The sequence below is a fragment of the Zeugodacus cucurbitae genome, chromosome 2 (genome assembly GCF_028554725.1).
Source record: "Zeugodacus cucurbitae isolate PBARC_wt_2022May chromosome 2, idZeuCucr1.2, whole genome shotgun sequence".
NCBI lineage: Eukaryota > Metazoa > Arthropoda > Insecta > Diptera > Tephritidae > Zeugodacus > Zeugodacus cucurbitae.
In genome coordinates this window covers 32,538,745-32,655,317 of record NC_071667.1, presented here as the reverse complement: position 1 = coordinate 32,655,317, position 116,573 = coordinate 32,538,745, and the positions used below count along the sequence as shown (strand labels likewise).

Here is a 116,573-nt window from a genome sequence, read left to right as displayed (position 1 = left end):
ATGGCGGTGATATACAAGAAATGCGATGGACGGGACAAGGACAAGTACAAGTTGTGGGATTCGTGGTGGGAGAGAAACTCCGTCGTCGAGTCCTGGCGTACACTCTGGTGGATGAACGTCTTGCCACAATCCTCATCAAAACGAGGTTCTTCAACATATCGTTTATTTGCCCACGCCCCGACGGAAGAGAAGGTCGAAGTGATCATAGATACCTTCTATCAACGCATAGATACCTTCGTCAACAAACACATGGAAGGATCGACATAGAGAAGCTGCAATCACAACCGACAGCCGAACGATTTTCTACTCGACCTGCACTCCTGCTCTCTGAGCACTCATCAGCACTCTGAGAGCAATAAACAGCTGAGAGAAATCAGACTGCCTACCTCGCAATGTTGCGATTTTTTATACAATGGAACAGATGTTCCATTGCGTGACCGTGAAGAAATTAGTATAGCAATTACCCGCTTGAAGAACAACAAGGCGGCGGGGCCAATGGATTGCCGGCCAGGCTATTCAAATACGGCGGCGAAGAAGGCTGAAGCGTACTGTAACGGATTTCCAAAATCTGTCGTTTACGCTGAAACTCTACTCTGAGTTCGATCACTGGATTGTCAAATAAAAGTCACACTTTAATGGCTACACACTAAACTTTATTTCTAATTCCTTATAACGTAACACTTTATTACTTATTACTCTACTTTACAACTCTAACTTATAGCTTGTTTACACTTTACTCGACAACTCTCTCCTTAGAATTGTCCTCACTCGACAACTCTCTTATTAGAACTGTGTCTTGCTGCCAGCCCGACAGCCCTTATATAGTCGATTGTTAGCGATACATCGCCACTCGAACATTCTGGCAACTACGTGTATCGATGTCTAGATACATCTGGCAAGTTATCGATTTCGATAGTCAATTCTAGTTTGTTCTGGTGCCATTTTCGTTGCAGTACTGTGTAAAAGACTAAAGCCCACCATTAACAAACTGATTGAACCTTATCAGTGTGGCTTTAGACCAGGAAAATCTGCATCAGTCCAGATATCCACCATGCGCCAAATCTTGGAAAAGACCCGTGAAAAGAGGATCGATACACTCCATCTCTTTTTCGACTTTAAAGCTGCCTTCGACAGCACGAAAAGGAGTAGCCTCTACGCCGCTATGTCTGGATTTGGTAACCCTGCAGACTGGATGGTGGTGAACGAGGACAAGACGAAATATATCCTGTCATCAAACACACCGTCAGCGCATTCGCGACTTGTCTCCCACGTCACCGTTGACAGTCATAACTTTGAAGTTGTAGTTGTATCAACACCGATAATAATGTCAGGCTTGACATCCAACGCAGAATCACACTTGCCAACAGGTGCTACTGTGGACTGGGTAGGCAATTGAAAAGTAAAGTCCTCTCTCGACGAACAAAAACTAAACTCTACAAGTCCCTATTCATAAAAAGTGATTAAAAAGACAGTGAATAAAAATACAGCGGCTAGCTAGGTCATGTTGTTCGAATCGACGAAAGTGGACCAGCTCAGAAAGTGTTCGAAGAGGGAGGCCTCCACTCTGATGGAAGGACCAGGTGGTGTTGTGTTGTCTAAAAAGGTGTGCCCATAAGAACGCGTGTATTTTAATATTTGACAGATGCCTTAGTGTGATGAATATTGTTGAATGTTATGTATTTCATTTAAGGTTTTAAGCTGTTTAAAGACAGTAAAGTTAAGGCTTTTATGATGTAATATATTTGTTTTAATAATAAAATAACTAAAATGAATAAACGAGTACGAAAATTTATGTTTTATGGCAAAATGAAAAACATTCTCAAAATGTAAGGTTCCAAAGTTCTCACTGGGCATCCTTTCTTTCGTACTCACTTACGTGGTGAACACAAAGACGACGACACGACACGTCGTAGCGACGGTCGACTACAAATGTCGCTTTGAAGCCAGCGACATATCAAACAGTGCAAACTGCTTTACACAGTCACAATTCCACTCATGCCGACCACTGGCTGATACAGTGCTGTGAAGTCAGCAAGCAACTGACCTGACATCGCTTCTATGGTGTAATAATGATTGCAAGTACGTGTGTTTCACACGTACACTCAGTGTGCGCTTAGAGAGCGCTCCGAGTGCAATGGACTGCCCAAAGTTAACATGATACGAAACTCTTTAATTCGAGAGAGAGCTGTCAAAATCCGCATTTCTTATTACATTTGGCAGTGGTGCCACTGGGGGAAAACATAAGTTTGGAGACTTTTATTCGATTTCTTGGGTATTTATTTGAAGCAATTTACGCTTTATAGAAACTTCTTAGCCAATACTACGCCAACACATACATTTATAAATATATATTATATTATAAACAATAAACATAAAAACAACAAAATATTATAATAATTCAAAGTCGTACATATTATAAGTCAACATAAACAAGAATATAACTTAGTTTTCTGCAAATATTTTAGTAACACATATATTTATTTATATATTATAAACAAATAAATTTCTCTAAAAGTTTAAGAGAAAATTTGTACCCAGATACATATGTATTTACGTAAATGGCATTTAACACTGCTAAAGAAAGTATATTACTTTGGTACAAATAGCCACCGTTTCTTAAATACATATTGACTCCATTTATATAAACCTTTATAATAATTTAAAATCACAAAAAAAAAGTATCGTGCAAAAAACGAACTATTACATCATTTATTTCTGCGGGATTATTAGTGGTAGCTCGTCATTTTGACTGTCAGCTGTTCAGTAGCCCATGATCTGGCTTTATTGCCAACATCAAAAATTAGTTCATGGGCTCTCTCAACAATCAAAAGAGAAGAGTTTCGTAGCATATTATCCATGGGGCTGCCGATCACTGATCTAGAGCCTATGTTCACTATTTGCTACGTGACTTTGTACCAGTTCACCAATTTCCTTATCCTGCAGACGTGAGATAACGAATTTCCTTATCCTCTTAATATCTTCTGCTGCACTAATAACAGCATCAATCAACCAACGCAGTGGCTGGCGAGAGATAAGGATTCTGTTCACTCAAGCCACCTTTGAGTTCTCCGTCTGTGGATGAGCTACTTGAGTTAACTTACATAAATAAATTGCGAGAATAAATAATGTTTGGTTACACCCGAACTAAGCCCTTCTTTACTTGTTAGATATAGGAGATGGTAGACATTTCCAGTCAAAGATACTGAAAATAATTTTATTTATTTCATTTAAGAGGCAGCACTATGATTTGCTTTAATTGTTTTTAAATGTCCGTTTTCCAATAGATGTCTCTAGGGTCAAGCACTGGTCGATTAAATCGATTTTTTTATATCGATTTTGGACATTTGTGTCCTTGTAACTTTTTGAGCCGAATTCTCGACATTTGCGGAAATTTTGCTTTTCTTTTGTAGTTCCAAGAAAATTGCGGCTGAGGCTCATCGACATTTGTAACCTTTTTTATACGAAAAGAAACTTAAATTTATAAAAAAAAAAGACGGCGGAAGCAAAGTTGTAGACCTAATAATAACACATAATCAAACACCTAAACTTTCCTAAAGTTTAAATAATTAATATGCTTTAACCAATTACCAAAAAAAATTATTTAGGCAAAACCCACAAAAATTCAAAAACTAATTTTTTCAAAACTTTAAATTGTTCACAAAGGTAGGGTTAAATACCGGTGTAACTGAACATTGTATACTCTCGCAATTTATTTATTTAATTTTATTAAGATAAGAAACAATTTGAATTTTAACAATCGAAGAACGATCATCTATATATATAATATATACAGTGGAACTTCCCTAACTCGAATCACCATAATCCACAAAAAAAACTTCGATTTATAGAATTTTCATTAATACATACAATTTTAGATTTATACCCAGTTTTATTTATTTACTTCGCATAAAGTTTTATGTACAAACGTTAAAACTTGTGTTATGTAATTTTGTTAATTGCAGTGTGTTATTGTTTGGCTCTTGACGTCTGTATTCCATGTCTTTGTCACATGATTTATACAATTCACAAGTGTAATACCATATTTTTTGTTCACCTCCATACGATATAGAGGGACTCCTTTAAAATTCTACATCGATAGTAAAGTTTTAAATTTTGTATGAAATTTTACTTCTATTGCCAATTAAAGAGTTCGAGTTATGGAGAACTTCAAGTTAAGGAAGTTTGAATTATGGAGATCTTCGTCCATACCAGGAGAAAGGTAGCTTAACCACATTCACAATACTGATGAGCGATATTTCACTATCGGTGATTTTTTTTAATGTGATTGAAAAATCGCATATAGCATCGGCTATCAATTTTTGTAACTAGCAGTGAATTAAAATCGCAATGGCAGTTCAGTAATACTAGTTCGATCACTGTAGCATTAACAGTTCAGCAGCGTTGCCGTTTTGGTCCGAACGGACCAAAATTGGTAGTTTCATGTGCCTTTGGTAGTTTGGTTGGTATCTTAAAGGTTTTGGTGGGCAAACTATTTTATTAGATGTACATATCTACAAAGAATGTTAATCTTAAAATTGTTTTGCTTAATATTGCATACTTTCTTGCTTTAAGAGAATTTCAAGAATACTGTTCAACAAAATTCCAAAAAATGCTTGCTATTTCAGTAACAAGACGGGTTAGTTGTAATAAAAGGATGTAATATACAGACTTCTTGAACAATGAGAAAGTGTGAGATTATATTTTAATTCAAATTATCTTGAAATCAATGGAATTCGATCCGCTGATTTAGCAAACACTATGAAAAATTTGAACCTCTTTTTTGTTTTTAACGTATGTATGTACTCTCATTTATTAATATTTTGATTAAGGAATTTCAGTCGAAAAGTTGTCGGTTCATATATTTTTATTCTAATATTAAGTAAATATTCCTTCGCATTTTAAGTAATTTCATTGGCAACAAATTTTCAAACAATATATTTATTAAATATAAAGATACAAAAAATCATATTCATGTATCAAAAATATTTGTTGAGACAACTGTGAAGATAAAAGCGATAACGGAATAAGTGGGAATCAAACTAACGTTCTTGAATTTTATATTGAGCTTTAGACCAAATCAAATCGAGATTTGATTTTTAACGGGAAGATTTGCAGTTTTTAAATATTATAACTCCAAGTAATGTTCTTTTGGAAAAAAAAAAATTGAAATACTACCATTAATTCAAAATTAAAAAAAAAATAGTTCTGTGATCCCGATAAGATAATAACTCAGTTGAAGTTACTTGGGTTGATTGATAATTATTTAAGGAAAGATATGAATATCAACAGATAGATTTTGGAGTACTATTAAAAATGGTATGATAAGTTTTGTTTCATTTATTTATACAAGTTTGTGATTAATCTAATCACACTACCGCACAGTTCAGCGGCTGCGGACCGAAAATTTTCGGAATTTGCACTTCTAAAAACAAAATTAAGAAACATATTAGGCGTGTTTTATTTGACCACCACAAGCTAATAGCTAAATCATGGACAAATAAAATGCATTTAACTTATTTCATATCTTCGCTTAAAATTGAATTGTGTTGGCAATGCGGGCCCGAACTCTCAGCTGATATGTAATTTATTAAAAAAAAAAAAGTTGAAATTATAAATCAAATTTCCGTTTGTTTACCGCTTTTCTATAATATTCTGATCTTTTAAGGAATCTACAATCATTTTAGATCCGGGATGGTCAAAATAAATATGAATAAAGTTCGATTGAATTTAAAAGTTTGGTTTGTTTACAATTTTATCAGTCAAAATGGGGTTCCTCGCTATTGCCAACTACATTTTTTTTGGAAAAAACTATTGTGAATGAAAAAAAGCGACGAACTGGCAATGCCTCTAGTTCAATATACAAGCTACCCTACAAGATGGAGCTAACTCATACACCACTACACATGCAAATTTGTTCAGTTTTTACCAGTACATACACATTGCTAACATTTTGTAGTTAAGTGGCAATCTCGGTAGTTAGAGTAGCAAAATTCATTAACCCTAATTTTTGTATGTGTAAGAGAGAGATACAATGAACCGTTCAAAAATCGCCACCATGGCCGCTGTTCATTTCAAAATAAAATTTAAAGTGAATGGTTGTAAGTGCGTTTTAAATATTTATTTTATTTTGTTAAGTGTTTTTGGATATTTATCCATCTTATAAATGCATTATTTGTGTTGTTTTTATTATTAGTTTTTATAATTAAAATAATTTCATTCCAGTTATACGTGTGTGCGCAGGAAAGGAAGAGCAAGGAGGTTACGTTGGAATTGGTGGAGGTATGTTTCATATATTTTTAATAAATAATACAAATTAGTAATTTTAAATAATTTCAAGTTTTTGGATTTAGCACTGGTGCAATATAGTATAACAACAACGCAGAAACAGTGGATAATAACATGGTAAATATAAATGCGTATATTTACATGTTGAGTTAGTGCGTATTAAGATGTACATACATATGTACATATGTATGTATGTACAAGAATGCATCTGTTGCATTGTGTCCAAAATATTTATTTATAATAATTTTTATTTTGATGTTAAAAAGTTGTTTATTTTTTGTTTAGTTATTACAAGCATTAAGCTCTGTAGATATATATGTATCTTAATATATAAAAATCACGTGTCACGTTGTTTGTTTTCGATGGACTCCTAAACTACTGAACCGATTTTATTGAAATTTTTAACACTGTGTGCAGTTTGGTCCAACTTGAAAGATAGGATAGTTTATAACTCTCCTTATAGTCGCATTATTTATTTATTGCAAATTATTTGTTTATTATTAGCAAAGAGCTATCCACCAGTTGGTGGCGCTAAGTGCGCTATGTTACAGTAGATGGCGCTACATTTCTTTCTAAATTTTCATGGATTTAGGCTGTCATAACAAAAGCTGCCACTTGCTAAAAACATTAAATGAAAATGCGTTGTTTGAAGTTTATATTATTTGGGGTAAAATTATACGAATCTATGACTTCCAATATTCTAAATTTAAGAAAAAATCACATACAATTTGTGAAATAAATAAAGTTATGTACATATGTATGGTCAGACAAATAAGCAATGCTGCCACTCTTTTCCAATAAATCTTCCTCGAATTTGGGAGATTCCAGAGGAATTTAGGAAATCGCAGAGTTGATTTCTGCATGTATTTCCTAAATGCAAAAAAAAATTTCATTAATTTGCATTTAGGTATAGAATTTTGTATGGCTAATGCCCGGTTTCACAGTCCATACTTAAGTTGTGCCTAAATAAAATCTTAGCTAAGTATTGTTGCAAACTGAGTAGTCGTTTGCGTTTCACAGTCAATGCTTAATTTCTATAAAATTTTATTATGATATATGGCAACGTTATGTGCAACATATGTTTTACAAATGTCATTCATAAAAATATGTTTGAAATATTTAAACTATAACAGACAATACATAAATTTGCGAGGAAAATTATATCAAAAATTGATGAAAACAACAAAAGAACCCCAAATTTCAACACTAGCGAGTCGGAGCACCTATGGGAACTGAAGGAAAAGTATAAGCTGTTATTGAGTGCAAACGAACGGACACTTGCCCTACGCTACGAAAGATGTCGCTGAAAATTCAAAGCAAATTCAAAACAAAAATCAGCTGTTATTTAAGCATTGCTTAAGCCTCCCATTTTCAGTGCTTAAGCATAACCTAAGTATGAACTGTAAAACACTATTTTCCTGTTTTATCTTAAGCACAACATAAGTATGGAGTAAAGTTATAAATAAATGTCCATTTGTGGGTTAGATTTGGATAATCCATGTTTTTCCCATGGGCAATTATATGTTGCATGCTCACGTGTGGGAAAACCATCAAATCTATTTGTGTTAGCTCGAGACAGGTTAACCAAAAATATTGTGCACCAATTAGTGCTAAATTAAATTAAAATGTTTATAATTCAAAAAAATAAATACTACTATTAAAAATTAAGAATTATCAATCCTAAGATTATAAAATTAAATGTTACATGTTATCAACTAACAATTTTGTAATTAACTTATTTGTTAAAAACTTGAATATAAAATCAAAAATTAACTATTTTATGAAAATTTGTGCTTATTATCAACTCTACGAAAATTTTCATCAATAATTTTAAAAATTTTGACCTCAAGTTCAAATCTCAATCCCGTGGATTTTTATACCAGATATATACTAAGGTTTCCGTCTTTATTCATAAATAATAATTTCACTGTAGTGAATAGTTTACTACAACACAGCAAATCTAAAAGTGAGGAAATGTTCATTCTGAGAATTCGAATGATTCAAACCGATTTATCGTTCAAGTTCAAAATTTTACAGTTTCATATGTACATACATAGGTATGTATGTGTCATGTTAGCGTGTTGGAGAGCCATCTTCTTTATTTGTTTACACGCTACACAACAAAACATAGAACGAACTTCGCTAAAAATATTTAAATTGATCAGAGACGTTATTCCCTGAATATATTAACATTCATTTCATATCATTCATATTAACAATGGCCTTGAACAGAGTTCAAAAAGCGTTTTAACTATTTCAAATAAAAATTGGGCGGGGCGAAGTTCGCCGGGTCAGCTAGTATATATATACGTTTGTTTTTTAGCATTACTTATATTTTCATTAACCATTTCAGATATTGAAAACACAAAGGCGTTAGGCGTCAATTGGTCCTTCCATCGGAGTGGAGGTCTCCCTCTTCCTCGGCTTCCACCGAGTCCATTCGAACAACATGACCAAGCCCGCGTAGCCGCTGTCTTTTTTCACAACACATACAGCTCATCATTTCATCTTCTGCGGTATTCGCCGTTGCCAATGTTTAAGGGACCATAAATCCCCAAAACCTTTCTTTCGAAAACTCCTAGTGCCGTCTCATCGGATGTTGACATCGTCCACGCTTCTTCACCATAATGTAGGACGGGAATGATGAGGGACTTGTAGAGTTTAGTTTTTGCTCATCTAGGGAGGACTTTACTTTTCAATTGCCTACTCAGACCATAAACATAAATACTGGAGGATTACAATAGCTACTACTTTTCTTAGGTTTGTACTACGAATACAAATATATTCATATTTTCTAATCGTTAACAAAAATTTTTATTTCTAATATTTTTCAGGCATGCTAAACAAGACAACAACAAATCCCATCGGACATTTAGATTAGCAGTTGCACAACTTCTTTCCTTTTTATGATGTACATATGGGATGGGATTGTATGGAATTGACATTCATTAGTTTCGTTGGATCCTTACAGAATAGTTATAAGGAAATCGTTCGCGTTTAGTATTAATTTATTAATTTGCTAATTCATAATTTAGATGTAAAATATTATTAAATTATACAAATTAATGTTCGAAAACTAATAACATTCGTAATAGTAATGGAATTTTATTTGAATTGTATAACAACAACTACACAAAATAAAAATGTAATACTTAATACTAAATTTATATATGAAATATGTAAAAAGTAAAAATTTAATAATTAATACTAACTTTATTTTTAAAATATGTAAATTTTGTCAATGTATAAATATAAATGTATAAAAATTCAATGCAAAAACGTTTGTAAAACATGAATGTATAAATAGCTGCAAAAACGTATGTAAAAAGTTCACTTTGTACTGAAATGCTAATATTTAAAAATTAATCTATAATGATTATTAAAAATTTAAAATATTATACAATACTAATTTATAAATGTAAATATATCATACAATTATAATAAATAAATAAAAATAAAAATAAAAATAAAAAAATTTCAATTTTTCATTTTTAAACGGAAAAGTAGGTGACCTATATAATGAAGACCAATGGTGACCAATGAATCAAATTTAAGTAACGAAACGGTGACCCAACAAATGACCAATACCAGTGATTAAAGGGTTACCCTGAAAATGATAAATCGAACAGTCTCCACTGATAGATGGCTGATTAAAAAAAAAACTACTACAGGGGGCTCTGCTGACCACAGAGTGACATATGCCTTTCCAAAACAAAGAAAAATTAGAGCAGAAAGACATATGCAGCATTGGCACCAAAATAAATGAGAGAGAGCGAGCAAGATAATCACACCGACATGCCGTAAAAGAGGAGAAATGGTAACTTTTTTCCTGCTGCTAGAACAAAAGAGACCAAAATAATAATACAAGCTTTCTTTACCGGTGACCAATATTCCATAAGATAAGTAACTCTACCCGTCTTGCAGGGTATGATGGCTTATGACAAGCCAACATAATAATAATTATTATTCTTTTTTTTTTTTGCAATATACATTTATTTACTGAATCTGTTCTTTAAAGCCTAACAATAAGTTATAAAATCTTAAAACTATACAGCTCAACCAGGTGATTGAGTTGTTTTGGGGAAACGTTGCTCTTTAGTATGCAGGCATATCTCTTCTTTTTAGGCGTGTTTGATCGCAGGAATGTACTAAGGCATTAGCCAATGGGTTTGGGTGATCACGGAGTTTAGATATATATTTCAATCTGCTGTCCTCTACTGCTTTCTTCGCCAATGGGTTTGGGTGATCACGGAGTTTAGATATATATTTCAATCTGCTTTCCTATATAAATTTTCCAGATATTGAAAACACAAAGGCGTTAGGCGTCAATTGGTCCTTCCATCGGAGTGGAGGTCTCCCTCTTCCTCGGCTTCCACCGAGTCCATTCGAACAACATGACCAAGCCCGCGTAGCCGCTGTCTTTTTTCACAACACATACAGCTCATCATTTCATCTTCTGCGGTATTCGCCGTTGCCAATGTTTAAGGGACCATAAATCCCCAAAACCTTTCTTTCGAAAACTCCTAGTGCCGTCTCATCGGATGTTGACATCGTCCACGCTTCTTCACCATAATGTAGGACGGGAATGATGAGGGACTTGTAGAGTTTAGTTTTTGCTCATCTAGGGAGGACTTTACTTTTCAATTGCCTACTCAGACCATAAACATAAATACTGGAGGATTACAATAGCTACTACTTTTCTTAGGTTTGTACTACGAATACAAATATATTCATATTTTCTAATCGTTAACAAAAATTTTTATTTCTAATATTTTTCAGGCATGCTAAACAAGACAACAACAAATCCCATCGGACATTTAGATTAGCAGTTGCACAACTTCTTTCCTTTTTATGATGTACATATGGGATGGGATTGTATGGAATTGACATTCATTAGTTTCGTTGGATCCTTACAGAATAGTTATAAGGAAATCGTTCGCGTTTAGTATTAATTTATTAATTTGCTAATTCATAATTTAGATGTAAAATATTATTAAATTATACAAATTAATGTTCGAAAACTAATAACATTCGTAATAGTAATGGAATTTTATTTGAATTGTATAACAACAACTACACAAAATAAAAATGTAATACTTAATACTAAATTTATATATGAAATATGTAAAAAGTAAAAATTTAATAATTAATACTAACTTTATTTTTAAAATATGTAAATTTTGTCAATGTATAAATATAAATGTATAAAAATTCAATGCAAAAACGTTTGTAAAACATGAATGTATAAATAGCTGCAAAAACGTATGTAAAAAGTTCACTTTGTACTGAAATGCTAATATTTAAAAATTAATCTATAATGATTATTAAAAATTTAAAATATTATACAATACTAATTTATAAATGTAAATATATCATACAATTATAATAAATAAATAAAAATAAAAATAAAAATAAAAAAATTTCAATTTTTCATTTTTAAACGGAAAAGTAGGTGACCTATATAATGAAGACCAATGGTGACCAATGAATCAAATTTAAGTAACGAAACGGTGACCCAACAAATGACCAATACCAGTGATTAAAGGGTTACCCTGAAAATGATAAATCGAACAGTCTCCACTGATAGATGGCTGATTAAAAAAAAAACTACTACAGGGGGCTCTGCTGACCACAGAGTGACATATGCCTTTCCAAAACAAAGAAAAATTAGAGCAGAAAGACATATGCAGCATTGGCACCAAAATAAATGAGAGAGAGCGAGCAAGATAATCACACCGACATGCCGTAAAAGAGGAGAAATGGTAACTTTTTTCCTGCTGCTAGAACAAAAGAGACCAAAATAATAATACAAGCTTTCTTTACCGGTGACCAATATTCCATAAGATAAGTAACTCTACCCGTCTTGCAGGGTATGATGGCTTATGACAAGCCAACATAATAATAATTATTATTCTTTTTTTTTTTTTGCAATATACATTTATTTACTGAATCTGTTCTTTAAAGCCTAACAATAAGTTATAAAATCTTAAAACTATACAGCTCAACCAGGTGATTGAGTTGTTTTGGGGAAACGTTGCTCTTTAGTATGCAGGCATATCTCTTCTTTTTAGGCGTGTTTGATCGCAGGAATGTACTAAGGCATTAGCCAATGGGTTTGGGTGATCACGGAGTTTAGATATATATTTCAATCTGCTGTCCTCTACTGCTTTCTTCGCCAATGGGTTTGGGTGATCACGGAGTTTAGATATATATTTCAATCTGCTTTCCTATATAAATTTTCCAGATATTGAAAACACAAAGGCGTTAGGCGTCAATTGGTCCTTCCATCGGAGTGGAGGTCTCCCTCTTCCTCGGCTTCCACCGAGTCCATTCGAACAACATGACCAAGCCCGCGTAGCCGCTGTCTTTTTTCACAACACATACAGCTCATCATTTCATCTTCTGCGGTATTCGCCGTTGCCAATGTTTAAGGGACCATAAATCCCCAAAACCTTTCTTTCGAAAACTCCTAGTGCCGTCTCATCGGATGTTGACATCGTCCACGCTTCTTCACCATAATGTAGGACGGGAATGATGAGGGGCTTGTAGAGTTTAGTTTTTGCTCATCTAGGGAGGACTTTACTTTTCAATTGCCTACTCAGACCATAAACATAAATACTGGAGGATTACAATAGCTACTACTTTTCTTAGGTTTGTACTACGAATACAAATATATTCATATTTTCTAATCGTTAACAAAAATTTTTATTTCTAATATTTTTCAGGCATGCTAAACAAGACAACAACAAATCCCATCGGACATTTAGATTAGCAGTTGCACAACTTCTTTCCTTTTTATGATGTACATATGGGATGGGATTGTATGGAATTGACATTCATTAGTTTCGTTGGATCCTTACAGAATAGTTATAAGGAAATCGTTCGCGTTTAGTATTAATTTATTAATTTGCTAATTCATAATTTAGATGTAAAATATTATTAAATTATACAAATTAATGTTCGAAAACTAATAACATTCGTAATAGTAATGGAATTTTATTTGAATTGTATAACAACAACTACACAAAATAAAAATGTAATACTTAATACTAAATTTATATATGAAATATGTAAAAAGTAAAAATTTAATAATTAATACTAACTTTATTTTTAAAATATGTAAATTTTGTCAATGTATAAATATAAATGTATAAAAATTCAATGCAAAAACGTTTGTAAAACATGAATGTATAAATAGCTGCAAAAACGTATGTAAAAAGTTCACTTTGTACTGAAATGCTAATATTTAAAAATTAATCTATAATGATTATTAAAAATTTAAAATATTATACAATACTAATTTATAAATGTAAATATATCATACAATTATAATAAATAAATAAAAATAAAAATAAAAATAAAAAAATTTCAATTTTTCATTTTTAAACGGAAAAGTAGGTGACCTATATAATGAAGACCAATGGTGACCAATGAATCAAATTTAAGTAACGAAACGGTGACCCAACAAATGACCAATACCAGTGATTAAAGGGTTACCCTGAAAATGATAAATCGAACAGTCTCCACTGATAGATGGCTGATTAAAAAAAAAACTACTACAGGGGGCTCTGCTGACCACAGAGTGACATATGCCTTTCCAAAACAAAGAAAAATTAGAGCAGAAAGACATATGCAGCATTGGCACCAAAATAAATGAGAGAGAGCGAGCAAGATAATCACACCGACATGCCGTAAAAGAGGAGAAATGGTAACTTTTTTCCTGCTGCTAGAACAAAAGAGACCAAAATAATAATACAAGCTTTCTTTACCGGTGACCAATATTCCATAAGATAAGTAACTCTACCCGTCTTGCAGGGTATGATGGCTTATGACAAGCCAACATAATAATAATTATTATTCTTTTTTTTTTTTGCAATATACATTTATTTACTGAATCTGTTCTTTAAAGCCTAACAATAAGTTATAAAATCTTAAAACTATACAGCTCAACCAGGTGATTGAGTTGTTTTGGGGAAACGTTGCTCTTTAGTATGCAGGCATATCTCTTCTTTTTAGGCGTGTTTGATCGCAGGAATGTACTAAGGCATTAGCCAATGGGTTTGGGTGATCACGGAGTTTAGATATATATTTCAATCTGCTGTCCTCTACTGCTTTCTTCGCCAATGGGTTTGGGTGATCACGGAGTTTAGATATATATTTCAATCTGCTTTCCTATATAAAGGGTGATTTTTTAAGAGCTTGATAACTTTTTAAAAAAAAAAAACGCATAAAATTTGCAAAATCTCATCGGTTCTTTATTTGAAACGTTAGATTGGTTCATGACATTTACTTTTTGAAGATAATTTCATTTAAATGTTGACCGCGGCTGCGTCTTAGGTGGTCCATTCGGAAAGTCCAATTTTGGGCAACTTTTTCGAGCATTTCGGCCGGAATAGCCCGAATTTCTTCGGAAATGTTGTCTTCCAAACCTGGAATAGTTGCTGGCTTATTTCTGTAGACTTTAGACTTGACGTAGCCTCAAAAAAAATAGTCTAAAGGCGTTAAATCGCATGATCTTGGTGGCCAACTTACGGGTCCATTTCTTGAGATGAATTGTTCTCCGAAGTTTTCCCTCAAAATGGCCATAGAATCGCGAGCTGTGTGGCATGTAGCGCCATCTTGTTGAAACCACATGGCAACCAAGTTCAGTTCTTCCATTTTTGGCAACAAAAAGTTTGTTAGCATCGAACGATAGCGATCGCCATTCACCGTAACGTTGCGTCCAACAGCATCTTTGAAAAAATACGGTCCAATGATTCCACCAGCGTACAAACCACACCAAACAGTGCATTTTTCGGGATGCATGGGCAGTTCTTGAACGGCTTCTGGTTGCTCTTCACCCCAAATGCGGCAATTTTGCTTATTTACGTAGCCATTCAACCAGAAATGAGCCTCATCGCTGAACAAAATTTGTCGATAAAAAAGCGGATTTTCTGCCAACTTTTCTAGGGCCCATTCACTGAAAATTCGACGTTGTGGCAGATCGTTCGGCTTCAGTTCTTGCACGAGCTGTATTTTATACGGTTTTACACCAAGATCTTTGCGTAAAATCTTCCATGTGGTCGAATAACACAAACCCAATTGCTGCGAACGGCGACGAATCGACATTTCACGGTCTTCAGCCACACTCTCAGAAACAGACGCAATATTCTCTTCTGTACGCACTGTACGCATTCGTGTGGTTGGTTTAATGTCCAATAAAGTAAACTGAGTGCGAAACTTGGTCACAATCGCATTAATTGTTTGCTCACTTGGTCGATTATGTAGACCATAAATCGGACGTAAAGCGCGAAACACATTTCGAACCGAACACTGATTTTGGTAATAAAATTCAATGATTTGCAAGCGTTGCTCGTTAGTAAGTCTATTCATGATGAAATGTCAAAGCATACTGAGCATCTTTCTCTTTGACACCATGTCTGAAATCCCACGTGATCTGTCAAATACTAATGCATGAAAATCCTAACCTCAAAAAAATCACCCGTTATTTCAATCTGCTGTCCATAATTATGTTGGCTAAGTCTTCCATACAAAATAAGCTAATAGCTTAATTTGCTGGTCAAATAAAACACTCCTATTAAATATAAGTACTTTAAGTAGTATGTATGGTCAACAAAAAAAGGATCTATAGATAAATAATTTATTACCTTTTATATTATGTAATATGTTTAAACTTTATTTAAACATATGAAATGTGTACCGGTATATATTTTTTCTTTTCTTCAAACATAAAATGTTTGATTTGATATGATATTAAGCTGAAATCAATTCTGTTGTGTTAAAATGTTTGGTATATAAATTTTATTGGTTTTTTGTATGTGCATATAATAATGGAGTCATATGTAGAAGTTCACGTAAGTGAGGAAAGTTTCTGACTGTCATTCACTTGGGAGTGGCCAGGAACGATTCTTTTACATGTGGCTCAAGCAGCTCACGACTTCCGGTCTTAGACCAAGTATCCTCTGGGTAGCCAACAGACATCCGTTTGGAGGCGAGCTAAAGTGAGAAGGCGAAACCCGCTTTGCGGTTGTGCGTAGGGTTTGGGACCCACCACATAAAACAACCTCCCCAATGAAAAAATAATCAGAGCCTCGGAAGAGAAATCCCACTTCTGATGACGACCCCTGCAAACGTACTAAGGATCACGATTTGAGGGCATGTACCTGGAATGTCCGGACCCTTAATTGGGAAGGTGCCTCTGCCCAGCTGGTTGATGTCCTCGTAAAAGTAAAGGCTGACATCACCGCCATCTAAGAAGTGCGATGGACGGGACATGGACGGAGGAAGGTGGGCCCTTGTGACATTAACTACAGCGGCCATATAAAGGAGCGCAAATTTGGTGTTGGATTTGTGGTGGGAGAGAGACTCCGTCGCCGAGTCCTGGCATTCACCCCGGTGGATGAACGTCTTGCTACAATCCGCATCAAAGCGAGGTTCTTCAACATATCGCTGATTTGCGCCCACGCCCCAACCGAAGAGAAGGACGATGTGACCAAAGATGCTTTCTATGAGTGCCTAGAACGCACCTATGAGCGCTGCCCCCGCCACGATGTAAAAGTCGTGCTTGGCGATTTTAACGCCAGGGTGGGTAAAGAAGGTGTCTTTCGCACAACAGTCGGAAAATTCAGGCTCCATGAAGAAACATCGTCAAACGGCCTGAGGCTGATCGACTTCGCTGGGGCCCGAAATATGGTTGTCTGTAGTACCAGATTCCAGCATAAGAAAATTCATCAAGCAACGTGGCTGTCCCCTGATCGAAACACGCGCAATCAAATCGATCACGTTGTGATAGACGGAAGACATGTCTCCAGTGTTTTAGACGTACGTACGCTCCGAGGACCAAACATTGACTCGGACCATTATCTAGTAGCAGCAAAGATACGCACTCGCCTCTGTGCAGCAAAGACAAGGAAGGTTTGACGTCGAAAAGCTGCAATCGCAACAGACAGCCACGAAATGCTCTACTCGACTTGCACTCCTGCTCTCTGAGAGCACTCATCAGCATCTGGTACGATGAGGAGTGCCGTCTCGCAGCGGAGAGAAAACAGACTGCCTACCTCGCAACGTTGCAAACGACCACAACAGGTGCGGGATGGGATAGATACCGAGAGCTGAAGAGGGAAGCGAGACGCATCTGCAGACAAAAAAAGAAAGAGGCCAAAATGCGTGAGTACGAAGAGCTTGAGAAGCTGGCAGAAACAGGGAATGCTCGAAAATTTTATGAAAAAATGAAGCGACTTAACGAAGGTTTCAAGACCGGAGCATCCTCATGACCAAGGTGGTAATCTGGTAACCGATGTCCAGGGCATACTGGGATTATGGAGGCAACACATCTCCGACCTGCTGAATGGCAGTGAGAGTACAACACCAGGAGATGTTCCATTACCCGGCCATGAAGAAATTCGAATAGCAATTACCCGCTTGTAGAACAACAAAGCAGCGGGGGCCGATAGATTACCGGCAGAACTATTCAAATACGGCGGCGAAGAACTGATAAGGTGCATGCATCAGCTTCTTTGCAGAATATGGTCGGAAGAAAGCATGCCTGACGATTGGAATCTCAGTGTGCTCTGCCCAATCCATAAAAAGGGAGATCCCATAATCTGCGCCAATTACCGTGGGATCAGCCTCCTAAATATCGCATACAAGGTTCTATCGAGCGTATTGTGTGAAAGACTAAAGCCCACCGTCAACAAACTGATTGGACCTTATCAGTGTGGCTTTAGACCTGGAAAATCGACAACTGACCAGATATTCACCATGCGCCAAATTTTGGAGAAGATACGTGAAAAGAGGATCGACACACACCATCTTTTTGTCGATTTTAAAGCTGCTTTCGACAGCACGAAAAGGAGCTGCCTTTACGCCGCGATGTCTGAATTTGGTATCCCCGCAAAACTAATACGGCTGTGTAAATTGACGTGGAGCAACACCAAAAGCTCCGTCATGATAGGGAAGGACCTCTCCGAGCCGTTCGATACCAAACGAGGTTTCAGACAAGGTGACTCACTATTGTGCGACTTCTTTAACCTGATGCTGGGAAAAATTATAAGAGCTGCAGAGCTAAACAGAGAAGGTACAATCTTCTACAAGAGTGTACAGCTACTGGCGTACGCCGATGATATCGATATCATTGGAAACAACACCCGCGCCGTTAGTTCTGTTTTTTCCAGACTGGATAAGGAAGCGAAGCGTATGGGTCTGGTGGTGAACGAGGACAAGACGAAATATCTCCTGTCATCAAACAAACAGTCAGCGCATTCGCATCTTGGCTCCCACGTCAGTGTTGACAGTCATAACTTTGAAGTTGTAGATAATTTCGTCTACCCGGAACCAGCATTAACAGCAATAACAATGTCAGCCTGATAATCCAACGCAGAATCACTCTTGCCAACAGGTGCTACTATGGACTAAGTAGGCAATTGAAAAGTAAAGTCCTCTCTCGACGAACAAAAACCAAAATCTACAAGTCCCTCATCATTCCTGTCCTACTTTACGGTGCAGAAGCGTGGACGACGTCAACATCCGATGAGACGGCACTAGGAGTTTTCGAGAGAAAGGTTTTGCGGAAGATTTATGGTCCCTTAAACATTGGCAACGGCGAATACCGCAGACGATGGAACGATGAGCTGTATGTGTTATTCGACGACATAGACATAGTCCAGCGAATACAAAAACAGCGGCTACGCTGGCTAGGTCATGTTGTTCGAATGGATGAAAGTGCTCCAGCTCTGAAAGTATTCGATGCAGTACCCGCTGGTGGAAGCCGAGGAAGAGGGAGACCTCCACTCCGATGGAAGGACCAGGTGAAGAGGGACCTGGCTTTGCTTGGTATAACCAATTGGCGCCAAACTGCCAGAAGAAGGGATACGTGGCGCGCTGTTTTGGACTCGGCTATAACCGCGTAAGCGGTGTCTACTCCAGTCAAGAAGAAGATATAATAATATTATTCATATATATATATATATATAGATATATATATATATATATATATATATATATATATATATATATATATATATTATATATAGTGAAGTTCATTAAAACGCCATGTTTTGATGAAAAAAAAAATTGGTAATTTGAAATGAGATTTGGTAGGCATTTTGATACGTAAATATTTTTTCGAGTGGTAATACTGCAGTTCAGTAATTCTAGTTCGATCACATTAGCAATATCAGTTCAGTAATTCTAGTTCGATCACTGTAGCATTAACAGTTGAGCTATTTTGGTTGAATCACTGTAGCAATAGCATTTCAGTAGCAATAGCTGTCATCGATTGGCTAAGCGTTATAGTGCTGCATCAATTTCTTAAGTGGAGAAATACTTAACCCTGCAGTTTACTTTTTTTAACACTTTGTTTCGAGCAATTAAAATATATTTCAAAGTATAAACAACAAAAATATATATTTGTATTGTCATTTTTGTCTAAAATTTTAGTCGTTTTTACCATGGTGAATAGTCAACATATGTAAAACTAAATTTGGCAGCACTCAGCAAGCGGCGATAGAATTTGTAAAGAGGTATCCGCATACTCTCCTGCACGAATTCAACTAGATAACTTTGTTGTTGCTTAAACAAGTAAAATTTTTGACAAGAGAGCAGCGCCCAAAGTGAGCGAACAGAGTGACCAAACGAATACAACTAATTTTAGTTGAGATTTCCATACTTTTGGGTACGGTGATTACGAAAGCAGTTAAATCTACCCAAAATTTATTAATTTAATTAAATTGGATATTGTTGAAAGTAATTAATATGAAAATGTTGAAAATTAAAGAAAATGTGGAAAAATTCCCATAAATTCGTTTGTTTTTGCGATCGCTATAGCAATATAAAATCAGTGATTTAAAAATAGCAATATCGCTCATCAGTAATTCATAACCATACAAAATTTTCAAAAATTGGACCAGTATATTTCGAAATAATATACTTTTTTCAAGTACCTTAGCCCAAATATTTAATTTACCATTGAATGAAGAAGAAAATTTAGATTATTTTTGTATATTGGATTTTATATATATCCTGTAATTAATATTAGTTTATTTTAATACCCCTTTTTTCGAACTTCGAAGACATATATTTCTAATATCGAAGAGCCACGTTTTTTACTTATGGCGCAATCTCCCGGAAAAAATAAGTTTGGTCCAATACCCAGCCGAGTGTTGTACAGTGTTATAAATACTAGCATTTCGTGTTAATTGGAATTTGAAGTTCACTTGATACATTCGTACTAACTTAGTTAAAAATAAAACATTACAAATCAAATACTAACCATATTTAAATATATATATTGTAACCTAGGTCACTAATAATTTATTTTATAGAGATGGAAAGTGTAGCTATTACAATACATAATATAAAATTTGAAGAGATATTCTAACATAAGCGGGAACAAATAGTAGATGGAACTGGGCAGTAAACAGCACTACAGTCACAGGAACATTGAAGGCAACAATTTCTTCGTCTTTCACTGAAAAAAATAAATAAAAAAGTAAATTTAACAAAATAAGTAAATATATACATCGTAACTAACCAAAGTTCACGTTGTTCCATATGAGCACGTAGTATATCACATGGCCTAATTTCATCGCAACGACTTGAGACCCCAATGCCATAACCGCGATATGTGCCAAAATGAGTTCTACGTCCTCTGCCTGATCGGGATTTCCTCCTTCTTCTAGTCCCGAATCGTTCATTAATGCGATCTTTACTACCTTTGATAAGTCCGTGCTTGCTTACTTTCCTTTTGCGCCCTCCTTCTTTAAGTGCACTTGAACGATACCCATTTGCTCCAATTCGAGACTTACGAACAGGCATTACGTCATGTCCTTTACGAACTTTAGTACGTAAATCCGATATAACGGGTAAATCAGCTACATCTTTTCTTTTACGATCGGCATCATGATCTTTCCTCGCACTGGAATACCGGTCATCTCTTTGTTCGCCATACTTGCTACCTTTCATTTGATTATCGCGATATCCGCCACTTTTGCTCCCGTTATGGTCATATCTAGTACTGGAATATCGATTATCTTTATATCTCATAATCTTGCCAACTTTATCTTGATGATCACGTTCTTTGCCACTCTTGTTCTCGCCTTTTGGACCGTAATCGGCCTTATTAACACCATCTTTGTTTTGGGCTTCGCGATCACGTCTACTTTTTCCTGCATCTTTGCTAGTATTTCCTTGATAATCCCGATCTCTGCTGTCTTTACCGTCATCTCTAGAAACTCCATCTCGCATTTTCCCACCATCCCTGTCCTTGCTACGTTTTTCATCTTCTTTACTTCCTCTTTGCTGCTTATTCTTTCCTTCTTTAGCTCCAGTTCTACTTTCTTCATCACCATCACGTTTTTTACTTCTTTTATCTAATTTTTCTATATTTCGAGAACTATCATAATCGTTATCTTCGCTTCCTCTATTTTTTTTCATTTTGTCTGATTTTTTCTTGCTTATTTTATCATCAAGCGATTCACTGTCCTTTCTATCACCATCACCATGAACACCATACTTTTTTCTTCCAGATGTTGCTTTTCCGCTCTGGGATGCACTTCGTTTCTCGCCATCCTCAGTTAGTTTACTTTTACCTATTTTTTCTTTTTTTGGTAAATAAGAATACCGTCGTCATTATCATCCATGCTATCCTGCCTTGACTTGTACATTTACCTTTTTTCTTCTTACTATCACCATAATAATCGTCATCATCTCCCTTTCCTCTACGCTTTTGGCGCCTTTTTGTATCGTCGCTATCATCGTCATACCCTTTACCTTTTTCCTTTCCTTTTCGTCCTTTTCCATATTTTTCATCTTCATTATCTTGTCCTCTTTTTTTTCTATCGCGTTTCGTATCAATAATTTCATCACTTCGCCGAAATCTACCCTTTTCCCCATTTTTTCTTATACCAGCACCTTTTCCACTTTTTTCTGAGATGTTGTCATCTTTTCTATCTCTATCTTTACCATATTTCCGTCTGGTTCCACCAAGGGTTGATAAACTGGAGTCAGCATGTAGAGGCTTACATTTGCCGTCTTCTCCTGGCACTTAAAAAAAATGTACATCATTAATTTGCTTAAATTAAACAAATGCTTCCACATATTGTACATATGTATGTAGTCAGAATCAACGAAAGTATTGCTAACCAAAGGATGATCGATGTATTCTGACATTAACGCTGTTTCCTCCGTCGAAAATTGTATACTTCTCTCGGCTCTTTTGTCGATTGTAATCTCTAAATACTTTTCTGCAAATTTTTTTTAACAGTGAATAGGTGTGATCGTTTATCACAGAATTTATACAACAGGGACGACATTGGCAATTTTGGTATTGAATGTGGCAATTATTTTGACTTTTACTATGGCATCCATCATAAAAATAATCCGTGCAACTGCTTGTGCTGCAAATAAACAATGATAAGATCTTTATAAAAATAGTAATATTGGTTGCGCTATTTACATTACCTGGATTGTGGAAGGTTATTGGCAGTTTTTAAATCAAAAACCATTTTATAGGACAGCACATTTTATTCGATCCAAAATTTTGTTTTAATCAGCTTATTCAAAGAATAACATTTAAAATTTTGTAAAACAATTATGACAGCCTGAAAGTAATAATCAGGTACTTTCAATGAGTGCGTTGAGTAATTTTATATTAACAAAGTTTATTATTTTTGAAAAATTTAGTTATATTACTGAGTATTGTATTAAGATATTAATATTTATTAATGAGATTTAAATGTTATAGAATATATAATCAATACATATATATAATTTTTTCAGATTTCTTGATATCGCCGATCATTACATTTAAAACAATATAATAATAAGCTTACTGTTGAAAGCTTATTTTTATTGTCTACTTTATCACATATTATTCGTTTTTGGCAAATACTACTACTACTTTCTTGTATCAATGTTGCCCTCGACATCGACATTTTTTTAATAATAATAAAAAATAATATACAAGCAAGTATTAAACAAATTAATAAACACATCGATGCAAACGTTTGTGCTCTCAAGTTAATTTTGTTTGTGTGTTTATAAAATTTGCACATTCCTAATCGCAGCCTAATGAAGATACAAATATGAAATACAGTTGAACTTCCATAACTCGATGGTCTCCATAACACGAATAACACTGATAGTGACAGTGACTGCTAGGCCGTAATATCAGTAATTGGTGATTTTTTAAAAGCATTTTTTACTGTGAATATAATTTATCACTGTACCAATTATTTAACAGAAGTTGAATGCGGTGATTTTTAGGTATTCGAGCTAGATATGGAATTTGTAATATTAGGTTGTTCATTGTGAATTTATTCATTTGAATAGTATTCAACGGTTAATTTGAAAAAAAAAAAATTTTTTTTTTGCTAAGGTCAAGAAAGATATTGATGACGCGTTGCCATTGCTCTTTATTAAAGATTTACAGCCTTTTAGCATAGTTGAGGACAGCGGATTTCTCCAATTTGTAAAAGCACTATATCTTGGATATGAAATGCCTAGTCGACATGTGGTGTCAAAAACAATAATTCCAGCACTATATGAAGCGTGTCTCGAAAAAATTAGAATAAAAGTGGCGGAAGGAGATACATTTTGTATAACAACCGATTGCTGGACATCTCGGAATACAGTGAGTTACATAGCTATTACACTTTACTTTATTAGCGTTTCACAATTTTGAGTTTCACAATATATTATTGGACTGTTGTCCAATGAGAGAGGCACATACTGCAAAAACTTTAGCAGAGCAAATACAAAAAGTAACGACGGAATGGGGGTGTGTTTGATAAAACAGTATTAGTGGTGTCTGATAACGCGAACAATATCAAGAGTGCCTTACAAAATGAGCTGAAACTACGCCACTACGTTGTGTTGCGCACACGTTAAGCTTAATTGTTAAAGCAAGTTTAACTAGTCATGATGTTAATACTGTTTTACAAAAAGTAAAACAAATTGTTGCACATTTTTAAAAGAGTACGTCTGCAAATGAAAAGTTTATAAGCTATCAACGCAATGCTGATACCGAACCTTTAAAACTAATTCAAAGTGTAGATACTCACTGGAATTCTACATTTTATATGGTGGAACGCTTTATTAAAGTTGAGGATGCTGTTAAAAGCACTGTTGCGCTTATAGATAAGGAACTGCCACGAATTTGTCCTGATGAATGGTTGCTACTAAAAGATTTGGTTGCCGTATTAAAACCTTTTGACAAAACCACAAAAGATATAAGCGGTCAAAAATATTGCACTGGATCAATGGTTATTCCAATTGTAAATGGTCTGCGAAGTGTATTTACTAGATTGACAAAATCAAATTCCTATGTAGATCAAGTGAAAGAAGTGGCTTTTGAATTATTAAAAGGTCTTAATGACCGATTAGGTAATTCGGAAAAAAGCAACTCTCTAGGTATGGCATCGTTCTTGGATCCTCGCTTTAAAAACTTCACATTTTCTGACACCATAACAGCCGATGTATTTAAAAACCGTATCATTGCTGATGCTAATAGAGTGATCCAAGAAGCACAGGCAAATGAACCTCAAGCGCCACAGGTAGAAACTTCAGAATTTTCAATGTGGAGCTGTCTAGATTCAAATATTGCCTCAAATAGGCCACGAGGGAGTTGTACTGCTAGAGCAATTATCGAGGTTCAGCGATATTGATGTAGAAATTGCTCGAATGGTGGCAGGATAATAAATATAAAAATTGGGATGTTTGGCAGCATAGGTATCCTGCGAACGGCTATTTTCTCAAGCCGGACTTATTTTAAGTGAAAGACGAATGCGCTTGGACGATGAGAAGGCAAAATTCTGATTTTGTAAATTCGAACCATTAAAAAGGAAATGGTTTTATCTTTAATTATACTCTCGCAACCTGTTGCACAGAGTATTATAGTTTTGTTCACATAACGGTTGTTTGTATCACCAAGAAATAAAAGAGTTAGATATGGGGTTATATATATATAAATGATCAGGATTGCGAGTGGAGTTGAAATCCGGACGTCTGTCCGTCCGTCCGTCCGTCCGTCCGTGCAAGCGACAACTTGAGTAAAAATTGAGATATCTTAATGAAACTTGGAACACATGTTCCTTGGGACCGTGAGAGGGTTGCTTTCGAAAATGGGCAAAATCGGTACACTGCCACGCCCACAAAATGGCGAAAACCAAAAACACATAAAGTGTCATAACTAAGCCATTAATAAAGTTATAATAGTAAAATTTGGAATAAGGGATCACACCAGGAAGGGGCATATTTCGATGTAATTTTTTTGGGGAAGTGGACGAGGTCCCGCCCCCAAATCGGTTATTTGTATATATCTCGCAAACCAAAGAAGCTATATAAACCAAACTTTCTGCAGTCGTTTTTTTTAGCCAAATACAGTCCAAAAATAAAAGAAATCGGATAATAACCACGCCCACCTCCCATACCAAGGTTATGTTGAAAATTACTAAAAGTGGGTTAACTAACTAACGAAAAACGTCAGAAACACTAAATTTCACATAAAAAATGGCAGATGAAACCTGCACTCAGATTTTTCTACAAAAAGGAAAATGGGCGTGGCGTCACCCGCTTATGGGTCAAAATCCATATCTCAGGAACTACTCAACCGATTTCAATGAAACTTGGTTTGTAATAGTTTCCTTACCTTCCAATAATATGTTATGAAAATTGGCCAAATCGCTTCACAACCACGCCTACTTCCTATATACCAGAACTTTGAAGACGATCTGAATCGTTTACTTTACAATATACAAAATACACAAATACTGTATTTATAGTGTTGCAGCCCATTTATAAAAATCGCCGAAATCGAACCATAGGTTTTCAAGGCCCCATATATCGAACATGAGGACCTCGGTGCTTCTAACCTAATTTTAGGGTTTCCAACTTTCAATGGACTTTATACAATATATATGACGAATATGTGGGTCAAATTGTGTATTATATATATATATATATTTGGCGTAGGAACCGCTTTAAGCGATTATAGCTGAATCCACCAGAGCGCGCCACTCATTCCTCCTTTTTGCTTTTTGGCGCCAACTGGAAACACCAAGTGAAGCCAGGTCACTTTGCACTTGGTCTTTCCACCGGAGTGGAGGTCGTCCTCTTCCGCGGCTTCCTCCAGCGGGTACTGCATCGAATACTTTCAGAGCTGGAGTGTTTTCTTCCATCCGTACAACATGACCTAGCCAGCGTAGCCGCTGTCTTTTTATTCGCTGAACTATGTCAATGTCGTCGTATAAATCGTACAGCTCATCGTTCCATCGCCTGCGGTATTCGCCGTTGCCAATGTTTAGAGGACCAAAAATCTTGCGCAAAACCTTTCTCTCGAAAACCCCAAGAGTCGTCTCATCGGATGTTGTCATCGTCCACGCTTCAGCGCCATACATCAGGACGGGAATAATGAGCGACTTATAGAGATTGATTTTGGTTCGTCGAGAGAGGACTTTACTTTTCAATTGCCTACTCAGTCCAAAGTAGCACCTGTTGGCAAGAGTGATTCTGCGTTGGATTTCAAGGCTGACATTGTTGGTGTTGTTAATGCTGGTTCCCAGATAAACGAAATTATCTACAACTTCAAAGTTATGACTGTCAACAGTGACGTGGGAGCCAAGACGCGAGTGCGCCGACTGTTTGTTTGATGACAGGAGATATTTCGTCTTGTCCTCATTCACCACCAGACCCATACGCTTCGCTTCTTTATCTAGTCTGGAAAACGCAGAACAAACGGCGCGGTTGTTGCTTCCGATGATATCAATATCATCGGCATACGCCAGGAGCTGTACACTCTTGTAGAAGATTGTACCCTCTCTATTTAGTTCTGCAGCTCGTATTATTTTTTCCAGCAATAGATTGAAGAAGTCGTATTGTGTATTATATAATATTAAATAAGTTAAATAATTAAATTGCGAGAGTATAAAATATTCGGTTACACCAGAACTTAGCCCTTCCTTACTTGTTTTTATTATAAGAATGTACATATACATCTACTTGGTTTTTACCGGAATGTCCGGACCCTTGATTGAGAAGGTGCCTCTGCCCAGCTGGTTGATGTCCTCATACGACTAAAGGCTGATATCACCGCCATCCAAGAAGTGCGATGGACGGGACAAGGACGGAAGAAGGTGGGTCCTTGTGACATCTACTACAGCGGCCACATAAAGGAGCGCAAGTTTGGTGTTGGATTCGTGGTAGGAGAGAGACTTCGTCGCCGAGTCCTTGCATTCACCCCGGTGGATGAACGTCTAGCCACAATCCGCATAAACGCGAGGTTCTTCAACATATCGCTTATTTGCGCCCACGCCCCAACGGATCGTGACCAAAGATACTTTCTATGAGTGCCTAGAACGCACTTACGGCCGCTGCCCCCAACACGATGTCCAAATCGTGCTTGGCGATTTCAACGCCAGGGTGTGTAAAGAAGATGTCTTTGGCACAAAAGTCGGAAAATTCAGCCTCCATGACGAAACATGGCCAAACGGCCTGAGGCTGATCGACTTCGCTGGGGCCCGAAATATGGTCGTCTGTAGTACCCGAATCCAGCTTAAGAAAATACATCAAGCTACTTGGCTGTCTCCTGATCGAAACACGCGTAACCAAATCGATCATGTTGTGGTAGACGGAAGACATGTCTCCTGTATTTTAGACGCGGACCATTATCTAGTAGCAGCAAAGATACGCACTCGTCTCTGTGCAGCAAAAAACGCCCGTCAACAAACACAAGGAAGGTTCGACGTCGAAAAGCTGCAATCGCAACAGACAGCCACGAAATACTCTACTCGACTTGCACTCCTGCTCTCTGAGAGCATTCATCAGCATCTCGGTATAAGGGAACTGTGGAACGGCATCTCAAACTCACTGCGTACAGCTGCAGCCGAAACAATTGGATTTCGGCAACGACAAAAAACAAGCTGGTACGATGAGGATTTCCGTCTCGCAGGGGAGAGAAAACAGACTGCCTACCTCGCAACGTTGAAAACGACCATAACACGTGCGGGATGGGATAGATACCGAGAGCTGAAGAGGGCAGCCAGACGACAAAAAAAGAAAGAGGCCAAAATGCGTGAGTATGAAGAGCTTGAGAAGCTGGCAGATAGAGGTAATGCTCGAAAATTTTATGAAAAAATGAAGCGACTTAACGAAGGTTTCAAGACAGGAGCATCCTCAGCATCAGAGACCAAGGTGGTAATCTGGTAACTGATGTCCAGAGCATTCTGGGATTATTAAGGGAACACTTCTTTGACCTGCTGAATGACAGTGAAAGTACAACACCAGGAGATGGCGAACCCGATTCCCCAATAGATGACGATGGAACAGATGTTCCATTACCCGACCATGAAGAAATTCGAATAGCAATCACCCGCCTGAAGAACAACAAAGCGGCGGGAGCCGATAGATTACCGGCCGAGCTATTCAAATACGGCGGCGAAGAACTGATTAGGTGCATGCATCAGGTTCTTTGCAAAATATGGGCGGAAGAAAGCATGCCTGACGATTGAAATCTCAGTGTGCTCTGCCCAATCCATAAAAAGGGAGATCCCATAATCTGTGCCAATTACCGTGGAATAAGCCTCCTAAATATCGTATATATACCTATAAGGTTCTATCGAGCGTCCTTTGTAAAAGACTAAAGCCCACCGTCAACAAACTGATTGGACCTTATCAGTGTGGCTTTAGACCTGGAAAATCCACAACTGACCAGATTTTCATCTTGCGCAAAATCTTGGAGAAGACCCGTGAAAAGAGTATCGACACACACCACCTTTTTGTCGATTTTAAAGCTGCTTTCGACAGCACGAAAAAGTGCTTCCTTTACGCCGCGATGTCTGAGTTTGGTATCCCCGCAAAACTAATACGGCTGTGTAAGTTGACGTTGAGCAACACCGAAAGCTCCGTCATGAGTGGGAAGGACCTCTCCGAGCCGTTCGATACCAAACGAGGTTTCAGGCAAGGTAACTCACTATCGTGTGACTTTTTCAACTTGATGCTGGAAAAAATTATACGAGCTGCAGAGCTAAATAGAGAAGGTACAATCTTCTATAATAGTATACAACTCCTGGCGAACGCCGCTGATATTGATATCATCGGAAGCAACAACTGCGCCGTTTGTTCTGCATTTTCCCGCATGGATAAGGAGGTGAAGCGAATGGGTCTGGAGGTGAATGAGGACAAGACGAAATATCACCTGTCATCAAACAAACAGTCAGCGCATTCTTGTCTTGGCTCCCACGTCACTGTTGACAGTCATAACTTCGAAGTCGTAGATAATAAGTAAAACTTTTTAATTTCGAAATATAAACATGATTTTTGACTAAGCGATTTTTCATTTATATATATATGTGTATATGTATATGGCGGAAGAAACTTCTCCGATGGGCCAGCTAGTTAGTATTATTTTAAAGTACAAAAACACGTTTACTTTTTTATAATAGTAATAGTATTTTTAAGCATTAATCTGATTAATTCATGATAATATTTTTGTTGAATTAGAAAAATATTTTGTTTTAATTTAAAAAATATATTCTTTACTGCTGTGCGCGGTTTGAAATAAAACACGAAGTGTTGGTTTGAGTCATTGTATAAACCTACAATTAGATAATCTAAAATACATAGAAAGATATTGCGATAAGAAGTCAATAGAATGAAGAAAACCGATAGGCATTCGGTAAGGGTTTACGTGCGTAATATACTACTAAAAAGGCACTTCGCGTGGGTTGCCTTTAGATTTTGGTACTATGAACAACAACAACTCAAGGCAATGGGCACTTCGCGCGGGTTGCACTGTACTAAAAAGACCCAAAACTACAATGTCGCGTTGCCGTGTTATGCTACACAATTTATTACTTTATGTAAACTTATAGCAATTTTTAAAATATTTTTCGGTTTTTCTTGAAATTATAAAGAATAATTTATATGCTTTTGATCAGAATTTTATTTTTGGTATCACAACATTATTAAATATTTTCAAATTTATCTAAAATATTTGGCAAATATTTACATAACGACAACGCTGTTATGTTATTTTTAATTCAAACGAACATTTTTTCTTCAACGAAAGCGAAAGCTTTAAAAGTCAAATATTTAATAAGTGTTATTTAATTAAGTGTTTAATAATAATAATTTAATAAGTGTAAGTGTAAGTATAAATATGTTACTTTTCCAATATTTCACTAATATATATTTTACGATTATAACAGAATGTCTTATAGACGCTGTGTAGCTGGTTGCAGTTTGGAGGGTGCCGCTCTATCCTTTCCCATTGAAAGGAAAAATATCCAGGTGAGTTAAATAAAAGAAATCAATTGTAAATGTAAATTGTAATAGTGTAAATTTGATAGCGATTAAAATATATAATTATAAAAGATTTCCTCGCGTTAAAAACCAACAACCAATGAAAGGTTGTCATGAAAGGGTTGTTCGAAATTTAATAAAAATTAAAAATGTTAAAAAAAAAGAGTTTTTTTAAGCGATTTAAATTTATTCATATATATATGTATATTTAAGTTTTAAGTGTTTTTTTTGTAAATTTTAATTTTTTTATATAAAAAAAGTTTTAATATTAAATATTTTTTGTGAATTTACGCGATACGGCACGTTTCGTTAAACTTTAGTTAAAACTTTTCACTTTTCCTTTTTTCAAATTTACGCGACACTGCACGTTTCATTAAACTTTAGTTAAAACTTTTCACTTTTCCCTCTTATTTTTTGTTTTTGAGATTATTTTATTATGCAATTTTTTTGCATATTTATTACCTCTCGCTTGAGGTTTTTATACTATTGCTGTTTGTCCTTTATAAGGATCTTTATATGTGGGCTTAGACCACGATCACGAATCCTTTTCTGAGGAATTTTTTAATTGTTTTCGTGGAAAGTATTAAAAAAATATATTATTTACCGCTACGCGCGGTTTGAATTAAAACACGAAGTGTTGGTTTGAGTCCGCTTACCAACTGGACAGAACTGACTTTATTCTTAAAATCACTTATATTTATGTACTTACAATTCTATATGTAAAAGCTAATTATTTGAGATGCTTTGGCATTGCATTAAGTGATGAAATGCCAGAGCATTTCATTTCCAATTATTCTCATTATCAAAACAAATAATGGAATCTTGAATTTTGCTTACTTATCAATATTCTTACTTTTATTATGCCTTCTTGTGAGGGCTACAAATATTGTTTGGATAAGAATGGATTATTCCATTCTGAAATGAAAAGGTGTATCGAATTCTTAGATAAACAAAAACATTAATACAGATTTTAATTTATGTGGTTGCATAGTTACAAAGTGTAAAGATTCAATTATGTTTACAGTTATGGAAAAGTTGCTGTGTGGAGGCTGTCGTTAACTTGTATACATAAAACTTTATGTGAAGTAAATACATAAAATTGTGTAAAAATTTATATTTTACAGCCTTTTGAAAAATTGTATTTATGTTTTAATGAAAACTTATATAACTTTTCTCTCTAACTCGAGTTTTTTTTGTGGATTATTGTAGTTGAAAATTTAAAATAACAAGCTGTTATATGGATTTACAATTTCCCAAATAAATAAATAGTAAACCGTACGCCACGCGTCTATTACTTCTAATCATTAAGCTGCTTATAAAAAAAAAACAAGTAAGGAAGGGCTAAGTTCGGGTGTAACCGAACATTTTATACTCTCGCAATTTATTTATTTAACTTAATAACTTATTACTACTACTTAACTTATTACTCAATTTGACCCACATATTCGTCATATATATTGTATAAAGTCCATTGAAAGTTGGAAACCCTAATATTAGGTTAGAAGCACCGAGGTCCTCATGTTCGATATATGGGCCCTTGAAAACATATGGTCTGATTTCGGCGACTTTTAGAAATGGGCTGCCACTTTATTATATATTGTAAAGTAAACGATTCAGATCATCTTCTAAGGGATCTTTCAGATCATCTTCTGGTATATAGGAAGTAGGCGTGGTTGTGAAGCGAGCGAGGTTATTATCCGATTTCTTTCATTTTTGGACTGTATTAAGAAGTGGCTAAAAAAAAACGACTGCAGAAAGCTTGGTTTATATATCTTCATTGGTTTGCGAGATATATACAAAAAACCGAATTGGGGGCGGGACCACGCCCACTTCCCCAAAAAAAGCCCCTTCCTAGTTCGATCCTTTATTCTAAATTTTACTGTTATAACTTTATTTATGGCTTAGTTATGACACTTTATTTGTTTTTTGTTTTCGCCATTTTGTGGGCGTGGCAGTGGACCGATTTTGCCCATTTTCGAAAGCAACCCTCTCACGGTCCCAAGGAACATGTGTTCAAAGTTTCATTAAGATATTGCACGGACGGACGGACAGACAGACGGACGGACAGACATCCGGATTTCAACTCCACTCGTCATCCTGATCATTTATATATATATAACCCCATATATAACCCCATATCTAACTCTTCTATTTCTTGGTGACACATACAACCGTTGTGTGAACAAAACTATAATACTCTGTGCAACAGGTTGCGAGAGTATAAAAATCAAGCAAACAGAAACGTATCCCAATCTTCTCCAACATTTATGTCATTACTATGGTAGTTAATCCTGGTTTCAAACTTTCAAATGATAAAAAAAACGTATAATATCTAGGTTCTTTATTATGCACGCAGTATAATAAAAAAATGTATAAACAAATATTTTGCAAAGGGAAAGGAAAAAACAAACATTAAGAAATATATCTACGAACTACTTTATTGATTCAACCTACTAACTGTTTTTAAGAGCACAATGCTATCGCTTCGTATTACATTCGAAGCAATTGGCTTTCTTCCCTAGGCCCTAGGATTGTTGCATCCTGGATAACGTCGATTGGCCTACGGCATTCACGACCTTAGGCATTGACAAGTAGGGTGGCAACGAGTAGGGATAGCTTGTTTCGATGTTGTCGAGTCGGCTCTGAGTGAGGCTCATACCAAAACTCAATCTTATTTAATATAACGATATGATATGGTGCAACGATTATGGTAATAAGCTCTTCAAATATCAAATATCCACCACCAATACAGGGGATACTTCTATATCCAGCTATTCAATAACACAGTAGAATCTTCCAAACCAGAATGACATGTCTATACCGATAGATAAAAATCAGACACCCATACTCCTTTTGACGGGTCAAAAGACCAAGAAGTCACTAAAACTAACGGTTTTTTACCAACGAAAGAAAATAACTACTATTTTCATACGCACACTTTACCCTATTAGACACTCGCAACCTGGTAATAAAGTCGGCGTCGAGAGATTGAACAAATTATCAATATCTCTACAAAGAACAAACCAACTACACCTGACTGCTACTGATAAAACTTAAAAACGTTTGTATACCTTAGAATAAGCCATATTCAATGAACATACAGTTATATGCTGATTAGATCGTAACACCCAAGCTATATATACTCTAATCTTGCAAAGGTTTCTGTCAATCATATCTTCGATGAACACATCGCTGTAAATCAATAAATATAGTCTAAAAAATACGCTTTAAAAACACATCAACATCTGCATCTTTAAATAAGCAGAAAATAATAATTAACGAAAAATACTTGTAAAGGGTTTTTCAAAAGGGACGCTACAAAAATAGACAGATAGAGACAACAAATCACGCCATATTTTTTCCTGCTCTTTTGGCATTTGTCTTACTACCGAATTTGGAGTCAGTGGTCTTAACATTAAGAGCGCTACGTCCTACACTTGCTGAATGGCTTCATCAATAAGCAAAATATGCGTTAATGGTCAGGCAGCAATCCACACGTACTCCATGAGTCACAATTAGATGATAAGGACCACAAGCCACACAGCGAATGTCACAATTGATTTACTGAAAGCAAAGTTTGGTGAACGTCTTATCTCACGGTAGTGTAAGACTATTTTCTGTGGGGCTACGTCAAATCTAAGGTCTATACCAACAAGCCAGCGACGATTGATGAACTTGATGACGAATATGCATATGTAGATCGTGAAATTGCAGCAGTGTCGGCCGATTTATGCTTGAAAACCGTCAAGAATTGGGTTCAGCGTCTGGACTTCTGCAAGCGTGCCCATGGTGAAATCGATTTAAATACATAATGGCATCGAATGTACTTTCAGGAATAAAGAAACCAAATCAGGAACAGAGAAACCAAATCGGTTGCGTTTACTTTTGTAGCGCTCTTATTCAAAACCCCTTTAGTATTAGGGATGCAAACGATGTATCGATGTTTTTGAAACAAACAGCCATCGATGTCTCGAATCTAAAAACATCAATGCATCGATGTCACTTTCAACGATGTTTTAAGTCGATGTTTTATATACAAATTTGATTTCACACCTTCACACTTTTTCGGGTATTAACTCGAAACCTTTTATTTGGTTTAGCTTTATGACATTGGAATTCGATTTTTGTAAAATACGGATAATTATTTAAGGGAATGTGCGCTTGGACAATACTGTGGTTACTTTTATGATTTATTTATACTATTTAATTCTGGCGCAGGCTACTGCGTTCGATCTTCTTCTTCTTGACTGGCGTAGACAACGCTTACGCGGTTATAGCCGGGTCCACAATATCGCGCCACGCATCTCTCCTTTTGGCAGTTTGGCGCCAATTGGTAATACCAAGTGAAGACAGGTCCTTCCCCACCTGGTCCTTCTATCGGAGAGGAGCTCTCCCTCTTCCTCGGCTTTCACCAGCGGGTACTGCATCGTCCATTCGAACAACATGACCCAGCCAGCGTAGCCGCTGTCTTTTTATTCGCTGGACTATGTCTATGTCGTCGAACAACACATACAGCTCATCATTCCATCTTCTTACCGCCGTTGCCAGTGTTTAAGGGACCATAAATCTTCCGCAAAATCTTTCTCTCGAAAACTCCTAGTGCCGTCTCATCGGATGATGACACCGTCCACGTTTCTGCACCATAAAGTAGGACGGGAATGATGAGGAACTTGTAGAGTTTAGTTTTTGTTCGTCGAGAGAGGACTTAACTTTTCAATTGCCTACTCAGTCCATAGTAGCACCTGTTGGCAAGAGTGATTCTGCGTTGGATTTCGCGAGGGCGCTGACAGGAGATATTTGATGACAGGAGATATTTCGTCTTGTCCTCATTCACCACCAGACCCATACGCTTCGCTTCCTTATTCAGTATGTAAAAAGTATAACAAACGGCGCGGTTGTTGCTTCCGATGACATCAATATCGTCGGCGGACGCCAGCAGCTGTACACTCTTATAGAAGATTGTACCTTGATGCTGGTGCCCAGGTATACGAAATTATCTACAACTTCAAAGTTATGACTGTCAACAGTGACGTGGGAGCCAAGACGCGAATGCGCTGACTGTTTGTTTGATGACAGGAAATATTTCGTCTCATCACCAGGCCCATTCGCTTCGCTTCCTTATCCAGGCGGGAGCAAGCAGAACTAACGTCGCGGGTTGTTTCCAATGATCTTATAAAAAATTGTGTCAGCTTAGTTTTGCGGGGATAGCTCCTTTCGCTCCTTTTCGTGCTGTCGAAAGCAGTTTTAAAGTCGACAAATAGATGGTGTGCGTCGATCCTCTTTTCACGGGCCTTCTCCAAGATTTGGCGCATGGTGATAATCTGGTCAGTTGTTGATTTTCCAGGTCTAAAGCCATACTGATAAGGTCCAATCAGTTTGTTGACGGAGGGTTTTAGTCTTTCACACAATACGCTCGATAGAACCTTATAAGCGATGTTAAGGAGGCTTATCCCACGATAGTTGGAGCAGATTGTGGGGTCTCCCTTTTTGTGGATTGGGCAGAGTACACTGAGATTCCAATCGGCGGGCATGCTTTCTTCCGACCATATTCCGCAAAGAAGCTGATGCATGCACCTTATCAGCTCTCCGCCGCCGTATTTGCATAGCTCGTCCGGCAATATATCGGCCCCGCCGCCTTGTGGTTCTTCAAGCGGGTAATTGCTATTCTAATTTCTTCACGGTCGGGCAATGGAACATATGTTCCATCGTCGTCGATTGGGGAATCGGGTTCGCCAACTCCTGGTGTTGAACTTTCACGGCCATTCAGCAGGCGGGAGAAGTGTTCCCTCCACAAACACAGCATATTCTGGTCATCAACAACTTGATCACCTCTGGGAGTCCTACAGGAGTGCGCTCCGGTCTTGAAACCTTCAGTTAGTCGCCGGATCTTTTCGTAAAATTTTCGAGCATTACCCCTGTCGGCCAGCTTGTCAAGCTCTTCATACTCACGCATTTCGGCCTCTTTCTTTTTTTTGTCTGCAAATGCGTCTCGCTTCCCTCTTCAGCTCTCGGTATCTTTCCCATCCCGCTCGTGTTGCGGTCGATCGCAACATTGCGAGGTAGGCAACCTGTTTTCTCTCCACTGCGAGACGACAATCCTCATCATACCAGCTGTTTTTTTTTACTTTTCCGAAGGCCAATGGTTTCGGTTGCAGCTGTACGTAAGGAGTTTGATATGCCATCCCACAGTTCCTTTATACCGAGATGCTGATGAGTGTTCTCAGAGAGCAGGAGTGCAAGTCTAGTAGAAAATCGTTCGGCTGTCGGTTGTGATAGTAGCTTCTCGATGTCGAACCTTCCTTGTGTTTGTTGACGTGTGCACTTTTCCACACAGAGGCGGGTGCGTATCTTAGCTGCTAGAAGATAGTGGTCCGAGTCGATGTTGGGACCACGAAACGTACGCACATCAAGAACACTGGAGACATGTCGTCCATCTATCACAACATGATCGATCTGGTTGCGAGTGATTCGATCCGGGGTCAGCCAAGTAGCTTGATGGATTTTCTTATGCTGGAATCTAGTACTACAGACGGCCATATTTCGGGCCCCGGCGAAGTCGATCAGCCGCAGACCGTTTGGCGATCTTTCGTCATTGAGGCTGAATTTTCCGACTGTTGTGCCAAAGACACCTTCTTTACCCACCCTAGCGTTTAAATCGCCAAACACGATTTAGACATCGTGGCGGGGGCAGCGCTCATAGGTACGCTCTAAGCGCTCATAGAAGGTATCTTTGATCACTTCGTCCTTCTCTTCCGAACGCATGTCTTTTGGTTACCCAGAGGATACTTGGTCTAAGACCGAAAGTCGTGAGCTGCTTGAGCCACATGCAAAGGAATCGTTCCTGGCCCTTCCCAAGTGAATGGCAGTCAGAAACTTTCCTCACATACGTGAACTTCTACATATGACTCCATCCACTGCGTTAGATCAGAGATTCAAATTACTGCATTTTAAAGATGCTATGGCTAAAAGAGTACGCTGATACTACGGAATCTTCGGATGAGTTTGAAACAGAATACTCGATTGATATTTGGAACCAGAATGAACATTTGGTCCACCAAAAGGTGAAATGTAGCTGTCAAATTTATCTACAATTACAGGGACGGAAGGTTGAAGAGAAAGTGTATCTCGGCTGTTACCCCTACCAATCAGAAGCCAATAGAGTTTGGGTTGACATTAATACTGTGTTTCCGGAGTTGTATAGATAGGCTTATTAATATTTACACATTGTGGCCACTTCAGTGCCGAGTAAACGACCGGCAACTACCACGCAGAAGTAAAATCGAAAAGAAATGACAGTGAAAAAACTTTCCATGTCGTTGTTTTAAAATTTTGTTATTTATTGAGAAAAAACTTTAACAGACATATAATGCTAAGTGAAATAAAAGGTATCAACTTAAGACGTACTACATTTCATTTATTTATGGTTCTGTTTCTGTATCCCCTTGCTTTTCACACGAAATTTAAAATAAGTTCAAAAAGTTCAAAAATACAACGATGTTTCGATGTATCGATGTTTAATTGCCGATGTTTTTGATTTCGATGGGTTTTGAAAAAACATCGATACATCGAACCATCGATTTTTCATTTGAAGATGTTTGCATCTCTACTTATTATTGGTTAAAAAGCATGGGTTGTTCTATATGAGAAAAATATGACACAAACCCCCATGCCTTTTTAACAATAGTACAAAATATATACAACACAGTATTAAATTCCAAGTCAAGATTCTTTGACTTTACAATAAAGATAATTTTACAATTATCATTATAGTCAACCGGCAGTAAGAATTTTTGATTTCGATGTCTTGATCTTTGCAAGTTGCGATACATATACATATATACATCATCATACATCTGAAACTTCTACATCTGAACTTCTTACCTTCCCTTCCTTACTTGTTATTAATTTTCTTTTTGAAGTTATACTTCTTATACGACTTCGGAAAAGGTTGCGATAATTGTTGGTTGCGCAACCTATAGCATTAAACAAGCGAGGGAGAGAGAGTGAATGAGAGTAAAGCAGAGAACTTAAAGCACTTGCCATGTTTATGCTATTTGGGTAATTCTTGTTTTTGTAGAACAATGTTTAAATTTTTGGTTGGTGACATATTCACATGTGTACGCACATGTATGATTGTATGCTTGCGCATTATTTTTCTTTCGTTTATGTTCTTTCGTTTCTGTTTAATTTCTGCGAATTCTCAACTCGTTTATGTGTCTTTTGGTTGGAATACTCTGCGTTGGCCGTTGAAAAGTTAAGACTATACTTCACAGGATCATTTCTGTAGTCAGTCTTCATTTACTTTCTTTGCAAATCGAAAGTATGAGCACCCGCGATGAGGAGGTATATCGTTTTATCTGACAGCGTGAGGTTTATGAACTTCATTTCTAATTTTGTCTTGTGGCATATTAGAAATGGAGTTTCTTCGATGATCGCTCGGTTATAACGGATAAAACGACTTCTGAGTGGTGATTTTAATGAATAAATTTCAAGGTTTTACACAAATAATTATGTATAATAATGCAGTCAATAAGTACAGTAGGACAATTCACAATCTGGTGCAAATGGTGTTGCATATTTGCAATTGCAAATTCGCTGTACATTTTGTTAGTGTAAAAGAACAATATGCTTCGCTCATTTGCAATTGCAAATATGCTAGAATGCAAAATGAACCCTAGCGATAATCGTATTATTAAAAAATTGAATTTAATTGCCATTTATATATCACCAAATTCATCGATGAGAGATACATATAAAATTGTTCATCGGTAAAGCTTTATTACCGTTGTCGACTGCAAGTTCGCAAGCTTTTGCAGATATTATGGGAGAACCAGTAGAGTATAGCGAACAACCGGTACTCTTTGCGGGAGATTTCAATGTAAATTTCTCATTGCCAGAAGCTGAACCATTACTGGTATTCCTCAGAGAGAAATTTTCATTAGAAATGATCAATGGAAGAAATAATCCTACGACAAAAGGAGGTACGACAATTGATGCGGTATTCGCGAGAAATAAAGATAAAATATATGTAAGGCATTTCATATCGTATTTTAATTATCATAATCCAATTATAAATATTATAGATATCAATCCGTCAGAACCCATAAATGATAATTGCTTTGGACTTTGCTTTATAAAATGTGCATAATAAATTTATAAAATGTGAATTTAAGAAAGTGTTGGACACTCCACCATATTTTTATCCTTCCCCTCTCGCTAGTTTTCTTTCATACAAAATGATATGCATTTCTTGGAATATCACTAAGAAGTATAACTTCTTCCGCGCGTAGGGGTGCGTGGAGTCTTTTTTTCTTCAATGTAAGAGCAGACGAAATAAGCTATGAGTGCATGAGTTTATCTATTTCGGAATACGACGACGAACACATTAATTGTCAGGCCAATTCATTATATCGAAGTTTTCGTTAATTCAAGTACTTGTGAGTAATTGTGAGGGTTCTTTTTAAAAATGTAAAATGAGGAAAATTCAAACATGAAATTGTATTTTATTTGCAATGAGCTAAAACTTGATTACGACCTCTAGTCTTTTGTGTCCGATGTCTTTTTCTCTAATTATGAAAGCGTTGGGACGCTCAGAGTTCGACTTGTATATTTCTAATATTCTGTTCCTCAAGCCGTTGCACACGCACAGCGGCGAGCACTCTTTATTTATGGTTATCATATTGAGGTTTCATGTCAGGAAAACTTCTCTTTCGAGTCAATGAAGTGACAGAAATCTGTTGGAAATGCTATTAATCCATCGAGGTGTCAACTGCGACCCTACCATTTCGAACTGTTTCTACAATAGCAATTTGATATTGTTGCAAAAACACTCATATGTTTGTTGTTTTTTGGCGATTCTTTATGTGTCGCCACAAATTAAATAGCCCGTCAGTAACAGTTGATCCAGGAATAATTGGAAGAGTCTGGCGTAAATCACCTGCTAACAGAATCCTGGCTCCACCAAAAACGTTCATCGACAATCAAGATCTTTTAAAGTCCTGTGCAGTACCTCCAGCGACTTCTTGAATATTTGAAAAATTTTCGTTATAGCGCTATTTTTGACGATTTTGCCGACTGGTGTTTCGTTCATTTGCAATTTAGGAGTAATTTCAAGGCCGAATTTGCCGTTTGTTTGCCTACTAACAGGTGCCAAGTTGCACCTATTCCCATTAACCTTGGTACCTTGAGTGAAATTGGTTCTGAAATTACATCAGCCCTCATATACTATATATGATGACTTTCTATTGGACTTTATGTCGAATATATAGGTCAAATTGTGTGTTATCTTAATAAAATTACATTAATAAATTGCGAGAGTATAAAATGTTCGGTTGGACCCGAACTTAGCCTTTCCTTATTTGTTACAAATTGTTTTGGGCTATCGACACAACCTTATACAATTGAACTATAACAAAAATATTTTAACAAAGCAACAATGATAACCTTCAAAATATTATTTTTTGGTTTTCTCTTTTTATATTTTTCTTGTCAACTCGAATAAAACTCTCCTATTATTATCTTCCTTGCAATTTTTTCATATTTACTCACTTTCAAATCTTTTTCTGGCCTTCCACGACTATTTCAAGACTAAAATTAGCGAGATCGGTTTGGCCGTTTTCGTTTTTTTGCGGCACAAACGAGCAGCAATTCATTTTTATATTATATTATTATCAAGCGACAATATTCTCAATTCCGCACAGGGCCATTCAGTAGGGAATTGACCGCGCGAGTGATCTTAACACCCCTCCCGTACCTCCGTGCCCGAGTGACGCCTACAACTCTACAACGAATAGTTAGCCGCCGAAAAATTTCAAAATTATTAACTCGTGATATCTTTTGAATGGAATGTCAGAATCTAATAATTCAAAAAGTTATATAAAGGTTTTGAAGCGATCTTAAATAATAAATCATTTATTTCGATAAGGATTAACACTAAGGTATAAATAATGAGCATTTTCAAGTAGTGGTATTTTAATTAATTTTTTTTATATAAAATCGCTTATTGTGACAAAACTATAATAGTTAGAGATATAATGTCGCGTTTTTTGTAGAGTTAAGTTCTACAAAATTGTAGTACATCACTTTGTTATATCTTCAATCATTTTCGCAGCATTCGCGATTAAAGAAAGTTTTTTGGTATTTTATTTACATTATCGGAGTTTTGGTAAGGAACCCTATTTTTTGTTTCAAACTAATTATAGCCTATGTCACTCAGGGATAGTACAGCTTTCCAACGGGAATTTTTCAAATCGGTTCAGTTGTTTCGGAGCCTATTCGAGATAAACAAACAAAAAAAACAAACATTTCCTCTTTATAATATTAGTATAGACAAACATACATACAAATCTTTTCTATTGATAATAGTAGTATAGATTTGCTAAAAAAAGAAAAAACTTAACAAAACAATTGAAATGTTGCTTTAAAGGAAGTAATCTGCTTAAACTCGTAAATTTTTACAGCTAAATCGATTAATCGTATACTTCGTTAACATTCGAAGATTGTATTCGATGGATCCTTCTTGAAGTCAAATCAATACGATAAGTTTTGTGAAATTGATGTTCTACTTCTTTGCTTTTTTGGGGAGAATGAAAATCTAAACTTTGTCATATTGCCAAAAATTTGCTAAGCTGTAATCGTACGCAATATATGGAAAGCAATTTCGTCAAAGTTACCCTAATTATCTTAATTTATTTTATACAAAAAAGGGAAAAATAACCTTCTTAATATAAACAAGTAAGGAAGGGCTAAGTTCGGGTGTAACCGAACATTTTATACTCTCGCATTTTGTTTATTTAACTTTATTTATATTATATAATACACAATTTGACCCACATATTAGTCATATATATTGCATAAAGTCCATTGAAAGTTGGAAAACATAATATTAGGTTAGAAGCACCGTGGTCCTCGTGTTCGATATATGGGGCTTTAAAAACCTATGGTCCGATTTCGGCGATTTTTAGAATGGGGCTGCCACACTTTAAACATAGTATTTGTGCAAAGTTCTGCACCGATATCTTCACTAGTGCTTACTTTATATATTGTAATGTAAACGATTCAGATCGTCTTCAATGTTCTGGTATATAGGAAGTGGGCGTGGTTGTGAAGCGATTTGCCCTATTTTCACAACATATCATTGGGATGTAAGGAAACTATTACAACCCAAGTTTCATTGAAATCGGTCGAGTAGTTCCTGAGATATGGGTTTTGACCCATAAGTAGGCGACGCCACGCCCAATTTCCACTTTGTAAAAAAAAACTGAGTGCAGCTTCCATCTGCCATTTCTCATGTGAAATTTAGTGTTTCTGACGTTTTTCGTTAGTGAGTTAACCCACTTTTAGTAATTTTCAACTTAACCTTTGTATGGGAGGTGGGCGTGGTTATTATCCGATTTCTTTCATTTTTGGACTGTATTAAGAAGTGTCTAAAAAAACGACTGCAGAAAGTTTGGTTTATATAGCTCTATTGGTTTGCGAGATATATACAAATAACCGAATGGGGGCGGGGCCACGCCCACCTCCCCAAAAAAATTACATCGAAATATGCCCCTTCATAGTGCGATCCTTCATACCAAATATTATTTCCATAGTTTTATTTATGGCTTAGTTATGGCAGTTTATGCGTTTTCGGTTTTCGCCATTTTGTGTGTTAGTGGTCCGATTTTGCTCAACCTTCCTATGGTGCCAAGAAATAAGTTTGCCAAGTTTCATCAAGATATCTTAATTTTTACTCGAGTTACAGCTTGCACAGACGGACGGACGGACGGACAGACAGACATTCGGATTTGAACTCCACTCTTCACCCCGATCACTTTGGTATATATGTATAACCCTAATCTAACTCGTTTAGTTTTGGGTATTACAAACAACCGTTATGTGAACAAAACTATAATACTCTTTAGCAACTTTGTTGCGAGAGTATAAAAAGGCTCAATAACGTGAGCATGTTCATATTTGTCCTCTTTATATAGAGTATATAAAGTAAAATACAGTGGAACTCGAATCACCATAATCCACAAAAAACTTCGAGTTATAGAATTTTCATTAAAACATACAATTTTAGATTTATATCCAGTTTTATTTATTTACTTCGCATAAAGTTTTATGTACAAACGTTAAAACTTGTATTCTGTAATTTTGTTAATTGCAGTTTGTTATTGTTTGGCTCTTGACAACATGATTTATACAATTCACAAGTGTAATATCATATTTTTTGTTCGCCTCTATACGATATAGAGGGACTAAGTATTACCTCGATAGTAAAGTTTTAAATTTTGTGTTATGCCCTGGTCGAAAGTTCAATTTATAGAAGGAAATTGGTATGAAATTTTACTTCTATTGCCAATTCAAAAGTTTGAGTTATGGAAATCTTTGAGTTATAGAAGTTCGAGTTATGGAAGTTGCACTGTATCTCCATTACTTCTTAACAATTTATAAAGAAAATAGCTTTTTAGACACAGAACACGAAACACTTGATACATTTAAAATTTTTATAAATTAGAAATTTGTTGAATTTGTAAAGTGCACATAATAGGGCTGTATATATATATATAAATATATGTATTTTATTTTTAAATTAACTTCTTAGCTGTTTTTTCTAAATTAATTTTTTTATGAGTACTAAATTATTTAAATTAAATATTACTTATATATTTCTAGTTACTTATTGTTTATCAAATTCAACCTTTATACCATATTGTTTAAAGTTTTTATAAAATATGCCGAAAGCCAGATTAAATATAATGAGGTCAAATTTTTAATATTTAATTTCTGTGGAGAAAATAATAAGGATTTTTGAAATGTCGAAGTAATTTATTAATTAATTTCCATGTTTATGTGCTTAGTTAGAAAATTCTAGTAACATATTACTAATTAACAGAATCGTGTTTATTAAAATATTTGCATTTGATTGTTTTCCTCTTAATTTCCTTCATCATTTCTTCCAAATGGTTCTCTTCTTTATTAATGAGTGGTAGCCATTCTTCAGAGGGCATAACTAACTGTTGATGTTTAAAATGGTCCGATTTTACTATGCTTTTATTGTAATATTGTTTAACAGATATATTATCCTCAATCACGTTTATCAATCTATTAATTTCTTGTAAAAGTTCGTCAATAGAAAACAAAAACACTTCCCAATCATAGTCAATATAATAACTGTTCTTACCATGATAAACACTAGTAAAACTCCGCTGTGAATGATTTGCCTGAATATTATACGGTACACATTTTCTCGAATTGATCTCATCAGTCAAATCCCCATATCCAAAATTCCATGATAAAAAAGTTGGTTGTTTAAGTTTAGGCAAGAAGTTGGTTTTTCGTAATTCCTCCATATTGGTTTCAGTATTAGAAACGCTTTCCTTCAGGCCTGAATCAAAAGAGCCATCAGCTTCAACAGGCAACTTCTTATTTCTTTCCACACAATCTTTACTAACTAATTTTTTTTTAATATCGTTCATGTTCTTTAAATATTTTGTATTTTCGTAATTTGCCAAATAGGTGTTTAAAAAGATATCTCCAGGAATCCTTGGAAGTAGGGTTTGAGTAGCTGCATTTGAAACTTTTACATAGTCAGTCGTTTGTGCAACGGAATATGATAGAACAACTGAAATTTAAGAAGGAAAAGGAGGAGATATGGTAGAATTGGTTGATAATAATTGAATGAATAATTACATTGGTCACCATTGCTGATTAACTTAGGTAAGATATCTTAGATTTATTAAGATATTTCTATTAGAAAATATAACGTGTTTAAATTAAATTTTGCAAATTCTGTTAAATGAGACTAGTAAGGAAAGGATAAGTACTAGTGGAACATAACATTAAATAATTTTGAAATGTTGGACTAAGTTGCAGGACTAAGTGTCCTGCCATAAGTTCCAGACATGAAACCAATGAAAAACACTATTTCAATTCGAGCACAGGAAGTTCAAAACAGCATTCCTCACAATTTTATCGGAATATCTGTTCGATATAAAATCAAGTGAGAGCAAACAAATTCCTATATTTGACATATACATATATGGGGACTGGAACAGGTATGCACAATTTGTTAATGAGAGTTGTAATATTTAATAGCCCTTATTTGTAATGAAAAAATAAGTTATATAAATTTATTACAAGCCTCTTCGTTGTTTCTTTTCTTAGTATAGAACCCATCTGTTTGAATTTCCATATCCTTAAAAAGCAACAAATCTTTTTGCGTGCCTAAATTAACATCTCTCAATAACTTTGTTGGTATTTGAAGTGTTTGCAAACCGATAGAAGTCTTTCCTGCACGTAAACGCCTGCAACGATATATATTATATTTTAATTACAAATGCTTATGTGTATAAAAATCATTAAATCAATAACTTAAAAACATAGATTTACTTAATACTATATGATTACATCTAACATCTACATACAAAAGCGGACATAATTAATCACAAATCGTTCAGTTTTCTACAAAAACAGTGGCATCTTGGAAATCATAATAACTGGATTATAGATTTGTTCTTATGAAATCTTTATTCATATCTTAGGTATTTAGAAATAACAATAATTTAATAAATTAACTTTCCATTTTATATAAATCTACCAAAATTGCATATTACTTTATTTATTCTAGGGACAAAATTATTCAGACAACTCAAAGTAATGCCATTTAAATCAGGGACCATAAATAATGATTATCGTTCCAATTTTTAAGTAAAAATATCAATCACTTAGAATCGTCACACAAACAAAGAGATAACGTCATTGTAATCCTTTTTGGACGATCTATCCATTTCCACCATGATTTTTTAAATTCAGATTTTTATGATTTTCATCACCGTTAATGATTAATTTTGAGTAATTTTGCAAAAAATCATAAATAATCATCATTTGTGAGCAAAAAAATAAGAAATATAAATAATCATTATTTTTGAGCAAAAAATATCAAATTCATTTTTTGGATTACATGTTTATTATTACGTTTTTTTGCTACTATTCTTTCATGAAAATATTGGGATGGCATCTAACATTGTTGGTGTTGTTGATGCTAGTCCAGGGGTATACGAAATTATCTACGACTTCAAAGTTATGACTGTCAACAGTGACGTCAACAGACGCGAATGCGCCGACTTGCGCCGACTTTGCTTGATGACAGGAGATATTTCGTCATGTCCTCATTCACCTACAGACCCATTGGCTTCGCCTCCTTATCCATGCGGGAAAAAGCAGAACAAACGGCGCGGTTGCTGCTTCCGATGATATCAACCTCTTTTCACGGGTCTTCTCCAAGATTTGGCGCATGATGAATATCTGGTCAGTTGTGGATTTTCATGGTCTAAAGTCACACTGATAAGGTCCAATCAGTTTGTTGACGGTGGTCTTTAGTCTTTCACACAATACGCTCGATAGAACCTTATAGGCGATATTTAGGAGGCTTATCCCACGGTAATTGGCACAGAATGTGGGATCTCCCTTTTTATGGATTGGGCAGAGCACACTGAGATTCCAATCGTCAGGTATGCTTTCTTCCGACTATATTCTAAAAAGAAGTTGATGCATGCACCTTATCAGTTCTTCGCCGCCGTATTTGAATAGCTCGGCCGGTAATCTATCGGCCCCCGCCGATTTGTTGTTCTTCAGGCGGGTAATAGTCATTCGAATTTCTTCATGGTCGGGTAATGGAACATCTGTTCCATCGTTACTTGAATATACTTAAGGCTAATTTAAAAGAAAGCGCTCAAAAGCTAAATCCTTTTTATTTCCAACAGGACAATGACCCCAAACATACTACTCACGACGTGCGTATGTGGATGATATACAATGTGCCTCATATTCTTCTGACTCTGAGCTTGGTAAGCGTGTCAGTAAGCAAAATAGTACCAGCAAATCACAACTAAGAGAAGTTCTTCAGCGAGAATGGCAAAATATAGGGCATAGAGATCGAGGAGGAAATCTGGTAACGGATGTCCAGAGCATACTGGGATTATGGAGGGAACACTTCTCCGACCTGCTGAATGGCAGTGAAAGTACAACATCAGGAGATGGCGAACTCGATTCCCCAATCGAGACGATGGAATAGATTTCCATTACCCGACCATGAAGAAATTCGAATAGCAGTTACCCGCTTGAAGAACAACAAAGCGGCGGGGGCCGATGGATTACCGGCCGAGCTATTCAAATACGGCGGCAAAGAATTGATAAGGTGCATGCATCAGCTTCTTTGTAGAATATGGTCGGAAGAAAGCATGCTTCCATTGCATACAAGGTCCTGTCGAGCGTATTGTGTGAAAGACTAAAGCCCACCTTCAACGAACTGATTTAGACCTGGAAAATCCACCATGGACCAGATATTCACCATGCGCCAAATCTTGGAAAAGACCCGAGAGAGAAGAATCGACACTCACCACCTTTACATCGATTTTAAAGCAGCCGTCAACAGCACGAAAAGGAGCTGCCTCTATGCCGCGATGTCTGAATTTGGAATCCCCTCAAAACTAATACGGCTATGTAAAGTGACGTTGAGCAACACCAAAAGCTCCATCAGGATCGAGAAAGACCTCTCCGAGCCGTTCGATACCAAACGATGTTTCAGACAAGGTGACTCACTAACGTGCGACTTCTTCAAACTATTGCTGGCAAAAATAATACGAGCTGTAGAGCTAAATGGAGAAGGTACAATCTGCTATAAGAGTGTACAGCCGCTGGCGTACGCCAATGATATTGATATCATCGGAAGCAACAACCGCGCCGTTTGTTATACTTTTTTTAAGGAAGCGAAGCGTATGGGTCTGGTGGTGAATGAGGACAAGACGAAATATCTCCTGTCATCAAATATCTCCAGTCAGCGCACTCGCGAAATCCAACGCAGAATCACTCTTGCCAACAGGTGCTACTTTAGACTGAGTAGGCAATTGAACAGTAAAGTCCTCTCTCGACGAACCAAAATCAAACTCTACAAGTCGCTTATCATTCCCGTCCTGCTTTATGGTGCAGAAGCTTGGACGATGTCAACATCAGATGAAACGACACTAGGAGATTTCGAGAGGAAAATTTTGCGCAAGATTTATGGACCTCAGAACATTGGCAACGGCGAATACCGCAGACGATGGAACGATGACCTGTACGAGTTATACGACGACATTGACATAGTTCAGCGAATAAAAAGACAGCGGCTACGCTGGCTAGGTCATGTTGTCCGAATGGACGAAAACACTCCAGCTCTGAAAGTGTTCGATGCAGTATCCGCCGGAGGAAGCCGAGGAAGGGGAAGGCCTCCACTCCGTTGGGGGGGACCAGGTGAAGAGCGACCTGGTTACACTTGGAATCTCCAACTGGCGCCGAACTGCGAAGGAAAGAGAGGAGTGGCGCGCTCTCATCGATTCGGCTATAACCTGCTAAACGGTTGAACGCCAATCACATACATATTAATAAATATTTGAATTGTTAAATTAGAATATAAATTGTATGGTTTAGTTTACTAAAAATTAAAAAATTACTTGTAATTGTAACACTTTTATAATAAGTTTAACCTGTTTAAGTTTATGCGATATATATGTGTATCTATCAACATATGTATTTGAATTTTTAATATAAAATAAGTAACATAAAAAACAAAAAATCAGTTTTTTATCTGTTAGCGGAAAAAGAGGTAATAGATATCTATGTTACAGGTAACAAACTGCTAACACAAACAATGACCCGTATGGTAAATACATTTGTTCTGAGTAACATAGTGGTAACACAGGTGCTAACATATGTTTTAGCAGATTTAACATATAGATAACATGCCGAATATGGAAACAAACGATGCCATTAACAGAGTGTTAGTTGTCAAAGCTTGACAAATAGAGAGCAAATATAGGTGTTATCGTAGAACCACTTATGCAAACTGTAATTAGATAGAGTGAGAAGAGCATTGAACGAGTAGGGGCACAGTGTTACTTCTTTCCCACGCTTCGAACAAAAGTAACAGACAAATTAATTTTTGCTAATGTTTAGAGCAACATGACGGTAACATATTAGCTGAAAATTACTCGTCTTGCAGGGACCATACGGCATAAAATGAAGCACACTTCAATATTTAAAAAAATTACACAAAAAATAAAAAAACAAGTAAGGAAGGGCTAAGTTCGGGTGTAACCGAACATTTTATACTCTCGCAATTTATTGATGTAATTTTATAAAGATAACACAAGTCGACCCATATATTTGGTATAAAGTTCATTAGAATAACGAAAATCGTCATAAATAGTATATGGGGACTGAGGTAATTCCTAAACCGATTTCACTCGTTTTCACCACCAAGATACAATGGATCGAAGACTATACGCTCACTTAATTTAATACTACTTATAATTAGGTATATGGGATCTGGGGGAAGTTATGACCCGATTTTTACCATTTCAGGTACAGAGATAAACTGTTATAAGAAAAAAAATTCAGAGGAAACGAATTACATTAAAATATCTGAGGGATTTAGCTATATTTTCGGTGAAAAATTAACCTTAGGCACTGAGTTCCTCATGTTCGATATCAGGGGCCTTGAAAAGTCATGCCCCGATTTTGACAATTTTTCCACAAGTGATGTCACAGCTCAAATACAGTATTTGTGTAAAGTTTTATTCCGCTAGCTTCATTGGTTCCTTATGAATACATTATAAAGTGAACGAATCAGATGGAATTCAAAATTGAGTTATATGGGAAGTAGACGCAGTTCTGAACCGATTTCGCCCATACTCCACCCGTGTCATCAGGGTGTTATATACCGAATTTCATTGAAATCGGTCGAATAGTTCTTGAGATATGGTTTTCGACCCATAAGTGGGCGACGCCACGCCCGTTTTCCATTTTGTAAAAAAATCTCAGTGCAGCTTCCTTCTGCCATTTCTTATGTAAAATTTGGTGTTTCTGACGTTTTTCGTTAGGGAGTTAACCCACTTTTAGTAATTTTCAACCTAACCTTTGTATGGGAGGTGGGCGTGGTTATTATCCGATTTCTTTCATTTTTGGACTGTATAAAGAAATGTCTAAAAGAAACGACTGCAGAAAGTTTGGTTTATATAGCTTTATTGGTTTGCAAGTTATATACAAAAAACCTATTTGGGGGCGGGGTCACGCCCACTTTTCCAAAAAAAATACATCCAAATGTGCCCCTCCCTAATGGGATCCTATGTTCCAAATTTCATTTTTATAACTTTATTTATGGCTTAGTTATGACACTGTATAGGTTTTCGGTTTCCACCATTTTGTGGGCGTGGCAGTGGACCGATTTTGCCCATTTTCGAAAGCAACCTCCTCAGGGTGCCAAGGAACATGTGTTCCAATATATCATTAAGATATCTTAACTTTTACTCAAGTTATCGCTTGCACGGACAGACGGACAGACGGACGGACAGACATCCGGATTTCAAATCTACTCGTCATCCTGATCATTTATGTATATATAACCCCATATCTAACTCTTATATTTCTTGGTGACACAAACAACCGTTATGTGAACAAAACTATTATACTCTGGATACTGGATAAGCTTAAAATTTGAAGTTAGTATTTATTCTGATAGTCCTTTAATTTGCATGTACCAAATAAACGCATACATCTATCAGTTGATATGTTCCGTAATTTTTCCTCGTTACAAATTTTGTTTGTTTTCAATTTCAATCCCCTTTTAATATTTGTTGCAATGTTATCTGTTGGGTTAATGTGTTTTTCATGGTTATCGCTCCATAGTATTTGTACTCAATATTTCTAAGGATTTTTAGATATGCGCCACTTTCCCTTAACGTACTTGTAAATTTCCGATGTTTTGGGCCATATTTAAAAGTTTTGTTATTTTAATTTTACGTTGGTCGCCTTGACGTGGCGAAAGGGCTTAAGTAATTGTAATGTGCGCATCCCAAATGGGAACGCACACTACTCAATGGTGATAAGGATGAATAAACCATCGGTTTTACGCCCATATCCTATTGTGGAAGTGTGATCCTATTGTGGAACTTGACGACAACTGCTACGTTTACTGGTACTGAAATGACATATCGGAATCCTATAACGGAATCCGATGAGGACAAACTACTCGCCTCCAGCAAGGAGACGAATAAGAGTACTACCGGGTGTACCAGCCATAGAACGCCGGTAGTGACAGCAGCAACAACAAATAAATCTGATGTGGAAGCCTCCACCTCCAAAGCAGACACGAGCACAAACCTAAGTGCACAGGTAGCTAAAGGAAACAACCAGCGCAAGAAACGCAAAAAAACCCAAAATCAACTGAGGAAAAACAGGTACCAGAGGGCAGTCTTTGTTCTAGAAAAGAAAAGCCTTTAAACAGGCTAAACCTAAGGGCTACAAACAATGGACTACGTGTTAACCCTCATAGAACAGAACTGATGCTTTTCACAAGCAGAACCATAATTCCCCAGTTTCAGCGCTAAAAAACAATATATTATCAGAAAACTAAATAGAATAGAAAGAGCTGCATGTGCAGGAGTAACTAGAGCAATCAAGTCATGTCCGACTGATGCGCTTAATGTGATCCTGCATCAACTACCCCTAGACATCTATATTCACAAAATAGCAGTATGTTCTGCAATAAGAATAATGGAATTAGGAGGTGGGAAACAGAAGAACTATGGACATAGTGATATTCTAAACCAACTGAGAGTACAAGTCTATAAATCAGACTATATTCTCCCAAAGCTGGATTTCAATAGTAACTTCCAGGTGAGGATACCCTCTAGACGAGAATGAAAAAGGGGAAGAATAGGGGAGGAAGATACCATCTCAGTCTATACCGACGGGTCCTAAATGGACTGCGGTGTAGGCACGGGAGTATTTTCCGATGATCTAGACATTTATCTCTCTATCCGTTTACCAAACTCGGATAGCATCTTCCAAGCGGAAGTACCTAAGCCCAGCCCTATCGCAGATCCGACACAGAACACTGGGAATCCATCAAGCATCAAACCTCGGATGGATGTCTACAAAAAGCATAACGGATATTAGTAGCTTCATCGAAACCACAAAATGGTTTGAACGAGAAGCTTAAACTTGATAGCAAATAAAAAAGGTCAACGACTAGTGCATCAAAATGGCACAGATAGTGCTAATTGAGCCCGAACTATAATAGGGCAGCACTCCTAACTACCTTAATTTTAATATTTCGGTAACGCGCATACTTTTTTGAATTATTTCAGGTTCAAATACAAAGTTGTTGAATAAATGTGACCAGTGGGCATCAACATGCAACTAATTCGGCAAAACACAGAATTTCAATAGAAGTGTTATCGCTGAACCGATCGCCACACTTTGGTGGCACTGTTATAATTTTCCGTTGCAATTAACGGCAAGTCTCTCATTTAATTTTCAATTACAATCAATATTTAGAACAGCATACCGTTCACTTTGCCAATCATATAAAAATGTAATAAAAAGTCTAAGCTACAATATATAAATTATTTACTCCAAACGCTTTCAGATGGATGGTTGACCATGATACATATGACAGTAATGCCGAAATCTGTCTGGGAAGTTGTGTACATTTTTATACACATAAATGGTTAAACTCACCATTATGGATTGAATGCGATTTTAACTTAAAAACATTAATCGGATTGTCCTTTACAACGACATTTTAACAATGAATCGCTTAAAAACGCCACATGTCACTCAAACTCACTGTTCTAAGCAAAGTCTAACTATAAGTTTTAACCATCAATGGTGTTATTTGAATAAATTATTTTCTCAAAGAAATATTCTTAACGAAAGTTTTATCACGTGTAGCTAAATAACAAGTAGGAATTATATTGCTTTAAATTTTGCGTACAACAATAATCTAACACAACATAAATTGTGGCATCAAATTGTTTTTACACAATTCCAAAACACTTAGGTATGGTTTGCCTACTAAGTCCACATTATAAATAGTTACCGTTACAATTGCGTTGTATTCTATAATAGTATAATATTTGGCGAAAGGCTAGTGAAGACACTGTAGTTGAAGACGCAGGCTCATCAAACAAGATGGATCTATTCAACAATTTCTACCCCAAGCAAGTAACTATACTCCACAATATCTCTACCAAAATACAATTACTAAATTAGATATGTATTTAGTGACAGGAATGTTCGGAGTACAATTACCCATTGATTTTTACAACAAACCAGTTATTGTTGTAGCAAATTTGGAATTTCTCTTCTTAGCATCTCTGTTGTCCACATCACATCAAACTAAACTAATAAAAAGTAGAAAACAAAAAAAATAATTAACGAAAAATATTTGTACTTATTAAAAAGCGTAAGGTACTTTGTGCCATATTTCCCACATATCGAACAACCCACGCTTTTTAAGCAAGACTTTTCGTCAATCATCATGTTATGAAAACGATATGAACAAAATTTAGAAATATCGATTTGAGGGAGCGAGATGTCACTCATTAGGAATATCCTCAGAATGCCAAGAATCAAGTATGTATATCAAATTCAAAATATTATATTATACTAAAGTTATTGCTTTCAGGGACGCGCAGACGGACAGAGGATGTAACCATTTCATAACCGACTATATATATTTTGATTAATCTTAAGACCTACGATTAAGTGAACATAACTTTTATTATACCGTTGCGATATCATCTTGTATCAGATTGTCTAAGTTATTTAACAAAGTATTCTTATGTAAAAAGTTAATTTTACATATGTGCTATATTACCTCGTGGCGTCAAGAAGTTTTGCTTTCAGTATTGCATTCTTATCCGGTTTGGGTAAGGTCGAAACACTTACCGCCCTCCAAGGTGGTCTTTTAGTGTCCCCATCTTTGTCCCCACTTTGATTGCTTCCAAAATCTTTCATACGTTTTTGGCTTTTAAAAATCCTAATAGAAAAAACTTTATTATTAAACAAAAAAAAAAAACGATTTAAACGACCTGTTTGGCGAAGCTAGATTTCTTGTGAGTTTAGAATCCGAAAAAGTTTTATTATCTTCAACACTCTGAGTCTCACTCGTCTCAGATGACGAACCACTATTATTTATAGGAGAGTTATCTCTACTCATAATTTCACAATTATGAACTTCCGCTTAATTAAGAAGTACTTCTGACGTTATTTTTTTCTTGTGTGTATATACTAGCAAATCAATTTTAAAATATATAAATATTCTTCACTCTTTCGACAGTGTCACCAATCATTGGAGGGTTAGTAATTGTTATTCAAAGCAACCACAAATGTAAAGGTAAGTAAACCTCAAAATGTATCCTTTTGACAAAGTGGCTAGCATTACCAAATATTTTTTAATACACACTAATACGGTGAAATTAATACATATGCGTGAACATAACGGTTATGTATCTACAATTGCGGTAAATTTGTTTCTATGGCATTTTTCGATATAACACTCTTTCATCGATAAAGCAAATCTTACCCTTTAAACCTATATTTCGAATATTAACTTCTACAAAAAAAAAAAACACAAACGCAAAATTGTTATTATGAATACGAATCAAAAAAAGGAGTTTTAATACGTCAAATTTTTTCAAACACATGCGTAGTACATATACAATTTAAACAAGTAAGGAAAGGCTAAGTTCGGGTGTCACCGAGCATTTTATACTCTCGCAATTAATTGATGAAATTTTATTAAGATAACACAATTTGACCCATATATTCGGCATAAAGTACAATAGAATAACGAAAATCATCATAAATAGTATATGTGGGCTGAGGTACTTACTGACCCGATTTCACTCATTTTCACTACCAAGATATACTATAACCAAGACTATACGCTCACTTCATTTTGCTAAGATATTCCACATTCTAACCGATTTATAAGGTATAAAGCCCACCAAATTTTTGAAAAACCTGTTATTAGGTATACCCTAAAAGACGGAGCTAACTCATACACCACATGCAAAGTTTTTCAGCTTTTACCAGCACATACACAATAGTAACTTTTTGTAGTTAAATGGCAACCTCGGTAGTTACATTAACCCTAATTTTTGTATGTATAAGAGAGAAATGCACGTACTACAATGAACCGTTCAAAATGCCATTCATATGAAAAGAAAATTTGAAGTGAGTGGATGTAATAATTTGTTACTGATATTATTTTATATTTATAGTAAATTTTCTCTTTACAGAGCGGTACTATGCTTAACTGGGTGCTGCAGCGTATTTTAAAGGAATATAACTGCACAAAATGGTCTTGGAAGGCAAGGGCACATCTGATGGGTGAGTTGATAATATCAAACCTTATAGCGTTTTTAAGACAGATCAATTTAACTTACCGGCCGCTCTCGATTAAACGCTTATTAATATCGATTTACGATACAAAATAAAATCTCAATTTATTTTAAATTGAATTTAAAATCAAATGCAACTCTGTGACAAAGACGTACGATTTACGTTCGTCTGGTAGAGATATTGTGGAGTCCGTGGCATCACTTGTAAAAAAACTGTCGAAATCTTAATTTAATTCAGAGGAAATCATTTTCTTCTAATAGTGTGCCTCTGTATCAGAAATGGTTAAAATCAGGTCATAAGTTCCCCTAGCTCTCATATAGCTAATTATAGGATTTTCAAAAATACGATGGGCTTAATAGCTTATAAATCGGTTAATATATGAAATATCTTAGCTCTTAGATATAAAGTATGTTGGTGATGAAAATGAGCTTAATCGCCTCAGGAATTACCTCTGCCTATATACCATATATGATGATTTTCGTTTTTCTATTGGACTTTATACCGAATATATGGGTCAAATTGTGTGTTATCTTAATAAAACAATAAAAAACGTTAACTTCGGCTGTACCGAAGCTAATATACCCTTCACAGGTGCATTTCTTTTAGTAACTATTTGTTTAAGCAAATCTAAAGTAAGAAAAAGTAAGTAAAGAAATAGAAAACATTTTACTAATTCTTTTTAGCCGGGTTGTCTGAACAATTTCTTCGGAGATTATATTATTACCTTAAGCAGTAATCCATGTCAAATTTAGTGAAGATACCACGCCAAATGCGAAAATTTTCCATACAAGCCATTGATTCCGATCGTTCGGTTTGTATGGCAGCTATATGCTATAGTGAACCGATCTGAACAATTTTTTCGGAGATTAAATTATTTCTATGAACAATAACTCACACCAAATATCGTGCAGATATGTAGTAAAATGCGGAAGTTTTCCATACAAGCCCTTGATTCCGATCGTTCAGTTTGTATGGCAGTTATATGATATAGTGGTGCGATATCGGCAGTTCCGACAAATGAGCAGCTTCTTGAAGAGAAAATAACATCTGCAATATTTCAAAACGATATCTTAAAAACTGAAGGACTAGTTCGTATATATACAGACAGACGGACATGGCTAAATCGACTCAGTTCATCATACTGATCCTTTATATATATACTTTATTGGGCCTCCGACGCTTCCTTCTGAACGGTACAAACTTCGTGACAAACTTACCCTGTTCAGGGTATAAATATAGCAATAAATTGTGAGAGTATAAAATTTTCGGTTGCACCCGAACTTAGTATTTCCTTACTTGTTTAATTATTTCAAACCAACTATACATATTTTTCAGGCATCGGAGGTGTACAATAAATTACATCGGACTTTTGGAGTAGCAGTTTCACTACTTGTTTTCGACGTGCTAAACACACAAGGAGGATGGGATCATGTGTAGAAGTTCACGTAAGTGAGGAAAGTTTTGATTGTCATTCACTTGGGAGTGGCCAGAAATGATTCTTCTCCACATGGTTCAAGCAGCTCACGACTTCCGGTTTTAGACCAAGTATCCTCTGGGTAGACAAGAGACATCCGTTTGAAGGCGAGCTAAAGTGAGAAGGCGAAGCCCGCTTATGCGGTTGTGCGTAGGGCTTGGGACCCACCACATAAAAACGAAGTACCAATGAAAAATCTACGAAAGCCTCGGATGAGACACCCCCCTTTTGATGACGACCCCTGCAAACGTTTTAAGGATAATGATATAAGGGCATGCACCTGGAATGTCCGGACCCTTAATTGGGAAGGTGCCTCTGCCCAGCTGGTTGATGTCCTCATACGACTCAAGGCTGACATCACCGCCATCCAACAAGTGCGATGGACGGGACAAGGACGGAAGAAGGTGGGTCCTTGTGACATCTACTACAGCGGCCATATAAAGGAGCGCAAATTTGGTGTTGGATTTGTGGTGGGAGAGAGACTCCGTCGCAGAGTCCTGACATTCACCCCGGTGGATGAACGTCTTGCCACAATCCGCATCAAAGCGAGGTTCTTCAACATATCGCTGATTTGAGCTGTGACATCACTTGTGGAAAAATTGTCAAAATCGGGGCATGACTTTTCAAGGCCCCTGATATCGAACATGAAGAACTCAGTGCCTAAGGTTAATTTTTCACCGAAAATATAGCTAAATCCCTCAGATATTTTAATGTAATTCATTTCCTCTGAATTTTTTTTCTTATAACAGTTTCTCTCTGTACCTGAAATGGTAAAAATCGGGTCATAACTTCCCCCAGATCCCATATACCTAATTATAAGTAATATTAAATTAAGTGAGCGTATAGTCTTCGATCCATTGTATCTTGGTGGTGAAAATGAGTGAAATCGGTTTAGGAATTACCTCAGTCCCCATATACTATTTATGACGATTTTCGTTATTCTATTGAACTTTATACCAAATATATGGGTCGACTTGTGTTATCTTTATAAAATTACATCAATAAATTGCGAGAGTATATAATGTTCGGTTACACCCGAACTTAGCCCTTCCTTACTTGTTTTTTTATTTTTTGTGTAATTTTTTTAAATATTGAAGTGTGCTTCATTTTATGCCGTATGGTCCCTGCAAGACGAGTAATTTTCAGCTAATATGTTACCGTCATGTTGCTCTAAACATTAGCAAAAATTAATTTGTCTGTTACTTTTGTTCGAAGCGTCGGAAAGAAGTAACACTGTGCCCATACTCGTTCAATGCTCTTCTCACTCTATCTAATTACAGTTTGCATAAGTGGTTCTACGATAACACCTATATTTGCTCTCTATTTGTCAAGCTTTGACAACTAACACTCTGTTAATGGCATCGTTTGTTTCCATATTCGGCATGTTATCTATATGTTAAATCTGCTAAAACATATGTTAGCACCTGTGTTACCACTATGTTACTCAGAACAAATGTATTTACCATACGGGTCATTGTTTGTGTTAGCAGTTTGTTACCTGTAACATAGATATCTATTACCTCTTTTTCCGCTAACAGATAAAAAACTGATTTTTTGTTTTTTATGTTACTTATTTTATATTAAAAATTCAAATACATATGTTGATAGATACACATATATATCGCATAAACTTAAACAGGTTAAACTTATTATAAAATTGTTACAATTACAAGTAATTTTTTAATTTTTAGTAAACTAAACCATACAATTTATATTCTAATTTAACAATTCAAATATTTATTAATATGTATGTGATTGGCGTTCAACCGTTTAGCAGGTTATAGCCGAATCGATGAGAGCGCGCCACTCCTCTCTTTCCTTCGCAGTTCGGCGCCAGTTGGAGATTCCAAGTGTAACCAGGTCGCTCTTCACCTGGTCCCCCCAACGGAGTGGAGGCCTTCCCCTTCCTCGGCTTCCTCCGGCGGGTACTGCATCGAACACTTTCAGAGCTGGAGTGTTTTCGTCCATTCGGACAACATGACCTAGCCAGCGTAGCCGCTGTCTTTTTATTCGCTGAACTATGTCAATGTCGTCGTATAACTCGTACAGGTCATCGTTCCATCGTCTGCGGTATTCGCCGTTGCCAATGTTCTGAGGTCCATAAATCTTGTTTCATCTGATGTTGACATCGTCCAAGCTTCTGCACCATAAAGCAGGACGGGAATGATAAGCGACTTGTAGAGTTTGATTTTGGTTCGTCGAGAGAGGACTTTACTGTTCAATTGCCTACTCAGTCTAAAGTAGCACCTGTTGGCAAGAGTGATTCTGCGTTGGATTTCGCGAGTGCGCTGACTGGAGATATTTGATGACAGGAGATATTTCGTCTTGTCCTCATTCACCACCAGACCCATACGCTTCGCTTCTTTAAAAAAAGTATAACAAACGGCGCGGTTGTTGCTTCCGATGATATCAATATCATTGGCGTACGCCAGCGGCTGTACACTCTTATAGCAGATTGTACCTTCTCCATTTAGCTCTACAGCTCGTATTATTTTTGCCAGCAATAGTTTGAAGAAGTCGCACGTTAGTGAGTCACCTTGTCTGAAACATCGTTTGGTATCGAACGGCTCGGAGAGGTCTTTCTCGATCCTGATGGAGCTTTTGGTGTTGCTCAACGTCACTTTACATAGCCGTATTAGTTTTGAGGGGATTCCAAATTCAGACATCGCGGCATAGAGGCAGCTCCTTTTCGTGCTGTTGACGGCTGCTTTAAAATCGATGTAAAGGTGGTGAGTGTCGATTCTTCTCTCTCGGGTCTTTTCCAAGATTTGGCGCATGGTGAATATCTGGTCCATGGTGGATTTTCCAGGTCTAAATCAGTTCGTTGAAGGTGGGCTTTAGTCTTTCACACAATACGCTCGACAGGACCTTGTATGCAATGGGAGCATGCTTTCTTCCGACCATATTCTACAAAGAAGCTGATGCATGCACCTTATCAATTCTTTGCCGCCGTATTTGAATAGCTCGGCCGGTAATCCATCGGCCCCCGCCGCTTTGTTGTTCTTCAAGCGGGTAACTGCTATTCGAATTTCTTCATGGTCGGGTAATGGAAATCTATTCCATCGTCTCGATTGGGGAATCGAGTTCGCCATCTCCTGATGTTGTACTTTCACTGCCATTCAGCAGGTCGGAGAAGTGTTCCCTCCATAATCCCAGTATGCTCTGGACATCCGTTACCAGATTTCCTCCTCGATCTCTATGCCCTATATTTTGCCATTCTCGCTGAAGAACTTCTCTTAGTTGTGATTTGCTGGTACTATTTTGCTTACTGACACGCTTACCAAGCTCAGAGTCAGAAGAATATGAGGCACATTGTATATCATCCACATACGCACGTCGTGAGTAGTATGTTTGGGGTCATTGTCCTGTTGGAAATAAAAAGGATTTAGCTTTTGAGCGCTTTCTTTTAAATTAGCCTTAAGTATATTCAAGTAACGATGGAACAGATGTTCCATTACCCGACCATGAAGAAATTCGAATGACTATTACCCGCCTGAAGAACAACAAATCGGCGGGGGCCGATAGATTACCGGCCGAGCTATTCAAATACGGCGGCGAAGAACTGATAAGGTGCATGCATCAACTTCTTTTTAGAATATAGTCGGAAGAAAGCACGCCTGACGATTGGAATCTCAGTGTGCTCTGCCCAATCCATAAAAAGGGAGATCCCACATTCTGTGCCAATTACCGTGGGATAAGCCTCCTAAATATCGCCTATAAGGTTCTATCGAGCGTATTGTGTGAAAGACTAAAGACCACCGTCAACAAACTGATTGGACCTTATCAGTGTGGCTTTAGACCATGAAAATCCACAACTGACCAGATATTCATCATGCGCCAAATCTTGGAGAAGACCCGTGAAAAGAGGTTGATATCATCGGAAGCAGCAACCGCGCCGTTTGTTCTGCTTTTTCCCGCATGGATAAGGAGGCGAAGCCAATGGGTCTGTAGGTGAATGAGGACATGACGAAATATCTCCTGTCATCAAGCAAAGTCGGCGCAAGTCGGCGCATTCGCGTCTGTTGACGTCACTGTTGACAGTCATAACTTTGAAGTCGTAGATAATTTCGTATACCCCTGGACTAGCATCAACAACACCAACAATGTTAGATGCCATCCCAATATTTTCATGAAAGAATAGTAGCAAAAAAACGTAATAATAAACATGTAATCCAAAAAATGAATTTGATATTTTTTGCTCAAAAATAATGATTATTTATATTTTTTATTTTTTTGCTCACAAATGATGATTATTTATGATTTTTTGCAAAATTACTCAAAATTAATCATTAACGGTGATGAAAATCATAAAAATCTGAATTTAAAAAATCATGGTGGAAATGGATAGATCGTCCAAAAAGGATTACAATGACGTTATCTCTTTGTTTGTGTGACGATTCTAAGTGATTGATATTTTTACTTAAAAATTGGAACGATAATCATTATTTATGGTCCCTGATTTAAATGGCATTACTTTGAGTTGTCTGAATAATTTTGTCCCTAGAATAAATAAAGTAATATGCAATTTTGGTAGATTTATATAAAATGGAAAGTTAATTTATTAAATTATTGTTATTTCTAAATACCTAAGATATGAATAAAGATTTCATAAGAACAAATCTATAATCCAGTTATTATGATTTCCAAGATGCCACTGTTTTTGTAGAAAACTGAACGATTTGTGATTAATTATGTCCGCTTTTGTATGTAGATGTTAGATGTAATCATATAGTATTAAGTAAATCTATGTTTTTAAGTTATTGATTTAATGATTTTTATACACATAAGCATTTGTAATTAAAATATAATACATATCGTTGCAGACGTTTACGTGCAGGAAAGACTTCTATCGGTTTGCAAACACTTCAAATAGCAACAAAGCTATTGAGAGATGTTAATTTAGGCACGCAAAAAGATTTGTTGCTTTTTAAGGATATGGAAATTCAAACAGATGGGTTCTATACTAAGAAAAGAAACAACGAAGAGGCTTGTAATAAATTTATATAACTTATTTTTTCATTACAAATAAGGGCTATTAAATATTACAACTCTCATTAACAAATTGTGCATACCTGTTCCAGTCCCCATATATGTATATGTCAAATATAGGAATTTGTTTGCTCTCACTTGATTTTATATCGAACAGATATTCCGATAAAATTGTGAGGAATGCTGTTTTGAACTTCCTGTGCTCGAATTGAAATAGTGTTTTTCATTGGTTTCATGTCTGGAACTTATGGCAGGACTAAGTGCAACATTTCAAAATTATTTAATGTTATGTTCCACTAGTACTTATCCTTTCCTTACTAGTCTCATTTAACAGAATTTGCAAAATTTAATTTAAACACGTTATATTTTCTAATAGAAATATCTTAATAAATCTATGATATCTTACCTAAATTAATCAGCAATGGTGACCAATGTAATTATTCATTCAATTATTATCAACCAATTCTACCATATCTCCTCCTTTTCCTTCTTAAATTTCAGTTGTTCTATCATATTCCGTTGCACAAACGACTGACTATGTAAAAGTTTCAAATGCAGCTACTCAAACCCTACTTCCAAGGATTCCTGGAGATATCTTTTTAAACACCTATTTGGCAAATTACGAAAATACAAAATATTTAAAGAACATGAACGATATTAAAAAAAATTAGTTAGTAAAGATTGTGTGGAAAGAAATAAGAAGTTGCCTGTTGACGCTGATGGCTCTTTTGATTCAGGCCTGAAGGAAAGCGTTTCTAATACTGAAACCAATATGGAGGAATTACGAAAAACCAACTTCTTGCCTAAACTTAAACAACCAACTTTTTTATCATGGAATTTTGGATATGGGGATTTGACTGATGAGATCAATTCGAGAAAATGTGTACCGTATAATATTCAGGCAAATCATTCACAGCGGAGTTTTACTAGTGTTTATCATGGTAAGAACAGTTATTATATTGACTATGATTGGGAAGTGTTTTTGTTTTCTATTGACGAACTTTTACAAGAAATTAATAGATTGATAAACGTGATTGAGGATAATATATCTGTTAAACAATATTACAATAAAAGCACAGTAAAATCGGACCATTTTAAACATCAACAGTTAGTTATGCCCTCTGAAGAATGGCTACCACTCATTAATAAAGAAGAGAACCATTTGGAAGAAATGATGAAGGAAATTAAGAGGAAAACAATCAAATGCAAATATTTTAATAAACACGATTTTGTTAATTAGTAATATGTTACTAGAATTTTCTAACTAAGCACATAAACATGGAAATTAATTAATAAATTACTTCGACATTTCAAAAATCCTTATTATTTTCTCCACAGAAATTAAATATTAAAAATTTGACCTCATTATATTTAATCTGGCTTTCGGCATATTTTATAAAAACTTTAAACAATATGGTATAAAGGTTGAATTTGATAAACATTAAGTAACTAGAAATATATAAGTAATATTTAATTTAAATAATTTAGTACTCATAAAAAAATTAATTTAGAAAAAACAGCTAAGAAGTTAATTTAAAAATAAAATACATATATTTATATATATATATACAGCCCTATTATGTGCACTTTACAAATTCAACAAATTTCTAATTTATAAAAATTTTAAATGTATCAAGTGTTTCGTGTTCTGTGTCTAAAAAGCTCTTTTCTTTATAAATTGTTAAGAAGTAATGGAGATACAGTGCAACTTCCATAACTCGAACTTCTATAACTCAAAGATTTCCATAACTCAAACTTTTGAATTGGCAATAGAAGTAAAATTTCATACCAATTTCCTTCTATAAATTGAACTTTCGACCAGGGCATAACACAAAATTTAAAACTTTACTATCGAGGTAATACTTAGTCCCTCTATATCGTATAGAGGCGAACAAAAAATATGATATTACACTTGTGAATTGTATAAATCATGTTGTCAAGAGCCAAACAATAACAAACTGCAATTAACCAAATTACAGAATACAAGTTTTAACGTTTGTACATAAAACTTTATGCGAAGTAAATAAATAAAACTGGATATAAATCCAAAATTGTATGTTTTAATGAAAATTCTATAACTCGAAGTTTTTTGTGGATTATGGTGATTCGAGTTCCACTGTATTTTACTTTATATACTCTATATAAAGAGGACAAATATGAACATGCTCACGTTATTGAGCCTTTTTATACTCTCGCAACAAAGTTGCTAAAGAGTATTATAGTTTTGTTCACATAACGGTTGTTTGTAACACCCAAAACTAAACGAGTTAGATTAGGGTTATACATATATACCAAAGTGATCGGGGTGAAGAGTGGAGTTCAAATCCGAATGTCTGTCTGTCCGTCCGTCCGTCCGTCTGTGCAAGCTGTAACTTGAGTAAAAATTAAGATATCTTGATGAAACTTGGCAAACTTATTTCTTGGCACCATAGGAAGGTTGAGCAAAATCGGACCACTAACACACAAAATGGCGAAAACCGAAAACGCATAAACTGCCATAACTAAGCCATAAATAAAACTATGGAAATAATATTTGGTATGAAGGATCGCACTATGAAGGGGCATATTTCGATGTAATTTTTTTGGGGAGGTGGGCGTGGCCCCGCCCCCATTCGGTTATTTGTATATATCTCGCAAACCAATAGAGCTATATAAACCAAACTTTCTGCAGTCGTTTTTTTTAGACACTTCTTAATACAGTCCAAAAATGAAAGAAATCGGATAATAACCACGCCCACCTCCCATACAAAGGTTAAGTTGAAAATTACTAAAAGTGGGTTAACTCACTAACGAAAAACGTCAGAAACACTAAATTTCACATGAGAAATGGCAGATGGAAGCTGCACTCAGTTTTTTTTTACAAAGTGGAAATTGGGCGTGGCGTCGCCTACTTATGGGTCAAAAACCATATCTCAGGAACTACTCGACCGATTTCAATGAAACTTGGGTTGTAATAGTTTCCTTACATCCCAATGATATGTTGTGAAAATAGGGCAAATCGCTTCACAACCACGCCCACTTCCTATATACCAGAACATTGAAGACGATCTGAATCGTTTACATTACAATATATAAAGTAAGCACTAGTGAAGATATCGGTGCAGAACTTTGCACAAATACTATGTTTAAAGTGTGGCAGCCCCATTCTAAAAATCGCCGAAATCGGACCATAGGTTTTTAAAGCCCCATATATCGAACACGAGGACCACGGTGCTTCTAACCTAATATTATGTTTTCCAACTTTCAATGGACTTTATGCAATATATATGACTAATATGTGGGTCAAATTGTGTATTATATAATATAAATAAAGTTAAATAAACAAATTGCGAGAGTATAAAATGTTCGGTTACACCCGAACTTAGCCCTTCCTTACTTGTTTATATTAAGAAGGTTATTTTTCCCTTTTTTGTATAAAATAAATTAAGATAATTAGGGTAACTTTGACGAAATTGCTTTCCATATATTGCGTACGATTACAGCTTAGCAAATTTTTGGCAATATGACAAAGTTTAGATTTTCATTCTCCCCAAAAAAGCAAAGAAGTAGAACATCAATTTCACAAAACTTATCGTATTGATTTGACTTCAAGAAGGATCCATCGAATACAATCTTCGAATGTTAACGAAGAATACGATTAATCGATTTAGCTGTAAAAATTTACGAGTTTAAGCAGATTACTTCCTTTAAAGCAACATTTCAATTGTTCTGTTAAGTTTTTTCTTTTTTTAGCAAATATATACTACTATTATCAATAGAAAAGATTTGTATGTATGTTTGTCTATACTAATATAATAAAGAGGAAATGTTTGTTTTTTTTGTTTGTTTATCTCGAATAGGCTCCGAAACAACTGAACCGATTTGAAAAATTCCCGTTGGAAAGCTGTACTATCCCTGAGTGACATAGGCTATAATTAGTTTGAAACAAAAAATAGGGTTCCTTACCAAAACTCCGATAATGTAAAAAAAATACCAAAAAACTTTCTTTAATCGCGAATGCTGCGAAAACGATTGAAGATATAACAAAGTGATGTACTACAATTTTGTAGAACTTAACTCTACAAAAAACGCGACATTATATCTCTAACTATTATAGTTTTGTCACAATAAGCGATTTTATATAAAAAAAATTAATTAAAATACCACTACTTGAAAATGCTCATTATTTATACCTTAGTGTTAATCCTTATCGAAATAAATGATTTATTATTTAAGATCGCTTCAAAACCTTTATATAACTTTTTGAATTATTAGATTCTGACATTCCATTCAAAAGATATCACGAGTTAAAAATTTTGAAATTTTTCGGCGGCTAACTATTCGTTGTAGAGTTGTAGGCGTCACTCGGGCACGGAGGTACGGGAGGGGTGTTAAGATCACTCGCGCGGTCAATTCCCTACTGAATGGCCCTGTGCGGAATTAAGAATATTGTCGCTTGATAATAATATAATATAAAAATGAATTGCTGCTCGTTTGTGCCGCAAAAAAACGAAAACGGCCAAACCGATCTCGCTAATTTTAGTCATGAAATAGTCGTGGAAGGCCAGAAAAAGATTTGAAAGTGAGTAAATATGAAAAAATTGCGAGGAAGATAATAATAGGAGAGTTTTATTCGAGTTGACAAGAATAATATAAAAAGAGAAAACCAAAAAATAATAGTTTGAAGGTTATCATTGTTGCTTTGTTAAAATATTTTTGTTATAGTTCAATTGTATAAGGTTGTGTCGATAGCCCAAAACAATTTGTAACAAATAAGGAAAGGCTAAGTTCGGGTCCAACCGAACATTTTATACTCTCGCAATTTATTAATGTAATTTTATTAAGATAACACACAATTTGACCTATATATTCGACATAAAGTCCAATAGAAAGTCATCATATATAGTATATGAGGGCTGATGTAATTTCAGAACCAATTTCACTCAAGGTACCAAGGTTAATGGGAATAGGTGCAACTTGGCACCTGTTAGTAGGCAAACAAACGGCAAATTCGGCCTTGAAATTACTCCTAAATTGCAAATGAACGAAACACCAGTCGGCAAAATCGTCAAAAATAGCGCTATAACGAAAATTTTTCAAATATTCAAGAAGTCGCTGGAGGTACTGCACAGGACTTTAAAAGATCTTGATTGTCGATGAACGTTTTTGGTGGAGCCAGGATTCTGTTAGCAGGTGATTTACGCCAGACTCTTCCAATTATTCCTGGATCAACTGTTACTGACGGGCTATTTAATTTGTGGCGACACATAAAGAATCGCCAAAAAACAACAAACATATGAGTGTTTTTGCAACAATATCAAATTGCTATTGTAGAAACAGTTCGAAATGGTAGGGTCGCAGTTGACACCTCGATGGATTAATAGCATTTCCAACAGATTTCTGTCACTTCATTGACTCGAAAGAGAAGTTTTCCTGACATGAAACCTCAATATGATAACCATAAATAAAGAGTGCTCGCCGCTGTGCGTGTGCAACGGCTTGAGGAACAAAATATTAGAAATATACAAGTCGAACTCTGAGCGTCCCAACGCTTTCATAATTAGAGAAAAAGACATCGGACACAAAAGACTAGAGGTCGTAATCAAGTTTTAGCTCATTGCAAATAAAATATAATTTCATGTTTGAATTTTCCTCATTTTACATTTTTAAAAAGAACCCTCACAATTACTCACAAGTACTTGAATTAACGAAAACTTCGATATAATGAATTGGCCTGACAATTAATGTGTTCGTAGTCGTATTCCGAAATAGATAAACTCATGCACTCATAGCTTATTTCGTCTGCTCTTACATTGAAGAAAAAAAGACTCCACGCACCCCTACGCGCGGAAGAAGTTATACTTCTTAGTGATATTCCAAGAAATGCATATCATTTTGTATGAAAGAAAACTAGCGAGAGGGAAAGGATAAAAATATGGTGGAGTGTCCAACACTTTCTTAAATTCACATTTTATAAATTTATTATGCACATTTTATAAAGCAAAGTCCAAAGCAATTATCATTTATGGGTTCTGACGGATTGATATCTATAATATTTATAATTGGATTATGATAATTAAAATACGATATGAAATGCCTTACATATATTTTATCTTTATTTCTCGCGAATACCGCATTAATTGTCGTACCTCCTTTTGTCGTAGGATTATTTCTTCCATTGATCATTTCTAATGAAAATTTCTCTCTGAGGAATACCAGTAATGGTTGAGCTTCTGGCAATGAGAAATTTACATTGAAATCTCCCGCAAAGAGTACCGGTTGTTCGCTATACTCTACTGGTTCTCCCATAATATCTGCAAAAGCTTGCGAACTTGCAGTCGACAACGGTAATAAAGCTTTACCGATGAACAATTTTATATGTATCTCTCATCGATGAATTTGGTGATATATAAATGGCAATTAAATTCAATTTTTTAATAATACGATTATCGCTAGGGTTCATTTTGCATTCTAGCATATTTGCAATTGCAAATGAGCGAAGCATATTGTTCTTTTACACTAACAAAATGTACAGCGAATTTGCAATTGCAAATATGCAACACCATTTGCACCAGATTGTGAATTGTCCTACTGTACTTATTGACTGCATTATTATACATAATTATTTGTGTAAAACCTTGAAATTTATTCATTAAAATCACCACTCAGAAGTCGTTTTATCCGTTGTAACCGAGCCATCATCGAAGAAACTCCATTTCTAATATGCCACAAGACAAAATTAGAAATGAAGTTCATAAACCTCACGCTGTCAGATAAAACGATATACCTCCTCATCGCGGGTGCTCATACTTTCGATTTGCAAAGAAAGTAAATGAAGACTGACTACAGAAATGATCCTGTGAAGTATAGTCTTAACTTTTCAACGGCCAACGCAGAGTATTCCAACCAAAAGACACATAAACTAGTTGAGAATTCGCAGAAATTAAACAGAAACGAAAGAACATAAACGAAAGAAAAATAATGCGCAAGCATACAATCATACATGTGCGTACACATGTGAATATGTCACCAACCAAAAATTTAAACATTGTTCTACAAAAACAAGAATTACCCAAATAGCATAAACATGGCAAGTGCTTTAAGTTATCTGCTTTACTCTCATTCACTCTCTCTCCCTCGCTTGTTTAACGCTATAGGTTGCGCAACCAACAATTATCGCAACCTTTTCCGAAGTCGTATAAGAAGTATAACTTCAAAAAGAAAATTAATAACAAGTAAGGAAGGGAAGGTAAGAAGTTCAGATGTAGCTGGATATATGTATATGTATCGCAACTTGCAAAGATCAAGACATCGAAATCAAAAATTCTTACTGCCGGTTGACTATAACGATAATTGTAAAATTATCTTTATTGTAAAGTCAAAGAATCTTGACTTGGAATTTAATACTGTGTTGTATATATTTTGTACTATTGTTAAAAAGGCGTGGGGGTTTGTGTCATATTTTTCTCATATAGAACAACCCATGCTTTTTAACCAATAATAAGTAGAGATGCAAACATCTTCAAATGAAAAATCGATGGTTCGCTGTATCGATGTTTCTTCAAAACCCATCGAAATCAAAAACATCGGCAATTAAACATCGATACATCGAAACATCGTTGTATTTTTGAACTTTTTGAACTTATTTTAAATTTCGTGTGAAAAGCAAGGGGATACAGAAACAGAAGCATAAATAAATTAAATGTAGTACGTCTTAAGTTGATACCTTTTATTTCACTTAGCATTATATGTCTGTTAAAGTTTTTTCTCAATAAATAACAAAATTTTAAAACAACGACATGGAAAGTTTTTTCACTGTCATTTCTTTTCGATTTTACTTCTGCGTGATAGTTGCCGGTCGTTTACTCGGCACTGAAGTGGCCACAATGTGTAAATATTAATAAGCCTATCTATACAACTCCGGAAACACAGTATTCATGTCAACCCAAACTCTATTGGCTTCTGATTGGTAGGGGTAACAGCCGAGATACACTTTCTCTTCAACCTTCCGTCCCTGTAATTGTAGATAAATTTGACAGCTACATTTCACCTTTTGGTGGACCAAATGTTCATTCTGGTTCCAAATATCAATCGAGTATTCTGTTTCAAACTCATCCGAAGATTCCGTAGTATCAGCGTACTCTTTTAGCCATAGCATCTTTAAAATGCAGTAATTTGAATCTCTGATCTAACGCAGTGGATGGAGTCATAATTAGAAGTTCACGTATGTGTGGAAAGTTTCTGACTGCCATTCACTTGGGAAGGGCCAGGAACGATTCCTTTGCATGTGGCTCAAGCAGCTCACGACTTTCGGTCTTAGACCAAGTATCCTCTGGGTAACCAACAGACATGCGTTCGGAAGAGAAGGACGAAGTGATCAAAGATACCTTCTATGAGCGCTTAGAGCGTACCTATGAGCGCTGCCCCCGCCACGATGTCTAAATCGTGCTTGGCGATTTAAACGCTAGGGTGGGTAAAGAAGATGTCTTTGGCACAACAGTCGGAAAATTCAGCCTCAATGACGAAAGATCGCCAAACGGTCTGCGGCTGATCGACTTCGCCGGGGCCCGAAATATGGCCGTCTGTAGTACTAGATTCCAGCATAAGAAAATCCATCAAGCTACTTGGCTGACCCCGGATCGAATCACTCGCAACCAGATCGATCATGTTGTGATAGATGGACGACATGTCTTAAGTGTTCTTGATGTGCGTACGTTTCGTGGTCCCAACATCGACTCGGACCACTATCTTCTAGCAGCTAAGATACGCACCCGCCTCTGTGTGGAAAAGTGCACACGTCAACAAACACAAGGAAGGTTCGACATCGAGAAGCTACTATCACAACCGACAGCCGAACGATTTTCTACTAGACTTGCACTCCTGCTCTTTGAGAACACTCATCAGCATCTCGGTATAAAGGAACTGTGGGATGGCATATCAAACTCCTTACGTACAGCTGCAACCGAAACCATTGGCCTTCGGAAAAGTAAAAAAAAACAGCTGGTATGATGAGGATTGTCGTCTCGCAGTGGAGAGAAAACAGGTTGCCTACCTCGCAATGTTGCGATCGACCGCAACACGAGCGGGATGGGAAAGATACCGAGAGCTGAAGAGGGAAGCGAGACGCATTTGCAGACAAAAAAAGAAAGAGGCCGAAATGCGTGAGTATGAAGAGCTTGACAAGCTGGCCGACAGGGGTAATGCTCGAAAATTTTACGAAAAGATCCGGCGACTAACTGAAGGTTTCAAGACCGGAACGCACTCCTGTAGGACTCCCAGAGGTGATCAAGTTGTTGATGACCAGAATATGCTGTGTTTGTGGAGGGAACACTTCTCCAGCCTGCTGAATGGCCGTGAAAGTTCAACACCAGGAGTTGGCGAACCCGATTCCCCAATCGACGACGATGGAACATATGTTCCATTGCCCGACCGTGAAGAAATTAGAATAGCAATTACCCGCTTGAAGAACCACAAGGCGGTGGGGCCGATATATTGCCGGACGAGCTATGCAAATACGGCGGCGGAGAGCTGATAAGGTGCATGCATCAGCTTCTTTGCGGAATATGGTCGGAAGAAAGCATGCCCGCCGATTGGAATCTCAGTGTACTCTGCTCAATCCACAAAAAGGGAGACCCCACAATCTGCTCCAACTATCGTGGGATAAGCCTCCTTAACATCGCTTATAAGGTTCTATCGAGCGTATTGTGTGAAAGACTAAAACCCTCCGTCAACAAACTGATTGGACCTTATCAGTATGGCTTTAGACCTGGAAAATCAACAACTGACCAGATTATCACCATGCGCCAAATCTTGGAGAAGGCCCGTGAAAAGAGGATCGACGCACACCATCTATTTGTCGACTTTAAAACTGCTTTCGACAGCACGAAAAAGAGCGAAAGGAGCTATCCCCGCAAAACTAAGCTGACACAATTTTTTATAAGATCATTGGAAACAACCCGCGACGTTAGTTCTGCTTGCTCCCGCCTGGATAAGGAAGCGAAGCGAATGGGTCTGGTGATGAGACGAAATATTTCCTGTCATCAAACAATCAGTCAGCGCATTCGCGTCTTGGCTCCCACGTCACTGTTGACAGTCATAACTTTGAAGTTGTAGATAATTTCGTATACCTGGGCACCAGCATCAAGGTACAATCTTCTATAAGAGTGTACAGCTGCTGGCGTCCGCCGATGATATTGATGTCATCGGAAGCAACAACCGCGCCGTTTGTTATACTTTTTACATACTGAATAAGGAAGCGAAGCGTATGGGTCTGGTGGTGAATGAGGACAAGACGAAATATCTCCTGTCATCAAATATCTCCTGTCAGCGCCCTCGCGAAATCCAACGCAGAATCACTCTTGCCAACAGGTGCTACTATGGACTGAGTAGGCAATTGAAAAGTTAAGTCCTCTCTCGACGAACAAAAACTAAACTCTACAAGTTCCTCATCATTCCCGTCCTACTTTATGGTGCAGAAACGTGGACGGTGTCATCATCCGATGAGACGGCACTAGGAGTTTTCGAGAGAAAGATTTTGCGGAAGATTTATGGTCCCTTAAACACTGGCAACGGCGGTAAGAAGATGGAATGATGAGCTGTATGTGTTGTTCGACGACATAGACATAGTCTAGCGAATAAAAAGACAGCGGCTACGCTGGCTGGGTCATGTTGTTCGAATGGACGATGCAGTACCCGCTGGTGAAAGCCGAGGAAGAGGGAGAGCTCCTCTCCGATAGAAGGACCAGGTGGGGAAGGACCTGTCTTCACTTGGTATTACCAATTGGCGCCAAACTGCCAAAAGGAGAGATGCGTGGCGCGATATTGTGGACCCGGCTATATCCGCGTAAGCGTTGTCTACGCCAGTCAAGAAGAAGAAGATCGAACGCAGTAGCCTGCGCCAGAATTAAATAGTATAAATAAATCATAAAAGTAAACACAGTATTGTCCAAGCGCACATTCCCTTAAATAATTATCCGTATTTTACAAAAATCGAATTCCAATCTCATAAAGCTAAACCAAATAAAAGGTTTCGAGTTAATACCCGAAAAAGTGTGAAGGTGTGAAATCAAATTTGTATATAAAACATCGACTTAAAACATCGTTGAAAGTGACATCGATGCATTGATGTTTTTAGATTCGAGACATCGATGGCTATTTGTTTCAAAAACATCGATACATCGTTTGCATCCCTAATACTAAAGGGGTTTTGAATAAGAGCGCTACAAAAGTAAACGCAACCGATTTGGTTTCTCTGTTCCTGATTTGGTTTCTTTATTCCTGAAAGTACATTCGATGCCATTATGTATTTAAATCGATTTCACCATGGGCACGCTTGCAGAAGTCCAGACGCTGAACCCAATTCTTGACGGTTTTCAAGCATAAATCGGCCGACACTGCTGCAATTTCACGATCTACATATGCATATTCGTCATCAAGTTCATCAATCGTCGCTGGCTTGTTGGTATAGACCTTAGATTTGACGTAGCCCCACAGAAAATAGTCTTACACTACCGTGAGATAAGACGTTCACCAAACTTTGCTTTCAGTAAATCAATTGTGACATTCGCTGTGTGGCTTGTGGTCCTTATCATCTAATTGTGACTCATGGAGTACGTGTGGATTGCTGCCTGACCATTAACGCATATTTTGCTTATTGATGAAGCCATTCAGCAAGTGTAGGACGTAGCGCTCTTAATGTTAAGACCACTGACTCCAAATTCGGTAGTAAGACAAATGCCAAAAGAGCAGGAAAAAATATGGCGTGATTTGTTGTCTCTATCTGTCTATTTTTGTAGCGTCCCTTTTGAAAAACCCTTTACAAGTATTTTTCGTTAATTATTATTTTCTGCTTATTTAAAGATGCAGATGTTGATGTGTTTTTAAAGCGTATTTTTTAGACTATATTTATTGATTTACAGCGATGTGTTCATCGAAGATATGATTGACAGAAACCTTTGCAAGATTAGAGTATATATAGCTTGGGTGTTACGATCTAATCAGCATATAACTGTATGTTCATTGAATATGGCTTATTCTAAGGTATACAAACGTTTTTAAGTTTTATCAGTAGCAGTCAGGTGTAGTTGGTTTGTTCTTTGTAGAGATATTGATAATTTGTTCAATCTCTCGACGCCGACTTTATTACCAGGTTGCGAGTGTCTAATAGGGTAAAGTGTGCGTATGAAAATAGTAGTTATTTTCTTTCGTTGGTAAAAAACCGTTAGTTTTAGTGACTTCTTGGTCTTTTGACCCGTCAAAAGGAGTATGGGTGTCTGATTTTTATCTATCGGTATAGACATGTCATTCTGGTTTGGAAGATTCTACTGTGTTATTGAATAGCTGGATATAGAAGCATCCCCTGTATTGGTGGTGGATATTTGATATTTGAAGAGCTTATTACCATAATCGTTGCACCATATCATATCGTTATATTAAATACGATTGAGTTTTGGTATGAGCCTCACTCAGAGCCGACTCGACAACATCGAAACAAACTATCCCTACTCGTTGCCACCCTACTTGTCAATGCCTAAGGTCGTGAATGCCGTAGGCCAATCGACGTTATCCAGGATGCAACAATCCTAGGGCCTAGGGAAGAAAGCCAATTGCTTCGAATGTAATACGAAGCGATAGCATTGTGCTCTTAAAAACAGTTAGTAGGTTGAATCAATAAGGTAGTTCGTAGATATATTTCTTAATGTTTGTTTTTTCCTTTCCCTTTGCAAAATATTTGTTTATACATTTTTTTATTATACTGCGTGCATAATAAAGAACCTAGATATTATACGTTTTTTTTATCATTTGAAAGTTTGAAACCAGGATTAACTACCATAGTAATGACATAAATGTTGGAGAAGATTGGGATACGTTTCTGTTTGCTTGATTTTTATACTCTCGCAACCTGTTGCACAGAGTATTATAGTTTTATTCACATAACGGTTGTATGTGTCACCAAGAAATAGAAGAGTTAGATATGGGGTTATATATATATAAATGATCAGGATGACGAGTGGAGTTGAAATCCGGATGTCTGTCCGTCCGTCTGTCTGTCCGTCCGTCCGTGCAATATCTTAATGAAACTTTGAACACATGTTCCTTGGGACCGTGAGAGGGTTGCTTTCGAAAATGGGCAAAATCGGTCCACTGCCACGCCCACAAAATGGCGAAAACAAAAAACAAATAAAGTGTCATAACTAAGCCATAAATAAAGTTATAACAGTAAAATTTAGAATAAAGGATCGAACTAGGAAGGGGCTTTTTTTGGGGAAGTGGGCGTGGTCCCGCCCCCAATTCGGTTTTTTGTATATATCTCGCAAACCAATGAAGATATATAAACCAAGCTTTCTGTAGTCGTTTTTTTTAACCACTTCTTAATACAGTCCAAAAATGAAAGAAATCGGATAATAACCTCGTTCACAACCACGCCTACTTCCTATATACCAGAACTTAGAAGATGATCTGAATCGTTTACTTTACAATATATAATAAAGTGGCAGCCCATTTCTAAAAGTCGCCGAAATCGGACCATATGTTTTCAAGGGACCATATATCGAACATGAGGACCTCGGTGCTTCTAACCTAATATTAGGGTTTCCAACTTTCAATGGACTTTATACAATATATATGACGAATATGTGGGTCAAATTGAGTAATATATTATATTAATTAAGTTAAATAAATAAATTGCGAGAGTATAAAATGTTCGGTTACACCCGAACTTAGCCCTTCCTTACTTGTTTTTTTTTTATAAGCAGCTTAATGATTAGAAGTAATAGACGCGTGGCGTACGGTTTACTATTTATTTATTTGGGAAATTGTAAATCCATATAACAGCTTGTTATTTTAAATTTTCAACTACAATAATCCACAAAAAAAACTCGAGTTAGAGAGAAAAGTTATATAAGTTTTCATTAAAACATAAATACAATTTTTCAAAAGGCTGTAAAATATAAATTTTTACACAATTTTATGTATTTACTTCACATAAAGTTTTATGTATACAAGTTAACGACAGCCTCCACACAGCAACTTTTCCATAACTGTAAACATAATTGAATCTTTACACTTTGTAACTATGCAACCACATAAATTAAAATCTGTATTAATGTTTTTGTTTATCTAAGAATTCGATACACCTTTTCATTTCAGAATGGAATAATCCATTCTTATCCAAACAATATTTGTAGCCCTCACAAGAAGGCATAATAAAAGTAAGAATATTGATAAGTAAGCAAAATTCAAGATTCCATTATTTGTTTTGATAATGAGAATAATTGGAAATGAAATGCTCTGGCATTTCATCACTTAATGCAATGCCAAAGCATCTCAAATAATTAGCTTTTACATATAGAATTGTAAGTACATAAATATAAGTGATTTTAAGAATAAAGTCAGTTCTGTCCAGTTGGTAAGCGGACTCAAACCAACACTTCGTGTTTTAATTCAAACCGCGCGTAGCGGTAAATAATATATTTTTTCCACGAAAAAAATTGAAAAATTCCTCAGAAAAGGATTCGTGATCGTGGTCTAAGCCCACATATAAAGATCCTTATAAAGGACAAACAGCAATAGTATAAAAACCTCAAGCGAGAGGTAATAAATATGCAAAAAAATTGCATAATAAAATAATCTCAAAAACAAAAAATAAGAGGGAAAAGTGAAAAGTTTTAACTAAAGTTTAATGAAACGTGCAGTGTCGCGTAAATTTAAAAAAAGGAAAAGTGAAAAGTTTTAACTAAAGTTTAACGAAACGTGCCGTATCGCGTAAATTCACAAAAAATATTTAATATTAAAACTTTTTTATATAAAAAAATTAAAATTTACAAAGTTACTATTAAAAACAAAAAACCCAATACAAATTAAAGTGTAAAAACTTACGAAAAAATACATAGTTACAACAACTGCAAACAATTAACATTATAAAAATAGTAATGAACAACAACAACATACAAATTTAATCGCAAACAACAGTTGTGACTACAGCAGCGTGGGAAGTGCCAGTAAGTTCATAGAAAACAATGAGGATAAGAAGAGGACAACACTGGAGAAAGCACTAAGATTAGACATTCAATCATTATTACTAAGAAAATTAAATATCTTAACATTATAAATTATATATATATATATATATATTTATGGGGAATACCCAAACTAAACCTAAGTACATTAGATTGTATTACTGTCAATATTGCGGTGGGGACCAAAAAGAGAAAAGGTGTCCCAGAAAAAATAAAACATAATTTATGGTTTGTACAACCAATAATAAAATAAAATGAAGCTGCGATTCACCACCTTGGGGGGGACCCTCCAGAGAATTAAAAAAAAAATCAAAAAAAAATCAATAATATAAAGCAAGGCTCGATCAGCCAAATAATAAAAAATTTTGAAACCGCGATTCACCACCGCAGGGGGGAATATTCGGTTTATAACAAAAACTCAATTCTGCGATTCTGAATCAGACCCCCCAGAATTAAAGATTCTCCTTTCCTAGAAAGGATCAAAAATAAAAAAACAATGAAATGACTGATGCATTACCAACTGACTTGGACAATAATGAAATAGACCGAATTGTTAGAAATCTTGAAGGATTTGTAAGAGTGAATAGAGTTAATAATAGAGACAGGAATCCAATTAAAGTTAGACTCAGAATTAAATGTATGGAGAAAGTTTTTAAATATATAGGAAAAGATAAGATAGCCACACTTGAGGATTATTATAATCAGGAGACAATTATGTCTGCAACCATAGCATAATTTGTAAATGGGAAGTAATTCAAGCACTCCAAAATAAGAAAGGTTGCATTATTGCAAGGGCAATCATCAAATCAAAAAGTGCCCATAAAAAAAATTAATCAATAAAACTAAAAATAAAAATGGCGACTGAGGCAGGATGAACAGTAGATTTAATTATGCGCCTAATTGCGGAAAGTAATATTACGTTAAGGCAGGAATTTGACAGGTTAAAAGCGCAAGTCGAGATAGAAACACACAGGGTAACAGATTTTCAGACAGAAGTAATACACGACAATATTCAGTGTCATGATTAACTGGATGTTATAAAATCCTTACCAGAATTTTCAGGAAGGATAAATGCTGGCGCATCAATAACAAAAGAATTGAACAACAAGTAAGGAAGGGCTAAGTTCGGGTGTAACCGAACATTTTATACTCTCGTAATTTATTTATTTAACTTAATTATATATATACATATATAGAATATAGACGTAGAAACCGCTTAAGCGATTATAGCCGAATCCACCAGAGCGCGCCACTCGTTCCTCCTTTTTGCTTTTTGGCGCCAACTGGAAACACCAAGTAAAGCCAGGTCACTTTGCACTTGTTCTTTCCACCGGAGTGGAGGTCGTCCTCTTCCGCGGCTTCCTCCAGCGGGTATTGCATCGAACACTTTCAGAACTGGAGTGTTTCCATCCATTCGTACAACATGACCTAGCCAGCGTAGCCGCTGTCTTTTTATTCGCTGAACTATGTCAATAGCGTCGTATAAATCGTACAGCTCATCGTCTGCGGCATTCGCCGTTGCCAATGTTGAGAGGACCATAAATCTTACGTGAAACCTTTCTCTCGAAACCCCCAAGAGTCGTCTCATCGGATGTTGTCATCGTCCACGCTTGGCCGCCATACATCAGGACGGGAATAATGAGCGACTTGTAGAGTTTGATTTTTGTTCGTCGAGAGAGGACTTTACTGTTCAATTGCTTATTCAGTCCGAAGTAACACCTGTTGGAAAGAGTGATTCTGAGTTGAATTTCAAGGCTGACATTGTTGGTGTTGTTAACGCTGGTTCCCAAGTAGACGAAACTATCTACTACTTCAAAGGTATGACTGTCAACAGTGACGTGGGAGCCAAGACGCGAGTGCGCTTCATTCATTCACCACGAGCCCCATACGCTTCGCTTCTTTATCCAGTCTGGAAAAAACAGAACAAACGGCGCGGTTGTTGCTTCCGATGATATCAATATAATTTCTCATACGCCAGCAGCTGTACACTCTTGTAGAAGATTGTACCTTCTCTATTTAGCTCTGCAGCTCGTATTATTTTCTCCAGTAATATATTGAAGAAGTCGCACGATAGTGAGTCACCCTGTCTGAAGCCTCGTTTGGTATCGAACGGCTCGGAGAGGTCCTTCCCGGTGCTGACGGAGCTTTTGGTGTTGTTCAACGTCAGTTTATATAGCCGTATTAGTTTTGCAGGGATACCATAGGCATAAAGGCAGCTCCTTTTCGTGCTAACGAAGGCAGCTTTAAAATCGATGTAAAGATGGTGAGTATCGATTCTTCTCTCTCGGGTCCAAGGTTTGGAGGCAGGATGAATATCTGTTCCATTGTCGATTTTCCAGGTCTAAAGCCATACTGATAAGATCCAATCAGTTCATTGACGGCGGGTTTAGGCTTTCACATAATACGCTCGATAAGACGTTATATGTGATATTGAGGAGACTTATACCACGGTAATTGGCGCAGATTGTGGGGTCTCCCTTTTTATGGATTGGGCAGAGCACACTGAGATTCCAATCGTCGGGCATGCTTTCTTCCGACCATATTCTACGAAGAAGCTGATGCATGCATCTTATCAGTTCTTCGCCGTATTTGAATAGCTCGGCCGGTAGTCCATCGGCCCCCGCCGCTTTGTTGTTCTTCAAGCGGGTAATTGCGATTCGAATTTCTTCATGGTCGGGTAATGGAATATCTATTCCATCGTCATCGATTGAGGAATCGGGTTCGCCATCTCCTGGTGTTGTACTGTCACTGCCATTCAGCAGGTCGGAGAAGTGTTCCCTCCATAATCCCAGTATGCTCTGGACATCCGTAACTGGATTACCTCCTTGATCCCTACATTATAATGCTCCGGTCTTGAAACTTTCTGTAAATCGCCTGATCTTTTCATAAAATTTTCGAGCATTACCCATGTCGGCCAGCTTTTCAAGCTTTTCATACTCACGCATTTCGGCCTCTTTCTTTTTACGTCTGCAAATGCGTCTCGCTTCCCTCTTCAGTTCTCGATATCTGTCCCACCCCGAACGTGTTGTGGTCTTTCGCAACGTTGCGAGGTAGGCAGTATATTTTCTTTCCACTGCGGAACGACAACTCTCATCGTACCAACTGGTTTTTTGGAGTGGTCTCCGGTTTCGGCTGCAGCGGTATGCAATGAGTTTGAGATGCCGTTCCACAGCTCCCTTATATCGAGATGCTGATGAGTGCTCTCAGAGAGCAGGAGTGCAAGTCGAGTAGAAAATCGCTCGGCTGTCGGTTGTGATTGGAGCTTTTCGACGTCGAACCTTCCTTGTGTTTGTTGACGCGCGTTCTTTGCTGCACAGAGGCGAGTGCGTATCTTTGCTGCTACTAGTTAATGGTCCGAGTCTATATTTGGTCCTCGAAGCGTACGCACGTCTAAAACACTGGAGACATGTCTTCCGTCTATCACAACGTGATCGATTTGATTGCGCGTGTTTCGATCAGGGGACAGCCATGTTGCTTGATGAATTTTCTTGTACTGGAATCTGGTACTACAGACGACCATATTTCGGGCCCCAGGGAAGTCGATCAGCCTCAGGCCGTTTGGCGATGTATCGTGATGGAGGCTGAATTTTCCGACTGTTGTGCCAAAGACACCCTCTTTACCCACCCTGGCATTAAAATCGCCAAGCACGATTTTGACATCGTGGCGGGGGCAGCGCTCATAGGTACGTTCTAGGCGCTCAAATTGGCGCTCCTTTATATGGCCGCTGTAGTAGATGTCACAAGGACCCACCCTCTTCCGTCCTTGTCCCGTCCATCGCACTTCTTGGATGGCGGTTGTATGAGGAAATCAACCAGCTGGGCAGAAGCACCTTCCCAATTTAGGGTCCGGACATTCCAGGTGCATGCCCTCAAATCATGATCCTTAGTACGTTTGCAGGGGTCGTCATCAAAAGGGGGGTTTCTCTTTCGAGGCTCTGATTGTTTTTTCATTGGGGAGGTTTTTTTATGTGGTAGGTCCCAAACCCTACGCACAACCGCAGAAGCGGGCTTCGCCCGCAATGGCAATCAGAAACTTTCCTCACTTATGTGAACTTCTACATATGATCCCATCCCCATTTATTTAACTTAATTAATATTATATAATACACAATTTGACCCACATATCCATCATATATATTGTAAACTCTAATATTAGGTTAGAAGCACCGAGGTCCTCATGTTCGATATATGGGGCTTTGAAAACCTATTGTCCGATTTTGGCGATTTTTAGAATAGGCCGCCACACTATAAACGTAGTATTTGTGCAAAGTTCTGCACCGATATCTTCACTAGTGCTTACTTCATATATTGTGAAGTAAACGATTCAGATCACAACATATAATTGGGAGGTAAGGAAACTATTACAAACCAAGTTTCATTGAAATCGGTCGAGTAGTTCCTGAGATATGGTTTTTGACCCAGAAGTGGGCGGCGACACGCCCATTCGCCATTTTGTAAAAAAATCTCAGTGCAGCTTCCTTCTGCCATTTCTTATGTAAAATTTGGTGTTTCTGACGTTTCTCGTTAGTGAGTTAACGCACTTTTAGTAATTTTCAATCTAACCTTTGTATGGGAGGTGGGCGTGGTAATTATCCGATTTCTTTCATTTTTGGACTGTATAAGGAAACGGCTAAAAGAAACGACTGCAGAAAGTTTGGTTTATATAGCTTCATTGGTTTGCGAGATATATACAAATAACCGATTGGGGGGCGGGGCCACGCCCACTTCCCCAAAAAAAATTACATCCAAATATGCCCCTTCCTAGTGCGATCCTTTATTCCAAACTTTACTGTTATAACTTTATTTATGGCTTAGTTATGACACTTTATTTGTTTTTGGTTTTCGCCTTTTTGTGGGCGTGGCAGATGACCGATTTTGCCTATTTTCGAAAGCAATCCTCTCACGGTTCCAAGGAAGATGTGTTCCAAGTTTCTCAATTTTTACTCAAGTTATCGCTTGCACGGACGGACGGACAGACATCCGGATTTCAACTCCACTCGTCATCCTGATCACTTATATATATAACCCCATATCTAACTCTTATATTTCTTGGTGACACAAACAACCGTTATGTGAACAAAACTATAATACTCTGTGCAACAGGTTGCGAGAGTATAAAAAGAATAGAGACCAAGCTTTAGAATTTTTTTAACTGGACTTAGACCCCGAAGTGGGCGGCGACACGCCCATTTTCCATTTTGTAAAAAAATCTCAGTGCAGCTTCCTTCTGCCATTTCTTATGTAAAATTTGGTGTTTCTGACGTTTCTCGTTAGTGAGTTAACGCACTTTTAGTAATTTTCAATCTAACCTTTGTATGGGAGGTGGGCGTGGTTATTATCGGATTTCTTTCATTTTTGGACTGTATAAGGAAACGGCTAAAAGAAACGACTGCAGAAAGTTTGGTTTATATAGCTTTATCGGTTTGCAAGATATATACAAAAAGCCTATTTGGGGGCGGTGTCACACCCACTTTTTCAAAAAAAGTACATTCAAATGTGCCCCTCTCTAATGCGATCCCATGTGCCAAATTTTATTTTCATAATTTTATTTATGGCTTAGTTATAGCTCTTTATGTGTTTTTGGTTATCGCCATTTTGTGGGCGTGGCAGTGGTCCGATTCCGCCCATTTTCGAATTTCTTATGGTGCCAAGGAATACGTGTTCCAAGTTTCATTAAGATATCTAAATTTTTATTCAAGTTACAGCTTGCACGGACGGACAGACAGACATCCGGATTTGAACTTTACTCGTCACCCTCATCACTTTGGTTTATATAACCCTATATCTAACTTGTTTAGTTTTAGGACTTACAAACAACCGTTATGTGGACAAAACTATAATACTCTCTTTAGCAACTTTTGTTGCGAGAGTATAAAAAAGGTTTATCTGTGCAGATTGCTTTTGACCGCTACATCAATATAAAAAGAAAGTTAAGTCCTTCAAAGTTAGCGGTCAATCCTAAAAAATTTCAAGGCGACAATCCAATCAAAAACAAACCTGAGGTATTAAATGGCAACAGATTTGACTTATTAAGCAAAGGTTCAGACGACGATGCGAAGGGTGCCACCACAGTCGCGAATGCTAAACCGCAGGCGAATATATTTGCGGGAGCGTAGCTCAAATGCACTTGTTGCTAAATTGAGTGAAATTGTAGGTACTAATAATTTTCATAGGATTTGAAAAAAGGCACTATAGATGAAACTAAAATACAGTCGTACACTGAGAAAAGTTTCATGGACATAGTAAAATATTTGTCAAACAAAAATAAGAACTATTATTCTTATCAACTAAAGAGTTCTAAAGGCCTAGTTATTGTAATAAAAGGTATAGAGTCTTCCGTAGATTCTAGCGAAGTCAAAGAAGTTCTTGAAGAATGTGGCTTTGGAGTTAAAACTGTTGTAAACATCTTTAACAGAAATAAAGAACCACAACCCATGTTTAGAATTGTACTGATGCCGAATTCTAACCAGCTTAGAAAGAACGAAGTGCATCCGATATACAATTTAAAATATTTGCTGCACCGTAGAGTAACCGTTGAAGAACCACACAAAAGAAATGGTCCGGTACAATGCACCAATTGCCAAGAATATGGGCATACCAAATCCTATTGCACTCTACACAGTATTTGTGTGGTATGTGGAGATTTACATTCCACCTTCAAATGCACCATTAAGACAGAGAATTTAAATAAAAAATGCAGCAATTGTGGAGGACATCACACTGCCAACTAAAGGGATTGTCCTATTTATAAAGATTTAAAATTGAAGCTGTCACAGGGAATTCAAGCACGTCGTAACCAAATGTTACATACTCCCCGTAATGACATTATAGATATCACAGACCATATTCCAAAACCTAGTAATATTAAAAATAATACTGTACAAGTGAGCCATGCCATGCAACAATGTACAAATGCAACCACCGCAAAATCCCCCAAATGGTGGTATTGAAACCATGATTATAAACCTTACGCAATGTATGACACAATTTATGTCAACTATGCAAAATATGATACAAGATTTAATAAAATCGCAAAACCAAATGCTGCAAACTTTATTAAGTAAAAAATGAGCGTATTAAATATCTGTATATGGAATGCTAACGGTGTTAACCAACATAAACTAGAGATTATTAGATTTATGTTTGAAAAAAATATAGATGTAATGCTAATATCAGAAACTCATCTGACAAACTAAAATAACTACAATATACCCGGATTTAGACACTATGTTACAAAAAATAAAGAACTGGAGCTCTTGTTGACTATTTAAAATATTCTAAATTGCGTCGTCAGTTTGAGGAACTTAACAAAAAATGTTATAAAAACTACATAATCAAAGTAAAAAATAATATTATTCGTAATCCGAAATTGTTTTATGGTTTCGTTAACTCCAAACGCAGGATTTCAAATTTTCCGTCCGCGATGAAATATAAATCAACAATGTCATGTGACAATTATATTATTTCTAATATGTTTGCAGAATTCTTCAAATCCAATTATTGTTCAAACTACCCTATGAATGTGCCATATCATCAAGTGTTATGTCCGAGTACTGTATTTAGGTGAATCCCTTCAATCCATATCTAATGAAGAAATTTCATATTCTTCCTCTTTAGGAATTTTCCAAACAGTTATTACTTGGGCAAAAAGTAGGCAAACTCAAACAGATCAATATTTGTCAGAAGGGACACCTAGGAAAATAATGTATCGGGAGGAGTTGGACAATAAATCACAGAAGTTAGAATTTTTGCGCAATAAGAAATTTTAGGAGGAAGAAAAAAATGGGCAGGAAGAAAATAGACAAATTACAGAGCTATGCGGCAAACTTCCTCCACATCTTGCAACATGTGTGAGAAACTGCCTTAAAAATGCACCCCGCACTCCGAAAGGTTATATATTTGATAGGGAATTAAAAACACTAGCTTTGGCAGTAAAATTTTTATCACCCATTGCGTATAGGTATTTACAGCGCCTTTTTAATTGGCCATCAAGCCCTGGAGTTGAGAAGCCGTGGTTTCACAGAGAATTTGTTTCGATATGCTGTGATGAAATGTCTCTGAAAATCCACTTACAGTATGAGAGAAATAGGGATTGGATTATTGGGTTAGATGATTACGGAGATGAAAATCGTACCTCCCGCGTAGCTTCCAGTGTTTTAACAGTATTACAAACCAGAAAGAAAGTATTACAAACCAAGTTTCATTGAAATCGGTCACGTAGTTCCTGAGATATGGTTTTTGACCCATAAGTGGGCGACGCCACGCCCATTTTCCATTTTGGGATAAAATCTGACTGCAGCTTCCATCTGCCATTTCTTATGTGAAATTTAGTGTTTCTGACGTTTTTGGTTAGTGAGTTAACCCACTTTTGGTAATTTTCAATCTAACCTTTGTATGGGAGGTGGGCGTGGTTATTATCCGATTTCTTTCATTTTTGGACTGTATTAAGAAGTGGCTAAAAAAAACGACTGCAGAAAGTTTGGTGTATATAGCTCTATTGGTTTCCGTACATGTATGTACAAATAACCGATTTGGGGGCGGGGCCACGCCCACCTCCCCAAAAAAATTAAGATGTCTTAATTTTTACTCAAGTTACAGCTTGCACAGACGGACGGACAGACAGACATTCGGATTGGAACTCCACTCTTTACCCTGATCACTTTGCTATATATAACCCTATATCTAACTCGTTTAGTTTTGGGTGTTTCAAACAACCGTTATGTGAACAAAACTATAATACTCTCTAGCAACTTTGTTGCGAGAATATAGAAATGCTGGATGTAGAACCCTACTATTGTTGTGAAAACTGTAATTCCGACGTGATAAAATGTCTCTATATAAGAATTAGAACATTTTTCCTTGTAAATGCTTTTAATAAAAAAGTGAATCACACTGATTTCAAAAACATAAAGTTTTTGTGTGTTACACACAAATAGAAATCTTGTCCGTTTGTCTGTCTATACTCGTATAAGTTGGAATAAAATCTGGGTCCGTTTGTCTGTCTATATTAGTCGGGATATAATCTGGTTCCGTTTGTCTGTCTGTCTGTCTATGTGGGTCAGAATATAATCGGTGTCTGTGGTTTTGTCTTTTTGTTTTTTGTATGTTTGTTCATAATTAAATGTAATTTAATAGTTAACTTGATTTAATATTTTGAAAGGACGACTTTTTTTGTAAGAATTAGGTTTGTAAGCTTATTATTGTTTTTCTTTTTTTTTAACCGTTCGTTTTAAACCGTTTCGTGTACCAGGTTTAAAACCCTTTTTTCCACCACTAGTTTTTTATAGGCTATAACCGCGTAAGCGGTTTCTACGCCAGTTAAGAAGAAGTTTTTTATAGGGTTTTTTAGTTAGGATTTCGCTGTGGATGATTTTTGTATATATTGTTATTGCATAGTACATTGAATTATATATATATTTGTTTTGTTTATTACAAGTAGATTGTTTTGCAACTAAATGTGAATGAATTGTACCTGAATTTTATATACTTATTATTTATATTATTACTTAGTTTTTGTATATTATATGGGTGAAAATAGGCCTCCTGGGGAACCGAACACCCAAAAAAAATCGGTAACGCGCCTATATTGCAACCTCAGAGGTGGTGTGGAAGAGCAACACATACGCAATTAATTATTGTTACGAATAAAATTTTTCATTAATATTATCTTTCCAAATCCACAAGAATGTTTCCATTTTGCCATGCGTTTATTTAAAACTCTGTGTCGAAATGCGTAGTATATCGAACAGGTGATCTCAGCTGTGAAACATTTCCCGTTATCCAGCTGATTCTTTTGCTACTTGTATGGTTATACAATGGTTTGAGTCCGCTCACCAACTGGACAGAACTGACTTTATTCTTAAAATCACTTATATTAATGTACTTACAATTCTATATGTAAAAGCTAATTATTTAAGGTGCTTTGGCATTGCATTAAGTGATGAAATGCCAGAGCATTGGATTTCCAATTATTCTCATTATCAAAACAAATAATGGAATCTTGAATTTTGCTTACTTATCAATATTCTTACTTTTATTATGCCTTCTTGTGAGGGCTACAAATATTGTTTGGATAAGAATGGATTATTCCATTCTGAACGGAAAAAGTGTATCGAATTCTTAGATAAACAAAAACATTAATAAAGATTTTAATTTATGTGGTTGCATAGTTATAAAGTGTAAAGATTCAATTATGCTTACAGTTATGGTAAAGTTGCTGTGTGGAGGCTGTCGTTAACTCCCCCCTTCCTAAGATGAATCGTCCCCGATTCACTATTATTTTTAGTTAATTTATGTATTTGTCTAAAAGAGCATTATATGTATGTGACTTCTTCCAATTGCAAATTTTCTATTGGTTTGGGAGTTTCGTTAGATTTTTTGAATTTTAAAATTCTGTGAGTGTGATTATGGAAAGTATTCCCAAGATTAAAATTATGTACCAAACAAGTAAGGAAGGGCTAAGTTCGGGTGTAACCGAACATTTTATACTCTCGCAATTTATTTATTTAACTTAATTAATATTATATAATACACAATTTGACCCACATATTCGTCATGTATATTGTATAAAGTCCATTGAAAGTTGGAAACCATAATATTAGATTAGAAGCACCGAGGTCCTCATGTTCGATATATGGGGCCTTGAAAACCTATGGTCCGATTTCGGCTATTTTTAGAAATGGGCTGCCACACTATAAATACAGTATTTGTGCAAAGTTTTGCACCGATATCTTCACTAGTGCTTACTTTATATATTGTAAAGTAAACGATTCAGATCATCTTCAAAGTTCTGGTATATAGGAAGTAGGCGTGGTTGTGAAGCGATTTGCCCAATTTTCACAACATATTATTGGAAGGTAAGGAAACTATTACAAACCAAGTTTCATTGAAATCGGTCGAGTAGTTCCTGAGGTATGGTTTTTGACCCATAAATGAGCGACGCCACCATTTTCCATTTTGTAAAAAAATCTGAGTGAAGCTTCCATCTGCCATTTCTTATGTGAAATTTAGTGTTTCTGACGTTTTTCGTTAGTGGATTAACTCACTTTTAGGAATTTTCAACCTAACCTTTGTATGGGAGGTGGGCGTGGTTATTATCCGATTTCTGTCATTTTTGGAATGTATTAAGAAGTGGCTAAAAAAAACGACTGCAGAAAGTTTGGTTTATATAGCTTTATTGGTTTGCGAGATATATACAAATAACCGATTTGAGGGCGGGACCACGCCCACTTCCCCAAAAAAAGTACATCCAGAAAATGCCTCCTCCTGGTGCGATCCTTTATTCCTAATTTTACTGTTATAACTTTATTTATGGCTTAGTTATGACACTTTATGTGTTTTTGGTTTTTGTAGGCTTGGCAGTGGACCGATTTTCCCTCAGGGTGCCAAGGAATATGTGTTCCAAGTTTCATTAAGATATCTCAATTTTTACTCAAGTTATCGCTTGCACAGACAGACATCCCGATTTCAACTCTACTCGTCATCCTGATCATTTATATATATATAACCCCATATCTAACTCTTTTATTTCTGGGTGACACAAACAACCGTTATGTGAACAAAACTATACGATAATACTCTCTTTAGCAACTTTATTGCGAGAGTATAAAAATATTAACACTGAAACACAAATAGCTCAAATAATGATTAGATACTGCTTACAGAATTCCGGTATACATTTGAACACATATCTATATGTATATTATTATCAAACAATTACGGAATGGCTTAGTTCGGGTGTAACCGAACATTTTATACTCTCCACTATAATAACGAAAACCAATATATACATATAGTATATGGGATAAGGCTTGGATGGGTCTCAAATATTTTTGCCATCAAGCTACATTATATCCAAGATTTTACGTTCACTTAATTCTGCTTAGATAGTACTGGGTCGATTTTGCCATTTTTGGCGTAGAGGCACACTATTATAAGGAATTCCTCCTTTGAGGAGGGCACTGAGGCCCCTATGTTCGATATCTGGGGTCTTGAAAAGCTATATTTCGATTAAAGCGTCTTTTGGACGGACAATACCACACCAGAAATTCAGTATTTGTGCAAAGGTTTGTTCCGATATCTTCACTGGCGTTTAATTTACATATACATATAATGTAAAGTAAACGAATCAGATGGACTTCAAATTTTGGCATAAAGAACCGATTTTGCTCATTTCCTACCTGTATCTTGCGGGTGTTAAGGAAATATTACGTAACAATTGCGTTGAAAGTGAGTAGTTTTTGAGATAAGATCCAGAAGTTGTCGGCACCACGACTTTGCATAGGGGGTGAGGGTGGATTTCAGCAATTGTCATGGTGTATAATTGGATGCTAAAGGAAAAGATGTAATTTGGTTTATATATGTATATAACTCTATATGTACCTCTGAACAACACTATTATACTTTGTGCAATATGTTACAAGAGTATAAAAATTATCACGACGACGAGACGAGTTTAAATCTGGTTGTCTGTCTGTCCGTCGCTCAGTCTGTGCAAGTGATAGCTTGAGTAAAAATTGATATAGTAATGAAAAATGTTATACGTGTTCCTTGCCACCATAAGAAGGTATTATTGTAGAGGGGTGAAATAAGACCACTATCACATTAAAAACATTTGTTTTTAAATAATTGAGTGTTTTATTATTAATAACTTTTATAACAATAACATATAATATATTTATTTATTATTTAACTAAAATACTTATTAATTTATCAACCTGGCTGCTGTACGCGTTGACGTAACGTCCAGCGTTTTTACGACACGTCCGGCATTCTTACGCCACGCCCAGCACAGACACGACAAATGCCTTGTGGGAGGTGCGATGCGTTAAATGCGAGCAGATCGCAAACCCAATCCAATCTGGTGGTCGGAGTTAGCTTCTCCCGTTGCAACTCAGGATGCTGCTTGCAAAACATTATATAATGTTGCAGACGCCTAAAAATAGTTGAAATTAATATATTTACATCAATATTAATAAATTCGCAAAATTACTTACTTTTACAGCTGTTTGACAGCAAAATGCTTTTCACCTTAAGTGGTGACTTTTTAAGCTTTGTTTTTATAAAGATTGTTTTCATTTGGATTTTTTCGTCAAATTTGAGTGCTGTGAGTGACGAACAAGGCATTTTCCATCGAAAAATTTACTCACATTAGCCACATATTCACGAAAATCATAAGTATTTTTACTATGTTTACATATAACGAGATTATCTCCATTTACGAGCTTAACTCGATAATCTGCAATTAATAAAGATTTCCCATACAAAATTCCTCTCTGGATAATCCGAGATTATAAAATTATCTCGTTTCATACAACAATATTTTCGATGTTATTTCTAGGTTTATCGATAGTTTTGCGAAGAAGAGGAGAAATGTCATATGACAATGTAAATAAAAATGGACAACAGCGAGATAAAGATGTGTAATATAACAACAAATGCAACACATTTGGTAATTGATAATCTCATTTGGTTACATGTAAACAGTTAGATTGTTGAACGAGCTTAGAACGAGATTATTTTCTTATGTAAACATATTATACTATTAAGCAATAATTTTTCTAAATGTAGCTTATGTTTGTACTTTACACAAGAAAACCTGACGTGTAAATGGTTTTTTATTCTCATATTATTGTTTAGTGGCTCTAGTACATTGAACATTTGATATGAGTTTTCATGTGACAAAAAAGTTAAAATTTTGTTAATCAATGTTATCGAAAATCGCTTATCTTTACAAACAGTTTCAAATTTAAAAGTGTCGTGCCACACATCCCAAGTTGAAGTTGAAAAAGTGAATGGTAAGTAATAATTATAAAACGATAATACTTTTATACAAAATGAGTAAACGCAAAAAAATAAAAAGCTATCAATTCACACAATAACAATAGGGCTTCCTCTGTCAGTAGAATAGTTTAACTATTTCTTGCTAATTCCAATTGCCATATACTACCTGATACACATATGTACATACATTACGAGGGCTGCTATATATATTTCTGGCCTAGGCAACACTAAGTGTTGCCAGGTGCAATCTGACATTTCCATTGGAAAGTTTGACATTTTTTAACATAACATCACTCAGAACGTTTTGTCATTTAATCGTGAATTGTTTCATTTACAGGGAATTAAAAAATTCATCTCGGCCAAAAAATGGAATCAACTCGTGAACATTTTCGTGCCATCATTTTTCACAACTTTCGACGTGGATTATCGCGACAAGAGTGCATCGATGAACTAAAATCTTTGTATGGCTATGAAGTACCATCCTATAGCACTATGAAAAACTGGTACAACGAATTCAATCGTGGCCGACGCTCGCTCAAAGACGAATTCCGTGAAGGTCGTCCAAAAACAGCCGTTGTGCCAGAAAACATCGATGCCGTACGTTAACTGTAATGCAAGACCGTCATGTAACATACCTTCAGATAGAGGCATGCCTATGCATTTCTCCCACCAGCATACATTCGATATTGCATGAACACCTGGCCGTAAAAAAGGTTTGTTCTCGTTGGATCCCGCACAATTTGACAATAGCTCAAAAAAAGTGCTTCGAAAATTGGTTTGAGCGCATGCAAAAGTGTATAAATCTTGATAGAGAATATTTTGAAAAACAATAAAACCATTTTCGTTGATAAATATTCCTATTTTCATTATTAGGCCAGAAATATATATAGCAGCCCTTGTATATTTCATTCAGCATATATATATATTAAAGTGTACATATTTAAACAGTATTTTGTGAAATTTATATTTACAAATTCAGAAAGCTTAGCCGTTGGTACCTCATCTTCCATGAATTGTCCAAAAAAAAGGTTCTTGCCGTGGACATCATAACTCATTATTGGTTCATCCAAATCAACAAAGCAAAAATATATGTTATGTAATATGTAATATTGTTTATGAACGAAGGAAAAAAGAAAAGATTGAAAACTGAATTCTTGATAGATTTTGAACAAACAAAATAACTTTTGTGGTCAAATTTTCGCCATATACTGACTCGAAAAATAGTTGTAATAAAGATGTGCGGAAATTTTTCAACAGAATCGCTCATAACTTTCAAGAAATCGTGTCCACTGACTTTTAATATTGAAATATTTAATAAGACAAACAACTTTCAAATTTTGATTCCCACGTGATCGCTTACTTCACCAAACGGTCCAAATAATCAGGATTCCTGTAATTGAACAAACTGTTCATTTATTCGGGACTCTTTTAATTGAACAAATTGTACAATTAAGCGAGTATATGTTAATTGATTTTCCGGTTAATTGAACGAAAATGTGTGCAAATTTTGATGTAAAATTAAGCGAAAAGTACTGTATTCGTTATTTCGGAAAACTACTGCATTTCCAAATTAGTTACACCGTAGAGATAATTTCTTAAATTTTTTCGTGCCCAAACAATGGCATAAAGTTCTTCTCATTAGTCGCGTAATTTCTTTCAGTTTTATTAAGAGTTTGTGAAAGAAAGGTAATTGGTTTACCTACTTGTGATAGTACCGCACCCATTGCAAAGTTAGATGCGTCGGTAGTTAATACAAATATTTTTGAGTAATCAGGTTGTATTAATTTCATTTCTGAAGCCAAATGTTTCTTTAATGTATTTAATGCAGATATTCCTTCTTCATCTAGGGTTATTACAAATTTTTTTTGATTTTTGTTATGCTTTCCGAAAAAATAATTATATCATCCATATAAACGTGACAAATTTTTCCAATATGTTCTCGCAATATGTCATCCATTTCCCTCTGAAAAATTTTAGACCAAAAGGCATCCTAAAAAATTCATATTTCCCATTATTAACGGAAAAAGCTGATTTCTCGATATCATTATTTGACATTAAAATTTGATGAAATCCGGATTCTAGATCAATGCTTGAAAAATATTTTGCTTTGCCTAAATTAGACAGTATTACGTTAGTATCCGGAATAGGATAATGATCGGAAATTGTATGCTCATTTATTTTTTTATAATCAATTACCATTCTAAGTTTTGGTATTCCATTGTCATTTGTAACCTTTTAGGTGTAGCACCCAAATAGGTGAATTATACGGACTTTTACTCGGTCTTATGCTATTTTCATTAATCAGTTTGTTTATTTCTTCATTAATAAACGAGTTTACAGATAAGGGATATGGATAATGTCTGCTCCATATCGGATCCTCATTTTTCATTCTTATGTCTGCTTTTACATTTGGAAAGGAAAGTTTGTATTGATACTTGAATGCATTTGAGCAATCTCTAATTCTTCATCCTGATTTTCACTGTTTGAACTTTCGGAATTCTTTACCGAATAGTAATTATCATTATCATTATTAATTTCTGAGCCTCTTTCATCCAGTATCGAATATTTATCGTTTATGTTGCCGGTAAATTCATCGACTGGCGTTGTAGAACTTTTTTGTTCCACAATACATATTTTATTTAATTTGCCGGTATTATCATCGGCTGGCGTTGTAGAACATTTTCGTTCCACAATATTTTTTGTATAATTGTTATTATTATTCTGCTGGTATAACTCTTCAGCTGGCGTTTTAGGACCTTTTTGTCCCAAAATAATTTTTTTTAATATAATATTGCCGGTAGTTGCTTCGGCTAGTTTTGCGGAATCTTTATGTTTATTAAGTTTTTTATTTATACCAATATTTTTATTGGCAGGTTGAGCGGAAACTTTTTGTTCCTTGGGTTTTAAGTTTTTTCAAGTTTTATTTTAAAAAAATTTCCATACTTTTTGTTTCGTTTTAATTATTATTTTTTCCATATAATTTATTTTCCCATTGGGCACATCGATAAGTGCCTCAATTTTTTTATGGAAATTGTATCCCAATAGGATATCTGATTCTAAACCTTCAATTTCGTAGAAAATTCCTTCCACCCCAAATATGGTTATTATATGGTAATATTTTATTATAGAATAGCCGTTAACGGTTTTTATCCGTTTATAAATTCGTTTCGTTTCGTTTTTATTATTATAAACAACAGGCTTAATGTAGCAAGAGGTTGCTCCTGTATCGACTAGAGCTTTTAAACTTTTTTTTATTTTTGCGTCATATAATTTTAGATAGGGGAGTTCATCCCCTCTTTGCCTAAAAAATGACTCTCATTCTTGTTATTGACTTTCTGTGTTTTTTCTTGTGACCGAAAGCTATAATTGCTTTCTCTTGGCCGTTTTATTCCTTGGGTGTTTTTATTTGAAACATATCTATTTGGTTGTTCCGTATTGGCTTGAGTGTTTGTACTGGCCAATTGTCTTACAAAATTTTGATATCTAAAGCCATTGTTTTGTTGAGGCTTTTGGTAAGTTTCCTGTCGGTATATTCTGGACATAGCTGAGTCTATGTCCATTGGCTCAGGTTTTGCATGTTGCTCCTCTGAGGAAATCGTAAATTGTTATTTGGATAATACTGTTTTATTTTTATCCTTTTGTTTGCAAAATTTTGTGCAAATCGGGCCTATTGGACTCTAATTCCTGAGCTTTGGCAGATCTTCCGGACAGAGAGAAAATATTATATCTCTTAATGGAGCGTTAAGTCCGGTTATAAAAATTCTAAGAGCTTGGTCTCTATTCTTTTTGTTCAATTTTTTTGTTATTGATGCGGCTCCACCATAAGTCATTATGGTTTTATTAATCATCAAAGTTAGTTTTCTGTTAACTAAATTGTAATATTAAATTACCGTCATTGAGCCCTGACGTAGAACACTCATTTCTTGTTCTATGATATGTATTGGAAGTTTGTCCGAATACGCAAAATCGAGACGCGCAATTATCGCGTCAAAATTTAACGCAGTACCATGATTGGTTAATGTATCATTAGCTTCCAGCGTAATTTTGTTACGCAAAATGATGAGGGCTGCGAAGTACTTTCGGTTTCCTCTAACGTATCATTGCAATATGTACTGCTCTCGCCAGCTAACATTTTTTTTTATACTCGCGCAACCTGTTGCACAGAGTATTATAGTTTTGTTCTCATAACGGTTGTTTGCGTCATCAAGAAATATAAGAGTTAGATATGGTGTTATATATATATTATATATAAATGATCAGGATGAAGAGTGGATTTGAAATCCGGATGTCTGTCCATCCGTCTGTCCGTGCAAGCGATAACTTGAGTAAAAATTAAGATATCTTAATGAAACTTGGAACACATGTTCCTTGGCACCCTGAGGAGGTTGCTTTCGAAAATAGACAAAATCGGTACACTGCCACGCCCACCCATGAAATTTGGAACATAGGATCCCATTAGGGAGGGGCACATTTGGATGTAATTGTTTTTGAAAAGTGGGCGTGACCCCGCCCCCAAACAGGTTTTTTGTATATAACTCGCAAACCAATAAAGCTATATAAACCAAACTTTCTGCAGTCGTTTATTTTAGCCATTTCTTTATACAGTCAAAAAATGAAAGAATTCGGATAATAACCACGCCCACCTCCCATACAAATGTTAGGTTGAAAATTACTAAAAGTGCGTTAACTCACTAACGAAAAATGTCAGAAACACCAAATTTTACATAAGAAATGGCAGATGGAAGCTGCACTCAGAATTTTTACAAATTGGAAAATGGGCGTGGCGTCGCCCACTTATGGGTCAAAAACCATATCTCAAGAACTATTCAACCGATTTCAATGAAATTCGGTATATAACACTTGACACCCTGATGACTCGGGTGGAATATGGGCGAAATCGGTTCACAACTACGTCTACTTCCCATATAACTCAATTTTGAATTATTTTGATTCGTTCACTTTATAATACATATATACATTAGGAACAAATGAAGATAGCGGAATAAAACTTTACACAAATACTGTATTTGAGCTGTGACATCACTTGTGGAAAAATTGTCAAAATCGGACCATGACTTTTCAAGGCCCCTGATATCGAACATGAAGAACTCAGTGCCTAAGGGTAATTTTTCACCGAAAATATTGGTACATCCCTCATATATTTTAATGTAATTCATTCCCTCTGAATTTTTTTCTTATAACAGTTTCTCTCTGTACCTGAAATGGTAATAATCGGGTCATAACTTTCCCCAGATCCCATATACTTAATTATAAGTAATATTAAATTAAGTGAGCGTATAGTCTTCGATACATTGTATCTTGGTGGTGAAAACGAGTGAAATCGGTTTAGGAATTACCTCAGTCCCCATATAATATTTATGATGATTTTCGTTATTCTATTGAACTTTATACCGAATATATGGGTCGAATTGTGTTATCTTTATAAAATTACATCAATAAATTGCGAGAGTATAAAATGTTCGGTTACACTTGAACTTAGCCCTTCCTTACTTGTTTCAATATTTATTTATTTGCTGAATCTGCTCTTTAAAGCCTAACAATAAGTTACAAAATCTTAAAACTAATTAAAACTAGACAAGCTCGATTAATTTCGTTGTTTTGGTGAAACGTTGCTCTTTAGTATGCAGGCATATCTCTTCTTTTTAGACGTGATTGATTACAGGATTGTACTAAAGCATTAGCCAATGGGTTTGGGTGATCACGGAGTTTAGATATATATTTCAATCTGCTGTCCTCTACTTCTTTCTTTACCATAGGGATACCAAGATCTTTATGGATGTTTTCACACACAGTTGAATGCCGTACATCCAAATCGGCTTTATGACCGCATTGTATAAAAGCACTTTGTTGTCTAGGCTAAGTTTAGAGTTTTTATTTATAAGCCAATTTAAATTTGCAGCTCTTATCTTCATGCAAGTTATTTTACTAGATATATGTTTTCTCCACGTAAGCCTATCTATCTAGGTAAATACCAAGATAGGTAACTTCATTCGCTTGGGGCACCAAAATATTGTTAATTTTTAATGCAGGACACATTTTTGGTCTTAGAGAAAATGTAACGTGCTTACACTTTTGTTCATTCACATTTATACGCTAGTTGGCTAGCCATTCTTCGACAGATCTTAAGTGCTCCGCTAATATTCTTGATGCTATAATGTGGCATATGTTACGGCTCACTAAAGCTGTGTCATGCGCGAAAGTTAATGTCAAAACATTATTAGCTGTTGGAAGATCAGCAGTATATATGATGTACAGAGTTGGCCCTATAACACTGCCTTGTGGTGCACCAGCCCTTATTTGTCGTTCATCAGATATGAAGTCTCCTACTTTAACCATAAATTGTCTATTATTTAAATAAGACTCCAATATTTTATACAATTCTAAAGGTAGAATGTTTTAAATCTTATATAAAAGCCCTTCATGTCACACCTTATCAAATGCCTGAGCAACGTCTAGAAATATAGCTGAACAGTACTATCTGGGCTCAAATGCTTTTCGTATTTCGTTAGTTATTCTATTTACTTTCTCTATCGTGTTATGTTTTGCACGAAACCCGAATTGATGCGCTGGTATTACATTATGTTCGTGGAGGAAAGGAGACATCTTTGATAGTAACACCTTTTCAAATATTTTAAAAATACAGGGTAGAAGACTCGATCGACTCATTTGCTGTGTTAGGTAAGATTGACAACTTAAAGTTGTTCTTTGGGCAATTAGGTTGAAATACCATTTCCAGGTGATTTGCAAAACAATTGGCCTTTTCCTCGTCACTTCGAGCCCAATTTCCACCCAAGTCTCGTATAGGCATGTTGGTGTCGACTGGAGGCTTCATGGACTTTTGGGCTTTCCACAGGGAATTTTGCTTTCTTGAGTTAGGACATAGCTTCTTTATATACATTTCATTGTTGAATTCTTCCTCGCGTTTAAGCCCTTTCTTTAATTTTCGTACAGCAGATTTCAATTGAAGCTGAGTGGAAGGCCATTCTCGTCTAGCACGCCTTTTCTCATTTACAAGCTTTTCTATTTCTCTATTAGTGTTTTTTCGGAGACTAAGTGGCTTATAGTTTCTGTTTGGTGTTGCTAGGACAGCTGCGTTAGTTATTATATCATTGAATTCTCTTATGCTTTCGTCAATATCTCTTCCTGTATTCATTTTGTACTCACTATGAATGTGGCTTCTCACGTATTTCTTATATTTTAACCAGTTCGTTTTATAAGATGTTAGACCCACTTTTGGATCAACGAATATGGGTTGTTCACACAACTTTATTAGTACAGGTGAATGATCAGGTATTTTGTTACGATCACTGGGCCAATATGTCGGCTTGCCAGGAGATATTATATCAAGATTATTGTGCTTATTCATAATTGTGTTGCCCGCCTGCTAGGAATCTATGACCTAGCGTTCCAAAAAAGTCTTTAAATTCACCATCTGTAATTTTAAAACGAGGTGGACAGTATATAGACGTTAGATTTAAATCACAACCCCGATTTTTTAATGATATTGTTGTAGCTTGTAACTGGGCTGTAGCATGATATTCTAGAGCATAGTGGTTAAGCCGATTTCTTACCAGTACTGCAATTGAATTTACATGAGAATTAAAATTTAGTTTAGGGTCCATATTAACTCCTAAATCAACAAAGCTAAAAACTTGCTCTAAACTGAAGTTATTTATTACATAGGGGGAAAGATCAACAGTTCTACGGGAAAAGCACATCGTTTTACATTTTTTAAGATTCAGTGGCATATCATTTTTGTGACACCAAGTAACTAAATTATTTAAATCCGATTGCAACTCAGTCCTTTCGTTATGAGAAGTATATGATTTAAAAAGTTTTACATCATCCGCATATAATAAAATTTCTGAAAACTTAATTACTGAAGGTATATCATTGATGAACAACAAGAACAGAATCGGGCCGAGATGACTACCCTGTGGAACCCCTGAAGTGACACTAATTGAATCGGATAATGTATTATTAAATAAAACTTGTTGTTTTCTGTTAGTAAGATATGAGGATACCCATTCAAGGAGTCTTGGTTGAAAACCAAGAAGATTCAGTTTTTGCAAAAGAATTGAGTGGTTTACTCTATCGAATGCTTTACTAAAGTCTGTATATAAAACATCAGTATTCTTGTTATCCCTAAAACCTATTGACACATGGTTTACAAATTCAAGCAAGTTTGTTACTGTAGATTTCCCTTTACAAAATCCATGCTGAGAGAATGAAATTAAAGGAGAGATTAAGAAAGTTATTTGGTCAGTGACAATAGCTTCAAAAAGTTTGGGTATAGCTGACATTTTAGCTATCCCCTATAGTTCTCAACAGATGATCTAACTCCACTTTTATGCAAAGGTAATATAAAAGAGTTTTTCCACATTGACGGAAAAATACCTTGCTTAAGAGATAGGTTAAAAAGCTTAGTTAAGGGCAGATAGATATGTTTTGCGCAATTTTTAAGAAAGCTTGAGGGAATCATATCAGGGCCATATTTAAACGAATTTTTTAACGTAACTAAATAATTTAAGACATCTGTTTCAGAAATAATTGGTGTATTAATTACAGTACTCGGACATAACACTTGATGATATGGCACATTCATAGGGTAGTTTGAACAATAATTGGATTTGAAGAATTCTGCAAACATATTAGAAATAATATAATTGTCACATGACATTGTTGATTTATATTTCATCGCGGACGGAAAATTTGAAATCCTGCGTTTAGAGTTAACGAAACCATAAAACAATTTCGGATTACGAATAATATTATTTTTTACTTTGATTATGTAGTTTTTATAACATTTTTTGTTAAGTTCCTCAAACTGACGACGCAATTTAGAATATTTTAAATAGTCAACAAGAGCTCCAGTTCTTTATTTTTTGTAACATAGTGTCTAAATCCGGGTATATTGTAGTTATTTTAGTTTGTCAGATGAGTTTCTGATATTAGCATTACATCTATATTTTTTTCAAACATAAATCTAATAATCTCTAGTTTATGTTGGTTAACACCGTTAGCATTCCATATACAGATATTTAATACGCTCATTTTTTACTTAATAAAGTTTGCAGCATTTGGTTTTGCGATTTTATTAAATCTTGTATCATATTTTGCATAGTTGACATAAATTGTGTCATACATTGCGTAAGGTTTATAATCATGGTTTCAATACCACCATTTGGGGGATTTTGCGGTGGTTGCATTTGTACATTGTTGCATGGCATGGCTCACTTGTACAGTATTATTTTTAATATTACTAGGTTTTGGAATATGGTCTGTGATATCTATAATGTCATTACGGGGAGTATGTAACATTTGGTTACGACGTGCTTGAATTCCCTGTGACAGCTTCAATTTTAAATCTTTATAAATAGGACAATCCCTTTAGTTGGCAGTGTGATTTCCTCCACAATTGCTGCATTTTTTATTTAAATTCTCTTTCTTAATGGTGCATTTGAAGGTGGAATGTAAATCTCCACATACCACACAAATACTGTGTAGAGTGCAATAGGATTTGGTATGCCCATATTCTTGGCAATTGGTGCATTGTACCGGACCATTTCTTTTGTGTGGTTCTTCAACGGTTACTCTACGGTGCAGCAAATATTTTAAATTGTATATCGGATGCACTTCGTTCCTTCTAAGCTGGTTAGAATTCGGCATCAGTACAATTCTAAACATGGGTTGTGGTTCTTTATTTCTGTTAAAGATGTTTACAACAGTTTTAACTCCAAAGCCACATTCTTCAAGAACTTCTTTGACTTCGCTAGAATCTACGGAAGACTCTATACCTTTTATTACAATAACTAGGCCTTTAGAACTCTTTAGTTGATAAGAATAATAGTTCTTATTTTTGTTTGACAAATATTTTACTATGTCCATGAAACTTTTCTCAGTGTACGACTGTATTTTAGTTTCATCTATAGTGCCTTTTTTCAAATCCTATGAAAATTATTAGTACCTACAATTTCACTCAATTTAGCAACAAGTGCATTTGAGCTACGCTCCCGCAAATATATTCGCCTGCGGTTTAGCATTCGCGACTGTGGTGGCACCCTTCGCATCGTCGTCTGAACCTTTGCTTAATAAGACAAATCTGTTGCCATTTAATACCTCAGGTTTGTTTTTGATTGGATTGTCGCCTTGAAATTTTTTAGGATTGACCGCTAACTTTGAAGGACTTAACTTTCTTTTTACATTGATATAGCGGTCAAAAGCAATCTGCACAGATAAACCTTTTTTATACTCTCGCAACAAAAGTTGCTAAAGAGAGTATTATAGTTTTGTCCACATAACGGTTGTTTGTAAGTCCTAAAACTAAACAAGTTAGATATAGGGTTATATAAACCAAAGTGATCAGGGTGACGAGTAAAGTTCAAATCCGGATGTCTGTCTGTCCGTCCGTGCAAGCTGTAACTTGAATAAAAATTTAGATATCTTAATGAAACTTGGAACACGTATTCCTTGGCACCATAAGAAATTCGAAAATGGGCGGAATCGGACCACTGCCACGCCCACAAAATGGCGATAACCAAAAACACATAAAGAGCTATAACTAAGCCATAAATAAAATTATGAAAATAAAATTTGGCACATGGGATCGCATTAGAGAGGGGCACATTTGAATGTACTTTTTTTGAAAAAGTGGGTGTGACACCGCCCCCAAATAGGCTTTTTGTATATATCTTGCAAACCGATAAAGCTATATAAACCAAACTTTCTGCAGTCGTTTCTTTTAGCCGTTTCCTTATACAGTCCAAAAATGAAAGAAATCCGATAATAACCACGCCCACCTCCCATACAAAGGTTAGATTGAAAATTACTAAAAGTGCGTTAACTCACTAACGAGAAACGTCAGAAACACCAAATTTTACATAAGAAATGGCAGAAGGAAGCTGCACTGAGATTTTTTTACAAAATGGAAAATGGGCGTGTCGCCGCCCACTTCTGGGTCAAAAACCATATCTCAAGAACTACTCTACCGATTTCAATGATTTGCGGTATATAACACGTTCTTGACACCCTGATGACACTGGTGGAATATGGGCGAAATCGGTTCACGACTACGCCTACTTCCCATATAACTCAATGTTGAATCCTTCTGATTCGTTCACTTTACAATGTATACATAAGGAACCGATGAAGATAGCGAAATAAAACTTTACACAAATACTGTATTTGAGTTGTGACATCACTTGTGGAAAAATTGTCAAAATCGGACCATGACTTTTCAAGGCCCCTGATAACAAACATGAACTCAGTGCCTAAGGGTAATTTTTCACCGAAAATATGGATAAATCTCTATATAAATTGCGAGAGTATAAAATGTTCGGTTGCACCCGAACTTAGCCTTTCCTTACTTGTTTATTGGTACATTCTCACCTTGCGCTATGTTTTTCTTCGCTGTCTGCTCATTTGCTGGTACCTGCGAATTTGTTGATGTATACTTTTTTGTTGGTAGGTTTTGCAGGCTCGACAAAGCTAAAGTAGGCATTCAGTGAAAGCCTACGACTTTGTTGGTCAGGCTGCGCTGCGCTCATATTTTTGAGAAATTGAAAGTCCACCATGGACCAGATATTCACCATGCGCCAAATCTTGGAGAAGACCCGTGAAAAGAGGATCGACACACACCACCTTTTTGTCGATTTCAAAGCTGCTTTCGACAGCACGAAAAGGAGCTGCCTTTATGTCTGAATTTGGTATCCCCGCAAAACTAATACGGCTGTGTAAGTTGACGTTGAGCAACACCAAAAGCTCCGTCATGATTGGGAAGGACCTCTCCGAGCCGTTCGATACCAAACGAGGTTTCAGACAAGGTGACCCACTATCGTGCGACTTCTTTAACTTGATGTTGGAAAAAATAATACGAGCTGCAGAGCTAAATAGAGAAGGTACAATCTTCTACAAGAGTGTAAAGCTGCTGGCTCACGCCGATGATATTGATATCATCGGAAGCAACAACCGCGCCGTTTGTTCTGCTTTTTCCCGCATGGATAAGGAGGCGAAGCGAATGGGTCTGGAGGTGAATGAGGACAAGACGAAATATCTCCTGTCATCAAGCAAACAGTCGGCGCAATCGCGTCTTGGCTCCCACGTCACTGTTGACAGTCATAACTTTGAAGTTGTAGATAGTTTCGTCTACTTGGGAACCAGTATCAACAACACAACAATGTCAGCCTCGAAATCCAGCGCAGAATCACTCTTGCCAACAGGTGCTACTTTGGACAGAGTAGGCAATTGAACAGTAAAGTCCTCTCTCGACGAACCAAAATCAAACTCTACAAGTCGCTTATCATTCCCGTCCTGCTTTATGGTGCAGAAGCTTGGACGATGTCAACATCAGATGAGACGACACTAGGAATTTTGCGCAAGATTTATGGTCCTCAGAACATTGGCAACGGCGAATACCGCAGACGATGGAACGATGAGCTGTACGAGTTATACAACGACATTGACATAGTTCAGCGAATAAAAAGACAGCGGCTACGCTGGCTAGGTCATGTTGTCCGAATGGACGAAAACACTCCAGCTCTGAAAGTGTTCGATGCAGTACCCGCCGGAGGAAGTCGAGGAAGGGGAAGGCCTCCACTCCGTTGGAGGGACCAGGTGGAGAGCGACCTGGTTACACTTGAAATCTCCAACTGGCGCCGAACTGCGAAGGAAAGAGAGGAGTGGCGCGCTCTCATCGATTCGGCTATAACCGGCTAAACGGTTGAACGCCAATCACATACATACATTACTTCTCACTAATAATTTGTTATTATTTATTTATTTTTACTTGATAGTACACTGTTTTATTATTAAGATTTTCTATGTTTTGGTTATCCCGTTCGGCGTTATTGCTTAACACTTGCTTTAATGCACTTTTTTTGTTATTTGTTTATATTATTTTATCTTATTCTGAAAGTTTTCACGGAGCGCATCAAGAACACGTCCGTGTAGTTTGAAAGCTTCGCCAAATACTGTTTTACTTATAGCCTTTTGTTTGCAAAATTTTGTGCAAATCGGGCCCTCTGATTATTGGACTCTAATTCCTGAGCTTTGGCCAATGCGTCTGGCAGATCTTCCGGACAGAGGGAAAATATTATATCTCTTAACGGAGCGTTAAGTCCAGTTAAAAAAATTCTAAAGCTTGGTCTCTATTCTTTTTATACTCTCGCAACCTGTTGCACAGAGTATTATAGTTTTGTTCACATAACGGTTGTTTGTGTCACCAAGAAATATAAGAATTAGATATGGGGTTATATATATAAGTGATCAGGATGACGAGTGGAGTTGAAATCCGGATGTCTGTCCGTCCGTCCGTGCAAGCGATAACTTGAGTAAAAATTGAGAAACTTGGAACACATCTTCCTTGGAACCGTGAGAGGATTGCTTTCGAAAATAGGCAAAATCGGTCATCTGCCACGCCCACAAAAAGGCGAAAACCAAAAACAAATAAAGTGTCATAACTAAGCCATAAATAAAGTTATAACAGTAAAGTTTGGAATAAAGGATCGCACTAGGAAGGGGCATATTTGGATGTAATATTTTTGGGGAAGTGGGCGTGGCCCCGCCCCCCAATCGGTTATTTGTATATATCTCGCAAACCAATGAAGCTATATAAACCAAACTTTCTGCAGTCGTTTCTTTTAGCCGTTTCCTTATACAGTCCAAAAATGAAAGAAATCGGATAATAACCACGCCCACCTCCCATACAAAGGTTAGATTGAAAATTACTAAAAGTGCGTTAACTCACTAACGAGAAACGTCAGAGACACCAAATTTTACATAAGAAATGGCAGAAGGAAGCTGCACTGAGATTTTTTTACAAAATGGCAAATGGGCGTGTCGCCGCCCACTTCTGGGTCAAAAACCATATCTCAGGAACTACTCGACCGATTTCAATGAAACTTGGTTTGTAATAGTTTCCTTACCTCCCAATTATATGTTGTGATCTGAATCGTTTACTTCACAATATATAAAGTAAGCACTAGTGAAGATATCGGTGCAGAACTTTGCACAAATACTACGTTTATAGAATTTCTAAAAATCGCCAAAATCGGACAATAGGTTTTCAAAGCCCCATATATCGAACATGAGGACCTCGGTGCTTCTAACCTAATATTAGAGTTTCCAACTTTCAGTGGACTTTATACAATATATATGATGGATATGTGGGTCAAATTGTGTATTATATAATATTAATTAAGTTAAATAAATGGGGATGGGATCATATGTAGAAGTTCACATAAGTGAGGAAAGTTTCTGATTGCCATTGCGGGCGAAGCCCGCTTCTGCGGTTGTGCGTAGGGTTTGGGACCTACCACATAAAAAAACCTCCCCAATGAAAAAACAATCAGAGCCTCGGAAGAGAAACCCCCCTTTTGATGACCCCTGCAAACGTACTAAGGATCATGATTTGAGGGCATGCACCTGGAATGTCCGGACCCTAAATTGGGAAGGTGCTTCTGCCCAGCTGGTTGATTTCCTCATACAACCGCCATCCAAGAAGTGCGATGGACGGGACAAGGACGGAAGAGGGTGGGTCCTTGTGACATCTACTACAGCGGCCATATAAAGGAGCGCAAATTTAGTGTTGGATTTGTGATGGGAGAAAGACTCCGTCGCCGAGTCTTGGCATTCACTCCGGTGGATGAACGTCTTGCCACAATCCGCATCAAAGCGAGGTTCTTTAACATATCGCTGATTTGCGCCCACGTCCCAACGGAAGAGAAGGACGATGTGACCAAAGATGCTTTCTATGTGCGCCTAAAACGTACATATGAGCGCTGCCCCCGCCATGATGTCAAAATCGTGCTTGGCGATTTTAACGCCAGGGTGGGTAAAGAAGGTGTCTTTGGCACAACAGTCGGAAAATTCAGCCTCCATCACGATACATCGCCAAACGGCCTGAGGCTGATCGACTTCGCTGGGGCCCGAAATATGGTCGTCTGTAGTACCAGATTCCAGTACAAGAAAATTCATCAAGCAACATGGCTGTCCCCTGATCGAAACACGCGCAATCAAATCGATCACGTTGTGATAGACGGAAGACATGTCTCCAGTGTTTTAGACGTGCGTACGCTTCGAGGACCAAATATAGACTCGGACCATTAACTAGTAGCAGCAAAGATACGCACTCGCCTCTGTGCAGCAAAGAACGCGCGTCAACAAACACAAGGAAGGTTCGACGTCGAAAAGCTCCAATCACAACCGACAGCCGAGCGATTTTCTACTCGACTTGCACTCCTGCTCTCTGAGAGCACTCATCAGCATCTCGATATAAGGGAGCTGTGGAACGGCATCTCAAACTCATTGCATACCGCTGCAGCCGAAACCGGAGACCACTCCAAAAAACCAGTTGGTACGATGAGAGTTGTCGTTCCGCAGTGGAAAGAAAATAGACTGCCTACCTCGCAACGTTGCGAAAGACCACAACACGTTCGGGGTGGGACAGATATCGAGAACTGAAGAGGGAAGCGAGACGCATTTGCAGACGTAAAAAGAAAGAGGATGAAATGCGTGAGTATGAAAAGCTTGAAAAGCTGGCCGACATGGGTAATGCTCGAAAATTTTATGAAAAGATCAGGCGATTTACAGAAAGTTTCAAGACCGGAGCATTATAATGTAGGGATCAAGGAGGTAATCCAGTTACGGATGTCCAGAGCATACTGGGATTATGGAGGGAACACTTCTCCGACCTGCTGAATGGCAGTGACAGTACAACACCAGGAGATGGCGAACCCGATTCCCCAATCGATGACGATGGAATAGATATTCCATTACCCGACCATGAAGAAATTCGAATAGCAATTACCCGCTTGAAGAACAACAAAGCGGCGGGGGCCGATGGACTACCGGCCGAGCTATTCAAATACGGCGAAGAACTGATAAGGTGCATGCATCAGCTTCTTCGTAGAATATGGTCGGAAGAAAGCATGCCCGACGATTGGAATCTCAGTGTGCTCTGCCCAATCCATAAAAAGGGAGACCTGTCACAGCTCAAATACAGTTTTTGTGTAAAGTTTTATTCCGCTAGCTTCATTGGTTCCTTATGAATACATTATAAAGTGAACGAATCAGATGGAATTTAAAATTGAGTTATATGGGAAGTAGACGCAGTTCTGAACCGATTTCGCCCATACTCCACCCGTGTCATCAGGGTGTCAAGAAAGTGTTATATACCGAATTTCATTGAAATCGGTCGAATAGTTCTTGAGATATGGTTTTCGACCCATAAGTGGGCGACGCCACGCCCGTTTTCCATTTTGTAAAAAAATCTCAGTGCAGCTTCCTTCTGCCATTTCTTATGTAAAATTTGGTGTTTCTGACGTTTTTCGTTAGGGAGTTAACCCACTTTTAGTAATTTTCAACCTAACCTTTGTATGGGAGGTGGGCGTGGTTATTATCCGATTTCTTTCATTTTTGGACTGTATAAAGAAATGGCTAAAAGAAACGACTGCAGAAAGTTTGGTTTTTATAGCTTTATTGGTTTGCGAGTTATATACAAAAAACCTATTTGGGGGCGGGGTCACGCCCACTTTTCCAAAAAAATACATCCAAATGTGCCCCTCCCTAATGGGATCCTATGTTCCAAATTTCATTTTTATAACTTTATTTATGGCTTAGTCATGACACTGTATAGGTTTTCGGTTTCCACCATTTTGTGGGCGTGGCAGTGGACCGATTTTGCCCATTTTCGAAAGCAACCTCCTCAGGGTGCCAAGGAACATGTGTTCCAAGTTTCATTAAGATATCTTAATTTTTACTCAAGTTATCGCTTGCACGGACAGACGGACAGACGGACGGACAGACATCCGGATTTCAAATCTACTCGTCATCCTGATCATTTATGTATATGTAACCCCATATCTAACTCTTATATTTCTTGGTGACACAAACAACCGTTATGTGAACAAAACTATTATACTCTGTGCAACAGGTTGCGAGAGTATAAAAATTGTATAAGCTTAAAATTTGAAGTTAGTATTTATTCTGATAGTCCTTTAATTTGCATGTACCAAATAAACGCATACATCTATCAGTTGATATGTTCCGTAATTTTTCCTCGTTACAAATTTTGTTTGTTTTCAATTTCAATCCCCTTTTAATATTTGTTGCAATGTTATCTGTTGGGTTAATGTGTTTTTCATGGTTATCGCTCCATAGTATTTGTACTCAATATTTCTAAGGATTTTTAGATATGCGCCACTTTCCCTTAACGTACTTGTAAATTTCCGATGTTTTGGGCCATATTTAAAAGTTTTGTTATTTTAATTTTACGTTGGTCGCCTTGACGTGGCGAAAGGGCTTAAGTAATTGTAATGTGCGCATCCCAAATGGGAACGCACACTACTCAATGGTGATAAGGATGAATAAACCATCGGTTTTACGCCCATATCCTATTGTGGAAGTGTGATCCTATTGTGGAACTTGACGACAACTGCTACGTTTACTGGTACTGAAATGACATATCGGAATCCTATAACGGAATCCGATGAGGACAAACTACTCGCCTCCAGCAAGGAGACGAATAAGAGTACTACCGGGTGTACCAGCCATAGAACGCCGGTAGTGACAGCAGCAACAACAAATAAATCTGATGTGGAAGCCTCCACCTCCAAAGCAGCCACGAGCACAAACCTAAGTGCACAGGTAGCTAAAGGAAACAACCAGCGCAAGAAACGCAAAAAAAACCAAAATCAACTGAGGAAAAACAGGTACCAGAGGGCAGTCTTTGTTCTAGAAAAGAAAAGCCTTTAAACAGGCTAAACCTAAGGGCTACAAACAATGGACTACGTGTTAACCCTCATAGAACAGAACTGATGCTTTTCACAAGCAGAACCATAATTCCCCAGTTTCAGCGCTAAAAAACAATATATTATCAGAAAACTAAATAGAATAGAAAGAGCTGCATGTGCAGGAGTAACTAGAGCAATCAAGTCATGTCCGACTGATGCGCTTAATGTGATCCTGCATCAACTACCCCTAGACATCTATATTCACAAAATAGCAGTATGTTCTGCAATAAGAATAATGGAATTAGGAGGTGGGAAACAGAAGAACTATGGACATAGTGATATTCTAAACCAAATGAGAGTACAAGTCTATAAATCAGACTATATTCTCCCAAAGCTGGATTTCAATAGTAACTTCCAGGTGAGGATACCCTCTAGACGAGAATGGAAAAGGGGAAGAATAGGGGAGGAAGATACCATCTCAGTCTATACCGACGGGTCCTAAATGGACTGCGGTGTAGGCACGGGAGTATTTTCCGATGATCTAGACATTTATCTCTCTATCCGTTTACCAAACTCGGATAGCATCTTCCAAGCGGAAGTACCTAAGCCCAGCCCTATCGCAGATCCGACACAGAACACTGGGAATCCATCAAGCATCAAACCTCGGATGGATGTCTACAAAAAGCATAACGGATATTAGTAGCTTCATCGAAACCACAAAATGGTTTGAACGAGAAGCTTAAACTTGATAGCAAATAAAAAAGGTCAACGACTAGTGCATCAAAATGGCACAGATAGTGCTAATTGAGCCCGAACTATAATAGGGCAGCACTCCTAACTACCTTAATTTTAATATTTCGGTAACGCGCATACTTTTTTGAATTATTTCAGGTTCAAATACAAAGTTGTTGAATAAATGTGACCAGTGGGCATCAACATGCAACTAATTCGGCAAAACACAGAATTTCAATAGAAGCGTTATCGCTGAACCGATCGCCACACTTTGGTGGCACTGTTATAATTTTCCGTTGCAATTAACGGCAAGTCTCTCATTTAATTTTCAATTACAATCAATATTTAGAACAGCATACCGTTCACTTTGCCAATTATATAAAAATGTAATAAAAAGTCTAAGCTACAATATATAAATTATTTACTCCAAACGCTTTCAGATGGATGGTTGACCATGATACATATGACAGTAATGCCGAAATCTGTCTGGGAAGTTGTGTACATTTTTATACACATAAATGGTTAAACTCACCATTATGGATTGAATGCGATTTTAACTTAAAAACATTAATCGGATTGTTCTTTACAACGACATTTTAACAATGAATCGCTTAAAAACGCCACATGTCACTCAAACTCACTGTTCTAAGCAAAGTCTAACTATAAGTTTTAACCATCAATGGTGTTATTTGAATAAATTATTTTCTCAAAGAAATATTCTTAACGAAAGTTTTATCACGTGTAGCTAAATAACAAGTAGGAATTATATTGCTTTAAATTTTGCGTACAACAATAATCTAACACAACATAAATTGTGGCATCAAATTGTTTTTACACAATTCCAAAACACTTAGGTATGGTTTGCCTACTAAGTCCACATTATAAATAGTTACCGTTACAATTGCGTTGTATTCTATAATAGTATAATATTTGGCGAAAGGCTAGTGAAGACACTGTAGTTGAAGACGCAGGCTCATCAAACAAGATGGATCTATTCAACAATTTCTACCCCAAGCAAGTAACTATACTCCACAATATCTCTACCAAAATACAATTACTAAATTAGATATGTATTTAGTGACAGGAATGTTCGGAGTACAATTACCCATTGATTTTTACAACAAACCAGTTATTGTTGTAGCAAATTTGGAATTTCTCTTCTTAGCATCTCTGTTGTCCACATCACATCAAACTAAACTAATAAAAAGTAGAAAACAAAAAAAATAATTAACGAAAAATATTTGTACTTATTAAAAAGCGTAAGGTACTTTGTGCCATATTTCCCACATATCGAACAACCCACGCTTTTTAAGCAAGACTTTTCGTCAATCATCATGTTATGAAAACGATATGAACAAAATTTAGAAATATCGATTTGAGGGAGCGAGATGTCACTCATTAGGAATATCCTCAGAATGCCAAGAATCAAGTATGTATATCAAATTCAAAATATTATATTATACTAAAGTTATTGCTTTCAGGGACGCGCAGACGGACAGAGGATGTAACCATTTCATAACCGACTATATATATTTTGATTAATCTTAAGACCTACGATTAAGTGAACATAACTTTTATTATACCGTTGCGATATCATCTTGTATCAGATTGTCTAAGTTATTTAACAAAGTATTCTTATGTAAAAAGTTAATTTTACATATGTGCTATATTACCTCGTGGCGTCAAGAAGTTTTGCTTTCAGTATTGCATTCTTATCCGGTTTGGGTAAGGTCGAAACACTTACCGCCCTCCAAGGTGGTCTTTTAGTGTCCCCATCTTTGTCCCCACTTTGATTGCTTCCAAAATCTTTCATACGTTTTTGGCTTTTAAAAATCCTAATAGAAAAAACTTTATTATTAAAGAAAAAAAAACGATTTAAACGACCTGTTTGGCGAAGCTAGATTTCTTGTGAGTTTAGAATCCGAAAAAGTTTTATTATCTTCAACACTCTGAGTCTCACTCGTCTCAGATGACGAACCACTATTATTTATAGGAGAGTTATCTCTACTCATAATTTCACAATTATGAACTTCCGCTTAATTAAGAAGTACTTCTGACGTTATTTTTTTCTTGTGTGTATATACTAGCAAATCAATTTTAAAATATATAAATATTCTTCACTCTTTCGACAGTGTCACCAATCATTGGAGGGTTAGTAATTGTTATTCAAAGCAACCACAAATGTAAAGGTAAGTAAACCTCAAAATGTATCCTTTTGACAAAGTGGCTAGCATTACCAAATATTTTTTAATACACACTAATACGGTGAAATTAATACATATGCGTGAACATAACGGTTATGTATCTACAATTGCGGTAAATTTGTTTCTATGGCATTTTTCGATATAACACTCTTTCATCGATAAAGCAAATCTTACCCTTTAAACCTATATTTCGAATATTAACTTCTACAAAAAAAAAACACAAACGCAAAATTGTTATTATGAATACGAATCAAAAAAAGGAGTTTTAATACGTCAAATTTTTTCAAACACATGCGTAGTACATATACAATTTAAACAAGTAAGGAAAGGCTAAGTTCGGGTGTCACCGAGCATTTTATACTCTCGCAATTAATTGATGAAATTTTATTAAGATAACACAATTTGACCCATATATTCGGCATAAAGTACAATAGAATAACGAAAATCATCATAAATAGTATATGTGGGCTGAGGTACTTACTGACCCGATTTCACTCATTTTCACTACCAAGATATACTATAACCAAGACTATACGCTCACTTCATTTTGCTAAGATATTCCACATTCTAACCGATTTATAAGGTATAAAGCCCACCAAATTTTTGAAAAACCTGTTATTAGGTATACCCTAAAAGACGGAGCTAACTCATACACCACATGCAAAGTTTTTCAGCTTTTACCAGCACATACACAATAGTAACTTTTTGTAGTTAAATGGCAACCTCGGTAGTTACATTAACCCTAATTTTTGTATGTATAAGAGAGAAATGCACGTACTACAATGAACCGTTCAAAATCGCCGCCATTCATATGACAAGAAAATTTGAAGTGAGTGGATGTAATAATTTGTTACTGATATTATTTTATATTTATAGTAAATTTTCTCTTTACAGAGCGGTACTATGCTTAACTGGGTGCTGCAGCGTATTTTAAAGGAATATAACTGCACAAAATGGTCTTGGAAGGCAAGGGCACATCTGATGGGTGAGTTGATAATATCAAACCTTATAGCGTTTTTAAGACAGATCAATTTAACTTACCGGCCGCTCTCGATTTAAACGCTTATTAATATCGATTTACGATACAAAATAAAATCTCAATTTATTTTAAATTGAATTTAAAATCAAATGCAACTCTGCGACAAAGACGTACGATTTACGTTCGTCTGGTAGAGATATTGTGGAGTCCGTGGCATCACTTGTAAAAAAACTGTCGAAATCTTAATTTAATTCAGAGGAAATCATTTTCTTCTAATAGTGTGCCTCTGCATCAGAAATGGTTAAAATCAGGTCATAAGTTCCCCTAGCTCTTATATAGCTAATTATAGGATTTTCAAAAATACGATGGGCTTAATAGCTTATAAATCGGTTAATATATGAAATATCTTAGCTCTTAGATATAAAGTATGTTGGTGATGAAAATGAGCTTAATCGGCTCAGGAATTACCTCTGCCTATATACCATATATGATGATTTTCGTTTTTCTATTGGACTTTATACCGAATATATGGGTCAAATTGTGTGTTATCTTAATAAAACAGTAAAAAACGTTAACTTCGGCTGTACCGAAGCTAATATACCCTTCACAGGTGCATTTCTTTTAGTAACTATTTGTTTAAGCAAATCTAAAGTAAGAAAAAGTAAGTAAAGAAATAGAAAACATTTTACTAATTCTTTTTAGCCGGGTTGTCTGAACAATTTCTTCGGAGATTATATTATTGCCTTAAGCAGTAATCCATGTCAAATTTAGTGAAGATACCACGCCAAATGCGAAAATTTTCCATACAAGCCATTGATTCCGATCGTTCGGTTTGTATGGCAGCTATATGCTATAGTGAACCGATCTGAACAATTTTTTCGGAGATTAAATTATTTCTATGAACAATAACTCACACCAAATATCGTGCAGATATATAGTAAAATGCGGAAGTTTTCCATACAAGCCCTTGATTCCGATCGTTCAGTTTGTATGACAGTTATATGATATATCGGCAGTTCCGACAAATGAGCAGCTTCTTGAAGAGAAAATAACATCTGCAATATTTCAAAACGATATCTTAAAAACTGAAGGACTAGTTCGTATATATACAGACAGACGGACATGGCTAAATCGACTCAGTTCATCATACTGATCCTTTATATATATACTTTATTGGGCCTCCGACGCTTCCTTCTGAACGGTACAAACTTCGTGACAAACTTACCCTGTTCAGGGTATAAATATAGCAATAAATTGTGAGAGTATAAAATTTTCGGTTGCACCCGAACTTAGTATTTCCTTACTTGTTTAATTATTTCAAACCAACTATACATATTTTTCAGGCATCGGAGGTGTACAATAAATTACATCGGACTTTTGGAGTAGCAGTTTCACTACTTGTTTTCGACGTGCTAAACACACAAGGAGGATGGGATCATGTGTAGAAGTTCACGTAAGTGAGGAAAGTTTTGATTGTCATTCACTTGGGAGTGGCCAGAAACGATTCTTCTCCACATGGTTCAAGCAGCTCACGACTTCCGGTTTTAGACCAAGTATCCTCTGGGTAGACAAGAGACATCCGTTTGAAGGCGAGCTAAAGTGAGAAGGCGAAGCCCGCTTATGCGGTTGTGCGTAGGGCTTGGGACCCACCACATAAAAACGAAGTACCAATGAAAAATCTACGAAAGCCTCGGATGAGACACCCCCCTTTTGATGACGACCCCTGCAAACGTTTTAAGGATAATGATATAAGGGCATGCACCTGGAATGTCCGGACCCTTAATTGGGAAGGTGCCTCTGCCCAGCTGGTTGATGTCCTCATACGACTCAAGGCTGACATCACCGCCATCCAACAAGTGCGATGGACGGGACAAGGACGGAAGAAGGTGGGTCCTTGTGACATCTACTACAGCGGCCATATAAAGGAGCGCAAATTTGGTGTTGGATTTGTGGTGGGAGAGAGACTCCGTCGCAGAGTCCTGGCATTCACCCCGGTGGATGAACGTCTTGCCACAATCCGCATCAAAGCGAGGTTCTTCAACATATCGCTGATTTGCGCCCACGCCCCAACGGAAGAGAAGGACGATGTGACCAAAGATGCTTTCTATGAGCGCCTAGAACGCACCTATGAGCGCTGCCCCCGCCACGATGTCAAAATCGTGCTTGGCGATTTTAACGCTAGGGTGGGTAAAGAAGGTGTCTTTGGTACAACAGTCGGAAAATTCTTCATCCATGACGAAACATCGCCAAACGGCCTGAGGCTGATCGACTTCGCTGGGGCCCGAAATATGGTCGTCTGTAGTACTAGATTCCAGCATAAGAAAATACATCAAGCTACTTGGCTGTCTCCTGATCGAAACACGCGGAACCAAATCGATCACGTTGTGATAGACGGTAGACATGTCTCCTGTGTTTTAGACGTGCGTACGCTCCGAGGACCAAATATAGACTCGGACCATTATCTGGTCGCAGCGAAGATACGCACCCGCCTCTGTGGTTCACACACACCACCTTTTTGTCGATTTTAAAGCTGCTTTCGACAGCACGAAAAGGAGTTGCCTTTACGCCGCGATGTCTGAATTTGGTATCCCCGCAAAACTAATACGGCTGTGTAAATTGACGTTGAGCAACACCAAAAGCTCCGTCATGATTGGGAAGGACCTTTCCGAGCCGTTCGATACCAAACGAGGTTTCAGACAAGGTGACTCACTATCGTGCGACTTCTTTAACCTGATGCTGGAAAAAAATATAAGAGCTGCAGAGCTAAATCGAGAAGGTACAATCTTCTACAAGAGTGTACAGCTCCTGGCGTACGCCGATGATATTGATATCATCGGAAGCAACAACCGAGCCGTTTGTTCTGCTTTTTCCCGCATGGATAAGGAGGCGAAGCGAATGGGTCTGGAGGTGAATGAGGACAAGACGAAATATCTCCTGTCATCAAACAAACAGTCGGCGCATTCGCGTCTTGGCTCCCACGTCACTGTTGACAGTCATAACTTCGAGGTCGTAGATAATTTCGTATACCTGGGAACCAGCATCAACAACACGAACAATGTCAGCCTCGAAATCCAACGCAGAATAACTCTTGCCAACAGGTGCTACTTTGGACTGAGTAGGCAATTGAACAGTAAAGTCCTCTCTCGACGAACCAAAATCAAGCTCTACAAGTCGCTTATCATTCCCGTCCTGCTTTACGGTGCAGAAGCTTGGACGATGTCAACATCAGATGAGACGACACTAGGAGTTTTCGAGAGGAAAATTTTGCGCAAGATTTATGGTCCTCAGAACATTGGCAACGGCGAATACCGCAGACGATGGAACGATGAGCTGTACGAGTTATACGACGACATTGACATAGTTCAGCGAATAAAAAGACAGCGGCTACGCTGGCTAGGTCATGTTGTCAGAATGGACGAAAACACTCCAGCCCTGAAAGTGTTCGATGCAGTACCCGCCGGAGGAAGCCGAGGAAGGGGAAGGCCTCCACTCCGTTGAAGGGACCAGGTGGAGAACGACCTGGTTACACTTGGGATCTCCAACTGGCGCCGAACTGCGAAGGAGAGAGAGAGGTGGCGCACTATCGTCGATTCGGCTATAACCGGCTAAACGGTTGCAACGCCAATCACATACATACATCGCAAACACACAATATTAATTTATAAATTTTGAACGTTCGCAATAGCACTAAATTTATTAATATAAATGTAAAATATTGTTAAATTAGCATCTATATACAAATTATTGTTCGAATATTTGCAGCAATCGTAATAGTAGTAAAATTTAATTTGTATTGTATAACAACACAAAAAATCAATACTCAAAACTTTTGAGAAATTGTAAATTACAAAAATTTAGCCAAATGTTAGCCGC

The 116,573-nt window shown here is 36.6% G+C and overlaps 3 protein-coding genes, 3 long non-coding RNA genes and 2 other non-coding genes across 13 annotated transcripts; 4 read left to right on the top strand and 4 right to left on the bottom strand.

The window, feature by feature from the left end:
* The first annotated feature begins 6,105 nt into the window (after nucleotides 1–6,105).
* Nucleotides 6,106–9,040, top strand: LOC128924162 (uncharacterized). Its single transcript, XR_008472858.1, has 3 exons — nucleotides 6,106–6,279; nucleotides 6,338–6,402; nucleotides 8,639–9,040. It is a non-coding gene; the product is annotated as an uncharacterized LOC128924162 (long non-coding RNA).
* An 11,502-nt stretch (nucleotides 9,041–20,542) lies between these two features.
* LOC105220457 (uncharacterized protein DDB_G0283697) lies at nucleotides 20,543–22,917 on the bottom strand. 2 transcript variants are annotated; one of them, XM_029045830.2, is made up of 5 exons: nucleotides 22,744–22,917; nucleotides 22,426–22,679; nucleotides 21,952–22,320; nucleotides 20,816–21,881; nucleotides 20,543–20,752 (listed from the first exon to the last, which is right to left on the bottom strand). In XM_029045830.2, the coding sequence occupies exons 1-5, from the start codon at nucleotides 22,785–22,787 to the stop codon at nucleotides 20,659–20,661; spliced, it is 1,827 nt and encodes a 608-aa protein (XP_028901663.2). In that variant the 5' UTR covers nucleotides 22,788–22,917; the 3' UTR covers nucleotides 20,543–20,658. The 2 variants fall into 2 exon arrangements, with proteins under 2 accessions (XP_028901663.2, XP_011195194.2); XM_011196892.3 differs by having other exon boundaries at nucleotides 21,952–22,326; nucleotides 22,744–22,915.
* A 15,918-nt stretch (nucleotides 22,918–38,835) lies between these two features.
* LOC128920024 (small nucleolar RNA U3) lies at nucleotides 38,836–39,049 on the top strand. Its single transcript, XR_008470148.1, has one exon. It is a non-coding gene; the product is annotated as a small nucleolar RNA U3 (small nucleolar RNA).
* A 5,210-nt stretch (nucleotides 39,050–44,259) lies between these two features.
* Nucleotides 44,260–54,609, bottom strand: LOC128922255 (uncharacterized). 3 transcript variants are annotated; one of them, XM_054232148.1, is made up of 5 exons: nucleotides 54,480–54,609; nucleotides 54,266–54,427; nucleotides 45,703–45,869; nucleotides 44,747–45,187; nucleotides 44,261–44,677 (listed from the first exon to the last, which is right to left on the bottom strand). In XM_054232148.1, exons 1-5 carry the CDS (start codon nucleotides 54,605–54,607, stop codon nucleotides 44,448–44,450), a joined length of 1,128 nt encoding a protein of 375 aa, XP_054088123.1. In that variant the 5' UTR covers nucleotides 54,608–54,609; the 3' UTR covers nucleotides 44,261–44,447. The 3 variants fall into 3 exon arrangements, with proteins under 3 accessions (XP_054088118.1, XP_054088123.1, XP_054088126.1); XM_054232151.1 differs by having other exon boundaries at nucleotides 44,529–44,667; XM_054232143.1 differs by having other exon boundaries at nucleotides 44,260–45,187.
* Nucleotides 53,879–63,639, top strand: LOC128922266 (uncharacterized). Of its 2 annotated transcripts, XR_008471492.1 has the most exons (4): nucleotides 53,879–54,021; nucleotides 54,074–54,784; nucleotides 62,759–63,198; nucleotides 63,268–63,639. It is a non-coding gene; the product is annotated as an uncharacterized LOC128922266 (long non-coding RNA). The 2 variants fall into 2 exon arrangements; XR_008471490.1 differs by lacking the exons at nucleotides 53,879–54,021; nucleotides 54,074–54,784 and adding an exon at nucleotides 61,947–62,258.
* On the bottom strand, nucleotides 60,886–113,225 carry LOC128922259 (uncharacterized). 2 transcript variants are annotated; one of them, XM_054232174.1, is made up of 3 exons: nucleotides 111,402–113,225; nucleotides 111,191–111,352; nucleotides 60,886–61,350 (listed from the first exon to the last, which is right to left on the bottom strand). In XM_054232174.1, the coding sequence occupies exons 1-3, from the start codon at nucleotides 111,527–111,529 to the stop codon at nucleotides 61,143–61,145; spliced, it is 498 nt and encodes a 165-aa protein (XP_054088149.1). In that variant the 5' UTR covers nucleotides 111,530–113,225; the 3' UTR covers nucleotides 60,886–61,142. The 2 variants fall into 2 exon arrangements, with proteins under 2 accessions (XP_054088149.1, XP_054088152.1); XM_054232177.1 differs by lacking the exon at nucleotides 60,886–61,350 and adding an exon at nucleotides 62,570–62,864 and having other exon boundaries at nucleotides 111,402–113,218.
* LOC128920026 (small nucleolar RNA U3) lies at nucleotides 68,897–69,110 on the bottom strand. Its single transcript, XR_008470150.1, has one exon. It is a non-coding gene; the product is annotated as a small nucleolar RNA U3 (small nucleolar RNA).
* Nucleotides 110,804–111,120, top strand: LOC128922268 (uncharacterized). The gene is made up of 2 exons (XR_008471493.1): nucleotides 110,804–110,946; nucleotides 110,999–111,120. It is a non-coding gene; the product is annotated as an uncharacterized LOC128922268 (long non-coding RNA).
* Nucleotides 113,226–116,573: the final 3,348 nt, after the last annotated feature.

Excerpts from the sequence above, each read along its gene's own strand:
- LOC128922259 (XM_054232174.1), bottom strand. The coding sequence starts at position 111,529 with ATGAGTAGAGATAACTCTCCTATAAATAATAGTGGTTCGTCATCTGAG. Across the intron at positions 111,353-111,401 it reads AATCTAGCTTCGCCAAACAG|GATTTTTAAAAGCCAAAAAC; the intron begins GTCGTTTAAATC and ends TTTTTCTATTAG. Across the intron at positions 61,351-111,190 it reads AAACTTCTTGACGCCACGAG|TCCAGGGGTATACGAAATTA; the intron begins GTAATATAGCAC and ends TGTTGATGCTAG.
- LOC128922255 (XM_054232143.1), bottom strand. The coding sequence starts at position 54,607 with ATGAGTAGAGATAACTCTCCTATAAATAATAGTGGTTCGTCATCTGAG. Across the intron at positions 45,870-54,265 it reads AAACTTCTTGACGCCACGAG|GCGTTTACGTGCAGGAAAGA; the intron begins GTAATATAGCAC and ends ATATCGTTGCAG. Across the intron at positions 45,188-45,702 it reads AAGAAACAACGAAGAGGCTT|TTGTTCTATCATATTCCGTT; the intron begins GTAATAAATTTA and ends CTTAAATTTCAG.
- LOC105220457 (XM_011196892.3), bottom strand. The coding sequence starts at position 22,787 with ATGGTTTTTGATTTAAAAACTGCCAATAACCTTCCACAATCCAG. Across the intron at positions 21,882-21,951 it reads TGATAGTAAGAAGAAAAAAG|AAAAAATAGGTAAAAGTAAA; the intron begins GTAAATGTACAA and ends TACCAAAAAAAG. Across the intron at positions 20,753-20,815 it reads ATGGAACAACGTGAACTTTG|TGAAAGACGAAGAAATTGTT; the intron begins GTTAGTTACGAT and ends TATTTTTTTCAG.